This window comes from Manacus vitellinus, unplaced genomic scaffold (genome assembly GCF_001715985.3).
Source record: "Manacus vitellinus isolate BGI_N305 unplaced genomic scaffold, ASM171598v3 scaffold_1_pilon, whole genome shotgun sequence".
Taxonomy (NCBI): Eukaryota; Metazoa; Chordata; class Aves; order Passeriformes; family Pipridae; genus Manacus; species Manacus vitellinus.
The window spans coordinates 24788875-24933053 of NW_021939396.1; the positions used below are offsets into that span (position 1 = coordinate 24788875).

At 38.9% G+C, this 144179-nt stretch overlaps 2 protein-coding genes across 3 annotated transcripts; both read right to left on the reverse strand.

Moving 5' to 3' along the window:
- Window positions 1–12844: 12844 nt before the first annotated feature.
- On the reverse strand, window positions 12845–35358 carry LOC103756083 (Y+L amino acid transporter 2-like). 2 transcript variants are annotated; one of them, XM_008922097.3, is made up of 10 exons: window positions 34947–35358; window positions 27948–28465; window positions 24711–24836; window positions 21467–21611; window positions 20458–20581; window positions 19612–19715; window positions 19205–19301; window positions 18121–18270; window positions 15698–15881; window positions 12845–14987 (listed from the first exon to the last, which is right to left on the reverse strand). In XM_008922097.3, the coding sequence occupies exons 2-10, from the start codon at window positions 28447–28449 to the stop codon at window positions 14896–14898; spliced, it is 1524 nt and encodes a 507-aa protein (XP_008920345.2). In that variant the 5' UTR covers window positions 28450–28465; window positions 34947–35358; the 3' UTR covers window positions 12845–14895. The 2 variants fall into 2 exon arrangements, with proteins under 2 accessions (XP_008920345.2, XP_017934205.1); XM_018078716.2 differs by lacking the exon at window positions 34947–35358 and adding an exon at window positions 28646–28700.
- A 4814-nt stretch (window positions 35359–40172) lies between these two features.
- On the reverse strand, window positions 40173–61601 carry RIPK2 (receptor interacting serine/threonine kinase 2). Its single transcript, XM_018078697.3, is given in 12 exon segments — window positions 40173–41952; window positions 43080–43262; window positions 46261–46366; window positions 46780–46869; window positions 47050–47135; window positions 50013–50174; window positions 50523–50572; window positions 54619–54776; window positions 57065–57220; window positions 58394–58547; window positions 61328–61352; window positions 61355–61601. Coding segments are annotated over 12 exon segments (1662 nt in total). The 5' UTR covers window positions 61521–61601; the 3' UTR covers window positions 40173–41626.
- Window positions 61602–144179: the final 82578 nt, after the last annotated feature.

A 144179-nucleotide genomic window follows, 5' to 3' on the forward strand; every position in this document is an offset into this window, starting at 1 on the left:
TGCATTTAGTATATGTGGCTCAGAATAATTTCTTTAAAGGCAGAAATCCTGAAGCACACTGCATCAACCCAACATTGTGAACTGATTACCTGAAGAACACAAGGCTTTCAGGCCTTTAAAGACATAGTGAGCCAAGGAAAACTAATTTGATCAGTGTGCTTTAGGGGAAACTGATGACTCAGTACTTGACTCACAGCAGTGTTCATGTACCATCCTGTACACCTGTGTGCAAGTCCTCCACTCTGCCTTTTTAATCAAGCAAGTCTCTATTGCCTGCACAAAACAGTATTACTGCTAGGTACCTCAGTCATGGTGTTTTGAGGTGCTTTAACAACTTCTGTGTGCACAGCTTAAAGTCTGTTGCAACACAAAGTCTTCTGGGTACTTACCCAGTCACCCTGTTTATGCTCTCAAACGTCTCAGACATATGACTGAATAAATACAACCAATACCTTTTTATCTTACATCTGATTTTCCAAAGACTAGGAAATCGGCTTCTGCGCGTCTGACAAGTGGGAAGTTCTTGCCTTCACATTTACAACCTGGCAAAGAAAGTCAAGCAGATTAACTCTCTTGTCAAGGACGCACCAGAAGACAGTGAGGTAGCTGGGAAAAGCTATTTTCTGCTATTGAGTCCCTGCTCCTTAACCCCTGGATCAGACAAATGAACGCAGACAGAAGCCTGACCTGAAAATAGCAAATTTTCAGTTAAGATCGCTAATGAGGATTTTAATTAGTTGAGTAAGCCAGCATCAATACAATCAGTAAACCAAGCTCCATGACCTAGCAGCCTACTTCTTTCTGAAGGAAACTGTACTGTAGACAAGTGGATATCAGGCCTTTCTCAGCCATTTTTTACCATTTATTGGCACAAGTCTAGTTTTATTAAGCTGTATTTGAATTAATTTTAAATTACATGGTCATACTTGGTTACAACAACAGTCAGGAATGTTTTTTAGCTGAAAGTTTGTAAATATGCAACAATATAGTGAACTTCGGAACTTGCAAATAGCTTAGGATGATTGTGTGCATTATAAACAATAGGCTTGCAAAAATCACCAATAATCACAAGTGCAATACCTTGTGCAAAAGCTTCCACATCCTGCAGGGCTTATAAACAAAACTGGGTGAAAGGACAGACGAAGGCTTTAATAGGGCTGCACAGAGAATAATGTGACAGCTTGCAATCAACAGGGCAACAGTAAGGAGGAATTAGCAAACCAAGAAGGGAATGGAAGGAGAAACAGGTAAAGAAGTTCCCTTGCAAGCTCCATAGGAAGGGAGGGGAATAGCTGGATAGAAAAGGAAATATGGAAGGGAGAAAAGAGTACTGCTTTGCTGGGCTCTGCTGGATGAGTTGCAAAATGTCCCTGTTATGTCTGCACTGAGAAAACTGTACTAGCCTGAGAATACACTCCGTAAAATGGCCATAGGGTAGATCTAGTGCTGGTACCAAGAACTGTTTCACCAGCAGGATTAATTGCCTTTCTCAATAACAGTGTCTGAATTTTTTTCTACATCTTATTTAAATCTCCCTTTTGAAAAGAGAGTCAGTACTATATTTGTAGTAGTGTAGTTCTTATTTATATTTTTTTATAATTTTATATATTTTACATTGTGTTTTAATTTGATTAAACTAGAACAGGCTGCCCAGGGAAGTGGTTGAGTCTCCATCCCTGGAAGTATTTAAAAGACAATAGACATGGTGCTTAGGGACATGGTTTAATGGTGGACTTGACAGTGCTGGATCTTAAAGCTCTTTTCCAACCTAAATGGTTCTATCATTCTAATCATTCTATCATTCCTTCCTAAAGAGGAAAAGCCCCATATGAATCAATCCTGCACAGAATTAAGCAAGGGAAACCTGCTTCTGGTGATGATGTATTAGTGAGGGCTGCAGGAGGCCTTTGCAGCTCTCCATTCTATTGGCAAATCTGGATGTCGTAAGAGTGAATACAGACAGAAATATAGAACACCCTCAGGAATGAGAACGTAGAGCAAAATTGGATTAGGGTCTGATAAATCTAAAGGTCTGATAAATCTAAAGGTCTGGAATTAAATCAGAGCAAAAAGTCTATGGACTATTGACTTAGGTCAATAAAGATACAGATACCTTTTAAAACCTTTAAGCTGGTTTCTAGGTTCTGTTGGGAATGAGATGGTAATGAACAAGAGATACTACAAGCAATCAAAGACAAAAAAAATATAAATTAAATCCTCGTGTTTTGGTTGGACTATTAAGTGGCAATAGAGCAATGTCAATTTGTGTAAACTACTCCCATTTATAGCAGATGAAAATGTGATTTTATTTTTACCTGGCATCAGTGATGTGCTGATAATTAAAATATATCACAACTTAAAATAATTTTCTAATTCAGTAACTTTTCTTCTATCCTTTTACCCCAGTTTAGGGTGAATGAAGGAAAAAAAAATCTTAAATGCTCACCAATTAAAACTTTAGCCAAGTTCTGTGAAGGTTAATGTGAAGATTTTCATGTCTGAAACTTTTTACAGAAGCATGACTTTTCTGAAAAAGAAGTGACAGTTTTAATGGTGTTTGTCAACTAGCCTATTTTGATGGTTCCACAGCCTTTCACTTTTCTGGTCATCCTTTCTTCCTAGAGCAAACTCAAATCTATTGGTTTTGATTTTTTTCAGCTTTGCAGGGCATTCCTATGAAATCACTAGCTCATGTTTCAAATGGCTCTCTTCATTATATGGAACACTATAAGGAACATTATAAGGAAGTTAAGCTACAGAAAGGAGGCCTGTACCATCCATCACTCATCTTTTCAGTGAAAAAGACTAGATTTACCAATGCAATGGCAAGGCAGAGCTGCCTCTTGAAAATATATTGGATCAAATTTTCAGCTTCAGTAACTTCGTTGGTTTGATTTTTGGTCCATTTCTAATGTACTCAGAAGTAGTTTTTCAAACTGTGGTCTAATTCTTACCACACCCAGATAGCACTCAGCAGATTCTCTTTTTAAAAGTCAAAGACATATGAGAGCATTTGCATTTGAAAGACAATTATTTTTTTTTTAGGACAGTGCATCCTGTTTATTCCTAAAATTGGACTGTCTTAAATTCCTTGAGTGTAAAGCTATAATGAAAGCTAAAAGGGAGGTAGCAGGTGCCAATTAAAATAATCAGTCTGCATGGATACCAAATCTGCAATTATAATTTACAGGTTAAATAATCACACCACAGAAAATCTGAGAGCATAATAAAGAATTTGTTCAAACTTAATTAGGACAAGTTATTAAAACAAATCTTGAGGAGGAGAAGGAGGGGAAAAAGGAGGCAATGAGAAGAAATCACTGTCCTGTTTTACAAAGTAAAGTCACTCTCAAGTGAATCTAGTTATGGCAGTGAATAGTAAAGAAAGAAAGAATAGGGGGAAAAAAGCAAGGGAAAGAAATTGAAAAGAACTAAACTCTTGGCATGTGAAGGGAGAAAGGAAACACACCCCAGGTATATGGCATTATAAAATCTTTGTGTGTTTTCTGCTAGCATGGCTGTTGCAGAAAGGTTGGTGTTGTTCTTCCACACCAGTTGCTGATTTCTTCCCTGGTTCTGCACTCTGAAATCTGTTAATTGCATTTCTCACTTTAAACTGTTCCATGTTTTTGGATAAACCCTAACTTGAACCTTTTGATTCTGTAGTACTTTCTCTTTTAAAAAAACCAAGAAGTAACTAATAAAAGAACAAACCTACCCAAACAAATACCCTTTTCATGCCTCATTATTGCACTGAAAGGTTTGAAATGCAAGTAAAGAATAAACAGAGAAACTAAAAGTCCTGACAGCAAATAATTCAACACTGCTATTTTAGATCTCATGGGAGTTTTCCAGGTTTATTAATTTGAGAACCTGAGTACCTACAGCTGTCCTCACTTGTCCTCCACGGGCACTGCTCAGCCACGCTGGCTCTGTCAGAGCTGAACAGCACAAGCACACGGCTCACACCGCTTAAGGACCATCAGCCTCCGGTCTACCAATGAGAGAGCTACTTAATTAGGATTATTTATATTCTGGTAGATGTCAGAATGTGAATATTCCTTTTCTGGCTGTAGGATGCTGAGTGTCTATCCCATTTTGCAGAAAGTTACTTGTGCCCACCTTCATATCCTCAGCACGACTATTGCCTGGTCTACCCAGCTCTCTTCTTCAGCTGTGCTCAAGCCACTGTCATTTATCCTGAGATGTCCCTGCACCACAGGACTGCTCTGGTGCCTGTGATCAGCCAGGGTGTTTCTCTGACAGTGCCTTGTAGTGCATTTGGGGTGAGAAATATATATTCTGGCCTTACTTCCCACAAAGAAGTAATTCCCAACTGATTATTTTCTGGTGATCATGTTTGTGCTACAGCCTAGTTCATTCTGCTAAAGCAATGTAGTAGAGCCATAGAACAAGTGAAAAACAGTGTGGCTTGACCCTACGGTATTGAAGCCACAAAGGTGACTCACTGTCACAAACCTTTGCCCTGTGTCCTGTTTGTAGGGACCTTATTTTGCAAAAGCACCCTGCCCTGAGCCATTAGCAGAAATGGATTGCCTGCACTGTACTCAGGAGGCCACGTTACCCCTGCCTTGGCCTGTGCTGATACATCTTCCCAGTCAGATGAGAGACTGAGCTGCTGTCAGTTCACATCCTTTCTCTAACCTGGAATTTAATATTACAGTGCCATGGCTGTCAACAGGATGAAAAACATACAGTGCACAGTGCCCTGTGCTCCCGTCTGCGTGTCCCCCACATCCCACGTTGCTCCTGCATCCTGTGCTCTCCTTCATGGTCCCAGCTCCACCACTGCCAGCACAGCGCTGTGCCTTGGAGAAGCATCCCCACATCTTGTCCTACATTGCCCAGGCAATTGCTGTCAGAATGTCCTCAAAAGCGTAAAGGTCTGGGACTGGTTTTTTTCAATGCTGTGTTTGTGTTGTACTAGAAATATCTTTTCACATCCTTCTACATAGTGACAGAAGAGGCAGTGTGTGTACTGAATTATAGTTGATTTTCCAGGTTCCCCAAATCTCATATTCCTTTTAGAAATATTCAGCAGTGTGAAAAAGACCTCTACTATTATAAAAACGAAGGGGAATGAACAGTCTTTCTATAATGCAGCAGACTGTCACTCAAAAAATTAATGCAAAGCTTTATCTTTAATATTATACGAAGGTTTAGAAAAGTCTGGACGATGTATTACAGGCTGTGCAGCTCTAAAAATAGTATGTATTAAAATCTTATTGTTGAAATATCTAGGTATCATTCGGGTATGGGCTTAAAAAATCTTCCCATAAAGCACTCCTCTTACCATCATTTTAAAGAGCTGAGGCTTAGAAAGAGGTAGATAAACTGCTTTTCATTGCACAGGTTATGTCTCAAATCCCCAAACATCAAAAGCACCTCTGGTGGCTTAGGGGTGCTTGAGCTGGATGAAAATTCAGCCTTAACTTGAACATGGACCTTACAGGCAAAACTGGCTTAAACAAGAAAGGCAATGTAGCTGTAGCAAAGAATCATAGACTCAGACTCCTAGAATCATACAATAGTTTGGGTTGGAAGGGAACTTTAAAGATCATCTAGTCCTACCACCCAGCCATGGTCAGGGACATCTTCAACTGGATCAAGTTGCTTAGAGCCTTGTGCAGCCTGATCTTTGAGTGTTTCCAGGGACAGGGCTTTCTTTGATCTTCCTGTTCGGGATGACATACTCCAGCAACCCTTCTATTAGCCTTTGTGCCCCTTGCCGAGTTCAGCTCCAGCTGCATCTTGGCTTTCCTGACCTCGTCCCCACAAAACTGGGCAGCAGCATCACTGTACACTTCCCAGGATACCTGTCCCTGCCCATGCATTTCCTTCTTGTCCTTTAGTTTGACCAACAGATCTTGATTCAGCCATTGTCTGATTTCTTACACCAGGGGAGTGAGAGCTGCTGCACACTTTGGAAAGTATCCTTAAAGATCTGCCAGCTCTGTTCTGCTCCTCTTTCCCCAAAGACTGTTTCCCAGGAGAGTCCAACTGATTGACTAACTCTTTGAAGAGCTTGAAATTTGCTTTCCTGAAGTTCAGGGGCCTTACTCTACTCCTTACCTGACCCATATCCCTCAGGATATGATCATCAGAGGCAGCCCAGGCTGCTTCCAATCTTGATGTCCCCAGTTTACTCACACTGGTGAACATCAAATCCAGTATCACATCCCCCCTGGTAGGGCTGTCTGTTACTGGGCTTATGACATTATCCTCCATGCATTCCAGGAGTCTCCTGGATTGCCTACAGCTCATGTTGTTGCTTTCCCAGCAGATGTTGGGGTGGTTGAAGTCCCCCAGCAGGACAAGAGCCTGTGAGCACAATGCCTTCTGTAGATGGAGCAAGAGGGCTTCATGATAGGCTCCCCTGGATGGCAGGTAGTCTGTAGCAGACACCAGCCACAAGGTTCCTTTTGTTTTCTCAGTCTCTGATTCTTACCCACAGGCTTTTAACCCATTCATGGTTGTTTTTCAGAAACAGCTCTTCACACTTTTTCCATTTCTTGATGTAGAGGGACAACCCTTTTGCCTCTCCTTTCTCACCTGTAGCCATCGGAGCTGCACTCTATTCATGGGATTCATCCCACCAAATTTCAGTAATGATAACTAGGTCATAGCTTTCCATCAGCATGGTGGCCTCCAAATACTCCTATTTGCTGGCCATGCTCTGTGCAGGCAAGCCTGATGTTATCCTCTCCTCCTTCAAGTCTTGTTTAAAACTCTGTCAATGAGGCATGCCAACTTGTAAGCAAAGACCCCTTTCCTCCTTTGGGACAGGTGAATCCCATGATGTCAGTATGGTGAAAATTAAATTGAAGTCAGTACTGACGCTGAGATTATCCTTTTTGCATGATGTTTACAGTGGAAGTATAATACATACAACATAAAGAGACAGGGCTTGAAGAGAAGGGAAAGAAAAAAAGTAACTGAAATTCAGGAACAATTTCTTTGTGGCAGACTGTATCTCCAACAGACTCCCATCTGAAAGTTTAACTTACTGGGTTTGGTTTCTAAGCACTTTGAGAGGTGTCCAAGTAAACTGTCATAAAACTGTCAAATATCTGCATCTCCTGTGTGTTGTTTCTCTTTCCTTTCTGCTTCATGCTTCATTCTACCCTGAAGGCAGAGTTATTATGTTCTGAGTTTTTTTTCCTTGAGTAAGACACAGCTTTCAGTGGTGTGTGGACCATATATAAAATCAGGTCAGCATTTGGAAGTGGGAATCTGTATATAATCTATATAAAAACAGATAAATCTATATAAAATAAATCTATATAAAAGTAGAAATTAAGCAGTTTTGTTCCTGTATTTAACCTTTAAAATGTGACTTTGAATAGTTTTATGTGGTGAGCATTTACTGCTGGCTCAGATACTGTAAACTTTCACTTGCCTTTCTTTAGACCGATAATCACAGCACTTCCCAGTGCACATGCACCAAGCTCTTCTTATAGACCCTCAGGGCATCCAAGGCATACTGGAAAATTTGTAAGTGTTGGAGAGTTCAGCAAGGACTCTTTGAGGAGCCACCAAAAGTCATTCAGTGCTGCAATATGTATTTGTGCTTATATACATTTTATGACTCTCTTTTGGATTCAGCTGTGCTCATTTGATTTCTGTGTAACACTACGTAGGGGTGGCAGTTCACAGGAATTTCAATATGATCAAGAGCTTGACCTGTGTTGATGGACTTTGCTGGAAACCTTGCTCAGTCCATATTACTAGGAAATGAGGGGAACCAGCAAAAAGTGCAGAGGAAAACAAAAGGCCACCTCTTAAAATCAATTCACAAATGAACAAATTTGGTCCACTTCCCTAAGATGTCTGACACATCAGAGAGCATCAGCCCTTTCACTCCAGATGTGGTGGTAGGACTGTGCCACTGGGGAGAGTGACAGAACAGTGACAGATTCACTCAGCCTGTACAAAAAACCCAAGCTCTCTGAGACAAACATTGGGCTGTTTATTCTCTTTTTAATATTGTCCATTGGAAATTAAGTAAAAAAAAAAAACAAACACAGAAAAATTTAGGAGTAATGACCACATTGTTTGTAACTTAAAAAAAAAAAGGGAAAGTTGGATAAATCTTCATGTAATCTTAATTACAAATCTTGGTATATTGATGTGTGAATGTACATCAACACATTTCACCCCAAACCTAAAACAAGTCACTCTGAGAATATGCATGGCTGAAGAAGGCTGGAATAGTTCCAGTAAAGCCAGCATGGCTTTTAGCAATATTTATGCTGCTTATTTGCAGGTTGCATCCAATACCATGGTGCTTACTAAACTAGATACTTCATGTAGTCAGCTCATGAAATGTCTTAAAAAGAAATAGTTTCTTGGATTCTTTTCTCTGCCCCACACTCCCACAGTTTAAACCTGTTTTGGCAGTCGTTTACTACATGACTAGTCCCCCGACAGCAGTTAGATTGCTTGTGAAGCTGTTTGTAAAAGTAAATGTTTTCTACTTTCAAAGTCAAAATGTTCACCTAGTTTGTCTTGATAAACTGTAGGAGGACAACTTAGTACAACAGAGGAGAGGGGATAAAATCACAGCCAAATTTCTTCTTCCCTGATCCTCTCCTGGGCAGTTCTATCTTATTTAGTTTCTAGTGTGCTGTGTTTTGGAGAAATAAATGTGTTCATCTGATTATCTTGGGTTAGCATTTTATTGTGGAAGAAAATAATTACTGTTTGCTGAATAAACATCTTCATTTTTTTTTTCTGGAGAGTTTTTATCTCCTCATTTCTCATTCCATCCTGCTCCCAACACCTCCAAAAGATGATGTTTACAGCAACACTTGAGGCTGGTCAGACCCTGCGGTGACCCAGTGATCTCTGAAAGTTTGTTGTACAGTCAAATTCTTACCTGCAACAAGAATCAGATTATATAGATTACTGAATAAACCTTTCTCTCCAGAAGGCCTCAAAGCTCTAAGAAAGAACATTTCTCTTGGACTGAAGTACCCATGAAGTCTGGTAATCTGCACTGTCCCAAAAAAGCAGAAACACCTTAGTGACTTGCAGGTCTCAATTCAATATTTAGTATATCTGGGATTTGATCTAATAGTTACAATGAGTATTAGGAATAAATCTTCCTCACTGACCTCTGTTGCTAAATAGGAGCCAATATGAAATCAGAGCTGATGTGCTCAGGGCAGCCAAGGCCATCCAGAAGGTGACCAGGTACATTTTGGGTCAACTGGAACTGTTTCAGCTTCAGTAACTTCCTCCTCAGATGCAGCAGGTCCAAACAGTCCTGCCTAAGGGTGTGTCCCACAGGAGGAAGGGGCAAGGCTCGTGCAGTGCAAGGATGTAAGGTGGTACTATGGGAAATGACCCAAGTGCCACCACAGTGTTAGCTGAGCCTAGGAAGCAACCCAGCAGAGCTCAGAAACTGCACAGCTGGGAAACGAGGATATGAATGGAAAGTGGGAATGCTGTCAAGTCTGCTACTAACAAACATATTCTGGAGAGTGAATAGTTGAGATATGTGGAGGGAGGTCAGTAGGCCAATATAAATCTCTTTACTGTCTGGATTTGTAGCAAGCACTACAACTAATACAGGTGCTCTACCTGAGAGAAGAATAAACAAAATGAAGAAAGGAATATGAAATCTGCATGCTCTTCTCCTCTTGGTACCTTTTGCTGACAACTGCTTACAGATACCCTGCCTGCTCTGCACATATGATTCAGTTGCAGCTATTAATGGCAGGAGCTAATTCAGAGTACCTTAATATATCAAGAGAATTACTGGCAGTAGATGGATATCATCAGCTGAGATAAAGGCAAGAATGGCTTGGTATTCCACTAAGTGGGCAGAGCTAGGGGATTGCTGTAGAAGGCGATTAAAGCAGAAGTGAATTCAACAGAGTGGTATGAAAAAATAACAAATATATATAGAGAACAAAGGTCATAGCTTTCCATGTACGGACATCATATTGGCAGGAGGTCAACAAGCAACTGATTTGACCTAAGCACTATATTTTCCAAAGAGTATCTATAAACAGTTCACTACCAAATAGCAGAGGGACTTAGATATTTCACAAGTTTTATCTGAAAAGAAGATAAAGAAGAAAAAAGGAGAGTATGAGGATGAAGAACTGCTCAAACATTCAAGCAGAACAATTTTTTTCTTTTCCATAAAATAGCTAATTTATTATCTATTAGCTATGATTAGCTTGTTTATTATTTATCCTTAATGTGACCTTCTGAAGAGAATGTTCTTGATCCTTTTCATTCATGCTGTTATATATTGGAATCAGCCAAGGTGAGAAAAATCTGTCTGCTCCTGCAGACACTAAGGCAATCCTGTAACGAAAGAGGAATATTTGAACTTTAGCCTCATCCTCATTTGAATTTGCAGTAGGCTGTCGTAAAGCATTATTCAGAACATGTAGCTGACACTTTTCACCGGAGTTAAGCCTATGCTTCTCAGCACTTTTGCTATGGGCAGGAATATACACACACATCGTTCTGGTTCTACTGCTCCGAGCAGAAGGTCTCAAATCAGCAGGCTCCTTCTTTCCTGAGAGCATCAAGCAGAGTTCTCCCTCTTGTGGAGTCAAATGTAACTCCACTGGAAATTTTAAATTCTGTTTCTGTGACCATAGACTCTCTGAGACAGATAGGACCTAACTCATAAGAGAAAGGTAAATTTAATTTGCAGATTTCCTTACGTGATAGCACGATATGGGCAACAGCAATGGGTAATTGAAATAGGGTAATATCACCATAAAGAGTTATTTTGACCTGAACACACACTGTGCATTGTAACCATTCAGAAATTCTTTTGAACTCTTATAGAAGCATGTCAGGCATCTTGTTCAGCAGATTGTCCTTGAACTTATGATCATTTGCCTTTCTTCTGTTTCTAAATGACTCTTTGCTCTTCTATATAGAGGAAGGATGGAAGGATTTATCACAGTTTTAAAACAGTGCTTGCTCCTTTCTTTTTTTTTTTTTTTTTTTTTTTTCCCCTAGTATCTGCATATAGGTAGCGTGTTCTTAAACATCACCAAGAGGGTTTTCTTCCAGTGTAAACTCTTTTTGCCTTCCCTCCCTCCAGCAGGTGTGGCTCACAGTTGTTTTTGGCTCTATGAAATGAACATTTCTGAGCATTACGCAAATATATTGCTGCATTGATCTCTTTGTATGCTGAACTGTATTCAGTTCTGCCACTTGATAGACAGCACATTTTGGGTGAACAGCTGCTTAAAAACCTACTAATTTCTACTGTGGTTTTCTTATAGAATTGTGGCATGAACCTATTCATTCTCATTTATTCTTCACAAGAAGATCGTTTGCTTTAATGTTGATCTCTCCTGTTTCAAATCCATGATCATGTAACCAAAATTCCACTCCAATCCTTTGACTCTAATATTGACCTTTCAAGGTAGCCAGACCTTTCAGTAGCTCATCTTTCATGTCTTTTAGTGACATCCATTACATTAAATGTGTGTTCCTAAAAAAGTATTTATAATTTTTTGTAGTAATTATCTAGGTTCTTGATGTAAAAGACAAAGAAATTAATTCTCCCCTTACTGTGGGGAGTATTTAGGGCATCATACTTAGGGTTGCATTTTATTTCCCATATTCACTTATTTTTTATTTTTTTAGAGCTGTTGAGCCACTTGCAAAATACACTTCACATAGTTTCTTGGCTGCCACTTCTCATAAGTAAAAAAATCAGTCCTGCAGAAGAAAATGGGAAGATTTGTAAAACCCGATAGCTTATCAGAACAGGGAATTGACAAATCTAGTAATACAGATTGAAAGATGGTGCAATAATACTTCTGAAGCTCCTGTTATACAGTGAGCCTAAATTTCAAGAAAAAGTATTTAGGAAATGTCTTCAGTTTCAAGTCTCACGTGTACTGAAGGCACTTCATCCTGTAACAGAGCTGTGACCCGTCCCAGTGCCAGGTCTTGTGTCTCTCAGGTTGCTTCACATTTCAATTCCTCATCCTACTTGACGTATGAAAGCATTTCCTTACCTCTGTATCCAGGGAACACACAACTGCTCTTACAGCTCTTCAGGCTCATGCAAAGCCCAGACATCTTCAGACTTGCTATGGTTGATAGTCTTTCCTCTGTCAACAACAGCTTCTGCTTTCCTTTGCGACACAGAAATTGAATCTGATACCGATTCTCTTCTCCTGCTTTTATTCAAAGAACTGTGATGCTTTGTAAAAAGCAAGAATGGTATTTTCCTAATTCCTAAAGAAGAGCTAGTATTACCCTCAAGTACTGTATTGCCCCAGCTTTTTCCCCTGAAAGACCCTTCCCCAGCTCTGCATATGGGCTATTTGCCAGGGTCTCTTGTCCCTGTGGCCTGCCAGGCTCCCGTTATTCTTTGCGGTGCAGCCTTCACCTCGATGGGCTGCATCTTTCAGAGGCTTCCAGTGTTATCCATATGCAAGTCCCTTCCACCACAGACATGTCAGTAGGCAAACCAGATGTCCTATGTAATGTAAGGATGAGATACTTAGCTTAGGTGCTAAGACTTGTCTTTGAAAAAGCAAAACTGTTTATTGTCTCACTGCATAATTGAGCATCTGTGAATAATGTAAAAAACAGTGTTAACTCTTAGAGCTAGAAAGTGTTTGAATTGCTCATATATCCCATCTGAGAGCAACTCAAAATTTTTCCTTCCATAAATGCTTATTTTATTGTGTGACAGAGAACACAAATAAAAGTCTTAGTGTCTCACTGCTCTCCTGGCAAAACAACTTGAGAGATGTAAGGCAGGGCAAATTTCTTTCACAGTACTATTTTTATGCTTTAAAACCACACAAGTACAGCATTTGACAAGGCTCAAAAGTTTATTTGTTTAAACACTTGCAACATCTATGACTTACTTTAGATATTTGGCAATAACTTACATGTATTATTTGTAAGAAGTGAAAAATCAACGAACACATTAACATATCTGAGATTCCAGTGTCCATGGAGAATTTCAATGACTTTATTTACATTTATGACCTTGCATCTGACTACTGCTTTCCTTCTGTCCAGAAAGAAAGTGAAGGCTTGTGGGTCATACCCAGAAATTTAACAGGCTGTGGTGGGTTGACCTTGGCTGGATGCCAGGTGCCTAGCAAGTTGCTCTATCACTCCCCCTTCTCAGCTGGACATGGGAGAGAAAATAAGATGGAAAATAACTTGAAAGTTGAGATAAAGCAGTTTGCTAAAGCAAATGTGCACAAGCAAAGAGTGAGAAAAATAATTTTATCCTCTACTTCCCATCAGCAAGTGATGTCCGGCCACTTCCTGGGAAGCAGAACTTCAGCACACATAGCAGTTGCTCTGGAAGGCAAACTTTGTAAATAACTAATGCCCCCCTTTCCTGCTTCTTTTCTTAGCTTTTATATCTGAGCTTATGTCACATGGTATGGAATATCCTTTTGGTCAATTTGGGTCAGCTATTCTAGCTGTGTCCACTCCCAAGATCCTGCCCACCTCCAGCCTACTGATGTGGGGTGGAATGCTGGGGAGACAGTGCTGCCGCTGTGCTCAGCAGTAGCCAAAACACAGGTGTGTTATCAACATGTTTCTAGCTACCAATGCAAAGTACAGCACTGTGGGGGCTGCTCTGGGGAAAATGAACTCCATCTCAGCCAAACCTGATACACAGATACAAAGAAAAACAGATTTTAGCAAAGAACAGACAACAAAAGAAGTTTCTCAGCTCAGAATTTTGTATGGACGTGGTCTTAGTCCATACCCTTATTACACTACCTGTAATGCTGCTATCTGTTACCACCTGAGACATGACCTCAGGTGTCTTGGTGTGACACGTGGCTCAGCATCAAGCATGACTGAACTCCGTGGAGGCAAAGACTGTCATGTTTAGTTTGGTACCGGCTTGTAGGGTTTGTACTGTCCCTGTGCCCTGATACAGTCTGGGACCACAGCTCTGTCACTAACCAGCGCTTCGTAAGACATGGAGTGAAAATGCAATATTTCTGTACAGTCATAGAGCAGGAGCACAGTGGTTCTATACTGTGACAGAGACGTGTTGTGTGTGAAGAGTACATGGGCATGTTCTGAGCTGCAGCTACATCCCAGGTCTTCTTTTCTCTTTCTGTTTTGTAGGTGTGATACCTAACTGATTTTAGTGCTCGAAAACAGTGGCTTCCAAAAAGCAAAACATGCATCTCTAATATCTTCACGTTTACCTTAATTAATTGCTTTTTCATTGTTCATACTTTGTATCGAAAGAAAACCTTGCCGAAAGGAAGCTGCCACTGCAGATGGCTTTGAAACGCAAATAGTAGATTTCATAGGAGCCCTATCAGCAAACACAATGTTGGAGATGCATGAAATTACAATCCTGCAGGTGACCTTATAGTGTGAGATGGGAATGAAGAGAGGTGTAAGTAGCAACAATTGCCTATTCCATTGCTCTTTCTCTGAGCAGACAACAATGAAACACGATAATTCTACAAGCTACAGGGACCTGTATAAGCTTAAACTACCTTAGTTGAAGAGGAATGATGAAATTCAAATTAGAAACAATGTAGGTTACATGCAAATATAAATACAGAAAGGAACTATGACTTGCCAACAAGGATTACGAATGGCACTGCATATCAACAAACCATATTTCAGCTGGAGCACCTGTTTTTGTGTTCTAGGTTGCAAGGCTGACAGCTTTTTTTTTTTTAACAGTTATTGTCTTTTCCATTTCAGAAGACTGAATTAGTCTAATTTGCTAACAAGCAAAACTTAATTGACATCAAACTGATGCACAGTACAGTGATTAGTGCTTTAGTATGACTGAACACATGGGGAGAACTTCAGATGATAAAAATTGCTCCAAGGAGGAGATGTCATGGCCCAACTCTCAATGTCAAGGCAACTCTATTTACTCTTAGCTGCTGTAGGTTCCACATCTATGTCCAGGTCTGACAGAGCACAGTAGAAGAGCATCTGAAAATACTTTGTTGTTGTAGCTGCAATAGTAAAAATGAAAAAGACAAAGTTATATTAGATCTTAGACAAAAATATCGATTTTGAGGATTTGAAAGCATTACAATGATATTAGGAAAATCTTAAAACACCTGATTCAATTGAATTAATCATGTTGCAGATAAATAAGAAAAGTTCAGTAATTAAACTGAAAGTCTTGTTTAATCAGACTTTCATCAACATTTTTATTGAATTGTCAGAATGATAGATGAGTTCAAAGTGAATAAAAACATTAAAGTTTTGCTTTTCAAGACTGCCTGAATTTGAGGAGTCAATACCCTTCAGGTCAATAATTAATTATTTCACTGTTTATGAAAATTCATGGACTCCTCTGACTTCGATGTTCCATTCCTTGGATAGAAAGGGAAGCAACGGTGTCCTGGTATATCTGCCTTCCAGGGTATTAAAAAGCACTCATTTAGTATTCACAATCCTACACGGCTTTTATTGAGCCAACATATTGAAATAGCTCAACACCACAGGTATCAGATGATCATATAACATCCGCATATTGAACCGGTTAGTACAAGTATGCATGGCTTTGTTTTCAAGACCATGTGATGAAGCAGATGACATGCCACATCCAAAAGCATAGCAAAACTAGATAAAGAAAAAGGACTTTAAGAAAAATTATTCTTTCTTTCTTCTGACCAAGGTTTTGTCACAGTGAGTAGGACAGGATGATCTTGCTTACCAGAGAGCCACTGTAGACATTTGGGTCGTTTTTCAACTGGCAGATAGACTCCCAAATAATATGCAGGAATGCCTGAGAGGGCAATACCAACACCAATAAGGGAATTGATTGTGTCACTGTAGAGAGGAACTAAGACCAGGAAAAGGGAACATAAACAGTATACTATAGGGAAGAAGAGGCTAAGCTGTGGAGACAAAAAAAAAAAAATAATTAAAAGATGCAAATAAATACTCTATTACAAAAATGCCAAGCTTTGCAGATTGAAGTTAGACATGTCAATAATAAATGTACTGAATCTTTTGACTGTTTACAGTCAGCACAATTTGTTAGCTTTTGTAAGCTAGCAAAGAGCACTGCTGAGAACCTCTTATACCACACCTATCTGACCATTTTTTTTTTCAGGCCTGCACAAGCTCAGTTCCTTTCAATTAGTAAAAGATCAACCTTTGAAAGCAGTGCTTTCAAACTGAGCAGTAATAGGTAGTTTTCCCTCTAACTTCAGTTGCAAATTTTTAAGGGTAATTTTGATTTGGAACTAACTCAGCTAGACTTTCAATGACCATCTTGGTGCTATAGAACTAATGGACTGATCTACAACCCTTTTGTGTGGGCATTTAACAGATATTATACCACAAATAAGGAAAGTTGGGCCATGAAGTTGGTAAGATGATTGGAACACCTTCCCTATGAAGACAGGCTGAGAAAGTTGGGGCTGTTCAGCCTGGAGAAGAGAAGGTTGAGTGGAGACCTGATAGTAACCTTCCAGTATGTGAAGGGGGCCTACAGGGAAGTTGGAGAGGGACACTTTGTCAGGAACTGCAGCAATAGAACAAGGAGTAATGGGTACAAATGGGTACAAACTGAAAGTGGGGAAATTTAGACTAGATATTAGAAAGAAATTCTTTACTGTGAGGGTGGTGAGACACTGGAACAGGTTGCCCAGGAAGGTTGTGGGTGACCAGCGTTCAAAGCCAGGCTGGATAAGCCCTTGAGCAACCCGGTCTAGTGAGGGGTGCCCCCGGCCATGGCAGGGGTTGTTGGGACTAGATGATCTTTAAGGTCCTTTTCAACCCTTAACATTCCCTATGATTCTATGGAAGTTGCAATAACCTCTTCATGAATTTATTTTTCACTAAATTTTTTTTCACTGTCTGGGGTAGTGAACCTTCTCAAGAGTCCAGGAGTTGACATTTGAATACTAGCTGAAGCTTCTGAGAATTCACTGGTATAATTACTTCTCTTTGCTTATAAAGGTTAAAAATGTAAGTTGCTACATTTCAGAATAGGAAAAAGTGTATATGGTGGTGTGGTGTTGACTAAGATGGCAAATGCTGACAGGAATTAAACAGTCATTATCTATAATCTGACTGTAATCCTTGTTTTAGTAGAATCAGAAACAAAACTACCACTAAGGCAAGATTTAATCTTTATCTTCCACATAGTCTGGGGGATAGTATGAAAATTAAATGTGAACATGCTTCAGAAAAATTTGGTCTGCTCTGGAAGACTGGAAACTTTTCCAGCAGTAGGCTCTTAGTTGTTTGAACCACTTTTTTTTTTTTAATTAATAAGGATGTTACACTTAAATGTAAAAAAAAGTGTTCGTAAAAATGATGCAGGAGTAGCAAGAGAGAGTGATAAGGAATATATGTTTAGGTTGAGTGTGAATTTATAATTCTCTTAATTTTTACTGTATTAATGCAGAGTCAAAATGCAGGTCATGGAGACAACAAACAGGAGCCAGTGCATGGTTTTATGTGCCTTCGGGAAGCTGTGTGTTTCCATCCTTGCCTCCTGGACAACCATTGGATTAAAACTAGAAACAAGTTTTAGACTGTTTCGGTGCTGTCTCCCTCTCCTAACTGATAATTAAATGCTCTTCTAATCATTAAACTTGCATTTTGCTGTCTATGACCACTATGCAATGGGAGGGAACAATCAAAATATATTTGACTATTTAAGCTTTTGAACTTCTATGTGAGCTTTCGAACTTCTGTGTGAGAATTGTGGACATTTATGGGCTTTGGAGGGATTTTACTGAGTTTGTTAAATCATGTAAGTTTGATCAGAGTGTTAACCTCTCTGGAGCCTCCATCACTAGCTCTTCTGAGGTCTGCTATTCTTCCAGCACAGGCTAAGAACCCCAGATATTTATTTATTTATTATTTATTTTGAAATAAAAATATTTATCAGTTTGAATGAAAGAAAACCAAATGGTAAATATAACAGCAAAAGTACCGCAACAGAGGTTCTTGTGGAAACTCAAATTGGTTTTGCTCCTTCATCTTCTATTTTGTAAGAATTTCTATGGCTTATAAATAGCCTATGATGTAACTGGTAATGTTGTGGTTGTGGTATTAAAGATCACATAAATGCGTGCATTAGCTCGCTTTTAGGGCTTGGTTCCTCTCTTGTTTACTTACTTTAATAGGTCGTGGTCTATGTGGCTGAGTATATCTCAAATATATTAGTCCTGCAATAGACAGACCCACAAAGAGCCAGTAGTTGAAGCAGTAGTAATTAATGAGGAGGAAAACATCTTCCACAAGGAGATAAAGCAAAGTCATTAAGCCCTAGAGATAATAAAAGCAAAGAACATTTAATGTGAAAATAAAGAGAGTAAAATTATAAACTGGTCTGTTTCCAACATATTTGTCTGGACTTAGGAGATCAAGTCCTCGCAAGAAAGATGTACTGAAACTCTTGAGAAATCTCCAAATATGCTGTGTGAAACATGCTGGCATCTCTTTGTTAAACATAGCATTTTGGCTGTGTTAAATAACACATTTGGCTGAAAAGGTGTTGAGTCTGTGAAGTTATGTTTCAGCACCAGTAGGCAACTCTCCCAAGAAGGCCAGGTGAGGAGTCCCAGACTCTGCTGCAGTATGGAGAAGGTTACCAAGAAGCTCTCAGTATGTAGAGGCTTACTCTGCTGTTATGGTTGGCTTCAGTTTGAAAGCAAAGTTTTTTTATTTATGAAAACCATTTACACCAATTCTATAACTTTTCGTTCCTCAATTTTGTGTCACAAGACTCATTTATATAGTGACAGCAGGAAATGGCAATAGGCATCCAATGGTAGAAATTTAATTTTAGGTGCTTTGTCACTTCTGTTATAACTAGAGCCATAGAATATGAGTCTATGGCAGGATCTGAGAGATGTTCCTGCTATATTTTCCTCCAGTGACACTGAAAGCTCACATAAAGCCTTAAACAGACTTAAACAGCTCCTGTCTATACCATTACATATTTAGCCATTCTTTGTTTTCTCAGTAATGGTATTGTACTTCTCACTAATATTGTTTGGCAAGTGAATCAAGCCATTCTCTTTCCACTGAAAAAAACCCTATCAGGCAAAATAACACCATCCCCACCCCTTCAGTGACTTTTGGACATTTTCAGAAGATGTGTCCAGCACAGGAGATGCCTGTGAGAGCACTGGGCAGCAGTGAGGTGTTTTACCCCTGGGTCTGAACCCTGCCTGCTCAAGGCTGGGCTGTTACTTACATTGAAGAGGAGAGCAGGGACTGGTGTGAAGCACTTTATATGAATCAAGCTCAGGCTGACAGGGAGGTGTCCTTCCCTGGCTCCAACATAAAAAAGCCTAAAAAACAAATAAGAAAACTCAACCAGACAGAGAGCCAAGGAATAGCTTGTTGCTTTCTGACAAAACAAAGAAATAATTCTTTCATTACTCTGCCATACATGCTGCTCTCATCTCAAGTGGCTTTAGTTTATCAAATGGTGCTGGTCATGAGAAGACCTATGGGATCGTAACAACTCCTCCATCATAAATAAACAACTTGACATGGCAAAAATTAACTGTATCACTTCTCCCATGCAGTAATAAAGAATGCAGGTTAATAACAAATTATTCCTATTCAATTATTTAAAATAAATCTTGTATTTCATACCGAGATGCTGCGATAATTGACGAGTTTAAACCACTATAGCAAGACATGGCCACTGCTATAGGAATTATCCACTTAGCATGACTAAGGGTTTCATTGCCAAATGTCTGTAACAGAAGACGAAAATAGCGGTGAGGCGTATTACGTTAAGCATATGGACAATCCTGTGAAACTCATGAAAACACACCATCCCAAATGTCGTGTCATAGCCCATGCTTTCTTATGACACCCAATAATGATTTGGGAAGTTAGAATTTGGAAAAGCTGATCAGTATCAAAATAAAAATGGTAGCTATATTAAAAAAAGATTAAAAAAAATTCTAAGTGTAGATCAAGTCAATAAGGGAAAAGAAGATGTATTGGCTTTAATCTATTCTGACAAATCCCAGCTGTAATAATCCGTGAATTTTCATTTTACTTCTGTATAATATTAATAAGGTTTTAAGAAAGCATTTCAGTAATATTTTTGTGTTGAAAATATTGCTGTGGGTCTGCATTACACACTGCACATTAGAATGATAACAAAAAACCTTGGTTCTCCAACTACTCAGACTTTCTATAGCTCTTTCTCTGTCTGATCCTGGCAAAAGCATCCTTCTAATGATGTACTGTTAAGAGCATGATTTACAGAGTATACAAGAGGATTTTTCAAGAGCAGATTTATTGGATACATTCTTGACATGCACCTTCTAATACACTGGTACTCTTACATGGAAAAAAGTGTTTTAACCAAAGCAGAAGCGTTCAGCGTGAAATTATTTCAACTGTTGTTATTTCAATTTGCCAAGAAGTATGCTACCTGAGATTTTTCTGCAGTGTCTTTTGTTTTAGTTATTTTTCCCAACTTACCACAGCCACTGCATCACTTGTGAGCAGATCTGACATGTCCAACACTACGTAGTACGCTATATTAGTCAACAAGTAAATAATAGCCACAATAGGCATTGAAATTGCAATAGAAAGAGGTAGATTCCTGTAAAAGGAAAATGGAAAAATTACTTCATATTCTTTAAATAAGAAAGACTTAAATAGAAGATTATTTCCAGATTCAAACATTTGTCAGTGGATACCTCCACCACAGCTTGTAATCCATCATTTTGTAATCACAGGGTTACAAAATAATATGCAGCCATGTGTGGAGCAATTCCATAAGCAGCTTAGTTTGTTGCTTGTGGGTCTGTCACAAGGTTTAGAGAAAAAGAAAATGTACTCATACATGTAAATTTAATATACTGTCTTTTATATGAAGCAATTTAAGAGAGCACCTAAACAATGAAATTTAAATTCACACTTAGGTATTTTCTTGACTGTGGCATTTTTTCCTGACTTATAACCTATGCATGTCCCAAGACCAGCTGGACTATATCAGCTTGAGTAGGTGACACATACAACTCCCACAGGGCTGACATCCCTACAGAGGGGAGGAGATGGTATTTGCCCACAAACAGTAGTGCTGAAGATTAGCTTATAAAAGTCATAAACCTGACACAGTCTTACTCTACCGGTGGCAAAACCAGTCCTGGGAAAATAATTGTTCTGTCCAACTGAAAAGAAGTAGGGAATTTTAGAGGGCTATACAGATCCACGCTTTTCCCTGCTTTCAGCAGGGGTTTGTTCTCCCCATTGAAAAATTCTAGTCTGAAGTGTGCGGTGTAAAATATGTAAAGGTAAGTGATTTATTAGTGCAATACAACTGATGACTGAGCACAATAACCAGAAAGAGTTCTCATTCCTTTGTTTGAAAAGAACAAGGATTTTGCAGAGAAAATAGTTTGACTAGTTTCCAATCAGAAACAAATACAGAGTGGCTTGCCCTGCCATCACCCATCAGATATTCAAAGCAAAACCGTATGTTTACCTCTCGGGGTTCTGCATTTCCTCAGTGACGTAGTTGAGCGTGTCCCATCCTGAGTAGGAGAAGAGGGCAGAGTAGAGAGCCAGGGCGATCATCCCTGGGTTGGTTGCTGAGCCCTCGAACGGAGCTCTCAGGTTTTCTGTTTCCCCTGTACAAACGGCAGGCGCCAATTGCCTGTTACGTTTCAAGGATTACGACTTAGGGTGCATCAGGCAAAGCATCGCCAGCCGGTCAAAGGAGGGGATTGTCTTGCTCTGCTCTGCACTGGTGCAGCCTCACCGTGAATATTGTGTGCAGTTTTGGGCACCACAATATAAAAAAGATATTGAGGGCAACAAAGATGGTGAATCAGGGCCTTGAGGGGAAGCTGTTTGAGGAGTGACTGACGTCACTTGGTCTGTTCAGCCTGGAGGAGTCTGAGGGGAGACCTCATTGCAGTTACAACTTCCTCATAAAGGGAGGAGGAGGGACAGACACTCATCTCTTCTCTATGGTGACCAGTGACAGGATCCAAGGGAATGGCCTGAAGTTGTGTCAGGGGAGGTTTAGGTTGGATATTAGAAAAAGGTTCTTCACTCAGAGGGTGGTTGGGCACTGCACCAGGCTCCCCAGGGAAGTGGTCACAGCACCAAGCCTGTTGAAGTTCAAGAAGCGTTTGGATGATACTCTCAGTCACATGGTGTGACTCTTGGGGCTGTCCTGCGCAGGGCCAGGAGTTGGACTAAATGGTCCTTGTGGGGCCCTTCTAACTCAGCATATTCTGTGAGTCTGTGATACACTGAAAGTCTCAGCTAACCAAAAGGAAATAAAATCCCCTTGCATCAAGGTTTTATTACTATATCTAAAAGTGCACAGCTTACATTTTTAATTGACAAACAGGAGAATTTCTGTCAGACATTCAGAGAACTAGACTTGTACAGGGAGAGAGTAGAACAAATTTTCCCATGTTTGTTATTTGGATGACTTGTGTAATTTGACCAGAATTCATGGAGTCTTCATCTCATGGCATTACTGACAAGTCTACTGAAGGAGGGAACAATACTGAGGGCGTGCAGTACACTGTCAGCCAGGCAGAGGTACTGGAGAAACCCTGTTTCAGTTCCTGAATCTGTCTCATATTTCTTCCTAATAGTTATACTTTAGTTTTCACCAGGTGAGTCAGTGGCCACTGGAGTGGGACCTCCTGGAGGCATGGTTCTCAGTGGGATGCTCTGCCCCATAAAGGTGTTTCCCAAAATTAAGAGACAAGACTTAAAATATCTTTCCTGTCAAAATTATCCTCTAATTTAGCACAATCAGTTGAGATGACAAACCTGTAGAATGCTGCAAAATAGATGAAATGTTAATGAAACTGCGTGAGCCTTCACTGCCATTCTGAAAAGGGGAAGAAAGGCCTTACTCAGTTTGCAGAAGGAAAGTCAACTACCTAATGGAAATGGAAGTGGGTTAAATATTAAGGAAGACAGAAACATGCTGAAAACCCAATTAGGAAAGGAAGTAAGGCCTTTATTGTAAAATTGAAGCACTTCGCCCTCTGGCAATTCAGTCCTTGAAGCAGTCACTACCAGGAGACTGTTCAAACCAAAGAAAGGAAGTTATGAGATGTACACACACTTTGAGGAAGAAAATGGTTGCAAGGTTGTTTTTTTTTTTAAAGATAGCTGATATTCAAATTCAGATACATTGAGAGTCTTTTAACCTAAGAAGTGTATCCAAGCACTTCATAAAGAAGGAATACAGCAGGGCTAAAACATCATTAAAACAGTTGCTGAGTTTAAAAGAGTCATCGACCTGATCACGGCTTCCTCCAGAAGTCTACATCATTCCTCCTCCCTGTTCTTCCTGTATTTAAGTGCTTGGTTCTGCTTAAACAAAGCAGAGATGAGACCTTTACTACCACTAAAAGCTCTCAGCATTTTGTGTTCCTCGCAATCATGTTTCCTTTCCACTTTTACCCTCCCTGACCCCTCAAAGCAATGCAGATGAAACACAGTGGGCTGTGTGGATGTGGGACCAGAGGGAACAGTCCCTGGGCCAAAAAGCACACTACAGCAGGCTGGGAATTTTGAAGGAGATGATTTGAGAGCAGTGGCAAAGCTGATACAGAGGTGACATCACAGACTCACACATTTGTAAAACTGCAGCAGTTTTATGAAGGGAACTACTCCTTCACACAACTTGGCCCTTAAGCAATGTTTTTCTTCATCTTGATGTTCCTGCCCTTAGGACTGGGTTCAGTTTCTAGGATTCTTTAGACTTGAACCAACCAGTGACAACTGACATGCACAGATAATGACTAAACAAAAAAGCCTTCTCAAAATCTGGTGTAGCTTTAGAGTGGAACAGCTGGTACAACTGCAGCCAAGGAAAGGCCAGCAAACATGGAAAAGCAAGCATGCTCATTAGGTATATAAGCTAGTTTAGCAGGAGAAAAAGATAATTCCTAAACTGAGAAGGGGAAACCATTTTTATTTCAACTGAATAAAGATACAATTTAAGAATTTCAAAGGAAATTAAAATGAAGAAACCTTAGTAACCTAAGCAGCAGAGCTAGAATTCGAAGAGACTTCACTGTACCACAGGCCCAAATTAATAAAATCAGATCTATTGTCATATACAAAGATCAGATGTATTACTGGAATAAACTACTCTCCAGCTTTTCAGTGCATTCAGTTCAGCCCAGTTACTGCTGATAGGAGGTGGCTCATCTGTCCTGTGATGCCTTATATTAACACAATGCCACAGTGATTCACAGAACTGCACTATTACAGTCTTCTCCCTTGTTGAACAACCATGCCCTCCCACAGATCCCACCAATGATTTACCCCCTCCCTGGTCCCCTCCCCTGGCAGGGTGCTCTGGGGCAGGGCTGTGTGTGGGGGCTGGGGGAGTGTGGTGGTGGGGGGAGGTGTGAGGAGCAATGCAAACTCTGTTGTGCTGTCCTGTCACAGGATAGGTAGCAATGCATGAGTCAGAGACACTGAGGCTGACTTTAAACTAGTTAGCAGTTGCTGTTTGCTGTTCCAAGCAACACAGGACTTGGCTGTCAATGGATAGAAGAATAACTAACCCCCTATTGCTTAACAAGCCATAAAAATCCTCTGATCTTCCTATGGCAGACTTTTTTTTTTCCAGAATAAACAAGGCTTCATACATAGGTCTTAAGAAGTCTGATTTCTCTGCATGGATTTTGAAACTCATTTATGGTTCGTTTCATAGAATTCAAGTAAGTGCAATTTATTCTTACCTTTACCAATTTTATAAAGGCCAACAGATATCACCAAGATAAGAGCCATAACTTTTGCATATGTGAAAACATCTTGCACACGGGTTCCCCACTTCACATTAACACAATTAATAAATGTTAAGGAACCTGCAGAGAAGAAAAATATGCATGAAAGGAGCACTGGATGTTTTACATCATTGAAGTTATATTTTAAATTCACCCTTCTAGATGCCACCCCTCTTTCAAGGAGTAAAATTGACTCAAATTTCACCCCTTCAGGACCACCTACATTTGTTAAGATGAAATACCTGGTTTAAGATTTACACAATGGTTTTCTGAAAGATTCTGTTTTCATGAGAGTAGGTAAGACGAAACACACTGGGTTTTGAATTTTAGGACTAACTCTTGCTACTTTTAGATAATATTTAAACTTTATTGAAGTCAACAGAGTTGCTCACATGCTGCAAGGTGATAGAAAGGCCACACAAACGGAGAAAAAAGTCTCCTGGTGGCTTCCCAGGAAACTCCAGCACCTGGGAAGACATTCCCAGAAAGTGATAAGAGGATTTAACTAAGAAAGGAGTGATATGGAGATAGCAGGCCTTTTTTCCAAAGCATTCTGCCAGACAGAAACACAGGAAGATGACCCTTGAGCCTATGTCATCTGGCTATCACCTCAAAATTAGTTTATTGACTACCACCACTAAAACTGCCTAAAGAAAAAAGGTATAAAAATAGATTGGACCTAAGCAAAAATGGGGGAGAAATTCCATTAACTCTGCAGAGGTAACTAAGTTACCCTTTCTCCTTCCACTTCTGGGGACACCTGGAAGGTGAGATGTATCTTATGCATGCTAATTACTTGCTTCTAAATAACTAGAGCTTAATTTTGCTGCATAGTATTTTTAGTTTTTCCTTTAAGTTTGTAAGTGGCTTTTGCTTTAGAGTTTCTGCTTAGGTTTTGCAGCATTAGTATTCAGTGTAAGTTGTTTTACTTCTTTGTAAGCTGCTTTTGCTTTAGCACGTGTGCCTATGCTTTTTATTATTATTACTATATAGTTTAAGTGTAATTTTTGCAGTTAGACCCTATTCCAGACACAATAAATTGTCACAAATTTGTATTAATAAAGATGTTATTTCATGAACTGTTAGATAGACTGTTTTTAGGTGCTGATGGTTTTCTCGACAGCCAAATAACTCACAGGAGAAACCTGCTGAGGGGTTTTTCCGTCACTATTAGGTGTAGTCCTTATATAAAAAGGTATCAAATGTTCTGTCCATCTCAGCAAATCTGTTAAGCGAATGGTCTCATTAAGTGAGACACTAACAGACTGTTTTGGACATTAAAAGGCTTTGATCTCCTGGGGGAGACACTAATAGACAAAAAATAAATTAAGACAGGTTGGACAGAAAATTATTCTTTTCTGCCCCTTTTAATGTGACACATACAAAAGGTAAAAATTCTTTATATCCTTCATATCACAAAATTTTTTATCTTTATTTTGGTAACAAAAAGACTTAATAGATTATACAATGGTTGTTCATGCCTAGTGTCATGTTCAATTATAATTTTAAACATGTCTGTATAGAATGACTAACCTTGCTCTAGTAAAGTCTGTAGAGGAAGAGAGGTTGTCCTCTACATCAAGAAATGGATAGTGTGTGAAGAGCTGTCTGAAAAATAGCCAAAAACAGGTTGAAAGCTTAAGGGTAAGAATCAGAGACTGAGGCAACAAAAGGAACCTTGTGGCTGCTGTCTGCTACAGACCACCTGCCATCGAGGGGAGCCTATCACAAAGCCTTCTTGCTCCAGCTACAGGAGGCATTGCACTCCTGTAGGCATTCTTGTCCTGCTGGGGGACTTCAACCACCCCAACATCTGCTGAGAAAGCAGCAACATGAGCTGTAGGCAATCCAGGAGACTCCTGGAATGCATGGAGGGTAACATCATAAGCCAGGCAACAGACAGCCCTACCAGATGGGATGTGATACTTGACCTGACAGTCACCAAGATAAGTGAGTGAATTGGGGACATCAAGATTGGGGGCAGCCTGGGCTGCAGTGATCATGCATTGGTGGAGTTCGCATGAGGGATATGTGTCAGGTAAAGAGTTAAGTCAGGACCCTGAATTTTAGGAAAGCAAACTTCCAGCTCTTTAGGGATTTAGTCAATAGGAGCGAAGTCCCTCCCACTGTTAGAGAAGATCAGATTCATGATCACTTGAGGAATCTGAACACACGTAAGTCAGCTCAGAAATCAGAGGTACCAGAGAGCACACAGTTGATTCACATCAAGACTACAGTAAGAATAACTAAGAAAAGTGAAACATTAGAGAAACGTCAGCATTTGAAGACTATTCCTAAGTGTTAGGGTTTCATGAGGGCTACATAGAACACCGAGGAAAGAAATTTTGATCTAATAAATAACTGCCTTCCTGTGCAAGTGCAGAATTTCAGCTGATAAAGTAATTTGGAACAGGGTTAGTTACTTTTTAGACTGCTGAGTTGCCATGATGGCCTCAACTTATACCATGGACCTTTTTTTTAGAGGTGAACTTCCCCTGCACCACACTAGTGTGTCAGGGCTACAGAGAAAACACTTTTCCAGAATTGTCAGTATACATTATTTTATCTTAAATTAAAACTACCTATCTTTTTTGGAAGTTTTGTTGAGCTGTACAATTTAAAACCATTTTTAAAAGCACAAGCTACAGCACAGGTTCAAAGGAACACACACCCTAGTTTGAAAATCCATGTTTATAAGAACAGAATCTGAGTACAGTCTACTTACTGGAGGATGGCTTTGCTTATCCCTGTGCTCACCCAAGACATACAGTCAAGATGAAGTGGACTGGAGCTTGTGGAGTGTCTGACTACACTACACAACTTCTCTACAGACAATGCTGTTAGGCAGAGTATTTGTAATTCCACATGAATGTTCATTTTTTGTGATTTGCAAGAAATATGGGAGAGAAAGCATGGACCAAATGTGGGCTGCCAGTTAGGTCAATGAACCATAGAGATACATATATCTTGAATCAGCAGCCATAACTTCCCTGAGCCACATTGTTGTAATTCTCCTCTCCCCTCTAGTAATCCCAACCCCAAATACAATACATCTGAATACAAGATCATTAGTTCCTAACAACATGTTTTAGGTAGGTAAAAATTATTTTTCACAGAAGGCAAAGAAATAGAAATTCACCTGGGCACCTACAATTATAGCTCTTAACTTCCAGCAGTCACAACTTTACTTACATACACATGCAGCTGCAATCAACCTGACTGCATCATATGGCGGCTCACAATGAGGAAAAATTGGTTGAACAATATAGTTGGCAAATGTGATTGCTATCACTGCCTGAGTTGTTGGTTCGATAATTAGCAAGGAAGACCAGAGTCTGATGAAGGCCACAATGCCACCAAATGCTTCCAGGATGTAGGCATAACTGCCTCCAGACTTCACAATGGATGTTCCCAGTTCGACGTAACACAAAGCTCCAAACAGCGAAAATAACCCACCAAGTGCCCAGATGAGCAGCGAGAGTCCATAGGAAGCGCTGTACATTAAAACACCTCTGGGTGATACAAATATCCCAGAGCCAATCATATTCCCTACAATTAAAGAAACTCCATTTAGTAATGTGATTTCTTTTTTCATCTGCATTTTTTCAGTCGCCTCTGCCATATGGTCCATTTCAGCTTTTCCATTCTTAGTTCTGGATTTTTTATCACAGCATATTTGCCAGGGGGCTGGCATCTTCAAATCACATTACCTGAAAACAAGAGGAGAGAACATCTTCTGTAATGCACATGACATCAGAGACATGGATAAGATAATTAGCACACAAGGTATAAACAGTACAAAGAACAATTATTTTGCCTGCTTTTATCTTGCAGTTCAGGAAACACACAAATTAGTGAACTTCTGTTCACTACCTTTCACTGTTCCATACCTTTTTAATGGATAAATGTGAGGCCACTGTTCCTTGGTTATAGATCCTGAAGCTTTTGTTAACTCTCAGTTCACTTTTATTATTTGTCTTGAATTGTAATTTTATGTTACATTACTGAAGATATTTCAGGGAAGAAGGAGACACTGAACCCCTGGAAACATGTCCTAATACAGCTGAAGTGTCCTCTATAGGAATACTCTCCCTAAATTTTAATCTCATCCCAGAAAGAACTTTATTTCATTATTATTTGTTTCATCAAATCACATCCACTTGAACACTATCTGCTGAGGAACACAAGAGAAAAGACAGAAAAAGATATTCAAAACCTCTGATGTCACAAGGGAAATGTTAATATGAGCATAAAGAGAAGAGTTTTAGTTGCTCCTAGAGGTGAGATTGCTGCTGCAGTGAATAATGTAGCTTGTTTAGTTATTAACCTCACTTGACTTCTCAGTAGAAGACACTAGCATGCACATGAATTGAGTTTTGAACACCCTATCCCTGGAACACTTCTGTATAAGAGAGTTCAACAAAACATGACTGTAAAAGCATCCCACTCTGGTGCTCGCAGGGCAAGATCCAAATATGCTGGGAGCTGGGATAAACGACCTTACTGCATAACTGCATCGATAATTGGCCTTGTGCACACATTGCACTGCTTGGAGTTTGAGGTCCTTAGGGATGAGGACACCAGGACTGCAGTGACTGTCTCAGTTCTTGTGTCCTGCTGACTTATAATAACGCTTAGAACAATGGCTAATTTTTGGTGCCTGTCTCAGAAATTTATTTCTCATTCCCTTCCTACCTCCACACACACTCTAAAACACTTCCAAAGAAAACTTCCTCAAAATCCTATGACCTAAAGCCAAATTCTCTGAATAGAACAAAGGTCATCCATGCAACACTGGCAAAAAACATCTGATTACAAATGCTTAAGCATTACATTTATACATTACATTTGATTCACAAATGTATTTCTTTAAAGTGTGGGTCAATGGCCAGTTTAAAACAACCTGCCCTCCCCAAACTTCCTGTAAGGTTTGCTTCCTTTGTAAAGTACGCCTGTTTTAGCAGCCCTGAATATCTCATAATTCTGTGTTCTTTCCCAGCTTTTTTGATGCAACTCAGTTTCCTAACTGATTAAACAACAAATGAGGCCTGATAAGTATTAAATATTAAAAAATGCCAAACTCTCTCTAAAGGCTTTTCTCATCCCATTGGCACGTTTTTTAACTGCAGGAACACTGGAATAGAGTTAAATATTAACTCTTGACGTAAGTGTTCAAGCATGACTGCAGTCTCCCACGTTTTTCCTGATCTCCTCCTCACACATAGAGGTGACTCCTCTTACTTCTCATTTTGTCCCCCTATAAATAAAAAACATCATCCTGGTTTGCAGGGAGGAATTTCAAGCATCAAAAACACCAGTCATGTATCTCCCTTAAATTCCTGATAAGCATTCCCAGTTTCCTTGTGTGTGACACAAAGAAGGGAAAAGTCACACTACTGCTCTGAAATACAAGCCAATACTTCCAGAACCTCTGTCTCAGTATTTAGTCTCCATGGGTATGTGAAATGTTGGCAGAAAACCCTCTTGTGATGGCAGCTGTCCAGAGAGCTCATCAGGACAGCAGCATGCTAGAAATCTGGGCAGAGCTCTCTATTAATACCACTTTGTCAGCAGAGCTAGTTAAAAATCATCTTGTGCTTTTTATGCCTGATCTAGGATTTTTTTTGTAGAATTAAAAAAAAAAATGTGAGCTTTGCCTGTGAGCCAAAATGTACAAATATTTAAGTGGGTACAGTTCAAATGCTGCGAGAATTTAAAATACAGTTGTTCCCCAGGTGATGTGAATGTGGAGCTATGCAAGTAGTGATCAAAACCAATGAATATCAGTTTTCCTGAAATGAAGTCTCACTAATAAATGAGATAATGTCATTTTTATGTAAAAAAGGATACATCAAGTAATTGGTAGGTTGTCACTAGTACAGGTAACTTGTGCATGTGGTATCAGACCTGAACTTTGATGCCTAGTCCTGGTAGCTAAAGGAATTTGAGCATTTAAACTGGCAATGCTACTAAAGTCTAGTAGCACTATTATGATCTGTAGCTTTCATGACAGCACAAAGGTGAAGTTATTTTCTTAAGTAACACAATGTTTTGTGTATTTTTCTCATATCTCTTGTGCTAACAAAAGACTATTTCAGATTGCTAAAAATGCGTAACTAGAGCTGTGTAGGGAAATATTTCTTTTATAAATAAGTGACTGTGAATGAAACCATTTCAAAACTCTGTACTTTTGAGAGATGTCACATTAGCAAAACTTTTAACCATACCCTGAACTAAGTCCACAAATAGGTATACCCTGAGAATCAAAGGATAAGAGATTCAGTTTCCATAACCAAAATGTGTAGCTTCACTTTAATTAAGTTATCCCAATTTATATCAGCTGAAAGTCTGAAAGAAAGTAGCAATTTTAGAATAAAATATTTTAAACAGCCTTTCTCTGTCCCTTCCCCACCCAAGCCAACAACAGTATTCCCATTAGCTTTGACAGTACACTAATTTCATTCAGTGGCATCACAATGTTGAAGCTGTCACTGATTTCTTTATTTAGGATAATGTCTTCCTTAATTAAACAAGGTTTGTTTGACTGAGGCAAGACTCATGCTAGGCTAGGACAAGTCTTCATGCTAGGCTAGGTCTAGAATGAAGTCATGACTTGTCCTACGGTAAGGCTCAGCAAAGTCTTTATGCTATCAAGAAAATTAGGAGAATATAGGAAATAGTCTACTGTACAGATCTTTTTGTATAATAGCAAAAGAAGAATATTTTTTGTCAAATGTGCTGTTACATCCAGACAGTGAATAAAACAATTCGAGGATTTGCCCAATGTCTGTTGCCATATTCTCACCATTTATCTCATTTATAGCTTCTGCTATTTTGGTCCTACTAAACCTGGCCTGTAGTCCTGCCCTACTCTCATCACTGTTACTTCATCCTCATGCCACCATCTTCCCTTTCTGGGGACTATCACAGAATCAATTCAATTCACAGAACCCATTAGCTTGGAAAAGACCTCTGCCATCATTGAATCTGCTCCATGACCTAACACCACATTGTCAACTAGACCATGGCATCAAGTGCCACAATCAGTCTTTCCTTAACCACTGCTGCTTCTGTCTCTCACTGGTGCCAAAAAGTTTAAGCTGAGAAGCCTAGCTGTTCAAGAATGCTTCAGTAGCTCTTCTCTATCATTTGGGCATTTGTAGGTCACCTTTTGAGGGTGCACAGAATCCAAGTGAGAGCCAGTAAAAACTACAGTCTGGGAGAGCTTACTTGCTGGGGACAACAGTGAGAGCTGTAACAAGTTGATTTCTTACAGGAGGATGGCCATTTTCAGTTGTTAAATCCTGTATTATAATAGGTAAGAAATCTTTACCGTGAATCTTCTGTCATTCAGAGGAGCTTCCTGAGAACAGAAAGATTTAATTTATGCACTAATAAAAACACTGAGGTCCTTTTCATTCTGCTCTAACGTGTTTGAATGTTTAAGGGCTAACCCTACTGCAATAATAAAACTGAATGGCATCAAAAATATAAGTACAGGTATTTTAGTAGCTCTTAAGTATGAAGGCTGAAGAGCAGGGCATAAAAGCTTTTTGACATGAAGGAAGGTCCCTACTTTCTTGGTCCCCATGGACTATGACAAGCAGAAAGAGCTACTGTTCTCTGGAAATCTGAGACTCAGACAGGCATCAACTTGCCAATGTGGCTCAGAGGCCAGAGCAGGCTAAATGAAACAGCTGCAAACACTTGCCTCTGCTTTGTATCAGCAAGTGATCTCTATTATAGAACTTTAGAACCCTGTTTGCATGCATATGCTTTTCCTTAGGAGGCCCCTCAACAAATGGAGGGAAATTTTCCTCTCAGAGAAAAAGCACAATGCCTTGAGAGTACAGACAGGCCTAATGGTCCTGAATCTTTTGCATTCTTGTTTACCTCCCAGCTGTATGTGCAAAGAGCAATGGAAAGGAACTTGTAGATTGACACCTGAGAAGTTAAAGAAAACAATAACACCACATACAGCTAATCTTCAATAGGTCATTTCTTAGTCAAGCCACTGCCAAAAGTCACATTGAAAAGTGAAGGAAGAAGGGACAGTTTGATAGTAGCTGAAAACCAGGGCTGAAATCAAAGACAGTTTTTCCATAAGTTACTGCAGGGCCAGTTTGGCAGGGCAGGATTTTCTCAGACACTTCCCATTCTTCAGGGGTCTTCAGCCTCAAGAATGACTGCCTTCTTCTCAAGGGGGTAATTAACCTTTGCCAAATGATTCAGCAAGGCTTGGTCAGGGGTTATGGAGGTGCTTATGAACTTTCACAGGAACTTACAGACTTATGAAGCAGTCTTATAAACTACTCCATAGACTTCCAGAGGGACTGAGGTGCCTCTATTTGCTAGAATATTTTGAAATTCTCAGCTTTTCATTCAAGAAATATTAGTAATCAATGTGTCTCTCAGAGATCAAATACTGTTGCCTTCAGTAGATTCCCTTAAAAGCTGAGGTATTTTAGAAAGTCATCTCCTATCAAAGATGTTGGAACACGCTAGACATCAAATTTATCTTTAATTTCATGGCCTTTTCTTTTGGTGATTTTTGTCTACCTCCACCTAATTTCTCAATAATGATGCCATCAGTGAACCAGGCAAAGTCAAACCAGGTAAGAAAACTGATACACCCCCAATATTTTCTAGTTTCAGTTAGGAAATTAGTGAGATTAAGAAAACATTTAAAATTGAAATCTACCACATTTTATTTATGTTTGTATTAGAAATCAATATATGTGTAGAAAGGATTTTAAAAGTCATGAACAATTTCTTATTTTCTCAAAGTACATTTTGGGCAATTTTTTCCTGCCTGTAGCCAATTGACCAAAAATTAAAAAAAACCCCAACCATATAAGTTTATATTAATAACTACTGGAACACGAAATCAGATGACCTAGCAGTTTTCAACATGACCAAAAATATGTAGATCAAACTTCAAAACACTATTCTTGAGCATGAGCATCAACAGGTCTTAAGGGGAGTATTCATGGAAAAGGATACTGTTGAACATTTTCCAATGAGAGAGGAAAGCAAACAAAACAAGATTATGCATTATGAGGAAACATTATAAAATACTCTTAGAAATAATAATAAAAAAACCCCCAAACAACAACAACAAATCCACTCTGATCTCATCCGAAGCAAACATATCCCACTCAGTAGGAAACAAGTATATTTCCTTTTGGTTTTCAAATTTCATGTTTATAAAAATATTTAATGAAATATTTCTTCACATGCTCCATATGCACTACTACGGCCATAGACTGATTTTCCCGTAGGAGGGACTTGCTCTACCCCCAGCATAGCATTCCCACCCCAAAGCAAATCACAGAGGATATCTGAGAGAGAAGCTACTGTAGCCCGAATCTAAGAAAGGTATTAAAAGGAGAAGGTAGCAGCTTACCAGAGGGTAGGTGATACGCCTGCTTCCTTTAGCAGAAGACTGCTGTAAGAGACCAGTGCTCTAAATAAACACGTCTGTTTCACCAGGACGGGTAAGTTAACACTCTCTAGCTGCTATTTTTATTACAGTAGCATGAAGACTAAAATCAATGAGAGCTTTCAAGAAAGGCTCTCTTGTAATGTGTTTTCTCCAAATAACCTCAGCTGAGGTCAGTAGCAGGCAGAAGCAGGCAGCTGCTGCTCTCTATTCCTTAGGAAGTTATGATAGAATAAGACAAAAGGAAGGTTGGGAAAATAAAAGTCCTTCATCCACGTCTGAAACCAAGAACAACACTTTGCCAGATGTTAATGTGAAACAAATGCAGTGTAATTCTTTCCTGTTGATTCAGAAAGCTACAATGAGACTTTTACTAACACTATGCAAAGATGTTTATTCTGGTGGCACAACTTGCCAAATCAGAAAGACTTTCAGAGAGGGGAGACCAGCAAAGAGTGGTAGTTAAATGAAAATCATAGGTATTATTTCATTTCAAACAACCTAACATTTTTCTGGGTTTTGGTTTGTTCTTTTTTTAACATATTTTCTTTAAGTTTAATCTATGCATTGCTAAATATTTATCAACTCAATTATTTTTCTTAACTTCAGAATTATAGATCTGTGGCTTTCGTAATAATTTATGACTTGATGCACAAGACACAAAACAGGCTGATCTGGTGTTAAGATCTTAATTAAGTAAGCTTTAAAAATATCTAAGATAAAAATAAGCAAGGAAAAAAATTACTTACCCAATGTATTCAGCTTTGTCTTCTGAAACAGTGTGTTGCACCGTCTATGACATACTTTTGCAAATCCAGTATGGTACACGGCACAATATCTAAGGAAACAAGTAAACATCCAGAAAATAAAGTCTTCTGAGCAGAGCAAAAAGTTAATGAATGCAAGAGCACTAATCTTGGATTTTTCTTTTCCATGAAGAACACAGTAGTAAGGCAAAAAATTTGCACTCATGTGCCAAAGGGCATCTGGAAGGAGCTGATCTAGCAGGTGAAGAGTCTTAAGTCACTGGAGTTGAGGCACCAGACAACAGGTCTTCAGCAGAGTGGATCACTAATCCACACAGGAAAGTGAAATAATTGAATTCAAGCACAGAGGTCTCTCCAGTGAGCCTCAGCAGTCTAACAAGAAAACAAGCAGGAGCACTGCATTATTTTGTACATTCCATTCTGCAACCCATGGTGACGCAAAGGAATAATAAAAACAACACAAATATTCCTATCGTAAGCCAGTGCTCCTCCTATTCCTTCTTTTTAAAATAACATCTTGTACAAACATGCTTTTCGTGACAGACCAAGACAGGTATACAGTTAATGTTTACACAGAAATGGCTGTGCTTTCTTAAAACCCTACTCAAAAACAGGTGCATGACAAATATTTTGAATAAACAGCTTTCAATCTGCTGTATCTATGAAGGATGGGAGCTCTCTAAGTCTGCCAGAAGAGATTGCACAACTCCAGATGCCTGCAAGTCTGTCGTTATGTACATTATAATATAGCAAGAAATGTTTTGGTAACAGGATTGCTTTGCAGGGATGTTGTTCTTTGCTGGAAAAACAGAGGGTCTGAGTGCCATGTTCCTTAATTTGGGCCCCTCTCATCTTAAATTTTTTTTTGCCAGGGCAATGTTAACAAACTATAGCCTAAACCCCAGAATGCATATTTTCAAGAATGCATAATTACTTTCGCTCTGAAATTTGAACTTGAGTTTGTCCTGTTTCTGATTTCAGGCACAAAACTTGTTTTCTGATTGTGTGTTATGCTGAGGGACTCAGTTATCATACCACCTTTATATTGTTCACATATCTCCCTCCTGAAGCAGCCTCAGCCCTTTAATTCTGTAGAAGCTGCATGTTGGAATGTGAAAAACAATGTTTTCTTTATGAATGCATCCCATATTACTATTGGTGTGACCCTCGTGGATACATCCTACTGGACATTAGCCACAGATTTACAGGAACAGCACATAAATCAACACTGAGCAATCATAAAGCATGCACTGTGCATGAAAAACATTTCTTTCTTGAACATTTCTTCTGTGAACACAAAATCTAGTACCTTTGCCAAGGAGGATTACACTTAATCTTACATTTTAAGTAAGCAGGATGGATAACATAAAGAAGTGAATGTGACTGCCTTTGTAACAAGTTTTTCTTATTCATTTTTACAATCTTGCAGGATTTAACAAGAACTTCTGCAGTGAGGCTTCTCCTGTACCAACTTACTGGTCATAGCAATTCTTCTGTGTGTTATAGTTACATATACACACACATTTGCTTATGGAACAACAAAGTGAGGTATTCTTGCCTGAATAAGCCTGTGACACTTTCTGGTTTCCTGCCCACACTTCCATTACTGCTTAGGAAGGCTTTTCATGCTCTGCACAAGTCTTGGAAACAAGACTACTTCAATTATTTCCAGATCCTTCTTCATTCTTACCATTGTCCAGCTGCAGCAAACAGCTCAGCTGCACCTCTACCAAGTCCTCAGCTTTCCTCAGTTCCTTACCTCTGCCTTAGTGCTCAGGCAGCACCAGCTCCTACAGTCCTCATCTACAACAGATGCACTTATGCTTAACCCCGACTGAAAACACACCGCCAAACACCCTCTACCATTAGCTGCTAGAGTCTGTATGACCAACAAAGGCCACCACTTGTGCCATCTTGGTAAAATCATATCTTCACTTACTTTGCCATGAAGTTGATGCAGGACAGAACATAGCTCACAGACCATGTCAAGAAACTTCTACTAATCATTTTAACTTCAGGTATGGGAGCGGAACATGAGGAACAGCCACTACTAAGTGACTAGGTGCTAAAGTGGCGTACGAAATCTAGTGCTAACAAACGCAAAATTAATATGCGTGTTCCTATGTTTCTATTTTTCCCTTTGTACATGTAAAAAGACATTTCCACATGCAAATTTTGAAAGGCTTTCAAAAAGCTGTTGTGACTCAAAGAAAAGCTTGTATTATTAGTCTGAAACATCAGCAGCATTTTCCCTTGGAGTGAAAAAGCTGAAAAACTGTTAAGAATTGCTATGAAGAAGTGAGGAGTGTACAAAATACTGTTAAAACAACTGTAAAACAAGAGAACTAAAATACTGTTGAAACAACTGTAAAACAAGAGAACTGTCAGACTTTGGCTCATGTTGACTCGTACATCTGCCATCTCCACTCACCCTTCTCCCATTCTGTGTGGATCAGGCACACAACTTCCACCTCCCTTTCCCCATACCTACCCCAAAGCATTCTCCTTATGTTTTCATCTATATCCTTCAAGTCCCAACTGTGGCTGCCTCCTCTCCCATTTCGCTCAAGGAAATCTGTGCCTAACATGTTGGAGAGGGTAGGTTTATGTTGTCCAAAGAGGTGGTATCTGATGCCTGATCCGTTCAAGGTCAGATTAGATGGGACTCTGAGCAACATGATTTAGTTGATGTCGTCCCTGACCATGGCAGAAGTGTTGGACTAGGTGACCTTTAGAGGTCACTTACAGTCCAAACTATTCTATGATTCTACTCCCTCATAGAGGGAGGCTCAGGGTTCAAGAAAAGAAGCGGGAGATTGGGTAGAGTTTTTCAACTGTGTGGCCTCAGGGTTTCCTTGGAAGGCTGAACTTTGGTTAGAACTCTCATAGCCTTACAGGTGTGGGCATATTCAGGACTGGGGGTAGAAAATTACTTTTCCTGCAGCTGTGCCACCTCTGGGTGATGGCACATGAAGGGGAGCAACCCACAGCAATTGCAGCAGCCTGGCAGCACCATTCCTGAATGTGACTCTGTAGGCCATATTTATCATTATAACTATTCAGTGACTCTAAGCTAGTTTGTACCACCAAGCAAGAGTCAGTGGGAAGCCTTTAGAAAGCAGCAGGATGCTCTTTGCCCTTACTCAGGTGTCTTAGAGTAGGTCCTCATCTTCTATGTCTGTTTTCTCCCCACCACACCACTATGAAGAGACTGGAGGGTGGGCAATTACCACAGCATAGCATAGTTTTGGAATCTACCCCATTGTTCCCCAGGGCTCTCCCACCCATCCTTACATGGTTTCTGGTCAGAGCAGCTCATGGGCTCTGGCAGAAAAGCTGCAGCAGGCTCACTGACAGGTTGCAGAACAGACAGATGCCAGTGACCGCAAAGGGGCTGCAGCAGCACTGAGAAGGTCCAACAGCACAAATCACAAATTCAGATCAGTCTGCCAGCCTGTGCATGGCATGTAGAGTTAGGAAGGATGGCATCTTGCTGTGACAAAGCTCTGTTTGCTCTAAGGGAGAAGTTGCTTTCAATGAGTTGGGAAATGGGAAGAAGGTGCAGATCCCCAGACATGAGACATCAGATGCCACCTGGCAGGCCAAGGCATTTTACACATAGCAGGACTGCTTTTACCTTCTTACATGTTTTTTAAAATAAAGAATTACAAAGTTTGCAACTCATGCAGACCCTATTATAAGAATATTCATGCATGGCTAGGCTTTGCGAGCGAAGATTTGGGAAGGGCTCTACCCATGTTTGTTACAAGCGCGCCGGTGGCTAAAAAGGCCAATACGAGATAGACAAGTCCGATTGCAAAAGGCACAGCAGAAAGACTCCTTAGGTGGAATATTCTGCAAGACATGATTCTTTCTGCGTTGTCTTTTCTCAAGAGTGATACTGCGTGCGTTCTCAAAAGAAGTAGGGTTAAAGATAGTGTGTCTCTAGACCTCCAGATTTGAGGCCAGAGTAGACCAGTTATGTTGACCAATATCACCAAGGCTGAGATGTTGTTTCAGGGAGTCCTTGTATCTTCTCTTCAGGGCTCCTCTCTTGCGGCAGCCAGTGTCAAGTTCACCATAAAGCAGGATCTTAGGGAGGCAGTGGTCCTTCATCCTGGAGACGTGCCCTGCCCATCGCAGCTGTGTTCTCAGCAACATGGCCTCAATACTTGTGACTGCTGCTTATTCTAGAACAGATGTATTGGTCACATAATCTGACCAGTGGGTGTTTAGGATTGTATGGAGGCAGCGTTGATGGAAGCGTTCTAAGAGTCGCAGGTGGTGGCGGTAGATGACCCATGATTCAGATCCATATAAAAGAGTAGACAACACTATGGCTCTGTAAAGATTGATCTTGGTACTTTTCTTCAAGTGTTTATTTCTCCAAACTCTTTTCTGGAGTTTTCTAAAAGCACTATATGCCTTTGCTGAGCTGTTGTCTCTCTCTCTGTCGATCTTACCATCCGAGGAGATGAGGCTACCTAGGTAATTAAACTGCTGGACTGATTTGAGCTCTGATTGGCCAATGGTGATATGGGGATGATGGAAAACTTCCTGAGGTGCAGGTTGATAGAGAACTTTTGTCTTCTTTAAGCTGACTTCCAGCCCAAAGAGCTCAGTAGTGTCTGCAAAGCAGGATGTTAAACGCTGCAGGGCTGCTTCTGTGTGGGCGATGAGGGTGTCGTCATCAGCACAAAGCAGCTCCCAGACAAGATGGTTTAAGGTCTTGGTGTGGGCCTTCAGACGCCTTAGGTTGAATAGGCTTCCATCAGTATGGTATCGAATGTAGATACCGTCCTGATCATATACGCCTAGAGAAGCCTCTGTTCTTATAGTTACTAAAACCACAGTTCAGGAAAGCTCTTAATACATGGCGAATTTTGGACACAAATCTAAGAAATGATATTTTGGCGCCTTGCAAGACACAGCTTTCTTTAGGTGCCACTAGTAATGAACAGATGTGGCTTAAAGTGTGACATGCAGTGAAACACACAGTTCTGCCACCAAACACCCACTGGCATTTCTGGCAGCCTTCCTCAGCACCTCTCCCTGCTAGACTCCATTAGGTTTGTTCTAGAAAAAAGCACAGCCATTCATTGCTCCATGATCTTGGTCTCAGCCTTCTAGTTTGAATTGTCCGGCCTCCAGAGAGAAGCAGGATAAAAGGCAAATTCCCAGTTTATGCCAAAAACTTACTTTATTAAATAGAATTTTAAACCACTCCTTTTCTACGCAATAAACTATACATTGAACTCTTGTGATTCAGTTCACAAAGTAATAAAGATATTGAAAAAAGTAAGCTGTTGGCAATTAGTAATGACTACACTGAAGCTTGAATCACTGCAATGGGGCTTCCTGCTATATAGGTTTGGAAGCTTCTATAGGTTTTGAAACAGCCATCACTTACCAAATTTTATACAGTGTCAGCAGAAACTGAAATTATTTATTAGTGCTTGCAAAAATAATCTGCTTGTGCTGTGTTCTGACAAATTAAAACCAGTAGTTTTTTTAGTAGTTTTGAAGTCACTAGGTAAAGCCACTAAGGTGTTCTGAAATGAGCTGAAAAAAAATTCCACATACCTTTTCCTTTCAGGTGGCCCCATCTGTGCCTCAACCTGTTAGCACCATCCTTCAGACAAAAAATGATGGCAGATATGTTGTCCAGAGAAGGTTAAGGCAGGTCATGGCAGGAGAGACCCATGCACATCACTTCCAGCCTGGCAGGGCAGGGCAGTGCCTGGTTGTTCCTTGTACAGACCCAACTACTGCTCATCACATAAATACTAAAAATAAAATTTAATTAGAAGTTTGATCTAGTAACATGATTTTGTGGCAGATGACAAAGGTAAGGGAGGTATTAACCAAGGAAATGTAAAAGAGGTATTAACTAAGGATGTCCTTATATAACCTCTACCTGGATCTCATCCTAGTATGATTTCAGGAATAGTTTAAGTTTAAGCAGTTGTAACCAAATAATGTAGCTGTAGCTGCAGCCTTTCTAATGTATCAGTTCTGAGCAGAACAAAGATGACAAGCATAATATCCTCCTTGCCCTCAAGGCTTCTCTTTGGACTGACATTCTTCTTGTGCAGTGGTCTGAAGCGCTTGCCATGGCAATAAAATGGGGAAAAGAAAACAAAACAATAAAAAAAAATCCTGTAAAAATGCAATGCAAACTTCCTCCCACCTATCACTCTTCTCATGCATGGCTTAAGGAAGAAAATTTATTATACGCACAGCATAATAACCCCAGAATAGAGCAGCCAGATTATTTCCCTCCTCTATGGGAAAGAGCAGATGGAGGGAGAAAAACAAATACTGCACGTTGAGATGAGTTGTCTCAATCCTGTCAGGTGAAAGGAAAGGCTATGTATGAACAGCAAATATGTAAAACAGGGAACATTTAATGTTTTTCTTTGTCATGTATAAACAAAATACTTTAAAGAAGTGAGTAAAAGAGTGCCAAATGTTCAGCTTTATCATTGCACTCCAACTCATTAACTGGTCACTCACCAAATGCAGGCTAGATGAACTCGGTGTCATTTCTGAGACTACAAAGGCATTGTAAGGACAAAGCAGCACATATATAAAACTACTATATAGAAACAAGAATCATATTGTAATTAATATTCACATGGTTTCATATAGAGAGAATAAATTTAAGGATGCAGTCTTTGAGAATTAGATACAACATCTGGATAAGGTTGAAGTCCTAGCTGTTTGTTATCTTTCAACTTTTGTACTATAATTCTGGCAAATTCCTCTCCTTGGCTGTCTGAAGTATCAAGCAGTTGTCGTACTTTTGATGTCCTTGTAGGTTTGGTGCTTATAAGTTCATAATCTTCTTTCATGAGTAAAAATCTTGCTAGAAGAGCATCCAGTGATTGATTCAAACATGCTTCAGTCATCTGATCAATAATTTCTTCTCTTTTACTTTGGATCCACTGATGAGCTACATTCTGCTGTATGGTTTCCAATACAAAATCTGAGATTGGAGAGGATTAAAAAAAAAAAGGGATTGTAACTGTCTGTCAATAAATGTTGCCATAGAACAAAGAACAAGCTGAGAAAGAGCTGCTAAAATGCTCCAATTTGTCAAATTTGGCAGTTAGAGTATCTTTTCTATCTGAATCACAGAATAATTTAGGTTGGAAGGAACCCTCAAGGAGGTCATCTGGTCTAATAGCCTGCTCAAAGCTGGACCAACTTCAAGCATAACTCAGGTTGCTCAGGGCCTTGTCCAGCTGAATTTTGAGCATCTCCAAGTGATGGCACTTCTGCAGCCTCCATGGGCAACCTGTTCCAGTGTTCAACCCGACCTAGTACTAAAAAGAGAGAGGTGGTAAATTCACTTTCCAGGGGGATTTTTATTGAAGTTTACTAAAAACATCCCTGTAGCTTCCTGGTATTTTCCTCAAGATGAGGATTCACACAGTGAAAAGGTGTAGATTCTCCTATTTCCAGAAGAGGGTGATGCAACAAATCTTTATAAAATTGCATGTTATTGTGTGTTCCCTCAAAAATATGTATTTCTGAATAATTCATCATGCATTAAAGTTTCTTTTTGTTAACTTTTTTGGAAGCACACTTTTAACAGTTATTTGATGGATAGGCTAACACAGAAGATGTAGTAGAGATTCTGTGTGAGATGCTGACACAGCTTCTGCTTTGTCTTTGCCTCACCATTACTGAACAGAAGACTGACTAGCTTAAAAAGTGAGAAGCGACAGGCAACAAAGATGACTAGTTCAAGCTAAGTTTTTTTCCTGTTCTGCTGGACTGCAGCATTGTTACAGCAGTAGGGGATAGAATAAATAATATGAGCAAAGGGAATGGGATAAAGAAGACCCATGACAGCAGGAATTAAGTCTGTTTAAAAGGAAAGAAAAAAGCTAGGACCTACAGGTATGTGTACTTGGTCACATTTTACATTGGTTTTGCTTACTTTGTACTCTAAGTCTACAAGGACAGAATTACTTGTATTCTTAATTTGCAGATGCTTTGTTTTCATTTTACAGATGGATAACAGTTCCAGTTTCCATTTCATACACACATATATTTGATGTTAGAACACTTATTGTGGGTCTTGGAATTAAACAGCGTTTGCCGTACCTGAAGGAATCAGTGGCGACTGCAGTATACACGATGCAGACTTCGAGGCATCTGAAATACTCCTGTCAGATGAGGGAACATTACTTGTGCATGGATGCACAAGAAGTTTGGCACTCTGAGTTACAGAGATATTGTCATCCGTGCTCTGGCTGCTGAGAGAGTACAGACACCCAGAATTTCCATCTTGGAAAAAAAAAAAGGAGAAAAAAAAAGAGCAAGATGTATTACTTCTATGTTCAAATAAAATAAAGCCATCAGAGATTATTTAGAGCAATTCCATAAAACAACTCATAAACAAACTACTTTCACATGATATACAACATATTAGTCCTTATATTCAAGTTCTGAGTACATTTATGTCCCTTACATTGTACCAGGGCTTGACCATGGGTTTGGGGGTCCTGTTTTATTTTAAAGAAACATTGAGAGTATAAATCTAGTAGATGTGAACTTTGATGGAAAAGCTCTGTGTGACAGAAATTTTTTGTAGGGACTAGATGAACAAAATAAATCCTTTGAGTATATGGAGAGGAAACTAGAAGTCAGTGTGAAAGCAGATTCATTTATTTTGACGAAGTTTGGCAGTACAACGAAGGTGATAACATTAAAAGAAAGATTCAGGTGAAGGACAAGGACATGAGGAGCAATGTTAACATTCAGTGGGAGGCCAATGGAAGCTTTTTGTAGTCCATTAAAACATGATATGACTTCAAGAAATCTTCATGTAAACTTTTGCAAATAAAGAGAAAAAGTATTTCTATCAGCTGGGAAGCTTAATAGTTTCTAGTTTTAGGATTTTTTATTATAGAAAAGGATGATGGATATGAAAGCAGCAGTAGGAATGACTCACGGAAGAGATAAACAGCTGATGAGAAACATACTACAGGACATATGCCTAATTCTGTAAACTGTTTTCATTACAGACTTTCACAGTGTCACTTGATAAAGAGATGTTAACTAAGAACCAGAGATGCAGATATAAGAATTCAGATGAACATCTAAAGACAAAATGAGGTAGCCCCATGGACAACTAGGGATTACCTGTCCAATGGGGGAATCTGAAGGTGTATTCCCAGTTCACTGTTGACCTGTAGAAGAATATGTCTATAAGTACATGGAGCAGGAATAGGAAAATGTGGAAGAAATTACATTCTAAGTATTTTAAAAATAGTGGACTAGAACTCACAGTAACCAGTATTTTATTTCAAGAACAAGAGAGAAAGTTGGGCAGAGCTATGTAGTGTGAAGCAGCAGATATTATCTACTGCATGAATGAGAAAGAATTAGGAGACAACTACTGTGAGTGAAAGATGATTTAAGAGAAATGTTTTAAGCAGCTCTGCTGGGAGAGATTGTTATAGATCCTTAGGCACACAAGTTTAATTTAATAACATAAAGATAAAACTACTGGGATTTTACTGATATGAGAGAATGACCTTGACTAGTGATCACAGCATAAAAAGTATAATCATAAAATCACAGAATTGTTTATGTTGGAAAGAACTTAAGATCATCGAGTCCAACCATTAACCCCAGCACTGCAAAGTCCACCATTATACCATGTCCCTTAGTGTCACATCTACATGTCTTTTGAATATCTTCAGGGTTGCTGACTCAACCACTTGCCTGGGCAGCCTGTTCCAATGCTTGATAACCCTTTCTGTGAATAAATTTTTCCTAATATCCAATCTAAACCTCCCATGGCGCAACTCAAGACCATTTCCTCTCATCCTATTGCTTGTTAATATTGTTTGTTGGTAAGAGACTGACCCCCACCTGGCTCCAACCTCCTTTCAGGTAGTTGTAGGGAGCAATAAGGTCTCCCCTGAGCCTCCCTTTCTCCAGGCTAAACAACTCCAGCTCCCTCAAAGAGAAACATGCTAATGGGATTTATTCAGATGTTATTCAGAAAAAAAATCAGGTTGACACAAGTTACTCAGAAAGAACCTAGTTGACCTAGAAGACTGAAATGATAGAAGTGGAAATTCAGAAGGAAAATACGAGATCTAAATTTTCTGCTTCAAGCAGGTCTAATGACTGGAAGTGAGATGAGGAAAAAAAACCCCTAGGTAGATTATTCTGTAACGAGGGGTCTTGTGAGAAAGGAAAAATACAATTCTAAGGTATACTGAGTAGAGCGTTTTTTTAAGGCAAAGAACCATTTGTCATGTCTTTCATAGTAGTAAGTAGAGGTCTGGTAGTCTTAGTTTAATGACTCAAGTTAGAATATGCACAAGGAGGACTAGTAGCATACCAGAAGAATAAAGAAGTATATTTTACAAAGGGACTTCAAAAGTTCACCTAGCAAAACAAAATATATGAAAGGATTACTCTCTAAATCAGAAATGAAATGGGAAGAGGGAAAAAAGGTGTTTAAACTTAAAGAAATTCCCAAGAAAAGCTTGCTACAGAAGGGAAAAAAACCCTTTTTTATGTCCATACTTTATAGCACTGAAGTCAATTTTTTGCCTGCTTTCACATTACTGGTCCCCGCAAAGCCAGAGGATACTCCATTCTTTTGAAATATGTTTGCATTCCACCAAGGGAATAAACTTAAATGCAGTTTTAGTTTCACAATATATTGCTACTCCACCTGGGTCCCATTGCATTTTTCTGGCTTCTCATGTCAGTAAAACTTCAAAACTGAGTTTTCTGAGGGAATTTTGCCAACTTTTATTCAGAAAAGGGGACAGCTACAAAAGGTCTGTGCAAGTCTTGCAACTTTTGCAAGGCAATCTATTAAAGCCATTTTTATTTATTGAATTAAAAATGATCTAGAGGTTGAGCTGCACTGCAAACTTTGAGTTTACTCAGCTTCAAAAATGCCTCAAAATGTGTAGCCTTTTTATATTTAGAAGTAGTTCACAGATTAAAAAAAAAAAGGCAGTTAACTAAGCCACCAAGAGTTTTAAGGGACAATTAAGGGACAAGTAAATGTTATCTCTGAACTAACAACCCAGAGCAGGAAAACTAAAGCTGTCAGCTGTGGAGATTTCCCAGTGACAGGAACAGAAAATCAGAGCTTAAAACCTCTAGTTTACTCAAAGCACTAAGTTTAAAAAACACATTATTTTCTGACATAAACAGAGACCCAATTTCCTACTATGTAAATGCAATGTCACAGTGGGAGTGTAAAGCTGCAATGGCAACTTAAATTTACACAAAGTCAAGAGTATCTCACCTGATGAAAGGATATTACACTGTGGGATAGACGTGAGTTTTGATATATCTGGAGAGATGCTCCGAAGGGGAAGTGCATCACATTGTATGGAGCCAGAATATGTTTCCTGAAATAAATCCAGGTGTATATTGAACATGCATGTTAAATAAATATGAAGCTGCAATTTTTTTACAGAGAATTTCCCCATCACTGTGTTTCCCTGCTATCTAAATGCTCAACAGACAACACAAACAAAAAAAAGTAAAGAAATCATATAATCCTAATACTTGTATTTTTCCCAACGTGATAGCAATTTTGCATACAAGTTTAAATACCAGCAAGAACCAAAAGCAGAAGCATTAAGGATCAAAATAGCCCTATATGGCTATGCATTTGTTATACTCTGGCTCAAGTGATGAATTTTATGCCTTTCCTGACTGCACAGGAAAATAAAGTGCAGAACAACTCCCCTTACTAAGTTAACCCTTCCTTAAGCTCACAGGATCCTGACATACCAAATGCAACATGTAAAATATTTACCTTTTGGGGATTCAGAGGTATATTTAGAGAAATCTGCTCCACATTTGCTTTCTTTCCACTCTTGTAAATACCTTGTGATTCATATAGTGACTGGAAGAGACATTTACCCGTATTAAATTTCTGCTATAAGGCAAGATGACAGTTCTGTACAAACACATGCTTCAACCAGATACAAGATGAGATACATGACAAACGAGATCACATTTCTTTTAGCAAACAAAAATTACCAACTTATTTGACCAATTCAAAACTGTAACAAAAGCTACTTACCTTTGATCTCTTTAACAGAATTACTGCTTCCAGCATAGCTATTTCATCAAATGTCCGCAGAACTGGCTCAATGTCTATTAAACATTCTAAACAAAGAAAGAGTACTTTGTGAATGGTTTGAAGTGGAAATCAAGTTGTCATTTTGCTAAAGCATCTTTCTTACATTTACAAAAATAATGTGACATATATCAAACCACATGCTGCTAAACAGGTTTCCTGCTTCCACATGTTAAAACAGTTCACACCACTAAAAGAAACCCTGTCCTGATATAGCCACCTCATCATTCTGTAACAAAAGAGATCCAGGACAGTGCTGCAACTCTCGCATTCCTGGAATGGACAGATTGGTGAGTTTGCTGTGTTTCAAGGTAGACCCATCAAGCCTGATTAGCTGAATGGGACCAAACACCATGAGACCTCAGAGTGGGTTGCTGATTTCCCACTCCAGAAGAGGTGTTAAAAATTTATACAAGGAAAATAAACGCACCCCCAACACAGCACTATCCAGAATACATGCTGTGAGGCAGGGCCAGAGAGGATGGGATAGTCAAGGCACTGACTATCACATCCAGTGAAACCAAATGATATTGTTCTCATTCTCACCAAATGCAGCAAGCCAGAGAAGCTAAAATCATCTGCTCACAGAGGGAGGTACAGGACAGTACAATAAGGAAATGACCACATGTGCTCTTGCTTCCAAAAGTTTATAATACTAAATATTGAACATTTTGAGATGACTGTATTATAAAAATATCTTTGAAACTGTGCTCAAATACAACAAAACCTCAGGATAGGATGATATGTATCAGAATTCTACTGCATTTCCATGAACTCACTGATTCAGCAGAACTCATTTATCATACTAACAACCTGTCACACTGCATCCTTGTTAACATATTTTTACTTTTTACTACAATTTTACCACTCTTCTTCCCTATTAACTTTTATCCACTAGCATCTTCAAGACATACATTCAATACTGAGATTCTTATTTTCTTGTATCAGCTAAACCACAGTTTTAAAGGCATATAATTTTCCACACTCAAATACTAGTATTGTTAATTTTTGTTGACTATAATTTTGACTATAATTAAATTGTAGGGACACACTCCAAGTATATATGGAGCAATGGTGATAAGCAGTCTTTATCCTCTATTTCTAAGGAACAGACAGGTTAGCTGAGCTTTTCTATTTAAAGCTTATTTTAAAAAAAGGGGGTTTGGGTGTTTTTGTGTGTGTGTCTGTGTCCTTGTCCTATGGTAATTGCAAAATTTCCCCATTAGTGAGCTTTACTTCCCTTAACTTTGCAACAGTTTTGTAACTTCCTCTTTCTTTTTACGATAGTAGAAGAAAAGCAATGCATGTTTTTTTTCAAAGACCATCTTACTACAGGTATGGCACTAATAACTGAAACCAAGTTTGGTCACACTGTAGTACATATCCCAGGTAATTATCCCTTCAGTGTGACCACAGACTTTAATTGATTTTTTTTTTTTGTTAATTGGCAGAGGAAAGCAAGAACACATACAGAAATACGATTATGAGTCTATTCCTTTTGATTTTAGAAAATATTCTAAATAGATATATTTTCTTGCTTGAAAAAAATAAAATATATACCCACAATTTACACACAAATCAGACTCAAACATAATCTGGCATTTCAAAATGTTCTTAAGGCAAAAATAAAAATGCCTCCAAAAATCATGTAATTCATTTTGGACTGTAAACTCAACATGAAGACGTTGTACGTGTTTGGATGTTTCCCATTTTGTCCTCTGCTAAATGAATGCAAAAACCCAAAGTTATGAACCCAACATATGAACCCAACCCAAACATACCCCCTCCCCTATCCCCATCAAATCAAATCAAACCCTAAAAGCAAAAAGCATCAACTAAAAAACCCTGGCATTTGAGTAACTGCATCTTTGAGCAACAGATCTCTGTACTGTTCTATGTTTGAATATTTTCAGTAAATCTCTTACTCTACATTTTAGTCTCTCCAAGGCAACACAGCTTTCCATACTGAATTAGAATCACATCTTCTAAAGGGGCAGGCTGAAAGTTTGTAAAGCCCATGCAAATTAAACAAGCACAGTGAGGCAGCTGCAGGAACCACTGTTCACTTCACCACCCTGACATATGTGACCACAGCAACAGTCGCAAGAGCAAATTTCACAGCTGAAAACAGGTAATCCCTCTCTGTCAATTTTGATGGAATTACCTTTATGCAAGTAAAGTGTGCTGGTTAAGTTGAAACACAGGCTTTCAGAAATAAAACCACAACTTTTCCAGTTCACACTCTGTCACTCTAATCTCTACAAGCTCACATTTCAGTCTTATTCTCTAAATTCTGCAAACCATTGTAAAAAAGGTTGAACGTAGCTGTATTTGGTTTCATGGACAAAAAGCTGAACATAGAAAAGATGAAAAGTTTAGTTCTTGTTTGATAAAGGAGGTGGAACAATCAAAGATAAAGTCTCAGTGAAAAAGATTTATACTGAGATGCAAACACAAGATGAAGTTACTATGGTTTATCTGATGTGCAATGGTTTGTTGGTGTGTTCGCCAGCTTGCTTGTAAATCCCACAGTACTCATTCTGTACTTACTTCCCCCACCTTAAGAAACCAAAATCCTCTTCCAACAACAAACAAAAAAACCCAAACACAAGTAGTCAAACAAAACATGCTGCTTTTTTACAGTTAAATTAAGAGATGGTAAATGCAAAAGACTTCAACAAACAACATGGTTTTATGGCACACACGTAATTCCATTCATAAAAGTTTGTTTACATACATGATGGAAGCAGCCAAGACCCTTATCATAAGCAGCAAGACCAAGCATGTATATCTCTTCACCTCCTTACCATTTCCCTTTTGCTACTATAATCTTGGTCTGTAATAACCATGTCCAACAGAAATCTCGTAATTTAAAAATCTTTTCTCATTACGCAAAGCAAACTCACTTAAGAATGATGGTCTTTCATCTGGGTTTTGTGCCCATCCACTTTCCATCAGTCTTATGATGAGCATTCGATGAGGAATGTCCATTGATAAACTTTCTTCACTTAAGTCTAGTCGTTGTCCTTGTGACACGCTGTACATTATCTGCAAGGGGTTTATAACTTCTGTCAAAACAGATATCATGCAGTCATTAGAAATACATGCAAAATAAACAGCTTACTACAGGAGGAATAATTCAGTTTGTAGATATAGTATTTACAGTTCATCAAAATAAGTTCCTGTTTCTTTTTAAAAAAAATGTATTTTTAATTTATAAAACAACACTGTAATAAAAAAACCCACAATACCAAGAAAGAGTGTAATTTGAAAAGTATCTCAAAGTGTTCTTCAACAAGCTTACAAATTGAATCATTAAAAAGTAACCTCTAAAATGAAGTCCCTTGGTACCCAGGTCTCAGGTTTAACCTTTACCTAAGGGGGGAAAAATAAATTAAAGGAAGACATGGCCTTACCTTCAAATGGCTGTTTCCTTGACATCACTTCCCACATGATAATTGCATAACTGTTTAAAGTATAAAAATATAGAAGGCGTTATTTTAGATTACCAACACTTAATAAACACAATGTGCTCAGCTTTATGTTTTGTGTAAAACATTTTGGTAAATGGTCCTGTAAACACACATGGGACTGACTGTAGCTAACTACAATGATGGCTGAATATATGAAAACTAACAGGAGTTTTAACCAGTGACTTCAACTAGAACTAGTTAATAATATTAAATACAGAAAAGGTACATATCATATAAACTCCTATTCCAAACTTGTATTAACTTTCCTCTAGTAATATGTTGTGAATTATGCACAGGCAGTTTAAATCTCAGCACATAAACTGAGTCCCAGAGACCCAACTGCTCTGTCCTAACAGCAATACTGTGGCTTTTCCCCAGTCCAGATTGATACTCCCTGACATTCCCGAGGGAAACTGGGTGTTAGCAGGGAGGATGGCTTTGACGCACACCTAAGGTATGAACTTCCACTCAGGATGCACACTCCAGCTTCCCCTCCCATATACCTTCAACATATGCAATCTTCTCTATAGGAAGAGATGCCACTTGCACACAGCACTCACTTCCCAAAAGCAACTCTTGGGAACAGCACTCTGAACTACTGCTAGGAGACTGAACACACATCTGCTTATTAAAACTGGTGGCCTTTTCTTTCCATTCACATCAGCATGAAAGGGAAGTGGTTCAGTGAGTACAAGCTTGCTCCACCTTTAGTAGACTAGTCACTCTATTCAACCATCAGGGTATATTAAAAAAGATGACTTTAAGCAACTTTGTAATTTGAACCAGTTTAGATGATTTCATTCCAATGAAGCATTCCATTCCCGGTCCTTTTTTCAAATGCACATCAAAAATATCATCAAAGCTATCACTACATTTTATGACACTCTCCAATTTTCTCTTGGCATATTCTACCATATGTGAATGAAGCTCTATTCCATGATTTATCCTGAAAGGTCCTAATACTAATGCTACCATATTACTCAAGTATCTGGTTCCATTACCCAGATTTAGAAAAGATAATCCAGGCTAAAGCTTCAGTGCTTTTGTAACTTCAGAATAAATGCGAGGTGCTGACAAGTGTGTAGTTCCATGCTTCCAGGCCAAGTCTTTACAAGCATTATCACAGTGTTGTTTCAGATAATAATCACCACAGTAAATTGCTCTCAAGGCTTGCTCCACACTCTTGGTGTGAATATACTAAGCTACTTTCCTACATCACTAAGAAATACCACATTTTGCATACATGTAACTGCCTTTAAGCATCTGATGGCTACTAATTAAGAAGAATAAAAAATTTAAGAAAGAAATAACTGGTGCTTAAAATCAATCATATAAATTGAGTTTTCCTAACTACTTATTCTGTTCATATTTTAACATTAATCAGTGATAAAACTTATTCATGTAATTTTTAATAAAAGCAGTCCTCCCTGTCAGAAAGTCTGCTTTTTGATGCATTCCTGATAAATTTATGCAGGCTGATTTTTTTGTCCCTTTCATAAGAGTTAATGCTGCTTGACTGTTGTTTAAATGATTTCTTTCTTTAAGAAAGATCCTTCCTCACAAATTAGCTTAAATATCTCAACAACATTCAGCTGTGGTCAACTAGACATCCAGCCTTTCACTCAGTTTGGAATCTCTCTACAATTCAAGATTATTTTCTCAGTTCTACAACACTGAAGCATTCCCCTTTACACTGTTCCCGTTTTTCTTTCTTATTTCTGCTTTATAGAATCTCTTTCTGATAGTGACCTGTATTCAGTTTGCATAGCCAGGTTTTGGTAGTTGGGGGGATGCAGGGGTGGCTTCTGTGAGAAGCTGCCAGAAGCTTCCTCCGTGTCTGGCAGAGCCAAAGCCAGACTGCTCCAGGATAGACCTGCCACTGGACAAGGCTGACCCCATCAGGAATGACAGTAACACCTCCGTGATAACATATTTAAGAAGGAAAAAAAGTTACTGCACAGATGAAATTGCAGCCAGAGAAGAGTGGAGTGAGAATATGTGAACAACAATGCAGACACCAAGGTCAGTGAAGCAGGAGGGGCAGGAGGTGCTCCAGGCACAGGAGCTGAGGTTCCCCTGCAGCCCGTGGTGCAGCCCATGGTGAGGCAGCTGTGCCCTGCAGCCCATGGAGGACCATCGGGGTGCAGAGATTCACCTGCAGCCCATGGTGGAGACCCAGTCCAGAGCAGGTGGATGCCCAAAGGAGGCTGTGACCCCATGGGAGGCCCATGCTGGAGCAGGGTCCTGGCATGAATCTGCTGACAGGTGGGGAGAGGAGCCAATGCTGGAGCAGGTTTTCCTGGTAGGGCTTATGGCCCTGTGGGGGACCCACACTGGTGCAGCCTGTGTCTGAAGGACTGTACCCCATGGAGAAGTGACCCACATGGCAGCAGTTTGTGAAGAACAGTCTCCCATGGGAGGAACCCCACAGGGAGCAAGGGAAGGACAACTCTCCCTGAGCAGCAGCAGGAACAACCTGTTATGAACTGACCATAACCCCCATTCCCTGTCTCCCTGCCCCGCTGGGGGGGAGGAGGTAGAACTTGGAAAGGAGGCTGGGGAAGGGAGAAAGGTGTTTTAAAGATTTATTTTACTTCTCATTATCCTGCTGTGATTTTGTTAGTAATAAATTTAATTAATATCCCCACTATGAGTCTGTTTTGCCCGTGATGGTATTTGACGAGTGATCTCTCCTGGTCCTTATCTCCACTCATGAACTCCTAGTTACATTTTCTCTTCTCTGCCCAGTTGCATAGGGGAGTGAGAGTGCCTTTGGTGGGTGCCTGGCATCCAGCCAGGGCCAACCCACTACACGAGCACAGATCTTCCTGTGTGGCCTTTCTGGAGGTCCTTCACTGTCTCTCCACCTTCATGTCCTCCTGCATGAACTGTCATCCTTCTTTCTGATGTTGTCTCAGTTTCTTTTCTTTCTTCTCACACAGTTTCTTTCCTTCCTAATTTATCAGTTTTCTATGCCCTTCTGCTGATGTGTGCTCTCTTATTTTCTCCCATTTGGTTGTTATTCCTCTGCACATATTTTTTTCCTAACATCATCTGTCTTCCTAATCTCCACTCACTCATTAAGACACCAGTCATACTTTTTTTTCCCATAATACACCATTTTTCCTTTTTCAATGTTTTCTTAGTGTGTATTTTCTCATCAAAGGGTGAGGAGAGCAGGCATGTTGCCATCTGTATTTTTTGGACAGGAACATCAAGAAACTTCATGTGCCCCTTAAGAGTAAGGGATAATTAAGATAAATAGTAGTCTACCTATAAGTCACTAAGACTCTCTTGAGAATGGTCATCTCTCACCAAGATCCAATCCTATCAAAGACTGCAGCAGAGAGATGGACTTTGTCACAGTGACTGGCCTCTTTATGCCTCCTCGCTCTCCATTTACATGACAACTCCCCCCCAAATCCTTCAAGTCATCTTTGAGCTCTCCAAACCATTTCAGACTATTTAACTGTAATTCTAATATCCTGTTATAAGGGCCACCACCACGCTCCTTACTATTCTATTACTTCTACTCAGAACTGACCAATGCAAAACTACCTGAACTTTCATAAAGTAAGTTATTCCTTGAGTAGATCCTTCTAAATACTTCCTCCAACCCCATTAACCTGTTTTTACCTACTCCCTTTCCAAAAACATGTTTTCTTCTTTCCCCTGAGTGCATTCTGCAAATTATGTTAATTGATCTGCACAGATTACAAGAGTATGTGCATTGATTTAATGGTGTGAATAGCTTTTTTCTTTCCCTACATTGTCTGTATGTGTACACTCATCTAGAGAAACCAGTCTCCTCTACCTGCTACTGTAGTCCCAGCTTAATTTCTGGAGCATTACACTTGTCACGGTGACAAGAAATGAGTCACTCAATTTTTATTTTTTATTTTCCAATTCATTTTGCCTATACCCATATGATACTACTACTACTGAAAATAATAAAATTGCTGAGAATATGTTAAAAATGTAGGTTCAGAAAATCAAATCTGAATTCAAATTTCAAAGTGCACTTGAGAACATGAGTTACCTGTAGATATCATGTTTCACACTTGCCCGGGTTTTCTGACTGGGGTTGTAGTCTTCAGGTGGCATGTAGATAATTGTCCCTCCTTCTGGCAAAGAGGATTCACTTCGTGATTGTGACATGGATATGACACGCCACTTGGACATGCCAAAATCTGCAATCTGGAAAGGCCAAATCAGTTGTTCGTAGAAGAAAAACTGGATTTATCTGTTGACAGTTGTTAAAAATTCTTGAAGTATGCTCGGAAGAAGGGGTCACCCAAAGTCCTTAACCTGACATACAAAGAGTATGTGGTTCCTCTAGCAACAGGAAACATCAACTCCACTTCATACAGCATTCCCAGATCATGACTCACACTATCCCTCCAGCACTGCTCTATGCTGTTCTTTTAAGGAAGAACTCATATACTCTATGGCTGGGGAATCTGCTATAGAAATCTGTACCTTATGACAAAAATCACTTTCTTGTGTTGAAAAAAAGCAAATAAAAATCACTGATTACTTCTAGCTCCCCGGTTATGAAGAAATCACAAGTTTAGTATAAATCATAATAGCTCTATGTAACTTAGCTTACCAATATGCCGAGGCAGTTCCTCTCTCAGAAAAATTTTAGGGCACTTCATCTCACTCACAAAACTGTGATATATTAATCCTGAATTAATAAATTTGATATTCTGAAATTCTGTTCTGCAAAAAGCTGCTGAATATTTTCTTTACTGTGCAACTTGAAGCCTGGTCCCTTTCTACAGTACATCTACATAAAGAATTAACTGACTTCAGTTTACATCCTCAGACATCCATGAGCCAGCATGGATGTCATCAGGCTAGGTTACGGATAGGGACACAAACAGCCAGCAAATTACACCTGCTGGCTGAGCTGCAGAATGCCTGGCATTCAAGGGAGAAAGACAAACAGCCAGCTACAAGTGCTGCACTTGGCCAGTGTTTGTGTAAGAGCAAAATCATTTTCCAGGAAGATGCCTGTGCAAGCACTGTGGCAGCTAAAATATCAAAAAAAAGCTTTCTGAAGAGTGTACAGTCAAAATACCCAATGAAAAGTAACCTTTTTTCTCTACAACTCACTCTCATCAAGCTTTCCTCACTGTAATTTGTCTTAATTCTTGCTCATTCAATAGATCAGGGACAGTCAGTAGCGCTTAGTGGTGTTACTTTTATACGTATGCAATACTGCTTCTATTTAGCATAGGTGATAACCTTCCTTGCGTTTCCTGTCAGCTCTCCTAATTCTAGAGAATCTAGCTTTACCTCTAAAAGACACTTAGAACCCTAAGACACTCCTTACAGGAGGCAGGGCAAGTGTGCAAAAGTTAAGTTATTCCTTTCAATTGCTCCAGCAAAACAATTGTTCAGATGCACTCAGTCAGAGCACCAAACCACACCAGTGCTGTTAGGGATTAAAAATGGAGTGGATAAAAAAAATTACTTGGGCTAGTCCCCTGATCAGGTTTATCAGGAAGCTCGAGAAATGGCAATACCAGCACAACCGAGTGGGAGGAGGTATGACCTGCTGAGGGTGTGAGCGGAGACAATGCCCCGTGAGGCACACTGCGGCCAAGAAAAATTTCTGTGCAACACAGAAAAAAAAGCAGCACTGGATCTCTGCTCGAAGGACTCACAGAGATTCGTCTCATGGTAAAAACTGAAACATTCACCATTCAAGTATAAATTCAGTGCAAAATAGCTCTTCCATTTACTTGAATAATATATTTTATCAACTATAAAAATAAAGGATCTTTAAAAAAAAAACAAACAAGAAGCAACACACTCAACTCTTGCAGTTATGGAAGCACCTAACCATTTTGTCAGAAGTACTTTTAGTCTTTTTTTCACATCATGGCAGTGGTATTTCAAAAGGCAGAATTAAAGTTTTAAACTACTGTTACTTCTCTGTGTATCTTTGCTTGTTCTCAGAAGTGTCACAAAAGCCATCTTCCAACATGTCCCCGATTTCAGTTATGTTTTACATGTTCTTATACTAAACTAAAAGAATAGATAAGTATATATTACATGATAAATATCCAATGGGGTATTAACATTTGAATTTGACCTACTGTCTTCCAAAAGTAACTTGTCTGAGCATCTCAGACAGGTACAGTCTCTATTTTCTTCTCGGAAAGGGCCAGATGTAGCTACCCTTGGAAGGCTGACACACAAGAGCATCACTACTACTGAGTATCATCCACTGCTATAGCAGAAACAGCCCAAATTCTGTCTTTCTAGTCTTTTCAGATGGATAAAATCTACACCTGAGCAATGCAGTTTTCAAAAAGAAAAACTCAGAAGTTCTGTCTGCAAGGACAGAAGAAAAAGTCCAGCATACAATGACATCCTCTCTGTATGGCCACAACCTCACTCTTCCTCCTCTAAATTAATTAAAACACTTTCACTCATTCTAGACACTGAAGAACATAAGAATTAAATAACTCTACCTTGACATGAAACTCATCATCCAGCAAAATGTTCTGGGTTTTTAAGTCATGGTGCAGCAGTGGAGGATTCATGTTGTGCAAATAGTTTACTCCCAAAGCAATTTCGTAAAGAGTGCGGAATCTCAGGCACCAAGGAATGTCAGGATATATGTCTTTCTGCCAAGATAAAACCACAAACCTGGAATATAATCCTCTGTTTTGATCTAACAGGATAACACAAAGGCTTATTTTAGAAGAAAAAGAAAGTGACTTGGGCAAGCAGCAATCTTTTTAAAAGATACATTACACAAACTCCTTAAAAAACTGTAATGGAGCATTAAGACTGATTAGTTGTTAAAACAAATGCACAAATCATGCATAAATAACACTGCATAAAAGTGTTATGTTTCCATCCCCTGGCATTCCCATAATAGTTCATGACTGCTATACATGATATAGAGCATTTTACTACATTACTCATTCACGCGGAAATATGAATTATAGATGAACTTCTGCATGAAATTTGAAACCACAGATTATGAGTACTACACAAAGGCAGCCAAGAATCATATCTTCAACTGACACTGGGGTAAAAAAAAAGCTGTGGTGAAACTAAGCACAAAATATTACCTTTATAAATATTAATACATCTAGAAAAAGGTAGTAAAACTCAACTGAAATCTTAAAATTTATATTGACAGTAATGCCTCTATGAAAAACCCACAGATGAGCTCTCTAATGCACGAGATTCGTATTGATTAAAGGTACAAAAGAGGTGCTCTTGAGACGACTGCAGGAGCTTTACAGTAGCAACACTGTACATTCAGGCCAAGCTAATGGGAGCAGCTGAGAGTTCAACATCGGAGAACTTAGAGAATAAGATCTGGTAGAAATATTCATAATTGTTTAGATTAGCAACATTTGGCTTCTATAAACTAAAGTCAAAATCTTCAATTTATTTTTTAGAAATACCCAAACTCGGGAAAAAACCCTCAATATTTGTATCGGCAGTAATTCTGAAACCCAGGCTGAAGTACACATAAGTATTTCAGCACCTAACTAGAGAACAACAGAGATTTTTAAAGTGACTCTACATAATAATTCAACATAAAGTTAGTAATAGGTCACAACATTAAAGGAAAAAGTTCAATAAAACTTAAGTCTACTGAGTTAGGTTGTCTTTTTGAGATACAGAAAAGTCTATCAGAACACCAAAAACTACTAATGATAATTACTGTCTTTCAATGTGAAATATTATTCATAATACACTTTACTATACTGATGAAGTATGGAAATTGCAATCTATTTGAAGCAGCCAGGTATCTATTTAAAGACTGTAAGTATACTTACCCCATGTAATAGCTGGTTTAATGATCCATTTGTCATGTATTCTGTTACTATCCCCAGAAATTCAGGCTCATTGCAAATTCCCAAAATTGGCAGAATGTAACTAAATCTGGCTTTGTGTAATATTTCTGCTTCTTTTAGAAGGTGATTTCTATCACTTGAAGAAAACAAGCAAACAAACAAAAAACATTAGCATACCAGTAGTAGAAGACTCAAAGCAAACGTCGTGTTCACTATATTCTCTGTCAATTATATCCCTGTGTGCAGCACCACCACCTTTCACCATTTGATTTCTATCACGCTGTTTTGATAACAAAACAGCATAAGATAAATTAGAATCTGCAAATGCAAAGACAAGACATCTTCCCCGGTTTTGTTGTACCACACAAATCTCTCTATTTCCATCACACATTTCATCGTGTTTCCAGTACACAAGGATACAGTCAGAACTCCCAACTTCCACCATTCTTTGCAACCATGATGGTAATAACCAACCACATTTGTCCTATTTTACCTCAGAACTCCTCAAAAACTTGGACTTAATGCGTCTTTACAAATTCAGACCTTGCAGTATGTGGATTCGAGAAGTTCAAGTTTTATTTGTGTATGTTTCTATCTCTAAAAACATTAACTCTTTGGTATGCCTTATATCTCAGAAAAAAGATTTAGATCTCACACCAGCAGAGACTGGTACAGGTAGAAGTACCTGCCCAGAATATCCAAATAGAGGACATTTACAGCACATTTAAAACTGATCCTTTGGACATTAACCAGTCTGATTCAGAAGCAACAGGGCTGTGCTGGGGCACAGCAGTGTACAAGCCAGGGCTATGCCCATCACGATTTGTTCAGCACAGCTCCCTGTTAATGTGGCTACACAGCTCCCGGGCGAGAGCCACTTGTGTCCATTGAGCTCAGGGCAGTCTGGACCCACAGATGTGGATCCAGCCCTCACAAAGAAAAGGCTGTCAGGGTATACAGGGAAAAGAGGAAGCCTGGAGAACTAAAGCCTGCTGCTTTTACAATAGGAAAACTTTGACTTTAGATGGATGTGAAATCGAGGTCCTTATCTATGTGACAGAAAAAGACTTTTATTATAGGAAACTCTAGGAACGCAGCCATTGAGAAAAGCATGGGAGAAAACACACAACTATATCCCTTCCTCCCTCTCTCCAGAAAAGACTAGGTTTGAAGGAAACTAGGGGTTTTCCCAGACACATTTGCATGAGATTCAGCTGTAGCTGGGAAACAAATTGCAACATACCAAAGTCTATTCCTGGGTCTTTAAGTCACTTCACCTTTGTCTGCTCCATACCAGAAGGGCACTGAGCAATGCCTAAATGAGTACATGCCCACAACAGCTTCCCAGCTGGCTTTGCTCTTTGGCTGGTCACACACCATATTCTGGCATGCATAGGACATGCACAGGACATGGTGCATTAACTGCACCATGAATTCTTCAAAGCACTTCAGGATGGCATTTTATACTACCAACAAATCACTTGCTGCAGACACTCAGGTAAAACATATTTCTTACAGCTTTCAGTCTTCTAATAGCATTTCTGAGCTTTGCATGATATATGGTAGGTGACTGAATTATTTTGATTACCTTGCTTTCCCTTTTCATCATAATTTCATAGGTAAGATGTCACACTAATCCAAACTTTTGCAAGGCCAAAAATAACATTTGATGTTTTTCCCCAGCTGAGTTCTGAGGATAAACACTGTATTCCTGATTAGCAGGGATTTAAGCAGACATTTAAATTAAAAAAACCCAAAAAACAAAACCACGAAAACCACAACACCCCTTCCTCCCCCAGAGAACGCAACATAACTGAGATTTCAGGCAAGATTTCAGAGATAACGCCCGTGTATATGTACCTGTGTAATAAGAAGAAAAAGAGTTTGAAACAACTTGTCATAATCTAGTATATTGGGTTACAAGACTAGCAGCCTTTTTGAGTGAAGCTACCCTGCCTAAAGGCATAGGACTAGATCAGAGAAACCCGAGGTAATAAAGCTGGAAGATACCGAGATAAGACTCAAGAGGCAGGTTTGCAGTCAGGCAGGCTTCAGACAGCCTAGAAGAGGCAAATTTGCATTGATATAGTAAAATCCTGGCACTATAGGGATTGAATGAGACAGAGATGGATGAAAAATTATAACTTGCTGCCCCCTTACATGGAGTGACAGCTCCTGCAATAAACATGCTGCTGTTTGGGTTCCTGGAAATTGGGGAATATGATTGCAGCACTGAAAATATCAGTTGTACATGGGGGCCTACAAGCCTATTATTTTAAATCAGCTTCTCTCATTACTGTGAGATCTGGGGAAAAAATAATAATTGTGCATTGTGTCAGAGAAGTTTCTTCTAGGAGCTAGAAGCAATCTTTAGTGCATGTTCCCTATATCCTCTATATTCTTTCTCTCTCTGTAAACTACAAATCTATTATTAATCACTGTACTTTAACACCCTCCTGATACTTCAACAAAACGTCAGTAACCAACAGGCCCAGAAAGAAGCCAAACTGTGCCAATCCCACCTTGAGGAGGAATCAAGGCGCACACTGCATAATAAAAAGCCTCCAAAAGAAACAACCTAATTAGAGTCCCGCTGGTCGAGACCGAAACCACCCATTTCCGACAATCGAAAGAGAGGAAGCTCCGGGCTGGTACGTACTTTCTCGTAGCTCAAGCCGATTCACTCTTCCTGGGAATCCCCTCCCCAGGGATTTAATGCAACGCTGCCTACCAGAACACCAGGACTGATTCACCGACCTGAGAATCCCACGCCGGCACCTTCGCCGACACCTCGACTCCTTTCTGGCTTCATGGGACCCCTTGCTTAGTTTAGGGAAAGGCGGGCTCAGCTCTGTCCTTGCCCCCGGGCCGCCCCCCAGCGATCCCCATCCGGCGGTCCCCTCCCCACCCCGTTACCTGTCTAGCAGCGGCCCCTGCAGGCATTTTGGGGGCCCCCCGGGCCCCTCCAGTCGGCGTGGCGGGCGGCGGACACGGTCCCGTAAGCGCCGCGGCTGATGAAACGCAAGTCCGGGAGTTTGTTGGAGGGGATGGAGGGAAGAGCGTAGCTGATGGCGCCCGCCCGGCCCTCACCGCCGTCCCCGCTGCTCATCCTCCCACTCCACCGGGCCCCGGAGAGCAAGGAGCGCCGCTCCTTCCTCTCCCCTCACTCCGCTTCCCCGCCTCTTCCCACACCTCCCCGGCCGGCCTCCTCCCCGGTGTGCCGGCGATCCTCTCCTCCTTCTGCCCCACGGAGGAGCCACTTCCCTTCCGCACGGAAAGGGCCTCCCGCGGCTCCCGCGTCGGTGGGAGGAGCGAGCTGAGGGAGCGCAGAGCCGGTCCCCGCTGACCCCGGGAGAGCGGCGCCAGGCCGGAGTCTCCTCCTTCGGGGAGCCAGGTACCGGGAGACATCCCTCGGCCATGGATGGAACATCCCCCCACCCCATCCCGGGGGCATTACTCAGGCTGGAGAGGGGGAGAGAGGGAAGCATCCCCCTCCGTCCGGGAGGGCGGCGAGGGACGTGTTAGTTCTGTTTCCGAAAGATGATGCAGGATGCCAGAGCCGAACGCAGATCGCCGCAGTGATTCGTTCACTCCATACGATCATAGAATGGTTTGAGTTGGAAGGCACCTTAAAGATCATCCAGTTCCAACTCCCTTGCCATGGGCAGGGAACCTGCCACTGGACCAGGTTGCTCAGTGCCCCATCCCAGATATATTCACTGCTCAGGTGAAGTGAGAAGAGCGTTATCTCATGCACTTGCTTATCTCCTGTCTGTACTAGGAAGACTTTTAAGGATAGCGGCATTTTAAAAAGGTAATTTCAAAATTTCCAGTAAGTGCGAGTTCACCCTTGCCCCTGCTCAAGGCAAGCCGCCTGATACACCGAGGTGTTTATGAGAGCTTTACACGAGGGTTGCGCAGGAAGGTTTCGTAAGGCCTGCTCACCAAGTCAAGTTCTCACAGACTAACAAAATGCTTTAATTTAGAGGTAGAGGTCTGTAGCTTTCCACAAGGAGTGACAGTTCCACAGGATGAAATAGAGGTAAACAGTAAATCACCTTTCCATGTGTGTGGATCAGGGCCTAAACACCTGTGGCTTTTCACCTCTCCTCTTTTCTCCCAGTGATGGTGAGACATATGGATTGGTTAGAATGAGGGAAAGGAGCTAAGTTTTCAGACTACGATATTGTTCAATATTTCACAGCATTCATTTTAAGGCATGGCAACTATTTTTCCATTCTGTCTAGGTCCTAGTACTTTATTAGCTTTGCTGTTTTTCCAATTTTCTTGTATCTTGGATGACTTATATCCTCCAAATGCTGCAGCATTACGAACATACCGAGGAGCCATATAAAGCAAGCAGTGACTTACTCTACTTTCAGTTTTCACTTAGCCTGTGTCCTTTAGATCCACTAGGTGGTTTCCCAGAATTGTAATTTTGAGGCAATATTTGCAATATGCAGTTTTTGGGTATATGTTTATGCATATCCCTCTCTGTATTTATCATGTTGGTAGTACTATTTGTCATACCATTTCAGCTTTGATATATAAGAAGGATTTTGTTTCCTAAAGAAAATATTGTGCAGCGGACAATTACTGTGAGCATACACTACAAAACCAATGTGTAAATACATGCTTATGATATTTCCCATTAAGATATTATGTCACTATACTAAAAAATTATTTGCACCTTATTGCCATGTGCTGTGTTGATTTAATGTATATTATATAGTTTTAAGTATACTAACTTAAACCCCAAGGAAGTTATTGTGGTTCTAAAACGTGGATGTAGAGGCAGCAATGTTGGTGCAGTGCCATGCTTCCCTTGGCATGCAGTGTTCCTGGAACTGTAGGTGTTGTGACTCCCTAAGCCCTATCCCTAACAGCAGTTTGGCGGCAAGGCTGAGGTCCTAAAGTAGATCAAACTTTTGATAAAACAGAAGTTTTTGTTAAATACTGTTTCTAAATGATGGAAACAGTATTGAGATCATGTGACAGATAAATAGCTGCCTCTTGGTTTCTTCTTTGAATTCTGAACTTGTGAGATTTCCCACACAGTCCTTTTCATTCTTGTTAAGAAGTCTTTGGTCTGACTCTTCCTTTCACAGGAGAATTCTCTGAAGATCTCCACTGATAATGAGATAAGCAAAGGTCCACAGCAAAGAGGATAGTTTTCGTGTGTGTAGTATTCCTAGTGGTTTGATAGGGTTGTAATGAATGGTTCAGAAAGTGTGACAGCTACGTCAGTGAGCTTAGTCTTCAGCTTGCGAAATCTAGGAGGGCGGCTACTATGTGATCAGTATATGATGATACAGACTTGTAAAATGCTTTTCTTTCCTTGTATCTCTTTAAAAGATCAAATAAAATAACAACCAAAATTAAACACATTTTCCAGACTGAGGTGGTATTTGCTTTCTGAGATTCTTCCCTGTGGGCAGTATAAGCTGGAAAGGGCTTTTATATTTCTGCTGTAAACAGGTATTCACACAGATGTTTAGAAGCTATGACTGTGTGTTGGGATCCAGGATGGATCTCAGTCTGGATGTGTCACCTAGCTGTGACCAATTTGGAAAAGACCTGGGAAGAGACCTACCTGTGTATCATCTTCTTCCACCTCATATTCTTCCACCTCAACTGCCTTGCCTTCTGGTGCTGTGCTTCCCATACAAAGTGACACAATATTCGGAGAGGACAGATACTGATAGCTCCCATGAAACAGTGGCACCTCTACTGTGATGATCAGCATCTGTCCTGCCTCATTTTTCAGACTATTTTTTTTTTCTTCTTCTTTTTGGTGATATTTACAGGTATTTTGCAAGTAGGATCCTATTTATGACAAAATTTAAAATAACAGGCCCAGCAAGATGGAATTATTATCTTGCCCATAAAATTTGGGACGATTGTATAACAAGCTGTCATATTTTTAGCAAAGTAGTGAAAGAAATGGTAAGTGATTAAAATCAAGTAGCGAAAGTGGTTATGTCTCATAAAGGTAATTGAACATTTGCTTAAGTCACTGATTTCCTGTGATCATATAACATTTAATATCCATTATCAACATTTAGTGGATATGACTACCTTGAGGACAGGGAAATGCTGGTCTTAAATACGCTAATTTGTAATACTTAGATAAACTATATGTGATCATATGAAGCAATATAGAATCATGTCAATAGTCAGAACATGGACTTGCATATGTAGTTGTTTTGTATCTCGAACAATTTTACTGTATTTTTACTGTTGGACTTAAACATGACAGACCCTGTTACCTATTAAATATTCTGAAACATTTGGGGAAAAAGCATTATTTTTCTCTCAACTCTTGATAGTTCTTAAATTTTAGTTGTATCTTTAGAGTTGTATAAAGGATCCTGTTTCAGAAAATGAGTTTTTATTTAGTAAGCACAATGCCTTTGTCTTTACTTTTTATTTTGTGGATTTTCTTAGCTTTTGAACAAAAAGAGAATGGATATTTGGTTTATACTAGCCTTTTTAGAAGGAATATTTTGTCTCAATATTTTGTATTATTCATATTGCAGGAATGAAGGAGTTTTGTAGCAACCTCTTCAATTGTACTTGTTCTTACCAGTGTGAAATCGTTTCCATCCTGATATTTGTCTGAAACAAAACATCAGGTGATTCTGGCTGAGATCCTGTTTTACCTGCTGTCACTCTGATAATGTAATGATACACTTGCTCAGATCTATATCTATTAGAAACCAACACCCTCTGCAATCATGAGTGTAGTCTCCTATCAGCTTTAACAAACTCCTCCTTGTCAGCGTGTGCCGCACACTAGGTGAGCTATTCCTGAACATCTGGATTCTTTTGGAAGTTGTTACCTATTGTTTTAGATATCTGCTGACAGAAATTTTTATTAAGAGATGTACATGAAAGTACTTGTATCCAGCTATTACAACATGTTGACACTACCCAGCTGACTGAATCAAGGGGCAGAGCTGCTGGGAGCTTTTCTGGCAGTTTGGAGGGAGCGAGGGAGTGCTTGGGGTACGATGCTTCTGGGTCACATGGGTTTTTATTGCCATGCTGTGCTATTGCTGGTGCACATATGGTGGTGACATGTCATGAGTATGATGTCAGGATAATGTCTCTGGTGTCCTTTTGAAGATAAATGGCATTTCCTTTCAGCACTAGCAGTTTAACAAAGCCACCCCACACTTGCATCATTTCAATGTTTATTTGCTATTTTCACTGAGCTTCTTCTGTTCTCCTCTTCCTTGTGGGACCTGGGCAACTTAATGAAGCTAGTCCTCTTCCTAGCCACCAGCTTCTCATGAACACAGTGAACTTCTCTGTGTGGAAGTAACGCAGAGGGAAATGCTCAGCACAGAAGGAGGAAGGAAATGAGATTTTGAAGGGTTCTTCTTGGACAAAATAACACTGTGGTACTCTTCTGTACCTTTTTCAACATGTGCTTACTTGGATTCTCTGGGACCATGTGGAGTCCAGGTTTATCCTAGGTGCTGAAGCTAGTAAACATGTGCTGGATCATTTCTTAGCAATAAGGCCAACTAGCACAGGATGACAGTCATCCACCCGAAACAGAGACTCTGTATCAGAAATGCCTGTTATGAATAGTTCCTAGCTTTAGTTCCTGAAGCATGGAGATTGTTTAGAAGAGTGGTATTTCTCATGAGCCAAAAGGGATTATTCTAATAGAATTCTAATTTCTGGCAGATGAGTGCCAGGCAGGCCTAGGAGCATTCCCTGACACTTCTGACTTTACAAGGGCAGGTAGTATAAGGTATTCAGTGGTCTACTATATTCAGGATTAGGCTATGTTCATTTTTTAGGCTGGGTATTTCCTCAAATTCTTTAGCTTCACCCTACTTCTAGGTTTTAACCTTTATTTTGGCTTTCTAAAATGTCTAAAATGCTGATGTCCTTGGTGTTTCCCACAAAATTATTTCAGCTGAGAGAAAGCTGAAAAATTTTCTTTCAGCAGTGCATTAGAGCAAAATTTATTTTTCTTCCTTCTTTTTCTCTTCTTAAATTTAAACTGTTTTACAGGTGCAGCAGGTTGATGCAAAGTCAACAGATTGAGGGAGGTGATTCTCCACCTCTGCTCTGCTCTGCTGGGACCCTGCCTGGAGTACTGTGTCCAGCTCTGGGGTCCCCAGCACAGGAAGGACATAAACCTGTTGGAACAAATCAGAGGAGGGACACCGAGATTATTAGAAGGATGGAGCACCTCTGCTCCAGGTAAAGGTTGAAAGAATTGGAAGTGTTCAGCCTAGAAAAGAGAAAACTTAGGGGTGACCTAATTGCAACCTTACAGTACCTAAAAGGAGCCTACAGGAAAGATGTATGAGATGTACAAGAGAATGTAGTGACAGGACGAGGGGGAATGGATTAAAACTGAAAGTAGGATTAGATTAGATATTAGGAAAACAAGTCTTTACTGTGAAGGTGGTAAGGCACTGGAACAGGTTGCCCAGAGAAGCTGTGGATGCCCCATCCCTGTAAGTGTTCAAGGCCAGGCTGGATGGAGCTCTAAAAAACCTGGTCTAGATCCAACCCCCATTGCAGGAGGGTTGGAACTAGATGATTTTTACGGCCCCTTCCAACCCAAACCATTCTATAATTCTATGATTCAAAGCACCTCCTAGAATGTCACAAATTTCCTAGGTCTATAATTACAGTTCCCAGAAGTACATAATCTGTTGGATCTCTGTCCTGGAGTTTGAATAGCTACAATTCTTTCCAAATACCTGTCAAGCTATCAATCATGACAGAGTCATAAAGGATAACAACATTCATTACTTAGCTACAAGACTGCAAGGTGAGGTGTAGGTAATTGAATGGATGTGTAGAATCAGGTGGTCAAATCAAGGAGCTAGAAATGATAAACATTTGCATTTGCTTTTTGTTTTGGGGTTTGTATTGGCATTTCTGTAAGGGAAAAAATTGTCGTGTTTATTTGACAATGCCTGTGTGCCTTGAAATCAAATTAAGATGCAGCCTATCTGTAAGTGAAATGAGGAGCTAAGACTTGTAGGAACTCAAGATACTTAGTGTAGTACAAGGCTGAATGCTCAATAGAAGCAATAGCTCCAGTTTCCAGGTTTGAAAACCTTCTGGTTTGAACAAGGTCAAATCTGGCCCAGATTCTGTGATTCTGAGAATCCAAGACTGAGTCATTTTGTTAGTAAGTGCAATTAATTCTTGTTCATTTAGGAGCAGGTAATTCCTGATGAGTATTCTGCTGAAAGTCTATGCCTTTTAGCAATACTACTTACGTTTAAAGTAATTTATAGTAAGACAAAATGAATCAACCATATTAATCATTTTTTTGGCCATAAACACGTGGCCCTCTCTTCCTCTTTGTAAAAGTAATAAGCATGTGTCATCTAGGAATAACGTAAGGCATATTTTCAGCACAAATGTAACAGTTTGGGAGAGGGTAAATTCCAGAAAAATATAATTTAAAAAAAAGCAGAAACAAAAATGAAGTTGGAATATTTTCATGAACAATATATGTGCAAATCCTATATCAAATGAGGGCTTAATTTACTAGTCCATGTGCCAATACCACTCCTGCAGGTTCAATTCGTCTGAATGCCCACCAGTATTAGCTCTTCTGTGGGTGTCTTTAATCAACTTATTGACATTCGGTCAATATATGAAGTGCCTGTAAAGATTTAACAGGCCTTGAGTTACCACAGCTCCCCATTGTACAGGAGAGAATAGCACAGACAGGCTGAGGTGGTAGTTGGGATGGGGCAGACATGGGTTTTGGAATGTGTTTGAAGTGATCTGAGGAGCGAAGTTGTTTCCCTGGAGTGCAGTTTAGAAAATTGGACACATCAACATGATGCAATCTTTCTTGACCATGGCAAAAATGTAATGTTATCATCTCAGACAGAGTGTGTGAAAAGAAGACACCTCAACAAACAGCTCATAACAGTTAACATCCTTACAGCTTCAGAGTCCTTTAGGCATCCCAATGGCGTCTGCTGAATCTGCTGAATTTGGAAGTGTGTGAGATAAGTGAAAAAATTTTCATTGTACTCAAACATCAATGTGAACAGGCTCAGACCTTCCATGGTGTAGCAAAACAGTACCATATGCCATATTTTTCCATTTTAAAATAGAGTTTAATGTTTAAAAAAGCTCTTAATTAAGTTTTCATTAAAATGAAGATTTAGCACCACAGCCACGTGCAGGATGTTCATCTGGTTCTTATGATTGTTGAATGGAAATCACGGAAGAAATTTTCTGAAGTTTACACTGATTACTCAGTGGATATCAAGGCCCAGTGTCTGTGTTAGAATGCCATTATATACTTTTATATTAGAAAGAATAATCCCTCCTTGTTAATAAAAGGCTTGCACACCTAATTCCCTTTCCATTGAAAAGAGCTTGGACTGAAAAAGGCAAACCTCCCCCAAAAATTTAGACTGCTTTTTAAAACTGTCTGAGTACTCAGGTAACGGTATCTGGTAGAACTTTTATACTCTGTTCTTTCAAGTATGTTTATTGTATGTTTCACATGCCACCTTGTGGTCTTCAAGGAAAAAAAGAAATTTCATCTGGTTCTGTAAACCAGAAATACATCTCTGTGTAAATATTTCCAAAAGAGAAAATGGCTAGTACAGATGCATATATCAGCAAATTTATCACAACTAAATTTTCAAAATTTTTATGAAGAGTAACTTTTAAGAGCATCAAATACAAAGTAGTTTAGAACATGACCCTCAAACTGAAGGTATTTATGTTGTAGTAGTTGTGCTGTATTTATAGGCAAAATAATGATAAAAGAGGAAATATGCAGGATGCAAATCCTTTTCATCTTCAGCACAGATGCATCAGAAAATATTGCAGTTTCAAAATTAAGAAGTTTGTTCTGCTGTTGCACCTTTCCTGAGTGACAAAATGGGAAGTTAATCCCACTTAAATTTTCCTCGAGTGAGAACTTCTGAGACAAGTTGAGATTGGAAATTTAAGTCTAACTTGCTTCTGTAAGTCTGGAAGAGTTTAAAGTTCTTCTAGGAAAATAATAATTTTTATTCTTTCTTTAGGGACCAAAGGTTTAAACTTGGGTTACAAATATTTGTACTTAAGACAAACAAAACAAAAGATAGATTCTGTTTTCTTAAATAGTCTCTAAATTGATCAAAACTAATTAAAGAGTACAAAGAATAGATGGGAAAGAGGCAGAAAATAATGAGGACAAAGACAGGTAAGAGTACATGGGTTTTATATAATCGATATTATAAAAAAATCATTCAGATTTCTGATTATTCATTTATTACTCAATATAGGCTTAGGAAGGAGATAGTAGCTTTAGGTTGGCTTATGGAAGATGTTAAACTCTCTGAAGGCTTCTGTGTTTATGAATACATGTCATCATACATTGCTTTTCTACAAGTGTCTGCTTTTCATGTGCTGTGTCTGCCTGACAATTAAAAAAGAATTATGAACCTCTTCTGGTGTCCAAGTGTCCCATACTTCTTTGAAAAACACAGTACAAGTTGAGATTTTCTTTTTATTCTGTTATTGAGTGCTTCTAAGCACTAAGTGCCTGCTAAGCTTTTGGATACTTTTTCAGCAGTCTCATTTTGGTGTCAAGTAAAGCACAAATAATACAGATGATTTATTGCTTTATTGATGGAAATGGCCGGGACACCTAGAAAGACACACAGAGAAAAAAAAATTGGGCTGTAATTGGACTGTGTCCTTTCAGAAGCACCTTGGTGTAATGTTCCTATAGGGAAGAGCTGACTTAGTGGTTTTGTTCTGTGTAAAGATGTAGTGAGTTGACTTTGACTGTTCACCAAGTGCCCAACCAGCCACTCTATCACTCCCCTCCTTAACAGGACCTGATATAAGAATATAAGATGAAAAAGAACTCCCGACTTGAGATGAAGGCAGTTTAATCATCCCATTAGCAGGTGATGTCCAACCAATAATTGGGAAGTAGGACCTTGGTATGCATAATGGATGCTCCAGAAGACAAACATCTTAATGAGGAATGCCCTTCTTTCCTTTCCTCCTTTCTCTTAGTTTTATTGCTGAGTGCAATATCATTTAGTATGGAATATCTCTTTGCTCAGGTTGGGTCAACTATCCTGGCTTTGTCCCTTCCCAGCCTCTTGCCTACCCCCAGCCTACTGGCCTTTAGGGATGGGAAAAATGTTGGACAGATTGGTGTTGGAGCTTTGATGCTAGGGCAGCACTGCTCAGCAGTAGCCAAAATGCAGTGTCTCATCAACACCTTTCTGGCTACAAAGAACATCACTGTGAGGGTTTCTATGGGAAAGCTGACTCCATCTCAGTTAGACCCAATACAATCTCCATGCCCTATCCCATACCATTTGCATCCTGCTTATGTCCCACTTAATTTAATACAATGAAACATCTTCTAGCCATCCTTTTGTATCTAATTCTCATTACTGAAATCCCTTCTTAGCAACACAGATTATACTGCATACTTAAACCATCTTTATACCAAACGTACTGATTTATGCATTCTCATTAACTACTATCTTAGGTCTCTTAACAGATACTCATTTTTCTCCAATTCCATGGGCCTCCTCCACTCCTCCAAATGTTTGTAAAAACAGGCTATGTTTTGGGTCCATCTGCCACCCTTGTACATCGCTGTACATTCTTTGGAGCTTGGGAACCATCTTCCCTTTCCTGTGCTGGTTTTTTTACAGAAGTGCTATGGAAATAATTTCTTTCCAATGTAGCACATCAGTGAATAATGACTTGGGGACATCAGAACAAGAAAACAACTAGCAAATGAAACAGGACATTTTGTGCACACTGTGTGAATTTGAGAAAGGAGCTGGTTTTCCGTATGGCCACTGGGAGAAAAAAGGAGGAACCTTGAAACACCGTCATCTGAGAACAACAGTGAGTCTCGTGGGGGTGGACTGTTTTTCCTTCTGCCCTTCTTCTACTGGGGGAAGGGTCCCCGTTTTTTTCTTTTTGGCTTCTCCGGCAATCCGAGACCACCCCCAGACCCCCTTCCTGCGCGGTGACCGCCAGAGCCCAACAGCGCCCCCTGCAGGCCACGACAAAGTACTGCAAGCTCTGCACCTCCAGTGATGCAACAGCGCCCCCTGCAGGCCAACACCGAGCACTGCAGGCCCTGCACCTCCAGTGATCCAACAGCACCCCCTGCAGACCACCACAGAGCACTGCAGGCTCTGCACCTCCAGATCCAACAGTGCCCCTGCCGACCGGGATTAGAACTGCGCTAAAGACAGAGAAGTATTCAGACTTTTTTTCCTTTGTTTGAAGGGGACTTTTGGGTATAGGACTATTGTCTAGTTGTTGTTTTTTTTGTGTTCTGTTACCGTTCTTGCCAACATACATATATGTCTTTTAATAAAGGGTTGTTATTTCTTCTTTTTTTCCACACTTCCTCGATTAGAGCCCCCTTAATTTTGGATTTACAATTGCTGAGAGAGAGGAATTTGGTCTGTCTCATAACTGATCCTCTTTAGCAAACATTCCAGTCTCATCAAACTGAGACAGGCCTGCAGATGCAGGGCATGATATGGAAGTATGTTTGAGTAGAGAATGTATTATTGAGATCTACTCTGGATGAGAACTACATGTCTGCACCCAAATCTGTGAAGAGTTCCAGTGATTTCTTACATGTTGTCACTACCAGAAGGTGCCTACCCTCACAGCTAAGGCTACAGCTTTAATGTGTAAGCAGTAAGGGCAGTAAGGAGGAAATGCTGCTTTTAAATGTAGAAATTAAAGAAAGTATTAAAAAAATAAAGAAGTGAAAAGGATGGGAAATTTTAGGATAACTCCTGTCACACTGTGGCCATGAGCATTGGGAAGGGAGTGAAGAAAGAACCAACATATTAGGAACATAATGTGGATTCACAAAGCACCAAAAATAAGCACATGGTCATTCATTGCATTCCTCACTACTCAGTGATCCTTGTTCTCTTGCTGTCCAGTGAAGTCCTCTCAGCCATCCAAAAAGCCAAGCATATTGATTCCAGCCAGCTGAGCCCTTATGTGCATGATTAATTGAAGTCTCTGTGACTTCATCTGCTGCAGCAAAGTTGGCTTCTGAGGCATGAGGGCACTTGCCTCTGTGCTGGTTCTCTGATTATCCAAATAAGAGGAGTGGTTGGAGGGTGTGCATTGGCACCCATCCAGCCTGTACATACAAATAGTTTTGCACAGCTATAAAGCACTCAAGGAGCAAGAACACATGGGCACAAGTGGAATTCTCATCAGCAGAGAGGTTGAGTAAGGACCAGAGCCAGTACCAGGACTAAGTGGTGTGGATGCATTTGTGGAGACAGAATTTAGCCACAGAATTTGATGCTGCTCAAATGTCTGGCGCTTTGTGTCAATGCTTGTATGGTTCAGATGATCTTCTTCAGGCTTTTGATGCCAGCCTCTTAAGGGTGCAGCCCATCCTGTGGTGGATGCTCTGCCTTTGTATTCTGCTCGTACTTTTGGCAGTACGTCATGGGCTGTGCTACATTGTACACAGGGTTATATTTAAAATGTTTGACTGTGAATTTAAACTGCACATTGACAATCTGTAGCGAATTCACCTCTGTAGTTGCTGTACAGGCAGTGCTTGCTGATTTACCACTGCTTGAAGTATACACATGGGCATTACCATCATAGCCGGGATTTCGTGACAATACACAGCAGTAATTAGCAACGATGACCACCTGATGTCACTATTGTAATCCAAATTCATATTTGAAAAGACTCTAGCTGTGTTTTGATATTAGTGAGAATGTGAATATGGCATTTTAGATGAGCAGCATGGCACATCTTTTGAAATAACTGTATAAATAATTAGCTATATTAAAACACTCTTGAGGGTAGATTTTTCTTCTACTCCTCAAGCACTTGTAGAATATAAATATAATAAAGTAGTGTGCTCTGCATTTCTTATCGTTCGTAGAATCCCTCTAAAATATAGATTGGCTAATTTAATGTACCATCTATATTACAAATCTATGCGTAGTTTTTACATGCTGGTATATTTTTAGTGATTTTCCTTCACACACAAGAACATTTCAAGAGATCTTTCAGTATTTTTCTTTTTATAGAGCTGTTTATTTGATGCAGTTTTAAGTTTTCATGTACATCTTACAGTGCTAGAGGAGAACATGTGACTTTTTGGTAGAGCAGCTGGACAAAATTATTATCAGCTTAGGTAACTATTTGCCCAAAATTGCTATTGATAATTGTATTTGAGTTAGAAGATGTGAAAAGTATTTTTAAATATTTGCTCCAATATTATTTATCTTCTGGTATATTATCTAATTTGCATTTGAAAGGAATCAAAGTAAATGCTGATGGATGCAGCTTCCTCATTACTTGTTCATATTCTGTATTTCTTAACTTCAGGTCAGCACAGAGGGCCTAAGGGGTCAAGAAGGAGATTGAAAAAAAGTCTCATTTGGTGTATTCATGTATTCAAACCTAGGGAGGAAATGCCAGAAAGACAGAGCCACTTAGTAAAGATTGTCTAAAGCCCTGAAGAAGCATGGACTACAAAGGGTGAAGAAATTTTGTACATACATACATTTCTCTGAGTCAGGTATTTCTTTTATGGCCTCCTCAGAAACTGCATGAAGTCTTGAAGACAGATTGTTCTCCTGCAGCACAGCTTGAATTCCTGGGAACCTTATTTAGCTGTGGAGAAAAAGGCTTTGTCCTTCTCTTCGCCTTAGTGCCAAAGTTTGTATGAGAGAGTTTGTGCTGCCTTTGCCAAAGAAGCCATATCCTGAAGAGTGGGATATCTTTTTGTGCATTTTCTGTTTTATTTGATCACTGGCAGAACAGCTTGGAAGCCACAGAGGCTTGCAAAACAAGAACAACCACTGAGGGAAAGGTGTTAAGTACTGTGGCAGTTTGATGAAACACATCTGTTGAAGGACAAATCTTCCTGATGAGGCACACAGTCAAAATCAGTGTTGTGACTCTCCAGACGCCTGGAAAAAATGAATACTTTAAGTTCAGAAGTCAAATGAGGACTCTCTGAAATTCAGGCAGAGCCAAGTCCTACAGTAGAGTACAAATGTCAGTGTTTGAGTTCTGCGTCCCTGCCTGTGTTATTCTTGTATTACCTCCTCCTGCACACATTGCATAGCCTCTGTACTTGTCTTACAGCAGTCTTCACATAAGCAGGTATGCAGCTAGCAGAACCTTTTCTTCTCCAACTCCATCTACCCAGGATGAACAAAGCAGGCTGAGGATCATGTCAAAGGAATATCACATAGGTGGACTGTGATTTACCAGTCCTGAAAAACTGAATTGTGTTGTTTTTCTATGATAGAACTTACCTAGAATAAAGTTTGTAAATATCTTCAGGGGACATCTGCCTCTGCCTCTGAAGGTTGCATATTATGTAGGTGGCAGATGCAGTCCTGGAGCAGTGATCTCCTGCAATTTCTTTCCACCACATGAACCACTCCTTCTCAGGCATAGGAGATGAGGTGCCATAAAACAGATCTAATACATGATTCCCTACTGTAACAGAATTCCAGGAATTTGCCATAATTAATCTGTGCACCAGGAAATACTTTTATGGAAGTCTTGCTAAGATCAGAGATGAGGAGAAGGTGATGTTTCACATTTTCTGAATGAGTGTCAGTAGTTTGAGTCATACTTATTGTTCTTCTTGGTAGTAACTGTAGCAATTTGAAATGGAGTGCTGGTATTCTTTTCCTTGAATGAACTGGTAGAAAAATAAATTTGGTGAAGTAATGAGACTATCACCATGAAATTTCACTCAATTTAAGAGAATTTTCTTTGACAAAAAAATCTGTTTGCAAATAAGCTTTTTACTACAATTTTTTCTTCAGGATCATTAGGTCTCACACTTGTGAAAACTCACTTCTTAGGAAGGATGTACATGCCTTTTCCTTGACTGCAGCTCCTAGCAAAAGTTTAACATAACAAGTAGAGAATTTTTAAATTTCCTGCTTGAAGCAGAGAGCATAATAATAACTGACCTTTAAAATTCTTGAAAGTCGAGCAGATAAGAAAAGTATTTGTATTACTGTGAGGGTTTTTTTTTGTTTGTTTGTTTTTTGTTTTTTTTTTAAGGGAAAACTTAGGGCAAACTAAATTTGTTTTCAGGTGAGAAAAGAGATTTTCAAAATTCACACATGGAACTGCACTCTGAAGCCATCAGAAAACTTACTTGAAGAGCCTGCTGAGAAATGTTGAACCAGTAGCGAATTACATATCAGAAACAAAACTGAGAAATCGTTTGTTAAAACATTGTGAGAAAAACTTAACCAATGTTTGTATTTTGTGCACTTACTGCATTTATGTTAATCTTTTGATGTTTTAATTGTGGAAGTCTTGTTAGCCAACAGTTCAAAAAGTAGATTGTCATTGTCACTATTTGGTCAATTATTTTTCTCCCTTTCTATTGCTGTGATGCCCACAAAATGTGACCTACTGAGCTTGGATAGGTGTCTAGGATCTTTGACTTCAGCAAGTAAAGGTACAACAGTATTACAGTGGTAAAAACCACAAATCTCTTCACAGCTAGTGAAGTTTCATGCTAGTAAAGCAAGATTACTAGGAAATTAATACATAAGTCAAAGATGAAACCATTAGAATGACTGAATTAAATAAATATAAATCTTATACATATCTAGTGTACTGCTGTAATTTAACCTGTTAAGGAAATTTCTGTATCTGACTATCCAGTAGCCACTCTGACAGTCACTCTTACACTACCTGGGCTAGGACCGAAGCCACTTCATAGCCATGCACCCAACACTCACACATTCAGACCAGGTTTCCTTACCGGCTCTACCCCAGGTTTCCTATAGCAGAGTCTCCATCCTTAAAGTAATTTAATCTTAGTGCAATAACTAAATTAAAAAGTAACACCTCTAACTGCTGCCTCCCAGGGGGGACCCTGAAAAAAAGACATCCTGGACTTTTATACCCTTAAAGTCTAAGAAAGTCTAGGGGTCATTGGCTCCTGCCATGTCTCTGAGTGTCCAGTCATCTGGCTGGGCCACAGGTCCTCAGGCCCTTTGTTATGCAAAGGGTTGGCAGGTCACCATCTCTTTCCTGGGGTCTCGCCACCCAGAGCTCAATCTGGCACTGCAGCTGCACCCTGAGCTACCTGCACTGAATGCATTCCTCAACAAACCAATCCAATCGTGCTTATTCAGATACAGCTAATGTGTTTTTCAGTGCCCACATAATTTTTTTCCTAGAAATGCTGTTTGGCTTTTTCCTTCCCCGTCACCTCCAGGAACTTTGGCCAAATTTCAGCTAATCTTGACAGGTGTAGAGATTTAAGTCAAGACACATGGAAAATGGTTGTGTGTGTATGGTTGTGTATGGTATGTGAAGAGACCCAGATTGGTTTGTGCTGAGACACAGTTGCAATTCTGTCCTATATTGGTTTAGTGACCAGTTCTTTGGGTGTGTGACTGGACAGTCCTTCTGTGGGATTCGAGAGCTGTTACTCAACCCAACCAAAGGAATAGCAGAATGCTGGGGACTGGCAAGATTTCTTGGCAGAGGTATGGCACCAGTTTGTGAGAAAATAGTCTTTGATAGCCTTCCTGATCACAGACCAGTTTATTATTTGGTGGAATATGGATCTTATTTACAAAAAAAAGTAAAATTGACTCTTAATGAAGGTGGCCTGATTTGAATGTGCTGTTATGTTTGTTTCTGTCTGAAAATCCACTTTTCTTCTAGGTGGAATGATACCGAATAATGACGTTTTATATATATTCATGTTTTCCATTTGAAATGACACGGGGAGGACGTTGTCAGCAGCTTGGGAAGATGGGAGGTGCTGCTGTTAAGAAGGGTTACTTTTTTTACATGTACATATGCAGCTTGTACTGCTGCAGAACATGAAGTAAAAGCATTACAACTCATGGAACACTTAGATTTGTACATTGGTGTGTTTTCCTTAGCTAGAAAAATGAAATAGAAACAGATTAGTGCTGTTTTCCTTTTTTACTTCTAAGGGGTCCATTTCGTTGTTTAGCATAACTGTTGTAGGTACCCGTTTTGAGAAGAATTTGTAATGGGAAAATTAGAGCTTGATTAAATGTTGCTTGGGGAGACTTTCTGCCTAAGAAGAAACCCCTTTTTCAAGGATGAGGGAAGTGTTTCTTTCCCTCCTGTGCCCCAGAGAGGAAGCAGCAGTCTCTTTCTGGTCTGAGGAGAGATAAACCCTCACAGCGTTACAGGCTGTGCCTGCCTAGAGGCTGGAGGAGGGAGGCCAGAGAAGATAAGAAGCCTGGAAAAGATCAGGAGGCATTACTTTCTCAGGCCCAGCACTCTCACTGCTGGTGCAGAATATTCTTTGTGAGTTTCTGGGGTTCTTGCCTTCAAATAAACCATTTTGAATTCTTTCCACTGCCTCCGTATTTTTGGGGAATACCCACGTGTATCTTACTTTACAACTGTATAAAAGTATTTTAACTTTTATTAGCAGCATTTGAGAGCTGTACAGGTCAGGACAGACATTGTATGACTGGATACTTGTTTGTCATATAGGAGGAGCAATTCTTTTTTTGATACGTGATGGTTGCATCTACGGTCATATAAATACCCTGTGTGATACAGCGTGTGTGCTTCCCATCTTGTGACAGGAACTCCCTGAATATTGTTAATCTGAAAGGATGCTCGGAGAAATTTGCCATGTAAAAGGATTGTTGCCAGTTCCCTCATGCAGTACATGCAGGTCCTCTTCTGTGATTGAGGGGCCATCTCTAGGCAGTGGCTTGTGATCTTCCAAGGCACGTCATCTGGTCTGGGGGATCCTTTGGTAATGAGAGGCTGTGAGTGATTCATCTCTTCAGGCAGGCACAGGATTGGTCACCTCTTGTAAAATATGCTTGAAATTATGAATTTTATTATTCAGGCACCTGAACCCGATCTCTTAAAATTTGCTTAGACAAAATGATGCTGAAAGCATGTGTCTAAAGTGTTTTCTGAGTAAAGAGATTGGCCTTGACCCAATTTTTTCTCCATTCTCACCCACTCATGCTTATTTAACAGATGTATAGATTTACTTCAGACAATCACTTCAGTGGTTTCAAGATGGTTAGGTGTGCCCTAAATTAGTGAAGAATATGCGGTGCTTGAAAGGTAGCTAGGAAAAAGATTGTTTTTTCTGAAAACATCTTTACTGAAAAGTGAAAGGTATTTTTACTGAAAAAGAACAGCGGTCACACTGCTACTCATGGAATGTAATTTCAAGTTTAAATTATTTCATAAAGATTTCAATTTCTTTCTTCATGTCATGGTTTGAGAGCCCCAAAATCCAATTCTCGAGTCCTAGCCCCCCTCCCACATCTCAACCCAGTGTGAGATGGGTTTTCCAGACACCACACAAGACTCAAAATGGGGGCAGGGAATATATTACAATGACTGTACAAATATAAATATTACAATACATTATACACACAATCTTAACTATCTCTACCATGACAGAGCAATATTTACAATGGATCAAATCTCTTCTCCCTTCCAAATAAAAGTCCAGGAGGGAAGAAGGAAGAGATCCTTTCCACTTTCAGAGCAGCATTCTCTCCAGGGCAGCAGCCTATTTCTCTCTCTCTCTCTTCCATGCAACACCTGTAGCTGGATCTCTGCCAGTACACACGAGGGGGTATCCAAACCCCTCGGCCACTCAACTTCAAGCGAGGGTCTTCTCTTCCGTGGGCTGTGTTCACCTGGACAAAGGTCGCTTCACCATGTCATATCAACAAAGTAGAGGGGGCTTCGTGACGGTCTGTATCTTCAGGGGATTCAAGCCCCCTTTGCAGAGCTCTGTGCTCTGACTCAAAACTGCCAGCTTGGCAGTAGCAGTGGGGGAGCGCAAGGTCACCCCCTCCGCATTCCTTCTCTGAGCTTTTCAGCTCCTTTCCACTGTGCTGTAGCACTCCGAGACTCTTTCAAGTAAAAGTCCATCATCCTTCTCTCTCTAGGAGGGGTCTCCAAAGAGTTTGGGGGGTTTTGGTTCAGTTCTTACCCCAACTCTCTCTCTCCCTGTAGAACTTAGTTCTGCTCTCTCTGCTGCTGGCTCTCTTTCTCTCGGACAACTCTGTGTCTCTCTTGCTTGGCTGCATGCTTGTTTGCTGCTTCTCTCTATCTCTTCTGGCTCTCTGCCACTTTTCCTAGGTCAGTGCTGTTCTGCCGCTGCTGCTGCTGCTGCTCACGGTGGAGAAACTTCTACCTTCTCAGCTACAGATGCTTAGCCCAGTCTTGCACTGTTCCAAGTCCCTGCAGCCCCCCCAGCCGGGGCTCCTCCTGCTTCTCCTCGTGGCTCTACAACATGGCCACCTCACCCACAACCACTACTACTAATTCTTTCTTTTCCGGTCTGCTTGTGATACGTTTATATTTTGCAGAAGCGCTCATTGGCTCGAACCTCAAGGGTCACCACCCCCTGGGGGTTTACCATTTTATAGCTTCAGGGGGAAAACTGTTTTTGCCCCACCACACTTCAGCTCTGTGAAAACTTGACAAATTAGAAAGCTAAGGTCCAACTACTGTTTAAGTAACTTGGAAATAAATTTTTAGTTGTATTGCTTAACAAAATTCATTGAGAGGACATGTTGAACTTTCTAGACATCTGACAGTGTGCTTTAAGGAAGGTGCTCAAAATATGAATATACCTCTCTGATTAATTTGTTTCAGCAACAGAAGTTTTAATACTGTTAATGAGTGCCTTCTATAATAAGGTTTGAAATTCCTTCCATACCTTTTGGTAGTCAAGATGGAAAAACAGAGTACAACTTGGAAGTATGCAACTTGAGACACCTTATTTAAATTATTAAAAATAAAATTTTAAAACCCCCCATCTTACCAAAAAGCTGGCACTTTTCTGCTGAGCCTTGCCTGTTCCCTCTCTGGCTGCCATAAAGATTCAAGTTAAAGGACAACAAAACAGGTAACAAAATAAGCAGCCATGAGGGTGGTGAATCTCATCCCTTTCTCATTAGTTTATCATACATTTTTTTCATGGAATTGAAACTCTAAAAGGTGTTTCTTAGGGAAGGTATTTTATTTTTGTCATACTATAACTTTTTAAGGCCAAGAAGATAACTTTTCATAGCTTGTCTTATCCAGATGAGTATTCAGTTTAATTTTGGTACTTATCTTTTTGGAAGAGATTATAAAAAATTTGTGTGGTCTTATATCTGAAATATCTTTTCTTCTCATGCTCTAGATATAAGCATTGTTTAATAATGATCATGATGAGGTTTGCAAAATCCCATGGCCTACCTGTGCTGAAAGAAGACTTTTTTTGAGGACTGTTATGAAGCTGCTGAAACTCCTGTATCAAAAAATAATGCGGGTGAGGATATTGTACAGATAAAACTTTGCTACTGTAAGTTAACAGCTAATACAGTATTTGGGTTGGTGGTAATTTTCTCTCAATCATTTTTCATGTGATGGCATTTGACTTTTCATGTGTTTGCAGTTGCATCGATTGACTAAAATTTTCTGATTAGTTTAAGCGTGGTGGAAGTTACTTACAAGCATCATCTAGTCCAAGTGCCACTTACACCAAACACTAGCAAAGGTTGCCTATGAAAAGGCTTGGATATGTAGGCATGTTACAGCACTGAAAAGCAGAGAGATCTCTTTCTTTATAGTCATAACCAATACCTATAGAGCTGTTTTAATGAAGCCTAAAGCTCTTAAATTGATTGTCAATGGTTTCTGCAAGAAGAGGAATACAAGCAGGAGTTTGTCAAATAAATTACCAGATTCTTTTCCCTGTTTCTTCTGTCGCTTTCCTCGGTATAAGATCAACAATAAGGACTGTGTGTTTTTGTCTTGCTCCTATACACTCTCTATACACTTCTCATTTAATTTATTGAATAAGTTTAAGCTAGGGCACATACTTCAAAGTCAGCTGTAATTTTAAGACTTTTGTGTTTCAGTCCCATTCTGCTAAGCATCCACTGACTTGTCTTTTCCTTTCCTTGTAGTTTCTGAGATGTGAATAACCTAGACAAACATAGATGTTCTCATCTAAACTAGCCATTAGTCTCCTTTTATGGTCGGAGTAGAAAGAAATTGGCACCTCTGTGTCCAGTTATTTCATTCTAAAGTAGATGACTAGGACAGGTGCTTCAAAGGTTCAATTCCTGCAACCTTTTTCTTGCTGCCAACAACAAAGAAAATCTCAGGTTTCTTTGCTGTGATTTTCTGAAAGGAAGTGAAATGAATCCCACTTTGGGGGCCTGTTCCCTTCTCTGCCCCACACATGCTTCTTACCTTCCTGCTTCTTTTTTTTTTTCTGCTTCTTCTGGTCTGTCTCTTCAAAGCCAGCTGAAATAGCCCTTCTATTTTCAGGAAACTAACTGGTTAACTTCTGCATCTTTGGATGCTTCAAAAATATTTGGTGTTTTTAAGAAGTCCTTTATTTGACTTTGTGAATATAATTAATTTTGCTAGCTATTGCATAAAATCTCTGAGCAGGAATATTTCATTTGTAGGCACCTGATCATAATGCTGTTATTAAACAGCCAAAGGACCTCTGAACAGTTCTCTCCAAGATTGCACCAGTACCTAACTGCACGAGATTTTCTGAAGGACATATATCTAATCTGTAGCAATGCTTTAGAATACAACTCAGATTAGGGTCCTGAAGGTGAGGATGTATTTTTATCCCTAATTTAGAAAATTTTTAAATGTATAACTTGATAAATGTCATCTGTAGACAGTAGATATGGGATTAGATAATTTTAAACACCTACAGAGAGTATTTCTTGCCAGGCTGTAAATGTTGTAGCATTAAATAAACTGGGCATGAAATTGTTATCAATGTGTTGATCAGTAACTATTGCTTTTGCTTTGATCTTGGGAATCATCCTGTACAGGGCCAGGAGTTGGAATCGAATGATTCCTTTGTTTCCCTTCCAACTCGGCATATTCTATGTGATTCTGTGTGAACTTTTCTGTTGTTATGATGAAAATATTCACTGAGATAACCTTTGAGAACCTACCTATGAAAACAACAAAATCATTCTAAGCAAAATAAAGGGTTTCATTATCTGGTAGAAAACAATGAGTGTAAAATTTCAGATTGTCTCCCTAGGCACAGTGCTTGTGCTTTAAGAGATATTGCATATTTCACAGTGAGTCACAAAATGGATGAAGATTTTGAACAATGCTGCCAAGAGATTATAGAATCTCATAAAGAAACTTTTTTAGCACTGAACATTGTAAGATTTGTCTCACTATTTGTGACCTACCATGCAAGACACAATTCTTTGCTCTTTCTTTATTGCAAGGTTGTAGTCCTTCAGACTGTGCTTCCTCTTACATCCATGTAATGCCAAAGGAGGGCTCTGTTCCTGGATGAACAAAACATACCCAAGTGTAATGAAAAACCAAAAATACCATCAGCACCTGTGGATGCCAGTATACTCATCTCTAATAGCAAGCTGCATTTTATTCAGACTTTCTTGGAGAAGGTGCTTAAGTCACTGCTACCTCCTATGTTCCTGTGACCTGGGAGATTCCTGTGATGCTGGCTCTTCATGCCAGAGGAATTGAATTTTTTTAAATATGCTTCAAAATGTGGGATAAATCCAGAGGTCATTCATTCAGAGTGGTTATAGAGTTCAAGTATTGTTGCTGCTTGACATTATAAGACCCTGGCCTTGATGGCCCAGCTGGCTTTTAATGGCTCCTACATAGCTACCTCTTGAAGTCCAAAATGTTGTCATGGCAGTTTTTTAATACTCAATTAGTTTTTAGTTATATGAAACAGTGTTTTCCCCTTCCCTGCCTACAATATATCTAATATCAAATTCATCTAATTAACTTGCAACTTTTTCTTTAGACATATGTAGTGAGATGGACAATGGTACTTGAGCTTCTGTGGTCGTCTTCCTTGCAAGTCAAGTAAGATGAGGATGCTGCATTTTGAAAGAAGGACTGTTTTAGTCATGTTCTGGATTATGTTTTCTTATATCTCTTTCTAGATAAGTCAGAAAGAAAATGTAAAAAGAATGGAAACTCTACAAGAGTCACAGCAACAAAGAGGAATGTTCAGTTTGTGTCCTCTGAGGATACTCCTATGGAAGAACGTGAAAATGTACTTCAAGAACGACAGAAAAAATGGGACAGAAAAGGAAAGAGAATAAGTGATCCTTGTGGCTACATCTCCTTCGGAAAGAAGAGTGTCGTGCTTCCTGAACATTCAGATCTAAGAGAGGAGAGTGAAATGCCGGATTGCCAAAGTGATGGAAGTTCTGAAAACAGAGGCTCGAATGGTAAGTGAAAGGTCAAACAAGTCACTTAGCTCTCTTTTCTTCCTGAGGAGGGTTACACTATTTTTCAGGTTTTAGCCTTCTTGAATTCCATTGTTACCTCTGTTGTGTTTCTCTCAAGTCAGCACACAGTGTTTCTTGCGCAATGGTGCTGCCCCTCTAGTTATGCTGGCCAAACTCGTGTTTTTCTGCAGCTACTGGTTTTTTAATTCTGCAGGTTTTCTTTTTCAAACAGTGCCTAATTGAAAAACAATTGTTGACTCTTTTTTTCTTGTATTGTGTCTTCCCAGTAATAAGAAACATAAATTAAAAAGCTGGACATTAAGCAGTGTAGACCCAGAGACATGTGGAATAGGACAATTATGTCCTAATGTTTGTGATGCAAGATGTGTTTCCTAAGCTAAATTATTTGGATTTTAACTGTTCAGTGCTGTAATGGCAACATGACTGATTTTTTCCTGGTTTTACCCTGTGTTTTTTTCCAGTGCTTTTTTTGTGTGTCTGAGCCTTTAGTTTCTAGCAGTGACTTTTGCCCAAAAGGAAGTAAAAATCGAGCATTTCTTAGTGAAAAAATGGTAACAGTTCTCTACCTGTTGTTGAAGAGAGGTACTATATTCCAGATACAGGGTAGTTCACTGATATCATATTCCAGATAAAGAGAAATCCTGACTTAAATCTGTGTCATTCCAGATTCATGGGTACACTATATGACTCATGCAAGATGTTCTCTGGTGGGTGAATAACCATGAGTATGTGACAAGAAAGCAATGAAAATTTACACAGGGAGTGTTGTGGATTACTCTGAGCTTAGAGTAGGTTTAATTTGAATTATCTGAATACCAAAGTAGGATACTTCTTGCTACCTGTACAATTGTAAATTAAGGCAATTGTTACCCAATGCCAATTCAAACAATTTACAGGAGGGATAAACAGCTTGTGAAATAATACAACCTGCGGTGGACTATGAGTGTTGTTTCCACAGCTAGTGTAGATGATTACTCTTGCCTTTGGTGTACTAAATTGTATGAGATTGGGTCCTCTTCCTAATTTTTAATGTAAAAGGGCTTGATAGATTTTAAAGTAGCCCAGTGACAACCTGCTAGTTATGTTGGTTATTAATGTCTTAGCAGCATCTGGAAGGTCTGTAGCCTGCCTTCCAAAGACACATTTTCCAGGACCCTGTATTGTATTTCAGTGAAACACAACAGTGGCTTTGCAGTGGTAGCTCCCCTATGACAAAAGGGATTGTGCCGTTCCCTGTTGTTCTGGAAGCAGTTGATTAGCAATTATGATTGCTGATGTCCTAGATTGATGAGTAAGAAAATATTGTTTGAAATTTAAACCTGACTTTTCTCTGAAGTATGAAGAAAATATCTCGTTTTCTCCAGTTAAATCTTGTGAGATATTTAATCAGTTGTCTGAAATACTACTTTTATTTAACAGTATAAGACAGTAGGATCCATCTTGTGCTATTCTGAACCGTAGTTTCCATTTTCTCTTGGATACTTTGTGACAGCTCTGCCATTAATGCACTTTGCCACCAGAAAAGTGCTGAGTAGGCTTATGCTGCATCAATATCTTATTGTTACACATTATTCTACATCTGTCAGGCAGAAGAACATAACTAAGCTACTGACAGAATGCTCAGGCAAGCAACTTTTACAAGTGAAGCACTCATGATGATTTAGTAAGGAGTTATATTCCTTGCTTTGAAACTCTATCTTTGCGTATAAAAATCACATTTAAATTATGTCATGCTCCTCCAGGTGAACATCAGAATGCCCCTTTGGAGGCCAATTCTTAAATGAAATCTCAAATTTTTTCTTTATCCTGTATGTCAATAAAGCAGCATAATTCCCTGAATGTTATTACTAAGTGCTATTGTGAGTAAAATGCTGAATCTACCATTTTGGAAACCATGTCTGACCCGATTTTAAATATATTGTAAATGGAAATAGATGAAAATTTACTGTTATTGATAAAAAACTTCAGTGGGGGAACTACCTACACTATATGATTTTATGAGGTACCAGATTTTCCAAGGAGCCATAAAAGGTTTAATCATGCAAATCAGTTAAAATCCCCTTCACTGCAAAGGAAATGTCTCTATTCATAACAGAAACTTTCTTCCAGGGATTTTACAGCATTGAAAACATTAATGCACTGGCAGTAGGCCCTCAAAAGTACTACTCTATGAAATGGTTCTTTTGGGAATCACGTATATGCTAATCATGTAATAAATTCAGGAGTATTTTTAGGAGCTGCTATCTTGAGCAGTTATTGCCATGACAGCAGGTTCTTAAATACTTTTAAAATTTGCAGATTATAAAAATATTAATGATTTCTTATTATCTCTTCAGCAGCCAAACTGTCTTAAGAGGGTCAAATAAATTGTACAGAGGCTAAGCTGGTATATAACATAGACCTAGAATCTGGAGATGCATATTTCTCAGTTCAGACTCTGTGGACAGCAAGCAATCACCTTAATTTTTAGGTTTGCATGCAAAAGAATTTAAAAATAAGATAGATACATATAAAATAATATTTTGGCAAACCATATTATGAAACACAAAACACATCTAGGCAGAAAACATTCATGTCATAAGAGTAAAGAACTGAAAGACTCAGAAAAACTGTTTCCTTTTTTTTTTCTTTTTTTTTTTTTTTTTTTTTTTTTTTCCCCAGTAGTATGAAAGCAGGTATTACTGAAAGGGAGATGATGGCACTTATCTAATTGCTAGTTTAGCATCACTGCTACCTGAAGCAGGGGAGGGAAAGGCTGATGTGTTGGGGCACAGCCTCGTGCTGATGCATTTACAGGGCTGGGCCAATGCAAGTGCTGCCGGGAGCCCAGCACAGCACACCCCCCTTTCTGGCACAGCCACGGTGCCAGCTGCCAACTCATCCTTTCCATTAGCAAAGCAGCTGAGCAAGCACTCAATATCCCTGTGACAAGCCTGTCAGACGAGGAAGAATTGGGCATGTTTCTAGCCTGGCAGGGTTTGGCTGCTGCGGCAAGTGGCAGGGCTGGGAGCTGCTTACCTTGCACTGGGCAGGCCTCAGCCCATCAGCTGTCCCTCTGCAGTGATGCTCCCAACTAGGCGGCATTTCACTGCGGCTGTCTCATGCTGGAATGAGTTCCTGCCAGTCAGCAAAGCTGCATAACCCAAAGTGACACTTCTGATGGAGCGCCATCCAGAATCGGAGGGCAGGTACACCCCAAAGGGAGAAGGGCAGTAAAGAAGTTTTGTGACAACCATGAGCTCCATTATAAAATAAACTTTGTAGGTAGTGGGATTTATAAATGTAGATTTGTAGACAGATTCACTCCTTTGCTAACATTTTATACTTCGTAGATATTGTTACATTTCAGTGACACTGAGATTAAGTGTATCCTGACATAAAAATTGTGTGTGATTAAGCTACAAATATATAGATTTATAGATAACCTCTTTAATTAAAAGAAAATTTAGCAATTATAGCTCAAAGTTATTAGTCATAAGGTGTTCATAACAGAAAAAATAATGTAAGCAAACATACAGGCACAGTCCTGCATACATGTGCTTTCTCAGAAGATACTGCAGTAGCTACATGCAAGCTAAAAATTCTTAAAGATAACTTTTTAATCAAGATAGAAATATATGATTAGAAAGAGAGCTTTTTGTGACTTCCCCTCATCACTGAATAACACCACAGAGGGTCACAGATACAGACATCTCCTTGCCTGCATGTGAACCTGATAGTACTGACCATGCCCTGCCAGGGAAGCTCATGAATAGATCCTGTGCTAACTGGGAATATAGTATTATTTGTACTATCCTTTTGAGAAAAACTGGTCTGTTAAAACAGAAGCTACTTCATGCTACCAGTTCCTATTTTGTTTTGACTTTGAAGAAAGCATTGCCTTCCACATAAATTTTAAATACTAGCATCATCTGTACCTCAAATAAGTTGGGACAATGCGTATTATGTCAATATTTTTGTGAAATACTTTCACCTCTTCATCAAAAATGTCTTTTTCTTGGGCTTTATATTTTAAGTTTTGCACAATTACTCCTATCTCCAGGCTTTAATAGTCCTGTGGAATTTTTTCTTAACTCTTCAAGTATTACACTGTTTTTTCTGATTTATATTTGATTGACTGAGCTACATATGTTACATTTCACACATATTTTTTAATTGTTGCTCTGAACCATAGGTACCTAGGAAAGCTGATTGCATACACTTTCATAATTTAGTATCTCTTTCAAAGGATTTGCAATTTGGTTTAAATCCATCATTTCGTAACTGTGATTGTCTTATTTATAGGCATAATATCAAACTTCAGTTCATATGGCTCGTATCCAGCTGAAGATGGTTTTTGTCAGAAGTAGCACAGGACCACTAAAATTGCAACTGCAATTAGAAAAAGAGCTAATGAATATATCCCTCTCATTTCCTCAATCTGTCCTGAAAAAATGGTGGTTTGCTTTAGGAACACATACATAAATTCAGTGGTAAAGCTAAAAAATGCAACATTTAACGAAAAGTGTTATCAACAAAGTAAGAAATAAGTAAGAAAATTAAGCTAATAAAGGTTGGGCACACTGGGGCCTTTTGCTTTGCTATTATATATTTTTCCACAGTAAAACACAGCAGAGAAAATGCAATATGTAATCAGAGCAGCTGTGAAAGGAATGAAGGCCATACCATGCTTTTTCTGAAAATGATAGGATTTCTACCTGACTGATAGTCATGCTGTGAAGTTTAATTAAAGTTTATGAAGCACGTCAAGATCTTTGGATAAAAGGCATAGTACTATGAACTTGGAAATTTGTTATTTCCACCACTAAATAGTGAAAGACTGAAATGCAAATGCTTTTGTCTTGACATGCCACCTTTGGTTAGCATTAATTCTGCATGTGGATTTAACTACAAATAAATACACAGAGGCTTGTACGTTTTGGTTTTATTAGCTTCCATGTGAGAGACAGTATTAGTAGTGGTCTGAAATGCTGTAGTAACCTTCTCTTTCACTTTAAAATATTAGTATTTTAATGTTAATAGTTTTCTTATCCCCTTCAAAGTGTATCCTTGAAATAAATAATCAGTATCATAATTCAGCAAAAATTCATATTAGACTACAGCAAGCTCTCAGATGTAGTTTTTCAGTAATTTTAAATATTCCCATTTTCAAAGGCTTGTGCAGCAGGAAAGTTGTAAGAATTACACTTAGCCATGACTGAAGCCATGTTTGGTTATGTATTTATTAATAAATCATACAATTCAGAGTGTAAGCAGGTAGTCCCATGTACATCAATCTGGCTGTGCAAACTCAGCAGATAACAAAAAGTTTTATGTGTTCAAGAATCCTGTGGCTCAGTATTAATTTTATATGACTCATTCCTTATGCAAACTTGTAAATACTTCATCTTGGAAATCACCCTACTCAATGAAGCCCATGTTTCATTATTGTTTAGGGGAAAAAAAGTGCTTGTGATTTAAGTACTCTCACAGTATCTGGCTGCTTAAGGCAATGTGGAATTGGTTGAAACCACTGCAATTTTATGTTACATTCATCTCTTAAGTGATCATAGATAATTCTTTTCTAAGTAGAAGGTAAATCAGTGCTGAAGATAACCCCTCTGAATACACTAGTTCAACAAATTTTATGAAATTCAGTGAAACAAGGTAGAATTTTCAATAATCTCTTGACCTCTTATCCCTGGAGCCATCAGGATATTAGAGTCCATGACTGTGACAATACAACTTACAAACTTCTCTTGGTGACTTGTTGACTCAGGAAGCAATTATATTAGCAAAAATCAAACAAAAATCTATTAATATTAGGAATATGAATTTTCATTCTAGTCTTCCTACTCGTAGTTTTCTTATTTAATTATAACAATTTTAATGTTTGTCTTGATAGAAGTTTCACTGTTTTATTCAATTTTATCTTTAAGGTGTGGTAAGTCAACCTTCATGAATCACAAGTCTAGAACTGATCACTCTGGCTCTTGATTATTATATTATTTGTTTTGGCTGTGTAATTTTCTATATATTTAAATTAATCTTTACTCTTAGATGCTTTTTAAATATCATGCAAGAAACCCTTTATATGGTGTGCATATTCTTCTGATATATTTCTTGCGAGCATTAGTTAAAATACTTAGTCACTTAATTTTACTCCTCCCCCGCCTAATAATTTATTTTCATCTTTGTGGTTTTCCAATTACTCTCCTTATGGAATTTTAAAATTAATAAGTCAAATTAAACAAAAAAGTATAATTTTCCCTAATCAGCCATGTTTTCAGTTTTAGTATAGGATAGTATACAATAATTTTAGTGTACATGGTTTGTAAAAAAACCTTTATGAGAAAGTGGTGCTATCCACATCATTTCTGTTATATGGGTTTTATAAATTCTCTGTGTCTTGTTGTGTGACCTAAAAGTACCTCTGGATTGCTGAAGGCGGGATGTTGGATCTGGAGTTATATTGTTGGTAGTTGTCAGTGTCCCATCCCACTCGTTGGGAAAGGAGTAGGTTGTTTTGAATCTGTGAGTGATAAAGACTGGGATAATGGCGATTATCCAGACATCTTTGTGAATATAGCAATATTTGTTGGCAATAACTGAACTGACTTGAGTTTAAGCCTGGGTGAAATTAGCAATCAGCACTATCCAAACAACATATGTTTGCTCTCAGAGAGGAGAGAAAGAGAAAGAAAAAGAGAGAGAGAGAAAGAGAGAAAAAAAGAAAAAGAAAGAGAGAGAGAAAGAGAGAGAGAAAAAGAAAAGGAAGGAAGGGAGGGAGGAAGGAAGGGGGGGAGAGAGGGAAGGAGGGTATCTCTGCCCTTAGACCCCCCCTCTTTTATCCAGGACCAAGTCTTTTAAAGCTTTTGGTTCCTGCCCCCATGGACTGGGTTCATTCTTGGCCAGGGATATGGTCTTCCTCTTTACTTGAGCTTTCCAGAAATTGGTCTGGGGTCTGGTGGGGGTCTGGTGGGTCTGGTGTGGTCCAGTCCCAGGACATTTGGCCACTGCCTGGTCCTATCCCACAGTCCTATTGCTGTGTGGGACCTGTGTACATCCCCCTTCTGCTCCTGAGCTGTTGCTGTGTAGAGTCTGAGGTTTCACCACCACATCCAAAGACTCTTCTTCCCTTTCCCCATGGTTAGAGGTGCAGACTCCACCTCAATGAAGCACTCTTCTGCTTTTGCAGAAATATTTAACCTATTAAATTGCAGCTATACTTGGTGTAGCTCAATATCTTAAGGTTTTTCTGTCTTTACTCTTCAAACCATAGTGTCTTGTTAAGTAAAATTATATTCCAAGTTTATTCTCTGTTCTGTTTCCCATCATATCTGTTTCTCTGAATAAGACCTGTTTACCAATAATGCAGAATTAATAACGATAGTCGTCTCAACTAACTCCGAGTTCAAAACTTTTTTTTTGTATTTATGTTAAAGTTGCTGTTAATATGAAACATTTTACATTTTATGTTAAGCCCTTTACCCTGCAATTTGCAACTTTTAAAAACGTCCCATAAAAGTTAGTAAGGTAAATATTCTGATTAATATTACATTTCAACTTACAAATTGTATTAGCAAGACACTAAAACTCCTTGTAAAATAGAGTCCAAGGGCAAAATAGATACATTTTCTTAGTAGGCTATACTTAGGGCTGATACTCATTTATATTCCAGTATTGTGGGTGATTAATTCACTTAAATGATAGTCTTCACTTGAAGGCCCTTTGAAAATACAAAACAACAATGTAAAATAATTTTTATGCAAGTGATAAAAACTCTGAATTTCCAATTCCTAGTCTTGTTCCATCAGACACATATTCAAATGTTTAGTTTAATGCCTGTACATCATGCTCAGGATGCTTCATGAGCATCCCCTAAAATCAGCTGGGCTCTACAATGCTGCCAACTTTCATTTAAAGGGTGGAAGCTTCACTCTTTATTTGATCCCATTATTAGTTATACTGATGTCAGCCATAATCATGAGAGAGAGGGAAGTTCACTGCTACCTTTCCCTTAAGATCTCCAGTACTCTTATGTTCATGTATTAAGTTCATATTGGTAAACTTTTTCATAAATGTGTTGGTGTAGCTACTTCTAAGCCTTTTCAGTTTTGCTGTATCTTCCCTTGGTTCCATGTAAAGTCAGTTCACAGAGAGTGTCCAGTCACGTGTGACTCAAGAGCAGATGCCTGATGGAGGTGCCCTAGGTTAGGCTGAGTAAATAATGCTCTTAATTACAAATCTATTCCCTCTCTAGATCTTGCCCTGTTAGCAGATATCACCCTCAGAAGTTGTCTCACAGTGACAGAGCCTCAAGGTGAGTTTCCTAAGTAATATAAATCAGAAGCTCATCTAACTACACTCATATATCTCAGCTGAGACTGTGGCCTTTCATCTTTATTTTCGTGCTTTCTTCTTTCTTCTTCCTTTAGAATCAATAAATGAGCTTGGAGAAATTTCTGCCTTGCTTAGCAAGTGTACTTTCTGCAAGTCATTAAGACTTGCATCAAGGTGTAAATCAAAGTCTGAAGACCACATTTAAAACAAATGGCCAAAGATCTTAAAAAATTTCCACGGTCCTGAAAACAGTATCTGTGTTTACTTTTTATACACCAGGAAACAAATAGAATATACCGAAGTTACACCATCACCACCACCACAATAACAAAAAGGACAAAGTCAGAAAGCCCATCAATGACAAGTTGGATGCTTCTGATCAAGCCTCTAAGTGGATCTTTTGATCTCTTATTTTGTACTGTGCCTTAATTTAGCATCTTCCCTAAAGCTTTGCTTGTTTCAGTACTTTTGTCTTACCCTTTCAGGAGTCCTTAGGATCAATGATGCCATTAGTTCTGTATTTGTTTTCATTCCCTTATTTTATTGTGTTTTCTTCCCAGTATTTGTCTTCTTGTATTATTTACCATTTCCAGCTTTTGACTTATTTTACTATCTGTTGCTTGTTAGGCAGCTCATATTTCCAATACTTGTCATTTCCCTTTGCATTTAATTTCAATATTTGTGACATGCCTTTCTTTTCTTCCCATGACTCTTAACTCATTTGCTCTCAGTGCTTCTCCAAATGGCTACAGGATAGATTCATAGATAATGTGGAAACTTGCAAAGTCCGGAGAGGTGGCTCTCATTAACATATGTCTTTTTGATTTTAACTGAAAGGCAGAGGGGAACAGACTAGCTGAATGCATTAAACAAGGCAGCTTTCTGGCTTTGACTAGCATTAAATCATTGGCATTGGACAATATTTTTTGATATATTTGTCAGTCATTTCAGAAATACCTAGTAAGTATTTGCTATTTGAATATGCTCAGTACTGACTTTCAAAATACTCATATGCCATTAAGGAAAGGGCACTTTTGTAAGTACTTTCTTCATTGTGCATATTTCCACATAGAGTTCAGCTAAAGTGTACAAGATTTTCTGTTTGTTTGAAAAATAAAATGAGGGGGACCCTTATGTATAAATAACTTTTGAGTGTATTACTATACAAACATGCTTCAAAGGCATATTTGAAAATTCTTCATAAGTGTAGTATAAGTTATGTGCTTCTCCTTATGAATTTACCGTTAAACACAAAAAGAAAAAAAACATGGAAGGAGAGAATTTACAATGAAAAATACCTATATGAGTATCTTATAAAAATCCTTAGCTCTTTTACAGTATTTTCTTAAGCACCCACTATCTATTTGAAAGGTAAAGGCAAAGCAAGGATTATGTTAGTGAAGAGCAGGAAGATGTAGACATCCCCATTGTTGTTGTGGATCCAGTGTTCTGGAGGGTACAGGCAGTAATTAACTGTGCACCATGCGAAGAAAGCAGGGATGGGGTCTGGATGCCCTTAGGTGTTCTGTACAGGATTTCAGTTTCTTAGCTTACTGCTGTGCTGGTGCTTCATTTCAATGTCTCAGAGAGGGAGATATCAGGCAGCTCAAGCCATTGCACTTCTGTTACTTCTGCCAGCATGGCTGCTTCTATAGACCCCTCTGCATTCTTGAATTCTTCCCTCCCTTGCAGTCTTTTCCTTTCTTTTGTTCACTTTGGAATAGAAAGTGGTCAATGATCCGCTTCTTATGTATTGGGTGGTCTAGTTCCTTTGCCTTTTAAAACACTTGAATTTGCACTCTCTCCACTTGAATAATTTTATTCTTACATCAAGAAAGATGAGCAAGCCTGCAGTCCTTGGGAGGATACATGCCAGAACTCTGGAACATCTGCTTTTTTCCTGCTCTCCTACTCAGAAGTAAAATGTCAAAATGCTGGGCCCCATACCTAGTGTCATTTGGATATATTTATTCTTACTTCATATCCAGAAAATTTTCTGAGTACCAGTAGGTGTCACTGCAGTCAAAAGAAAGTTAGGAGATTTTCAATATGAATAAAATTGCTTTCCTAACAAAATACAAATGATAAAACATTGTTATTTCTAGTACCTCTCTCAATTTTTTTTTATTTGGCAGATCAAACCCTTGAAAGGATGAAGTAAGCCTCAGGAAGGAATTCAGGATTTAGGTCCAGGTTATTAACTGATTCTGAAAGTTAAGTGGTTAGAAATTTCTCAGCAAAATGTGTTTTCATTGGAAAAAAGAAAGTGATTCATTGAAATAGTTTGTTGAAGTGTGATGCTTTAATGAAAAAGTTGTTATAAAAAATTACACCATAATTTCTCTAGTGTGCAGTAGAGTCTGTTCAACATTGGGAAAGGCGATCCAAGGCCAAAATACTTCAAACTCCTTTGATTAGGAATATGCTTTAAATACAGAGGACTGGGCAATTGGAATAATTCTCCCTTCCCTTATAGCCGGTACTTGAACCCATCTCATGGAACAGGAGAAAAGGAAAAACCTCAGGATAGATGAGATGAAAAAGCATCTTTTCCTTCAACTCTGACTGTGATACCTTTGGAAGGGAGCACGCTTTATGGAAAAGGATAATGTTGTAGGTAAGGCTGAGGGCCATATGTTTATGTTCCCTTTGCCGTTCCGCCAATGAATTTTTATTTGGTATGGAGAACCTATTAACTCGATACTACATTTTTCTCACAATATCTACCTCAAGAAATCCATGAAGATGAATTTATTAACTTTTTAAACGGAATATGAGTTCTCAAAGGATCACGTGAGTGCAAAGCATTACTGATTCTTCCACTCCTGTGTTACAGGCTGTTGCATTAAGCTCAGAGAAAAAAAAATCTTTTCCATTTTTCCTGGTGATCTTTTTTGTGCCGGTTTGATGTTTTGGTATGTATGTGTGTATATTATACATTGAAATCACATTAGGACTTTTCAAAGTTAGTAGTAAAAAAGGCAGATCTGTCTATTCCATATTACGTACTATCTTGACAGCTAGCACGCTAAAAATCTAGAGCTCTGTTAAAGGCTTTGTTCTGTCCAAATATGCCAAAGGATTTGAACTTCTGTATTTCTTTCTGTCTACATTTCACCTGATGTTTTTATCCTTCTCTAGGCTACTACTGAAACAGATATTTGAACCCTGGAATGGTAGATTTTAATCAAATGCCTGAATCATATTATTGAGTAAATCAGTCTTTCCTATTGCAGATACTCCACTTCACATGGATAACTGCATCATCTGTTTGGAAAGAGCATAAGGAAAGATGACTTAATAGTCCAGAAAGCAGAAAACCTGCTGGGTATGTGGGTGTGTGAGTTTCAGATCCATGGACTGAAATACACAAAGCAAGAACGTCATGGTTGGATTCTTACTCCCACGTACCTGCCTGAAACTCTTTTAAGGTCAGTGAACATCTGTCTTCCATCTGAATTTGACCAGTTAAGTTTTGTCCTTTAAAAGTCGAGTGAGTGCTTCTCAGCAATACTTTTCTATTTGGACACATCAACAGTTTCTGACAAGCAATTATTTAATCACAAAATTATCTGCCAGTTTTACTTCAAACAAACTGGCTTTGCAATACAAAAGCTCAGTGTAGAACATATCAGGAATGACTTGCTGAACAAAAAGAACATTTGTCTAACTAATTCTCTCAGTTGCCCAACATCATCTAGGTTAGAAGTTCCTGCTGTGTGGGCTGAGGGTCATCATGGAATCACATTAAACATTAAAACCAAGGAATGCATCATTTTTGCCTGACAGTGTATTTTCATGCACAGCAGACACTTTCCTCTAGGGACCTGATTTTCAGTTAGAGGAAATGAACCATACCCGTTGCAGCAGAGATATTGCTGAATGAAAAGGGATATGTTCCATGGACAGGGATGTGGGTTTTGCTGGCCGTACTTTACTGTGTTACATGCCTCACGAGGCAATGGTGTAAGAATATAGTCATAGAGGGAAGAAAAGCGTTAGACAGACCGACACGAAGCATGGAACAGTTGTGGTTTTCATGCAGGTGAATATTTGACTATTTCTTAAATGTAAATAGTATTTGTATTGGCTGTGAAATTCCACTGTTGTCAGTCTTGGGCTAATAGAGGAAAAAGGGCAATACAAAATACATCCAGTTATGGCAAAAGTGAAAAAAAAGATGTTAGAGCAGAGAGCAGTGGATGTAAAAACTGATACAGTGCTGAGGGTCAGACTTTGCTTCAACAGCTGCCAAGGTGTTGGTGTTGGAAGGAAAAGCTCTGGAACTACAGAAGCTGTAGCTGGCTGTATACCATCTCTTGTCTTCTCAGCAGGAGGAATCTCTGCTCCTGTCAATACAAAATAGTTCCTGCACTGGAGGACATCACTACTGAATAACAATCAAATTCACTTAAAAACCTAACTCAAAGCAACTGAGTGAGCAGTTAGTTACCTGGAGGCTGTTCCACGATTACTTGAAGTTACGAGAAAGACTTTCACAGAATTCAGTAGATGTTCAGGCCCTTAATAGGAAGGAAGATATAACTCTGTTTTATGGGTTACCATAAAAGCAGAGTAAAAGAATGTAAGAACTATTGGGTTATAATACCTTAATAATGGTATATTTGCAGTGGAGACTGGGACCGTAGTCTCACAAATGTGAATGCCCTGAATATAGAGCTGGGTAGACACTGTAAATATAAGGCAGACACATCTATGGACCATATTGTTCTAGTTTGAATGAGGAGCAAGTTTGTGAATTCCCTCAAAGTCTTTTGCTAAGACAAAGCTGAATGGACCTCTGAAATAAAGTATATAATCTTTGCATCCATACCACTCCCTGATCTGAATGCGGCTTTAGAGGAGGTTACTTGCCTGGTATTGAATCCAGTGTCTCTTACACTTTTAAAAGAGAGCTGGGATATCAGATGCTCATTTGCTAAACTGGGATTGCTTCAACAAGCCTGAGTAATGTTCTCTACCTGCTGTTCTGCTCTTGGGAGCTGTAAGCAGGAACAGACGGTGACTCAACAGCCTTTTCAAAATACTGTTTTCAGTAACACTGCATGCCATAAGAAAACAGCAATAAAAGGATCTATAGTCTATACACTGCAATCTTCCTACACACAGTTCAGCACTGTCCAGCTGTCAGCCAAACATAACTGTCTTCTTCAGACTTCCTCTGCCCTGCCTCTGGATCAGGGGAATTTGCAATAGTTTTGTGACTGAACTTTAGCCCTGGGTTCAGTCATCAACAAACCTGCTGACATGCAAAATTTGTATCCAAATTCATTGCTTGAACTCAATGATCTGAGGTCTTTTTCAACCCAATTGATTCTGTGATTCTGTGATTTGTACCTGTATACACTGCTTTCAGCTGCAGCAGCCTCTATTCTCAGTGATGGGGCAATAAACTAAAATATAAGAAGTGATATGTACTGTAATTCCTGCTTCCTTTAATATATTCCTACATTCTGTGATTGCAGCTAGCCTCTTGATTTTGACCTGATTCATATGGAGTCATCTACTAGGTCTCAGGTGGCAGCTATGACTAACGACTGAGATATTGGAACGAATAACTACAACTCTCTGCACCGGGATCCTGATCTGCTTCCTCACGTCCAGGAGAGGAGGATGCTAGATCAGCATCATGGCTCACGTGCTGGCTCACTTTCCCTGGTGAACCGACACCCATCCTAGTCTGGGGTATTTCCCATCAGAATACTCTGACTCAGCATTGCATTCCTGTAACAACTCGGATTCTCATTCAGCCCCCTCCTGAAGCAGCTGCTGTTTCAGGAGGTAGTTTTGCCATTTTTCTCCCAAAATCTCTCCCAAGGGGGCTTTTGAATATGAGGACTGCGATCTTGAGACATCAGTTTTCATTTTCTTGGGAGAAAGTTGTCAGTTACACATTTTTCATTTTTCCGTTAATCTACCAGATACTATGTTGAAGGTTTTTTGGTGTTTTGTTTTTGTGGTTTTTTTTTTTTTTTGTGTGTTTTTTTTGTTTGTTTGTTTGGTTTTTTTTTGTTTGTTTTTTGTTTTTGTGGGTTTTTTTTGTTAGTTTGTTTGTTTGTTTGTTTTTTTACAAGCACATTTTATATCTAAATGTTTTATTTCTTACTTTTTATTTCTACCTGGCATTTATACTTATCTCCTCATAACCACATGGCAGCCTCTGGTAAAACAACTGAATACTCAAATGGCACACACAATTCTCACAGTTTAGTATAGTGTAGGTTACATTCTCTGTGGATAGTGGTATTTTATACTTACAGTTGTGTGGATACTTTCAAATATAAAACTGTGGCAACACACCTTCCTGGGAATTTTTCTAATATATCCAATATGTATGCAACTTTTATTAAAAAAAAAATAAAAATAAAAATCCGTCACATTGGGATGTTTCCTGAAAAGAGCCAGACTACAGCAAAGACACTGAAAATCTAAAATAAAATAGCATCTCTTTATTCTGACACATGGGAAAAGATGTCCAGGAGCTAGGAAATCAGTATATAAATACATACTGCTGGGGTTCACAGAAAATTCAGGACAGCATAATGTAAATTCTTCCAGCATTCAGAATTGATTATTATACTAATACGGACATAAAAATAGAAGCATATGAAAGAGACAGTCTAGGTCATGATCTGTAGACAGTCTGGTTCATCTAGGTTAGAACACCCAGAGCTGTGGGTAACCAAGGAAAAATCTCTAGTTCCAAAGGCAGTAGACACTCCACAAGTAACTAATACCCTAGAGTGCAAAACATCTCCATCACCCTGTACTGAATTCATAATTTTACACAGGCTAAGTGTCACAGCTGTGCCATGGGAAGCATGAATGAGAAACAGAACATCTCTAGGCTCTTTAATAGCACAGTATATGTTCAACTAAAATCACTCAAAGCCTGACTACATTCTTCTCTATACAGAAAAAGCAAAAAGACCTTTTAAGTCAAACTTGGGAGGAAAAAACATCTCTTGATCAATAACTTCTTTAACCCTCAGCATCAGCTTGAATATATAATGCACTGTGACCCTCAAATATATCTCTTTAACTTCCTCCCTGCAGGATATGATGGATATCTTTTAGCTTCAAAACTGAAAGAAAAACCTGCCTCCCCTAGAAACTAGAGCATTTACCTGGGGAAGTTCTCCCTGACCTCCAAATGTGACAAGTAAGAAGTCTTGAGAACACTTTATAATTCAATACAAGCTCATAAAGGTCCAGGTACTTAGGATATGTTTCTACCTACATGGGCCATGATATACCTAAGTCTGATTACCTATCCTCACAGCCTGACTCAGAAGCTTGAACGTGGTCAACTCATACCATTTGTGATGCTATAACTTAGCTGAAAAATCTACACAGTTCTGGTTAATACTACCCAGATCCTGTAGAAGAACTTTTCTGGACTGGCAACTGGAGGCCAGGAGCAGTGTTTGAGGACATGGCACTAGTTGCTGCTGTCTAGGGGACTGAAGTGAGCCACCAACTTCCTAGTCCCAGACATTTTCATACTTTATTATACACCTCTCTCTACTAAGAGAGTTGTACACCTCTATCTACTAAGTTAATCTTAAAACAAATTTAGCTTTGCTTTCTCTTATAGCTGATGTGTACACCCTTAAAATTTTGCTCCTCAGTTATTAGGAATTTACAGAATAGATTTATTCACAATCAGGTTACAGTAATTTGATTTTATATTAGTGTGTGTATTCAGTTTGAGCCATTCTGTTCCTCCAAAGATGTATTTCTAGAGTCCTTGTGTCCTCTTCCATCTCTTTTTCTGCTTGGCTAAACAACCCAAGCTCTGCAAGTTCTCATTTTACTTAATCATTGCTACAGATTGTTTCTGCTTCTCTTCCAGTTCAGTTTTATCTTTTTTGAGTATAAATGACCACCTGGTACATGATATTTCAAACGACACCTTTAGCAATGCCTTGTTGCAATGGCAGTTCTACAGTTCCTTATCTCATATTAGCATCATGCTGTGGGCCTTTTAGCAAAAATGACCACTCAATTCTGGAAACATTTTATAAATTTTGGGCACTTAAAAGTAATAAACCTGAGGAATAAAATATTTAACTTGCAATTTCCGTAGAGCTAGGAAGGTTGATGCAGGATTTTTATGCAGGCAGGAAGTTTAACATGAACTGTTTCTTTTGTGTTTTGCTCACTTCTCCATTTCCTCACATGCTGCCAAAGAGATTTTCCATCAGCAGTTTGCCATTTCACTGTAAACAGCCTTTGGTTCTTCAGGTTTTCTGTACAGCAGTAATTGAGGACTTTCTTTCACCACTTTTTTTTTTTTTTTTGTTAGTAAGAAAGGTCATGTATTTTTTATATCTTATCTAAAGTCCATATAATTTGCTTGTACATGTCTTGTATAGGTCAATTGCCTAAAGGCAGTGATGTCAAGGTCTAAGACCATTATTAAACTCTAAAGAGAAAGAGCTGTCACAGTATGACATAAACCTACGTGACTTTAAATGATGCATTCATACATGATATGTGATTTATATTACAATGTGACAGAGACAGAAATCCTGCTTTGCAAATGTAATCAAAATACCTACCTCACTTATGAAAACACAGTGCTTCACTAAGGACTGTCAGGAAATAAAGTTTATCTTTATGAAATAGCGATGTCCATGCTTAAAGAATATTATAACTGAAATTTTAAACTCAATTAAGATGACTGATGAGGAGAGGAATATATACAAACTCTTTCCTGTCACTAAATGCTTATGAAATCACAACCTTTGCTCTGAACTGCAAAGGGCTTACTTCTTACACTATCTGCATTTAGGTACTGGAATGTGAAATGGTTTTGCATTTCAAGTTAAATAAGCTACTTGCAGAGTGGAAGAAGCAGGAATAAGTTCAAGCTAGTATAAATTGGTGTCACCTATCTTTCAAAGGACACAAATATGAAGCAGAGGAAAATAGGGAGGAATGCTAAATAGGAAATGTAGGCAAACTCATTATCAGTGTTACTGTGCTCCACCCCAGTGTGAGTATCACTGTTTTGCAGAAAATATTGGTGAAAGCTTTTACCCTTTTCTTCTGCTTTGCTTCTGTAGATACTCATATTCCCTAATGCACCATTCAATGCCTACAAAATCTATTAATTTTACTCTTTCTTTATTGGCAATGCTCTTGTTCTAGCCTCAGTTGTCTTATTTTCATTATCATCTTACCCCCTTAACAGCACCTTAACCTGTGTGAAACTTTCCTGGGGTAAGAGCACCTGAAGGGGCTTTAGTTTCTATATTATCTTACTTCTCACTTGCATAACATAGGAATATACAAGGACACTCCTTTATTTCTGCATAGGTAAAGACAGAACTTCAGAAGAAGTAATATTTATGCTACTTGTGTTACAGTGATGAACCTCAGCTTCTCTTTTAAAACAGAAAGTGTGAATATTCCTGTGGGAGTGAAGAATCTGCTATTCAACCCAAGAAATGAAACAGTAAAGCCAGTACTAACAAAACTGTTTTGTGATGGTGACACAGAACAGGAGCAACCCATGAATAATACATTTTTGTGGACCTGGTAATCAAGATACTGACAAAATGTCTCCAGTATTTCTGTCCCCTAACAGTGTCCTTAGACTGCATTCAGTTAGAGACTTCATCACCTACCATGGAAGTGCAAGGGGCTGAAGCATATTTTCCCCATTCCCTAATAGCTGCTTCTGACATCCTTTTGGAGGTACTCAAAAGCCTTCTTTTCTGTACTTGGCTATTATAAGACTTGTCTGTGGATGGATAACATTCACCTCAACCCCTGACCCCCGTGAATTTGGCTCCCGGCTGGAATCCTGGCAGACAGCGACCTGTCAGCAATTTAATGGAAGAATCCTGCCATCATCTGTTTCAAGCTCTCTGAACAGGAAAACGAGATGAGGGTTTCGTATTTCAAAGAACAATACAGCTCAGAGATGGTTTTTTAAATTGAAATTCTGGCTGTGAGAGTCATTAAATATAGTTCTGCTTCTCTTCTAGACTGTAAGATCAAACAGCACAGTTAATAGGAGGAATATTTGCTGACTTACAATACATATACAATTTTTGCAGATCAGTTGGCTCCATTCTGCAACTTACTATAAAAAGGACATAAAAATATTATTGACATGTCTGGTTTTGTACTGAAAAAATCCTATGCTAAAACATTTTTTTCACAAACTGTTTCTGAACATTTTCTTCATTGATATTTGGACTCTAAAACTTGTTTTTCTGGAGTCTGTTGATAGGTGATTGAAGAGATTGCATGGAAAATTATCTCAGTTTTGACTTAGTGAATAGTATTTTATTTGAAGGATGTGGTATGAAAATTATTAATTTTCTCCATAATCCAGCCTTGTAATGGTGAAAATCCCAAAAAAGTTATGCATAATCTAGGAGCATCCAAGACCGCAATCCAGAAATCTTGACTTCATGCTCACTACAAAAGAGCAAAATTTTCACTAAATTCATTAGGGCATCGTCTTTCACCTTGCGATAGAAATCACATTACAAAAAAACCTTGCCCTACTCACGGCCTGTAAAAGGCAGACAGTTTATATCCAGTTTATCACATTAGCTTCACAAAACCCAAACCACAAAATATGGACCAGACAGTTTAATGCATCTGGGTACCTAAACTGAGAATTATTTAAACTTACAAATGATTACACCAGTATTTCTTCATAAGATATTATTTATCTTGTTTTCAATGAAAGAAATCTCCAAGCTAATGGAATGCTGAATGCTTTCTCCATAAATAATCTGAAGATTAATTAGGAAATATTAAAAAATGCAAGATATGCATAATTTACATAACATATACCAAAAGAATCTGAAAATTTTTGAGACACAGGACTGTCAAGCATGAAGGACAATTTTGGGATATATCAAAATGGAGGAATCATAATAAATAGGTATAGGATCTGGTAAGAAACGTGCAGAATCAAGTCATCACAGCACAAATCCTAAGAGGCTGTCTACTGCACAGAAAAAACCTCTGGATCATAAGAATTCATCAGCACAGTAATTTGGGGAGTCTCATCCAATCCATTGGAATTGCCATTGCAAGGACCCTTGCAACAAAGATTTCTGGCACCGTTTAGTCTGGACTGACTGTCGTTTTCAAGAGCTTTGATTCCCTCTGTGAGAGCTACCCTCTGCAAAGACCCTATGAACTTGTTTTCTAAGTAACATTGAGTGTTTGTGCAACATTTGACAGGAAGGAAAAGACAGGATTTAAAATCTTGATGTAAATACTTCCATCATAGTTATTGAGCACTTTAGGTGAAGCTGGTATTCTGGTGTTGCTAGTGCTTTGTGCCTCTTCACAAAGAAATAGAATCATAGAATCACAGAATCATAGAATGGGTTGGTTTAGAAGGGATCTGCTATAGGCAGGAACAGCTTCAACTAGATCAGGTTGCCCAAAGCCCCATCCAACCTGACCTTGAACATTTCCAGGCACTGAACATTCACAGCTTCTCTGGGTAGCTTGTTCCAGTGTCTCACCACACTCATTGTAAAGAATTTATTCCTTATATCCTTATATATACCATCTTTCAGTTTGCAACTCTTGCCCCTTATACTGCCACTTCAGGACCTGGTAAAGATTCTTTCTCCATCTTTTTTATAAGTCTCCTTTAAATATTGAAAGGCTGCATTAGGGTCTCCCTGGAGACTTCTTTTCTTCAGGATAAACCTAGAATCTCAAATACCCTCTAGAAACATCAAAAAAAGTCCTACTACTATATTTCAGCAAAGACATGATGGAGAAACCTGACTTGCTGCAATGTACAGAACTGTGGGATGAATGTCCTAGGAATCATACAAACATACATGACCAAGGACAGAAGTTCTGACTCACTTGAAGCTCAGATGAGTCCTTGCAGCATGACTCACTAGGTTTAGCAGAGCAGTTCAAGCAAGGAGTTAAGCCTCTGCAATGGAAATGTACATACAGAAGAAACCCTTCTAAAGAAAATTGCAATATCATAGTTGGGAAGTCCAATGATTTTAAGAACTACATGTTAGAAAATCAGTATTTCTACACTGTCAGAGTTTTCTATCAAAAATTTAGAGCTTAATAAATCCTAAACCTGCTTTCTGATGTTGAGCCCTCACATTCTTTTAGGCTCAAGGTCCACTTTGCCCTGAACCATTTCTGTTAGCTAAATTGAGTTTTGTCACTTCTAGGGCTTTAAAATTGGTCTTTTAAAAATGCTGAACCACCTGCTAAGGAGTAGTGGCTAGGTCCTATTTTTCTTTGTAAGACTTTGTAACTAATGTATAATAAAAGTTCTCTTTCTGAGATTGTGTGTAGCAGCTGGATAGAAGATCAGAGCTGCTACTGGAGAAATGCCATTTATACAGGGTGAGAAAGTAGACTTGGCGAAGAGCTCTGGCTGTACCAAGTAGGTCCCACTGGCAGATGAAACTGTAGCAAGCTGTCTGAGTTATCTTATTATGCATCTGCTCCTCATAGTTTATCAAGGCACCCAGGGCATTGGTTAGTCTGACAGAGCTGTGAGATTCAAGTTAAATTACACCCCAAGACAGCACTATATATGCTGAAATAATTGTTCTTCTTCTCCTATTATGGGATTATTATGAGATTTAAATTCATGCATTATTAGAATTTGCTGTTCAGATAATGATGCTGTTTTAATGGGTTCACTGAATAGTTTTCATGTAAGTTCTAGTTTCATAGCTTCTATACAGCATAAACAATAAGAATGGTATTGATAATGAAAGCTTTGCAGTAATTACTGTCCAAAAATGTTTATATTTTGAGAAGGTACTGTTTCTAGTGAAATTTTCACAGTGTTGTTTTTTTTTTCTTTTTAATATCCTTGCTGCATTTTAAAGCTTAATAAGTTTATTTTCTGAATCAATAATTCACCTTCTTCTGAGGTTGTGTGCTAAGTGAACTTATTTGTATTAAAGATGGTGACATTTTAACAAAGTTTGGCTGCAAGATTTGTTCAGTACTTTTGCCAAGCAGCAGTATGCATCACTTGAAGAGTTCTTAAACATACTTTATAAAATTTTTATTTTGGTACCATGGACACCTCTCCAGCTGTTCTTTCCACTATTTTCTTGTAGAGTGAAACAACTGTATTGGTCTGTAGCTTTGACTCACTTATTTGGAGAAATTAAGATATCCTTGAAGGTATAGAATGGTTATAGAAGTGAAGTTTGCATTCCTGACCACTGCTACTCCTCCTGGCAGCCTAATTCTTCATCAGAGCAAGTATATCCTTCCATATAAATTATAGAGCACATGAGCTCTCTCAATCCATCTAAATATATACCTTTGCTGTGGCCCCCAAGACCTTGAAACCTCCAGTGCTTATCCCTCCTAAATGAGTGGCTCCTGTCATTCCAGTGCCCCTCACCATATGGGCCAATGTGCTATCCATTTTCAAAGCATCAACTTGTGCAGGTTGCATGGAGTTTAAAACAATCAAGAGTCAATTCACTCCTGGATGCTCTGTATATTGCTTTGACTGTGGCCAAGATAATTTCTGGCCTCACTGTTTCCTGGGAGTGAGACAGATTCACCAATATGCATGTTAGCGTGAGCTGCCAAAAGAATGTTAACTGGTGTTGAAGTGGTGCCAGGGAGCATGGAAATGAGCAAGGGGGCAGCTGGCAAGTACTGGGCCCTCCATATAAAAGCATAAAGACTTCTGTTTGCAAGCATGAAAAGAGAGTGTGAAGAGGTGAAGGAGACCTTTACCAAACCAAGAACAGGTGACAGTGCTCAGGGAAAATGGCATTGACAAAAGGGAGCAGTGCTTACTCCACTGAAGTTTTTTGTTAGAGGGCCAGCTATTGGCTGAAAAGGAATCAGTCACCTCCATCATAACATTGATGCATGGCAGAGTGTGCATGCAAAGAAGTCATAGTGTTGTAGGTATCCAAGGGTGGTTAATATGACCTCTTCCCCTGACATGACCTAAGTTAATATAACCTATTAAAACATAACTAATAACTTATTTCCCAGAGATTGTCAGGAAAATGAATCAGGTGCTTGTGGACATGATGAATTGTCCTTTGGGTGCAGATAAGATATATAGGGATAGAAAGAGCTCTATTTGATGACATGAATTAATCATTAAAATTTATAGACAGGACATTGAAACCCTAAATTACATTAATTTGATACTTGAAAGATCAAATGTATAGAAAAGGAGAGTTCCAAACTTTTTTAAACATGAGGGGAGATATTATTTGTTAATTTCTTAGAGAAGATTAATTTAATCACAGAATCACAGAACAAAATTTGGAACTCTACTTTTCTATATATTTGATCTCTCAAGTGTCAATGACTATACAACAGAATTCAGTTATAGGTCTGTGGATCCTTCTTTGAACAGTGACAGTCATGAGATCTGTCTAGAAGTAGCCAAGAGGCCAGGCTAGCTGGGGTGAATATTATTAGGCAAGTCACCTAAGACTAGGGCAAGTGGGCAATACAAAGAAGCTGATGGTGGAAGATGAGCTGTCTGGGTGATAGAGGGTTAGATGGTACTGTGTCTCTGCATTGCTTGTGTGGCCAGAAGTTTTCTAGACTGAGGAAGTATCATGGTGGTTGACATCTGGGATGTGAATGAGCATGTTAAGATTTGTGAAGTCAGTTGCATTGAAAAGATCAAGGACTAAAAACTGGAGGCTTGAAATCTTATTGTGTAAAAACCAATTTATATTCTGAACTCTAGGGGAGATTTCAGGATAGGACTCTGGATCCCACTGGATGAATAAAAACCACAAAGCAAATCACAGGGGTAAGTAGACACCCTACCAGGAACAGGAAAAAGTCCCACTCAGCAATCCAATTATGTTTAGGAGATCAAGAAGTATGGTGGTAATGTGAGACATGCCAAAAGCCAGTCTGAGCCAGACTTTGTAAAGGAAATTAAACAAATAGCAAAAGATTATTCAGCTGTATAAATAAAAAAGAAGACAGGAAAGCATAAGTGAGTCCACTACACAATAATGACAGAGCAGAGATTAAAGGTAATCTTGCCATGTCCTCAAAAGTAAATGAACACAAAGTACAAACTGATGCCCCTGGAGTCTTAATAAGAACAATTTCTTCTGTAGGCTGGTGTTCATTAGCTGTCGTTGGTAGAAGAGTCAAAAACCTGATGTTTTTGTCAACACAAGTCTTGCATGGACCCCAGTGAGATGTTTATCAATCATTAGTAACTCTAATTTGTTATCAGCATAGGTGTAGAGCTGAGTAATATTGACATGAAAAGTCATCATTAGCTTGACAGATAAGTGGCTCAGTTGCAGTTGTGTAAAAAGAAGTGAAAGAGTTGGATTGAGGGGTATTGGCTATATGTGTATTTGGCAAAATCTTACAAACTACAGCTATTTTGTCAGTGAATGGATAAATAACCACTAACAATGTAAATAATATGTACATTCTGAACTTGGATCTCTCTTTTCACCTCTGGTTGCCCTTGTTTGTCAATGTTGTTGTTGCATGGTAGATAGAGATGTGAGGCTAGACGGAGTGTTCTTATTTACTGAGTTTGCAAGATTTTCAGAGTGGGACAGCATTAACTTTCCCAATATCCAGAGTGAAATATGTCTAAAGTATTATATATTTCACTTAAACAGTGCTTACTAATTCCCTCCTGCAGTTTTTCAGTTGCATAGATACTGAACTGACACAAATAAGTTTGCCTTCTTGTAGCACACTCTGTATAGCAGCAGTTTTCGATGCTGAATCAAGTCCCTTTCATGGAGATAGTTTGAATGGAGCATTGCTAAAACTGATGTGGTGGTTCCTGTTACATGGACATAGTGAAAAAGCCATATTGAAGAAGGATAAAGAATACTTTGAAAAGGTTTTTTGTACCTCTTTGTGAAGATGATTTACTGTCTTCAATGCATGAGCTCCTACACATCGAATCAATATCCAGGTCTGAATGTACTGGACTGTCGTCTCACACACAAGAGCCGGTGTCACCAAACCTGACCTTAAAACTACTGAAGTGATCTAGAAAATTTTTTCCATTTACACCAACTGACTTTTTGGTCTTTTAGAGATTGGAACAGGTCAGGCATGTAAAGTGTGGGGGGAGAGAAATTAGAATTTCCAGTTTTCAGATGGAGTTAGGAGGATATAAGAGGTTTAATAATTGTCTGAGACTTCACTATTAGATTTGTTCCACTGAGATGACTTTGTGTCCAGTCTAGGATCCTATGCCTCCAAGCACATCCCTTCACTCAAATAACATGGTGTTATTAGTTCAAAATAGTTGACTGTTTAGTAGTATAGGCTAATCACAAATGAAGCACTAACACAAGCACTGAAATGCCACTTTAATGCCTGTACTGTTCCGTCAGCATCCAATAATTCCAAAAGGAACTAGGAAGCACAAACAAAGACACTGGTAGTTCTTTGGAAAACAATTCCTGGAGTACTTCAACTTAATACTGTGCAAAGGTACTGCCTCAGTGCAATAGAAATGAAGACAACTTGAATGAGGTCACAGCAGCTCAAGTATTATTTCAAAGCCTGGATAGCTGTCATTTGAGGAAGTCTATACTGAAACCAGCAAGCTGAATAACTCCGATAAGTCTTCAATTAAGATCTATCTGTAAGATATCTGAGAGTTGAACTCAGATATTCAGAGACTCAACTGCAATATTTTATCCACAAGAAACAACTCTTTCCAGGAATAGGAAATTCTAGTCTTGGATAGGAAAGGACTTACATGATAAGATGTCTAGCCGAGTGTTCATAGAGGAAAGTTCTGTTTATCAAACCTGATTTCCTTCTATGACAAGGTAACCCACCTAGCTGATAAGGGGACGTCAGTTGATATCATCTTTTTGGATTTCAGCAAAACTTTCAATACAGTCTCTCACAGGATCCTTCTGGACAAACTGTCCAGCAAACAGATGGACAAACATGTCATGTGGTGGGTGACTAATTCGCTCATGGGTCGAGCACAGAGGGTAACAGTGAATGGGGTGACATCAAAGTGGTGACCTGCCACTAGTGGGGTTCCTATTCTCTTCAACATCTTCATAAATGACTTGGATGCAGGACTGGAAGGGATACTAAGCAAGTTTGCAGATGACACAAAGCTTGGAGGAGCTGTTGATTCCCTTGAAGGCAGAGAGACCCTCTCTGCAGAGAGACCTCAATAAATTAGAGGGCTGGGCAATCACCAACCATATGGAGTTCAACAAGAGCAACTGCCAGATTCTGCACCTGGGATGGGGCAACCTAGGATGTTTGTACGGACTGGGGAATGAGATGCTGGCAAGCAGAGCTGTGGAAAGGGACCCGGGGGTCTTGGTCATTGGTAAGTTGAATATGAGTCGACCATGTCCTGGGAGGCATCAGACAAAGCATCACCTGCCGGTTGAGGGAGGGGATTGTCCTGCTCTGCTCTGCAATGGGGAGGCCTCACTTTGAATATTGTGTGCAGTTTGGGGCACCACATTATAAGAAAGGTATTAAGCCATTAGAGAGTGTCCAAAGGAGGGCAATGAGGATGGTGAAGGGCCTTGAGGGGAAGCCATATGAGGAGTGCCTGAGGTCACTTATTCTGTTTAGCCTGGAGAAGAGAAGACTGAGGGGAAACCTCATTGCAGTTACAACTTTCTTGTGAGGGGGAAGAGGAGGGCAGGCACTGGTCTCTTCTCTGTGGTGACCAGTGACAGGACCTGAGGGAATGGCCTGAAGTTGTATCAGAGGAGGTTTAGGTTGAATATCAGAAAGAGGTTCTTCACCCAGAGGGTGGTTGGGTGCTGGAACAGGCTCCCCAGGGAAGTGGTCACAGTACCAAGCCTACCAGAGTTCAATATTTATGAGGGCCGCTTTATACTGCTTCTTCATGCAGCTTGTTCCTACTTAGCTAAGTGATCTCTTTTCCCTCCTGACTTTTTGAAGGTTAGCAGGGCTTACACAGAGTCAAGGCCTTTTCTGCTTTTCACACCAACCCATCAGTGAGGAGGCTGGGGGTGCACAAGGAGTTGGGTACAGACATAGCTGGGCCAGCTGACCCCAAATGACCGAAGGGATCAGATGGTGTCATGCTCACTCTATAAAGATGAGGAAGAAGAAGGAAGGATGAAACATTTGGAGTGATGATGTTTGTCTTCCAAAATCGCCATTACATGTGATGGAGCCCTGCTTTCCTAGAGATGGCTGAACACCAGCCTGCCTATGGCAAGTGGCGAATGAATTCATTGTTTTGCTCTACTTTACCTACTAAACTGTATTTATCTCAGTCCACAGGTTTTCTTGCTTTTCCAATTCACTACCCCATCTCACTACAGTGCTGGCTGGGGTTAAACCATGACAATCCTTTTGGTGCCCAACATGGGGCTTGAGGGTTTTGAGGTAAGAGATTTGATTGGAATAAGCTAGATGAAATTTATAGCTGTTATTGCTGCTTAGCTATGAATTGACAGGGTTTTGTGCTTGCTAGGGGACTTGCTTGCCCTTATGGTAGTCTAGTGCTTCCTGGTGGCTGCTTCTTTTACTTTTGCTGCTTGCTGTAGTTCTGTGCTGCCTATCACCTTACCTATGCCTGGGAACACTTTGATAACAGCAGTAGTGATGCACCTGGTCTGGTCAATGACCAGGGCATCACTGCTGTTTCTGTACTGCTGTATTGGACAGGCTGGAGCTCCAGTGTGAACATAAGCCGAAGGATCTATGACCTGTGAATGAGCCCATGTGAGAGGACACCCTGAAGCGTCTCTGGTCATGAATAAGCCCACTGCAGAGGAGGTGTGTCTCTGTGCTTGCATCCATGCCACAGCAGGTGTACCTGTGAGGGACTGTGGCCCAAGGATAAATCCACATTTGAGAATGTCCACCTTGAAGCCTTTGTGGCAGTGGATGAGTCCATGCTGCATCAGGTATACCCCTGAAGAGACTGTGGCTCATAGATAGGGCTCTGCTTAGAGCAAGTACAATCCCAAGGGACTACACTCAGTGAATAAGCCCAAACTGGAGCAGGGGAAGGGAGAGGAGTTCATTGCAATGTTAAACCCTAAGGTCTGGTCCAAAGGGACCAGTGGTGGAGACTGTAATGGAAATACATTTAAACTGTGGTAACCAATGATTTGAATTGCATGTTATAGGGAGTACTGTAGCAGGAACTACCTGAATCAGTGGAGGACAAGTCTTACAAGAAGCAGTGCAAGTGCATCTGTGGCCTGACCTGAGCTACTTTGGTGCCCAATAACCACACAACACACCACCTTCTGCCATTCTGTGTGACCACCAAAGAAATGTTTAATGTAATAAAACTAATTCCCAATTTAGGGCAGTGTAAACAGAGAGAACTTTCACAAAATGTATTTCACTTCAAAAAAAAAAAAAGCATTAATAACCTATCTGAAACCACAAAAAGAAAACCCCAAACCAAACTACAAACAAACGCACAGTAAAATGCTTGTCTATTTATTATGGTCCTCCTTGGTTCTTTGATATGTTTTCTGTACTGTACTGTTTTTATTTAAAAGTCAAGAACAGTGTAGGGACAAATATTTGTAAGTCAAAAATAAAATTGGGTTAAAAAGTGTAGCTACTATTTCATTTGTAGAGGAATGGGCCTGCTGAAGTCCACAGCAGTATATGGTAATGTCTGCATTTCGTCTTGTGCTTTCAGTGCAGAGCCAGTGACAAAGACAGGTTTTCCTTTGCTCTCTTTCACAGAAAACCCCATTAGAGTCTGTGTTTTCAGACAGTGAGTCATCTCTGGCCATGTGAAACCACAACCATCTTTCTTTCTGTTAGACATTGACCTGTCCGTATTGTGACAGATGAACCGCACCTACCTCATAGCTTGTATAACTTTCTGTCCTTTTTTATCTTACTTCAGCAAATACTGCACCTGTGCTCCTGTGTTATACTTTCTAGTCCAGCATACACTGAGTGTAACAGAACCATTACAGGGATTTAAGTGTGAAAAGGTTGCAGAGAGTGGTTACATCAAATTTTCCATTCCTCAGCAATGAATGGGAAGAGGTTGAACACAGATAATGGTGTATAATATAAGGCACCTCTTAGCAGCTGCTGCTCTACCTTGAGTCTCCAGCTTTGCTGATGAATTACCATTTTGTGTTGCTTGGTGTCCATCAACTTGCTACAACTAGCTGTACTTGAGGCACTCTGTATTTACACTGAGAAACATTTCAGCACCTGCATGTTAGAAATAAAGAGACACGTTCCTCTTGGTTTTGGGATGTGATTGCCTTTTGAAATCAAACACCTATAGCTATGTTTCAAGGAGATGAATTAGGTACCTTTCCAAAGTATAACTAACTCACATATTTTGCTTTCATTATTTTCTGTCAGTGTACAGACAAGCAGTGCTTCAATCAAGTGATACACCTGCCAAAGTGTAATACCCTGTATAGCTGAAATTTCTCCTCTAAGTTGTTGTCTGCAGGTAGATTCCCAGAGTGAGGGCATGTATTCAGTGGTGGGGAGGTCTACGTTTTACCCCAGCCACAGTATGGTGGCATCCCTTACCTCCTTCTGCCTTTTAATATATTTTCTCTCCTCTGTCCAGCTGAGGAGGGCAGTGATGGAGCGGCTTTGATGGGCACATGGCATCCAGCCGGGGTCAACCGACCACAAGTCCAATCTCGCTTCTCCTCTGTGCAGTGCAGTGCACAGTTTCTCAGTACTCGACAGATCCTGGCAAGCCCTAAGACACCCCGGCTTACTTACTGACTTTCCAGCCTGCACTGACAGCGTATTTGGGCCAATCTTGGAGTTCCAGGGAAACGAAGTAGAGGCAACAGTTCCACAATCAGAACTGGTGTGGATTACAAAGCTGCATACAGAACTGGCTTCTAGTTGTTCTTGCAGTTCAGCAAGATTCAGCCTTCTTTTCTACTGTCTGCTCTTCTATCTCTTAGCGATCCACCACTGTGATGTACAGCTCCAGATGTTTCTGCAAAGAATTTTTCTGTTTCCAAGCTCAGTTGAAGGACATCTTGGATCATACTTTTGCTTTCTGTTATCAATTGCAACCCAGTATTGTAGAGCAACTCTTCAGTAATTTTGCTTTTCAAAATTTCTCACAGTTTTTGAAATTGTAATACCAGAAACCAAGAAGAGTGAATGAGGAAATAAGTTCTTACTTGAAGACAAAGGGAAGGTTGTTTATTGGGAAAGTTTTTGAGAAGTGATCTCCACAGCCTTACATAAGCCACAACATCAAAGGATGTAAAGGACTGCAAGAGGCTCTCCAATTCCTGAAGCATTATCAGATCACATAGCTGACTGCTCATTGTAATCCAATGTAATCTCTCTTAGAGACTCTGAAGATTTCCCACAAGTAGCTCATCTTTCATAACATGTGATTGACAACCTGTCTCTAAAAGATCTCCATCATGTATTTTCCTTAAGTCCCTTGTTAAATCAAGTGATTTCATAGTAACATGCTAGAGTTCATGGTGTCATCATTACTCTCATATCATGTGCTGATTATATTTGGCAATTTAAAGTCTGAAAACCATAATCAAGAAGCTGTATTTAAGGTAGAAATATTTTCATTCTTTTAAGCATTTCCCCCTAGGTTGCTTAAGTCTCTTCCAAAGAGTATTTCCTAGGAAGACACAATCTCTTTTTCTATGACTTCCCAGTACCAACTGTGCTGGATCCTAAATATTCTTTGTATTCTTGACCTCCCTGAATTTTTTGATGAGTCCACGCATCAAGCCCTGGAAAATATCATAGTTCTATAGACAATGACTTGATGAAACTTGTGGCAATAAGCACTGTCTGAACTGTGATGCACAATTTACCTTATCTTTATACACCTTTCAGTTGATTCTTCTCTAGGCCATCAGACGACCATTTTTATTTCTTTCCTAATTTTCTCAGTCACACAAAACATTTCTTTTGTCAAATGTGCAAATGAAAACACACAAAAGAATACCTTTCTAATCTTACTTGTCAAAAGATTTCTTAAACACAGATGTTGGTGACATCCTGCAGAAAAAGCTAAGCCAATGAAGGTGTATTGAAGCACTGTGAGAAGCAAAACTGTGTAAACACACAAAAATAATATTTCACAACTAATATTCAAGTACCACAAAAATATGTAATGTTGTAGGAAACTATTTGAAATATGCCTTGAGATACCTACCAAAAGATTGCTTGACAGTGAACAAGCAAAAAGAAAGGCAATTATACTTGCATACTCATTCAAAAGGTTGCAAAATTAGATCTTCTGAATTGGAAACATATTTGATTCGTATATTTTCTATAAGAATATGAAATTAATTGTGAGAAATAAAAAAGCTACATGGATGGACGTAAATTATGACTCGAAAGTGAAGATTATGGGTATAGGTTATGTTCTTGATTCTGGAATATCTATGCATTTTATAATACCATTTGTTTTCCCATTGAATTCCCTGGGTTTCAATGCAATAACTTACAGGAAAAAACAGTATCCATTGAATCAGATTTTGTGTTGGAATTTCTCTTAACCTCAGCCTGTTTAGACCGTAAAACAGGAACAACTTTCTTTCTTATTTTTGTCAACACAGAATACGATTGGGAAAAGACTACATTATATAAAGATTCATATATGGATATTAATTGAAGTTTTGGTTGTTTTTTGTGATTTTTTTTTCTTTTTCTTTTTTTTTTCTTCTTTGTACAGATTATCCTATCTCTGAAGAATATCTAGATCTTCTGGTATTCTCACATGCAGACAGTGAGTAAAATTTGCCTCATTTTACCAAAAGACATTTTAATCAATTTATGTATGAACATACCTTGAGGATGGCATGAAAAACAACACATTACTGGAACAAAACAAGGACTTATGAACTGCCTAAAATAAATAATATGTAGGGTAAAAAAATAAAGAGATTTTGGCAAAGAGAAGAGATGGAGGATGATCCTGGAAGTCTTTGCATAAAGAGGCCCTTCTATCCAACCCAGCTGGCAAAAAAAAAAAGAGAAGCACTTGAGGTGAGTCATCCATCCTTCTCCACAGTCTTGGCTTCTGCACATACGTAGGAACGAGTGCACGTTTGTGACACAGGCAAAATGATCCACCTCACACCATGGGCCCAGCTATGACAGCAGTCACTGAACGCGCTCCAAGACTGAACATCAGGGAAGAAAATTATTATATCTGTTCTATATGTCAGGCTCATAGTCACACCCTGAAACATGTTAAACTTAATGTGAAAGCCATAAGTGGCAAGTCTGTCAAAACCAGAACGAGTTATAAATTTTTTCAGTCAAGTAGAAGTGTTCTATTTTTTATTTCTTATGAAGTCAGGGAAGAGAGTCTGCTGGTTTGAGGGAGGGATTAAGTGAGACAAATGTAGTTATTAAAAATATTATACTTTTCTTTTGGATAACACTTCACAAACAGGCATATTTTACTGTATTAGTAATCTTGTATTAGAAAAATAGGTCGAACTCTTAATAAGGGTCTTAAGACAGATTCTTTTTTTCACTGTATTTCAGCTAAAACGTTAAGCTTTGTGTCTTTTTATAAGTTTTATGGCTCCTAGTTAAAAATACATACGCCACTTCCTCTAACCATAAGTGAGAAAAAGCAACAGTCTAAAAGGCACGTTTCGACTATAAATCCTCAAATAACTGACATTTAACTCTACCAAAAGTAAGAGGAGGGCCAATTTCAGCTCATGGGACCACAAACTAAACTGAGAAACTGTCAGAGCCTGCTGTGCGCAGGAGAGCCAAGGGAGGATGTACAGAGGCAACGCTCACCTGTACAGAGTGCTGTACTTCAACGACCTTGCAGATAAGATCAAATACAGCCTGAGCTGAGTTCCTGGTACAGCCTCCTCCCCTGGGGGAGAGAGATTCAGTTCTTACACTTGCACTTTGAGGTGAATGAACTTGAGGAATTAATAAGTTGTTACAGTCTTTAGGTAGTGGGAGTCTAACACTGGTGGAAGGCACGTACTTTGGCTTGGCAAGCTTGTGTGCTGAGTGATCGTGAGTAAAGAGCCAGTCGGGAACTTATAGGGTTGTGATTCTGACCATTTCAGCAGGAGTTTTCCTTAGAGGCATAAAAGCTTTGTTTTTATTCCACGCAGCTCTTAAATTCTCATCCACCTCAGCAAAAAAGTACATATAAACTCAAATATATCTGACTGAAAAAAATAATCCATAGCAAATTAAGGGCCCTTGGAGTAGTTTGGTCCAAAAAACATTTTAAGGTTCAATAACTTTACATCTGCTATGCTTACTGTCCTGAAGTATTAAAGAATTAATCTTCATTATAATGCTGCCCATAAGATGAAATATCAACTTTTTGTTTGTTCGGGGCAATTATTGAACAGTAATAAAATGATACCTATGCTAAGGCTGACCTTTTATTCCTAATGATATCTACAGATCACTTCAGTTTCATTTTATGCTGCCTGATTAAAAGAAGTGTCTACTACTATTTGTTTATCTAAAGAAAGTTTCTGACCACTCCTAGAAATGGCTGGTTTCCATTCTTCATTCCATGTATGCTTACAGGAACTAGTTAAAATCTGGAAAGGATGTTGTCCTCCTTGCAAGTGAAAAACTAGTGTGCAGGGAGAGCAAGTGATTAACTGAAATAACTGAATCTGTTTCAAAATGGGCTTAAAGTCTAAAGTCTACATACCGAATTAACCATAAAATAACTCATTTGTCTAAGCTAACTAAACTTAGGATAAATAATTTATCATGCAATTGCCAACTGGTGCCATTATCTAAAAAAGAAAAAAGGCTAACAGTTCTGGGATAAGATACACTGCTGAATGATTGTGATTAATGTTATATTTGTGCTGTTTTATTGCTAACATTGAGGCATGTATTTATTATGTAGCATTTTTTAACAAAACACAGAATCCTTGATCTGAAAGGCTTTTAGAAAGTTGCACATTCTGTCTCCCAGATCCAAAGCAGTGTTAACTGTACTTGTGTTGTCTCTAGATAAACATGCACATCAAACTTCCAGTGGTGAAAATTTCACAGCATTTCCAGTAACCTATTCTGTTGCTTTACTAACTTTACATTACAAAGGTTTTCCTGGTATCTAGCCTGAACTTCCCTCACTGTCTTTTAAAAATCTATTTATTAAGAATGTTTTATTCTGTATCCTACTGCAAATTTTTCTAGTGATTTGTATACCAGTAACTGCCATGCTCTCCCTCCAGAAACCTTTTCTTCAGGTTGAACAACCCAAATTCTTTCAGTCCTTGACACCTACACACCTAACCATTCCTGCTGATCTGCCTCGGGCTTCCTCCTTTTGATCCACATCCTTCCTGAATATACTCCGAGAGAGTTCTCACTGGAGAGAGGTAAAGAGGAAGGACTGCACATGCTGCTCAAAATTAGGGTTCACCATAGGAAGCTGTCTGCCTGTCTATCTCAGTTAGCTATCTTTTTCCTTATTAGTTTTGTCACTTTGAAAGCCATCCTGAAAATGCTGGTGCATGATAAAACTGGGGGGAGATGGGGTTTTGTGAGGAGAAAAACTGTCTTGTATATAATTCACTTACAAGGCTGAGTGGGTCCTACTCACATTTTTTATTGTTGTTTAAGGCAGCATTTGCACAAATACATCTTTGTTTCCAAGGCTGCAAGCAATTTGCAATTAGCCTCTGTGACTGCTAGCTCTGGAAACTAACCAAAAAACCAGTTCTTTTTAAAATTCTTATAATGAAATGGAACCTAGAGTACTGAGAATATTTTATAAATTATACTGTGCCCTGAAGTGTTATTTGTCTTCATGGCTACTATACATCACTCCTAAGTTATCCCTCTCAAAGTTGCAAAGATAAATGCCTCAGGACAATAGTTCATTATATTCTCTCTCTAGGTATACCTCATATAAAATAGAGATGCATTACCCAAACATTGCCTATGGAAGACAATTTGCAAACAGTTGCCCAATTTTTTAGAAAATGCAAAGTAGCAGTGGGAGAGGGACTAAATCTACAGGGTCAGAGGTGAAGGCCAGAAACATCTCTAATCTAGAAGAGCTCAAATACTTGGCTCCTGCAACTTGACAATGGCCAAATTACCTAAGGTGGGACCCTGAGCTTCACTGGTTCCTTGAGATTTTCTTTGTTTCTGGTGTAGTATCTTGCTCTCAGGGATGGCATGTTTTCCATAGTCTAATTAGAATTTTTCTTTTTTAATGGAGGACAATATCAAAGAAAATACCATGTATGTAGCAACAGCTCTTTGATGCTCCATCACAAGGCTATGGTGTTGGGAATGGAGAGAATGAAGGAATGATAGGTTAGATTGCTGCAGAGAGCAGCTGTCTCCTGGAAGACAGTGAAGCTACCTGCTTCAGCGATCTGTGGACCAAGTCAAGAAGAAGATGGACACAAAATATGGCGAATGATGAGCAGAAAGCACAGCAGTCAACTATCTTTGGAATAGGAGAGCTAAAAGTTTGTCAAGGTATAAGCACGTATATGCATATCCCATGTTGCTAACAAAGGTGAACAATGTTTTTAAATTCACATAACAGTTCCTACAGATCTCCATTTTTGTTTTAGCAAGTGAAAATTGTTACGATGGATTGTTCCAGGACTGTTCCAGGACTTCCTGCATTTTGTAGAATCTCTGATGAAACCATATGCACATGGGAGCTTAAGCAATAGTAATCAAGACATTACCTTTTAATGGGTTAATTTTCAGGCATCTAATCCTACAGTTTCTAAATTAAGACCAAAAGGAAGTGCTTCAGCTTCAAGAATTTCAGCATATTTTAATTCTTCGAGAAAAACAGTGCTAAGGTAGAAAACAGACTTTAGTTTGCAGGGTGAAACAAAGTGAATTTAGACAAGCTCTCTAATTATGTGAAATGCTTATTCATGATGTTTTCAAAGGAAATGGTACATTAGTACTTCCATAGCATACTCAGTACAGCTCTGAGGATTTTATTTTCTGTTAAACAGTGAGTTAGAATGTCTACTTATACAAGTTCTGATACAAGAAAATTTCTTTTGAAAAAAGGGTGGTTTGGATCTAATATTCTTGGTGTTTTGGACCTAATATTCAAAGCCATGTTCAGATGGCTCTGGTGTGTGTGACCAGGATACTCTTTTTATATGCCCAAGACATATTTGGACGCAAGGTTACTACAACAGAAAGTGATGCATCTTGCAAAAATTCTTACCAGCAGTACTTCTTTTAACTCTAGCAGTTGTCTTTATTATTGTCCCTATTTGGAATCTGCATCAAGTTTGCCTTCTGGATTAGTACGTTCACCTCAATATAATTTTCCAAAAATAAGGAATATATGTATATTTAACATTAGCCATTCAGCAAGCTTTTATTTTTTTTCTGATTACAGCACTGTAATGTCGGTTAACAACTAAGCAGAAAAAACAGGAAAAGAATACTTATATCAATTATAATCAGAAACAATTTCAAAATCGAGATAATTGTTTAAAAATTGCAAAACTTTGTTGTAAAACTCTGCATATTTTATTTGACTACTGTGTATGGGAACAGCACAGAGGAGTGAGCATTTCTGTGACAAAATGTCTTCAGTACGAGAGAAGACATTAATTTTTTAAATATATTGTCTTTGTTGTTGTTGTTGATGTTGTTTGTGATACCATTTTATCTCAAAATACCTTACACAAAACAGCTGAGTGCTTTCACAGCTGAGTGCTTACATAATACAACATTCATTTTTTCAAATAAAATACATTTATTTGCATGCAGGATGATTAATAGGTGAATCTTACACCAAAGGAAAACAAAAGTAGAATCCTGAACCATGTCATATCCACAGTGTAATTCCAACCTGTCAGATGATAATGTTGCCAAAAGATTTATGATTGATGCTCTGTCTTCCTCTCTAGTTAGTACACAAAATCACTATGGCTTTTAAGGAAGAATCATTCCAAATAAAGTAATCATTTCAGTAGGGGTGATAGATTAATACCATTTCCTCCACCACCACCAAAATCTGTTTGCCTTTCCTGATATCTTATGTGGAACTCTTGCCAGCACCTTCAAGATTTAGCAAAGAGGATATTTTGCTGGGTCAAAGACCCAGAGATTATTGTGCCAGGAAAGGTATCACTATTTTGCTCTCTCTTTCATTTCCTCTTTCTTGCTATTTTGATAGCACCTTCTAAATTAGTAAATATCTCACTTTAGGGAGCAAGCTATATGACCTGAAATGTATTAGTCTTTTCCAAACTGAAAATGCTAAAGTGCAGAAGGAGAAAAATTTTATTTCAATGCACTATCTCAGCTCTTATCCAAGTGTAAAACCTGCATGAAAGGTTGATATTTACAACTTATTGTCCATTTTACCACTGATCACTTTGATGCCATAGTATACTCTCCAGCAAGTGGACTAGACTGCCTGGAGTCAAACAGCTTTAACAGTGTGATTGTAGAACAAATCAGGATCAAAACCTTAGCTCATATGAAGTGGGGGAGAAAAAGCAATTTATCTTCATTCCCTTCAATTCTGTACAGTACTAGGAACACTTAACTTTCTTGTTTGAGGATCTTGAGCTCTTGAGAGCTTAGCAGCTACTAAAGGTCCAAGTAAAGTAGCTAAACATGCTGAGGGTGTGAGGATACCCCAGACACAAATGTCCATAGTGGGCATTGACCAAATCTTTGAATAACTGGAAAGTCTTTTTGGGGATCTGTGCAATGTATATGTTTCTTGAGGATGTTTCTGCAAGCAGATTTTTTTCCATTTCCTTTCTCTGCATGCAGCCAACAGGAATACAGTCCTCTTTCAAAGCAAGTGATGGGAACAGAGTCAGAGTTAGTAAAGATGTTACTGCCTTTTAAAATGTAGTTCCTGGCATTTCTGAGTTTTCTTAATGAATCGTACTGTGGGAAACAGTCAGAAGAATTGAGTAGCAAAGGAAGGGGAGAAATCTTCCTGATCACAGATTCTTAGCAAGCTGGAAGAGCTCCTAAGAAGGATTTTACACTTTCTGGCACATTTCAGATACTGCAGATCTGACATGCTTAGTATCCTAACATGGTGGTGATTTTCTGCTTTAACTCCTTAAAAAATGGGGAAAAAATATTGACTTTGTTCAAATTAGATCTGCTTAATAATCTCTACTGATTTACTGCCATGTTTACCCCTGATATTCCAGTTTCTGAGTAGCTGCAATGAATTGTCATAAGGTCAACTAAATGTTTTCTTCCAGCACCAATTAAAAACACATGATAAAAGCAACCAAAATAAAAAATTCTTCAAGCATAGAACATCTTCTCTCCTTTTAGAAGATATTTTTCTCACTTTCCTTGAGTACAGATTTTTTAAACAAAGCCTTACTGACCTGAAGATGAATATAGGTAATAATTTGCCTGCAAAGAGTGAATACTTAAAAGTTCTGCATCTTCCTAACCACTGGGATTTAAAGTATCTTATTCCAATAAAGTGGGTTCGTAACTGGATTATGTATGGAAAATCTATTACTGGTATCCTGCCTTAGCAGAGATGTTAATATAGACATATTGGCAGGATAGTTGACTTTCCATGATGGAGAAATTGTTCAGGGCAATGACTGGATTGGCAAATATAAAAATGTATCACCTTAGATAATTTAGTTTTATTGTTACTATTATTTATGTTCCCAGATAACAATAACCTAGATCCATATAATTGAAAAAAAAGTATAAATTAAATTTACTTTAAACTCTTTTCTGCCCTTTTTTTTTTTCATTTTATTCAGCTTGGCCACTGAAAATAAATGGTTCAGTTTCTTTTTTTTTTTAATAGTAAACACAGTGGAGTAAAATATACAGAAGTTATTGAAAATCCTGTGAGATCACTTTAAACGTGTACAGTCACCACTTGTAGGCATTATTAAATACCAGAATTAAAAATGTAAAATATTTAATAGCACATTAACATACTCTCTGTTTCCTACATGTGTATCATACATATAATAAAAAAGCATTAGCATTTTGTGCCTCTCTCTATTGTTTAAAATTAGGAGATTGTATTTATTAAGACACCTGCTGGTGGCAATTTGTGTGGTCAATAAAGTTCATTGCACACCTACAGTAACATGCATTAATATTTCCATTAAAAATATTTAGTTTTACATGTTTTTATTCGTTTTCGTATGCACATGCAGTACAATGCCTTGATTTATTTCTGCATGATTTGGAAGAAATTTAGCCTTCTGCATCAAAAAATAATGTATATATAGACATAGATATAGATATAGATAGAAAAACTTGGCAATGACAGCATATGAAATAATGCATCTGTTTCTGATGCAATGGTTAGTTATATTTCAACAAATGCACACATGCATGATAAGTTAGAAATATCATTATGAAGCACAATAATCAAGAGGAAATATCAAGAGGTCATCCCCTTAACATGGATGATCTTCTGATTGTTTTATTTTCAGATCTGATAAACTTCTTTATCAAAAATATTTATGAGATAGATTCATATGTTGTAAAATTATCAAAAAATATTAAAAAATGCAGAATGTTCATTGCATTTTTTCTACAGACAGGAAATGTATAGTAAATGAGTTAATAGCAAAATTAGGCCATCACACATAAGCATACATGGAGAAAAACTATTCTGAACCGTGAGTTCAGCTGTGTAGATCTGCAACATCCATTGCACAAGAAATTCAGAGATTTTGAAATTTCCTTTTGTTTTGGCTTAGAAGAAAAACCAGATATTTCTGGATCTTCTGCGAAATGTCTCTCAAAATTTTGCAGCTCAAGAAAAAGTTGCATTACAGTTGCAAACACTCTTTTAGAGCAGTAAAATAAGGCAAATGTTTAAAGAATTATCATTTCAGAGAGAAAAAAATATATTCTCCATATATGAATATTTACAGAATTATTGAGACTCTTCATACCTCTTCCTCAGTGTGTTTTGTTTAAAACAGCTGTATTTTTAGATAAACTTTTATTTTAATGCCATAAGGCTTTTGAAATGTTTCTAGCTCTCATGAGTACACCTCTAAGGTGCCTCTGACTGTAGATTCCAGTCTTTAACTGTACAATCTCTATAGGTTATTTTCCCACTGGAACTATATGTCTCTACCCTTCAATACTCATAATTTTTGTCTTCTGATTTTCATTTGCATTCCAATAACATGGTTACATATTGGCCAAGAAAACGCATGAAGCCTCTGTGTACTTGCTGGGAACAGGACAGGGTGTACATTAAATCAAGAATTCTGATTTTTGGTTTATAGGCTCCAGGAGAGAACAGTTTGAAGTTAGCAGATCACTTTAGATTAGTGGGTCACAAATTTTTGTGGTAAATGGATCACTGTGAGGCATCAAGCTTCTCACCATCCACTCACTATGCACCCTCACATCTGAATTAGGGGTGAAAGCACTGCGGAAGTGACATTATTCCAGGGACCAGCTGCAGACCACGATTTGCTTCCACAACTTCCAGTACAGGCATCTTAGAGACATCCATACCTGAGGACTGGTGATGGAAAATGTCATCCAACCTCTGAGGCTAAACTTGCCTTCCATTACCCAGTTGTTACCACACACTGGTAGAAAGGGCATGCTTTCCTTATCTAGGGAACTTGCCTTTTCAGCCTGGAGAAGGGAATGCTACGAGGAGACCATATAGGAGCCTTCCAGTACTTAAAAGGGCCTACAAGAAAGCCAGAGAGGAATTTGTTACAAAGGCATGTAGTGACATGACAAGGGGAAATGGATTCAAACTGAAAGGTTTAGATTAGATATCAGGAACAAATTCTTTACAGTGAGGGTGGTGATGCACTGAAACCGTTTGCCCAGAAAAGTAGATGTCCCATCCCTGGAAGTGTTCAAGGCCAGGCTGGATGGAGCTCTGAGCAACCCGGTCTAGTGGAAGGTGTCCCTGACCATGGCAGGGGGGTTGGAACTGGATGATTTTTATGGTCCTTTCAGCCCCAATCATTATGATTGTATTTGATAAATAAACACTGGTAAATGGGTAACTGGGCATGCTCAAACCTCTGCACCCTCTGCACTTCTTCCCACCATGAAACCCTCCCTCCAAGAGCTATATCTCCTGAATTGGCACAGCTGGAAGTTGAAATCTTCCCCCAGCTTTCCCCACCTGCAGTGGGGCAGGCTGAGGGGCTGACTGCAGGGATGTTGTAGGTAGTGGGAGTGGAAAAAGCAGTAGCAGGAATGGAGTGCACAGAATTGCTCTTTTTTCCTTTCTACATCTTGTGTCTATTTGTGGCTGTAGCTGTTAATTTTTACCCTTGTCCTGCTCCTTCTGTGGCTTTTGGGGAATAAAGTAATATGGACTGCATTAGCAATTAGCAAAAGACACAGTGGGAAGGTGTCCTAACTTGCTTGAAAGGGGCCAAGTGAAAATTTTCACATTCTGAAGCTAATGAGGAAGACAAGATGGGAGAGAAAACTGCTTTTCTGTGTAGAACCTTTGTGAACCTAATAGGATGACAGACCTCATAAAGGGTGCAATACTGATTATTTTGCATTATTTTGCTTCCTTTTTGCTTTCTACTATCTGAAAATAAAAAGGATCATGTTTCATCTTCTCAACATATCCAATTTCTAGTTGTAGAGGAATCTCAGAGGGGGTTCAAGTAGCATGATAAATACTATAATTTGAATAATCTTTTTCCTTGCATATATTCTTTTATTTCAGTAATTAATAGCTAAGGCATGTAAGTAAAGAATTTATTACATACAATGCAAACCACTTTCTATTGGTGGTATTTAAGGCTTCTTTGCAACATCCTGCTATTTAAGGCTTCTTTTCAACATTTTTTCCAAGAGTTTGTAAAGATTTGTTTTGAGTGGAGCAGGACAAGCTTTCTCTTCCTCCCTGCCTACCCAAAGGAGAACATGTTTCCTCTTTTTATCTATTATGACCTTCTACATAACTGCAGAGTATTTTCTCTTTTTTCCCCTGTCTTTCATACCTAACAGCTGAAGATGGCACATCTGCAATAATACTTTTCCTGTCATCTTTCACCTCCATTTTTCCCTCAGCTTGCCTGTTCCTGTGCTTTCATACATTGGAACCCACTGGTCTGGCACATTTACCTTGTGTGTTTGATTTATTCTCTGGGGGCACTGAAAAGGCAGAGAGCAGAATTCAGTTCTTCTTACAAACCAAGGATGAAAGCAATCCACCCTTGCAAATTTCCTTCTGAGTGGGATTCAGAAGATTGAAATACTGCTTACTAAGCACAGGAATTATTATTTTGCCAACAAGCTTGTCTAAATTAGCTGGAGAAGAAAACTACAAAATAAAGTTTAAAATGTTTGGTTTTGTCTTTGGAGAGGAGGTGGAAGCTGCATAATTTTTCAATATTACCATTTACTCCCCCAGAGGTAAGGTTAGATCAACATTAGCAGTTTAAACTCCTGTTTCCAGAGGTTAACAACTCAGCTGTAAGGCTTCAGTCTCAGTTTAACATTTGGCAGAGTTGCTGCCTTGAAATAGTACCTCTGGTACATATATATAATAACTTTTCCCAAAGGGTCTCAGAGCACTTTAACGCACTGAACTGTCTAATGGCTTGTTTCATCTATCACCAAAATGCAACCACTTTTGGGGTGGAATACAGTTTCAGAATGACGAGATCTATACAAAAGTTTAAGTAAGGGAGGAATGATAATGCTTGCAAAATTTAGAATACTTTGGTTTTGCTGGTATTTTAAGTGAGTAACATCTGCCCTTTCTCTAGAAATGCTTTTGTAGTCACAGATATAGTACAGCAATGACAAGATTTGAGATCGTATTGAAAGGACAAAGACATTTTTATATACTTTAAAATCTTCCAATCATTCCTACTTGCAACGCCTTTCCTAGTACCTTTCTATAAGATTATGCTCTTATTATCTAACTGTTGCTTAACCACAATGGAACATTCTTTAAAGTACAATAAAATTTAAATCTCAGATTAAAATAATAAAAATTAAACATAGCTATAATTACCTTAGTACTTCCTTCTAAAGATTCAACATTTTGGCACTGACATGTGAAAAAATGAGATTATTGGTCATGTTGCTACTTCAGCAGGACAAATTCATAGTGTTTTTGTCAAGAACTTGTCAAGACAGACAAGTGATCAAAATATTAAAATCCATACGCCTGAAGTTAGCATTTGGTTCACTGTTGTGCTGGTTTTGGCTGGAATAGTGTTAATTTTCTTCACAGTGGCTGGTATGGGGCAGTGGTTTGGATTTGTGCTGAATACAGTGATAATAATATAAAGATGTTTTTGTTATTGCTGAGCAGGGCTTACATAGGGCAAAGACCTTTTCTCTTTCTGTACTGCCACACTGGCAATGAAACTGGGGGTGTATGGGAAGATGGGAGAAGAAACAGCCAGGACAGTGACCCAAATTAACCAAAGGGATATTTCAGATCATATGACATCATGCTCATTATATAAAGTGGGGGAAAGAAGGAGGAAGGGGGGACATTTTGAGTGATGCCATTTGTTTTCCCAAGTAGCTATTACGTATGATTAGGCCCTGCTCTCCTTGAGAGCTGAACACCTGCCTGCCCATGGGAAGCAATGAATTAATTCCTTGTTTTGCTTTGTTTCTGTGTATGGCTTTTCCTTTTCCTATTAAATTGTCATTATCTCAACCCACGAGTTCTCTGGCTTTTACCCTTGTGATTATCTCTCCAATCCTGCTGGTGGGGGAATGACTGAGTCACTGCATGGGGCTTGGCTGGTGGCTGGGGTTAAACCACAACTGTTTAGTCTCTAAAATGAAAATTAGATTATTTTTAAACATACTGACCATAATGTGAATGAGTAAAGGAACTCAAGCCATCCAATAACAAACTGGAATGAACATGGGTACCTATATGAAAATTTCTTCGAGAGACTGTGGGGTGAACAAACCAGGAAATCAGGATACTAGATAGGTACTAGTGAGTTTAGGTGACTCATACAGTCCAGCAGTTTGAAAGTGCACTCTTTGCTTTATTCATCAGAAACAAAGCATTAAATGACTTCCTTGAAAAAAGTGTGGATTGACAAACTAAGCACTTAAACACCTGTCTGCCCCCTTGCAGTGGTACCTAAGGCTGTATCTACACCACTCAGTAACAGAGGCACTTGCTTGCAGTCAAGTAGACTGTTTAGTTAGTAACATGTTCCTTGGCACAGTTTTCCAGAGGAATGGCATTCATTAGAAACAGTGCCAAGAGACAGTTTAGACATTGGCATCCAAATGTTGGGAGGGAAGGGGAGAATTTGGGTTTGTGGATGTACATTGTCCAAAGACTGGAGTTTGGTCCTGGTTTGTTCTGCAGCCGGGTATGGATATAGCCCTGGGGATCTCAGGTGCTGAGATTCCAAACCTCAGTGAAACTTAAGCAAAATCAAAGTACCAAATAATTGCATCTAGAGTAGTTCTGAGGAAAAAGTGGGAAATGATTAGTCTAAGGAGGGAAGCACTAGTGGCTTTCAGAGCTTTGTGGCACCTTAAGGTGAACATGTTTGCTTTATTAGGTGCCTAAACTCGGCCTAAATCCTGCTTAATGCCTTGAAGTCAAAAGAGATATAATGTGGGGGTGTAGCATGTCTAAATATATGTTAAGAGTGGTGGCAAATGAGCTTTGAATTGAAGAAGTACCTCAACGCCAAGCATGTGTTAATTCACCTGATAATACTAATCAATTTACAAGGTTGTGCCAACAGACTCCAAGTGTATATAAAACTATTTTGAATCTGGGCATGGTACACTATTTACAGGTACCCAGAGACTGTGGTTTTGATTTTTTTTTTTAGTGGAATAAATCCCAAACAATGTAAAACAAATTTCTTGAATCAAAATTAAGACAATAACAACATAAAAATACCTGGAATGTTTCTCTTCGGGTTAGGCTGGTTTATAGATACCTTAGATCAAAAAAAAAGCTTATGCATTGATGATATTCTTTGAGAAAACATTAAGGTAACAAACATAGGTCTATTCACCTAAAAATGCCTTTGCAACAGTCAATTCAAAGGAGTTTTGCACACTTTGTAGCCCTGAAGCTGCTGATTCTGAATGACAGTTAAATCAGATCTGGCTCTTCTCTTGCAGCTTAATCTCACTTAGCTAGGAAAAAAAATGTAAAAGGGCCATAGATCAAAGAGAACTCTAGCTGAGAAAGAGAAATGACAGGGAAAAAGATGACCTAAATTTTCAAAGTGACTGATGATTTTTGATATTTCAATTTGGGGGCTCCTGATTTGAGACAGCTTAATGGATCTTGATAATAAGAATGCAGTTGCTCAGCATATTGTTTGAATCCCCACAGAGAGTCTTATAAATATCCCTAAACCCACACTCACACAGGCAGGATCTGAACAGAAACAATTCCAGTGGAAGTTGGAATATTGCAATGCTCCCAGGTTTCTAGAAAGAGAATGGTATAATAGTTGAGGTTTTCAGAGATCTTGCAATAAAAATATTTTTCGTTCTGGTTTTCTTTTTTTTTTCTTTTTCCAACAGATATCCAGTTCAAAGCTGTCTAATCCACCATGTTTGAAGTTCCTTTTTCTCTAAAGGCATTCTAAGAGTGTGATTTGGTTACCTACATTCACCAAGCATGGTATCAGCATTGTCCTCTGCAGTGACAACATTGAACTGTTTCTGCCTGGCTGCTTTTTGTTGTTTTGTATAGAGATACTCTCAAGCATTCAGGTATGTATGTATAAATTATGCCTTGCCTACTCCATCCCATGCCGTACAGGTGGAACAGAAGGTTTCTCCTCCTACAGAGCTCCTGTCCATGTCCTTCTGAAGCCATTCAGTTAGTTCCTTCATGCCAAGAGCATACCTGTTTTCCTTTGGTTCTACCTTCTCTCCTGGGATTTCTGCCAGGCCAGCATGCTCCTCCAATGGTTTCTCTTCCCTCTGGCAGCTAAGATGGCATCCCAGCAGTCTTGCCCTCAAGGAATGAACTGCCAGAATGGGCTCTGGCTCCAGCTCAGCATATGGAGGCTCATTTCAACCCTGCCTCCTCAGGCTCAGACCAGTAAGTCCCCGAATTTCCATGAAGAAGAACAGCTCCTGTTGGCTTCCATGTTGTGGCTGTGGCTCTGGCCCATGACTTCACAGTCCTTCCTCCTAGCCCGGCATCAACCAACACTCAGTATTCTGCCCATCAGCAGGACTCAGGAGCATCACCTATCTGAGATCACTGCAGACTACTGCACACTTTTTGAGGTTTAGACTTCCTAGATGCTTTACACAGCAAGGTAAGTAAAGTTTTGAAAATAAAACCATTTTATGCTACCCTTTTGTGCAATAAAATAAAATGTACCTCTCCATGCTAAGTTAGTGTATTGGACTGTACTCCCAGGGGCAGGAGAACAGCTATGCAGCATTTACACGTTTCATAAACAAAGAAAAACCAGGCTTTTTTCCCCCACAATTTAACTTTTGCAAGGAAAAAAAAAGTAAAAAGAAATTCAAACCTCAAATTATATGCGTTTGAGACATGGTGTATGGTAGGAAACTGTAGAACATTCATGTTTCAAATCTTCCTATTTTATCTCCCCCTTGAAAAATAAGATCTCATGTTTCATAAAAATCCAAACAAGTTTAAGACTTGTACTGGGGATTTTTGGGACTTTCTCTTCAAAGAACTCTTAAGTCTACTGCAGTGGTTTGGGAGTGCATATAGTGGGTTTACTTAAAAACTACAAAATCTGGAAGCATTTGGATTCTTGTCAGCTCTATTGTGATTCTGCAGGAAAACTGGGAGGGCTTCAGCCCTTACTTGACTACGGATCAGTGAATGCTTGATGACTGAGATCTTGCTATAAGAGATAATTTTTTTATAAAATTTAATCTTTAATTAAGAAACTCATTCAGAAAAATGTATGCAAACAGTTCTGATGTTAAATCAACAAGTCATTTTTTAAAATTGTTACTGGATGAAGACGATGGAGCTTTCCCCCCATGTGCCTTGACTTGATACCTAACTCAAGGCTTTGTTTTTTTTCATTGGGGTTTTTTAATTTTTTCCCAGATTACCATAAACAGTGTTTCACTGCTTAGGTCCAGATGGAACTACCTTTCATGGATTACAGAGCATATGAACAGTAGGATTATTTTATTGCTGGACTGGGGACATCCCCTGGTTCTGTCCTTAATACACCCTTTTATTATGAACAATTACGTATGTCTCTGGAAACTGTATGATTCCACACGGGATACAATGACTGGGCTTAATGAGGTGCTTTATGAACACAATTCAAAATTAACTTTGAATTTCCTGGCTTTTGTTGATTTTTGTCACAACTTTAACATTTTTCAAACATAAAATCATTACATTAAAAAAATAAATCTCTATTTTAGCTAAGATTTATTATACCCCAGTGAGATAAACCTTGTTTTCAGTTTTCAGTAATAGCATGATTTATTTCCAAGCAGCTGAGAGCTAAAAAAAAAAAAAGAGAGAGATAGATCTGAATGAAAAATAATACTTCCTAACAAAAAAAGTACATTTTTACAGGACCTTTAAAGAACTCTCAATCAGCCCCAAGAGTGAATATATCAAGTCTCTCACTCTGACAGGTTTGTGATATACTTCACTTATTCTTAAGGACAATTTAATATGTAAGCATTGATCTGAATTACTATTTTTAAAGTTTTCTGGAAGATTGAGGATTTGACATTTCCTCGTATTCAGCTGCTGAGCAGACTCGGAATCACTGATGCTAAGTGGTCAGCTACCATGAACTCCTTAGAGGGGATTACTATTATATAACTTACTATTTTGCCATTTGTGGTCTTTGTACAAAACTACTGAGACAGCAGGTATTTGGCAAGGCATGTGTAGTACCCTGAACACCACTTGTAGGGCTTTCTCACAGAGATAGATAGATTTTTTCTTTTTTTTTTTCTTTTCTTCTTTTTCATCATTTTCTTTCCACTAGGTCCCAAGTGCTCTATTTGAATATAAGCTGAGACAACTCAGAGCTGGGAGACTCCATTCACTTGAAAGGAAGAAGGGCGATCTCCAGCTACTGACAATGAGAGGGTAGAACAGACAAGGGCAATCATTGGAACATGTTTGTTCCCCAATACATCTGGACAAAGCAGGTATAAATACATAAATCCACTCACAGCAGAGTCCCAGTTTGCAACTGGTAGCACCTCTGAGCCTTTTGAATAGCAAATGTTTTTCCTCTTGCTTGTATTTCTCTGTTCCACATTTCATCCTCAGGAGCAAGCCTGGCTTAAGTCATTTTTATCCACCTGGAAAGAGCCTGTAATTTATCCCTTTATTAATTAACTGCTTTAAGGCTTGTCCCACTCTCATTGGTGAGGGTCTGTATCTCCCATGGAGGCCACCAATTCACCTTTCCTATTTGGAAATATTTGCTCTGTCTTCACTGATTGCCATACTGTGCTTTCTTGCCCTGCTTGCTGATGCCCTTGCTCAGTACACATGCCAAGACACAGAGGATTGAGATGAGAATCTTGCTTTGCCCTTGCTTTCTTCAGTCCAAAGTTTGATGTCCAGTGTTGCGTATCAGTAGCAGGGAAGTTTTCCCCCACCTGTATTCTATTTCACCTTTTAGGGAAAAAATGTTCTCTTAGGGGCTTGTTTGGACTGTTCCAGTCCAGAAATTCTTATTTTGGCACTGAATATGTTATTCTTTCAGGGCTCCCCTCTTTTCAGATCATGACCTCAAATTTGTTGACTACTTTTCTAATGTATTGCCAATGAGATCACCTTTTCAGACTGTCATACCCATTGCCTTTGTACTGGTACCCATTCCTAAGATGATAGGACTCTATGGACTAAGATCATCTTCCACAGTAAGGCTCTGAACTTTCTGAATTGCCTCACCAGTTTTTTTATGATTCAAACAGTGCTATAGGTGGTCTTAATGGCTCAGTACCCTCTCAGCCACAGCAGATAATAGGATGACAATGAAATGGATTGAGGCACAGTGAGGACAACAAATACTGGCCCAAAATATTCTCTATATGTTAGTAACTTGCCCAATAATTTTTCAGGTACTGTAAACGAGACCATGTATGCACACATGACATAGGATACCTGAGATGCAAGATAGCTACTTGCCCAGACCCAGTAAAGTGCAAGAGAGTCTATTTAAACTTCTGTGCAGGATAAAACTCTGAGTCATCCCCTTAAGTGTCTGAGCTTATTACCAAAGGAAGAGAAGATTTAACAGACTTCTAATGTAGTGGGTGATCTGACCACCTAAGGAAGCCTCCTACTCTGAGTTGTCCTTGGAAGCCTACCTCTTCAGTAACTTTGAAGACAGTCTGACAATATGAGCTTTAGTAAACCAAAATTAGCTTCTGTGAAAATCCCTGGGGTCTATTCAGCCATTTCCAGCAGTTCTAGCAAACTATAAAGATTTACATTATTTAAATATAGATCGCAATTATCTATTGGAAAAATTATCTATAAAGAAACCACAGTAGAGTTTTAATGAACTGAAAAATCCATTCATATGTTTTCAAAGAAATTTTTCTGGGATAATTAGATACTTTCTTAAATCAGTCTGAGAGTCAGACAAATTACTGGCAAACCAATGCATAGAGATGACTAATTCTCATATACTAGTGTCACCTAGGCACTACTATGAATAATGCATTCCAAAGCATAAAATAGAAAGTACCTGAATTAAACCCCATGTCTGACAGTATCTGAAGGGAAAGAGGGGTGAATGAGGAAGGGAAATGAATATGAATAGTTACTGAGACTTCTCAATTGACAGAGAGATTGAATCTGTTTGTCCATTTCATGGAACTATTCAGGCTGAAAACTCTGAATGAATGAAGTAAACCAGGTAGAATAAAAGCAAATGAAGGACAAAGAAAAACAGCACAAGAAAGAAGAGCATGTATTTATTTTTTTTATTCTCTTTTGAGGGTAAATTCTAACTGCCAACTTCCTCTATGTAGCATGGTGGCAGATGAATATACTTTTTTATTTTCACTATACAAAGGTCGTCTTCACCTGAAAAACAGGAACAGAATGTGCATTAGCAGCATCTTGCACAGCCACTAGACAATCACAATTAATTTTCTCAGACAGTGTTACAAATTCAGACACCAGCAACAAAAATCTTGCTAAAAGAGGCATCTTTCGTTCTTCTCTCTTCTTCCCCACCTCACTCCCAAACACACAGACCTGATGTTTATTTTGTACTGACCCTAACACATACCATTTCCCTCTGTGAGCCACTTCCACATGCTAAAGCTGCAGAAAGCAAAACTAGACAGTATGATTTTGTGCCCTGTTAATGAATAAAAGTGATCTTCCAAGGACATGGCAGGACCTGACAGAAGCCAGAGCTGGTCAAAGGGAGGGGGCAGGGCTGCAAAGCTGAGGAGAAGGGACAAAGGGATGGGATAGATTTCTATTGGGGAATGATAAATAGGCAAGCAAGAATGGAGTTGTGAAACACAAGACCTAGAAATTGTCTCACCTCATCACAGGACTGAAGTGGTACTGGATCTTGTCACCTTTCAGGAAGGTAAAATCTTGTATCCAAAGCAAACTGCACACTCTCATCAAAAAGACTGACTGGGATAGAAAGTTGTTGCCTATGCTTACCAGGTAGAACCAGGAACAGAGAAGAAATCACTCCCATTTTGCTCAATCTGAGCTCTATGCACAACTACCTGGCAATGACATGGATGCATGTCTGTATTCTAGGTGGTTTTTCTACTTGATTGTTTTCTGAGCACACGCTGATGTCTGATGAATAGACAGAGCAAAACTGATGTAACACCACACACAGTAACCTTGAATGGTGACCCTGTGGTTCCCTGGTTGTACTTTTGCATAGTTTCTTCATAAGCAAAACTCATTGCCAGGCAAATGAACCATAAACCTTATTTGTATTCTTGAACTCCCTTACCCTACTTGTCTCCATAGCGGGTTGGCTGCATGTGGACTGCCTTTGGGTATTGTCCCCTGCTTAGGAATAATTTGGGAGTGTGCTAGTTGGCGTAGGTCAAAAGCATGCCAAGGTTTGTTCCAGAACCAGTATGATGCCTGGCTCTAGTCTGTTTTACATGTTACAATTCTATAATTCTCTGAAGCTTCACCTCAGGTACTTACACAATAATTATTCTCCAGTCGTAACTACTATCACTCCTCAATACAGCAATAGAAAACTGATGGATGTATTTCAGCCTATTCTTTGAAAGTTTAATGAAAATATGATAGAAACAGAGAAAAATTTATTTTGAAACAGCTCTATGGAGGTGTCATATGGACTGAGCTTCTGCTTATAGCAGAAAGATGCCCTAACCTCCAGTCCTTTTTCTGCAAAGCTGCTTTCTAGTCTTTTGGCATCCAGGATTGCAGAATCACAGAATCACAGGACAGCTGAAGTTGGAAGAGAATTCATCTGGTCCAACTCCTCACTGCCCAAGCAGGGCCACCTAAAAGCAGTTGTCCAGGACCATATCCAGATGGCTTTTGTGTATCTGCAAGGACGAAGATTCCAGAACCTCCCTGGGAAACCTGAGTCAGTGCTTGGCCACTCTCACAGTGAAAAAGTGAAAAAGTGTTTCCAGATGTTCAGAGGGAACCTTCCGTGCTTCAGTGTGTTCCTATTGTCTCATAAAAATTCCAATAACATCTAAAAGCAGTCACCTTGAAAGAAATAATACAGACTCTTGGGTGGGTTAAGACGTGACTGACAGGTTGGTCTAGATGATGTGTGGAAGTTCTTTCCAAACTCAGTTATTTTATTATTGTATGGTTTGAGCTAATATATGTGATTTTGCTAATGTGATAAAGAAGGTTTGGGGTTGTGTCTTTCATAAGCAGTCATAAAGCAGAAACTGTGACTCATAGATGCATGAAATATAATTAAAGGCATCATATGCCTAAAGTTATTGTTTTCACTGATTTCTCAAAAGGTGCTGGCTGTGTAATTTAAATACTTGGTTTGTCCAAAAAATTAAATCTAAATTAAAGATAGCTTGCAGAATAAAAGTAAAATTTGTTTATTCTTATTAAAATAGTTTTTTAAAATTATGTGTTTAGCAGAGCTGTTATGCAGACATAAAGAGTCAAAGTGTCTAGAATACTATTCAGAAAAATGAGAATGTTTCCCAGACAGAAAGCAAAAGAATGATTATAAATGCTTCCCTTTACTGGCAACTCTTTTCCTTCCTATTTCTTCTGATCATACAAGTTCAGTCAAGCAAATACATTTCTCCTTGTCCTTTTATTTCCAGCTATGTTGAAAAATTCATCCCAATTATGTGACTACTGCATCTGGTCTCAAAAATGACATCATACGATATTGAAAACGTTAGCAATGCATTACCTAATTTATCAGCCTTCCTGATATACCAGCTTTTCGCTAATCCTTTCTTTTATTTTTTTAAGGGTCTGAGATTGAATAAGAAAGTTGTATTTACAATCAGGTTTCCTGGGCATACTATGTTTGACTACTCAGCAGTGGTCCATAACATCTGGGCTAACAGAAGAGGAGGTTTCACTTGACAAGCTTTTCTTTACTTAAGTCTAAAGTATTATTTACCTTCAGATAAGTAACCAAACCCTGGAAAGAGAGAGTTAGATAAAGAAAATGAGCAGATCTAGTTGACTTAGACAAAGACTGGGTTTGGTTTTTCTTGATTTCCTTGTGAAGGCACACAGTTGTTGAGCCATGCACATGTAAATACAGCTGCTGGTTAAAAGCAAAGCACATTGAATATTGGATATTCCAGGAAAATGAGTTTATTGATGGTACAAGATGAAGATGAGAGTAATGAGATGGAATAAGGAAATGAGATTACTTTATAAGTCCAACTGCAAGGTGCTGCATCTGGATTGGCATGAGAGGAGTCTGACCAACAGAAGTAACACAAATTATGTTGTTGATCAGTTACTGCCTGAGAGCAGTTTGGGCCTCCTGTACATATTTTACCTTATCACTTCTCTTCAGAGAGAGAGACCAAAAGTCCACATCTTATATATGCTTTCCTCTGTCCATAAAAGATTATATATATTTTTTACACAGCAGTGGTGCATAAATGGCCTGAATCAAATGAGCAGACAGACCATTTCTGGCAAGTGAAACTTGTTTCTCTAAGGATTATGTATTTTCTAATAAAGCTTCTAATCTTCAGTCAATAAAAGGAGTCAGAAAATGGAAAATTGCAGTTCCTGTCAAAAATGTGAATTACAATCACATTCAAAAAAATGAGGAACCATAGTAAGATCTTCCTGAAACGCTGAGTCACATTTTAATAATTCCTCTGTGATGTTATCATGTGAAGAGGTAATTCAAGACTGTCTCAAAGATCTGGGATTGTAAATACTCTGTCAGAATTCATCTTTAAAGTTAATTCCCATCTCAATCCCACCAACATTGAGTGGGATAAGATTTTACCTCGATTTCCATCTTTTGCAGAAAAGAAAGAAAAAGATTTTTTTTTAAAAAAGGTTCCCATTCTCTTTCTTATTTTGTGAATAAGAGAAAAAGATAATTAAAAAAAAAAAACAAAACAAAAAAAACCAACCCAAAAAACCTCAACCACGACCTCTTTTCTGAAATATATGTTCCAGTACTGATTTTAGCATTTAGCATTTAGCAATTGAACCAGCTTAAGGAGAAAGATGCATGAAATTTTTAACTTATCAAGTATGGAAATTTAACAGCAATCAACTTCCTGCTAAAAGGAGTGGTAGTAATGTTGGTGAAAAGTGATATGTTGATTATTTATTCCTCTACAAAACACAGGGTAAAGGATGAGGGGTTATTGAATGAAAAGGAGAAATGCTGATTAAGACAATGAAAAAAAACTAATGTGACATAGAAACATAAAAAAACCAATATCACAAAAAGTGGCTTAAATGATGATCATTTTGAACTGGGCTTGTAATGAAACCTGTTTTAGAGCTCAGCAAACCCAGTAGGGACACAAAATACAAAGATACCAACGCATACTGCAATTTGATTGAACATTTTGAGTGATGTCTCTCTCCTTCTCTAACCAGATGACATGGAGAATAGGAACAATGTAGATATAGATAACAAATATTGCTGCGAGGAACTGAGGAAAATGAGGCTTTTAGCATAGACACACACAATGAGACATCTCAAGTCAATCATGAGAATGCATTAGTTCCTCAGTAAATCTGGCTTGAAGAATCAAACTGCTTGGATCACACCCACCTTTATCTCCTTAAAACTTCCAGCTAAGGAGAGAGAGCGTCTTTCTTAGATCAGGCTCTTTGCACAGTAAGTTTGATAAAGCTGTAAACTGCATTTTTCACCAAAAACCTGTAAGAATAAAGAGTCTAAATTTTGAAGTTTAAAAAAATATTTCAGTGGCAAACAACATTCTGAAAACATGCAATTGGAAGGCAACTTTTGTTGATGGAGACTTTGCAATCACTGTTATCTCACAGTCCATCCTTTACAACACCTCAGGTTCTTCTTTGGACAAGCTTTATGTTTATATTTAAAGGACAACTGTATGTGTGGTGCTGAAAAGGTTAGGGGTGAGAAATTCTAGTGGAAGATGTGAAAATGAACTATCAGTGGTCACAAAGAAGATTATCTTGACTGGAAGGTCCTGTGTGGTCTTGTAAAAATAAGATTTTCCTATGAATTTAGATACTCTGGGCTCTATGGGTGGACCCCTGAGATAAGCCAAGGAGAGGGGGAGGAGCAGAGAAAGAAGGGGAGAGAAGGGGAGTGGAGGAGGGATTAAATTGGAACATTAACACTTAATTTTAAAATATCAGTCTTTTCCTGAAATTTTGATTTTCATAGAAATTTTTCTACTAGACTTTATCCAACCAGTTCTATAGACCACCATGAAAATTACAGTGCAACTCACCTCTTGCAATTCATAAATGAAATATAAATGGTTTAACTAAATGGCTCAGACAAGCAAAAGCTCATCTACTTACTGCTAATTTTAAAAAGGTATTTTTCCTTTGTAAGTGCTTCTGATCAAAAGAGACAGATGTCTCCTGGAGAGTGCAGCAATTTGTTATTATCAGTTTTTACAATACAGAGGAGCATAATGATAAGGCAAACTCATTTAGTAGCAGGGATTAATAATGAAGTACTTTAATTAAGACTAGGATCTGAATCAAAACCCTGGCTCCAAATGCCCCTTAACTTGTGAAAGGAACTTCACAGTCCAAATCATAGCCCTCATGCTCATCACTAATTTTACTGCAGTAAAACAAAATTATCAGTAATAGTTCGTTTCTTTTTAAGCAGTTCATTAGTTTGATTTACTCTGATGATCGCATAAGAGATAATTTAGTAGGCAAAAAGTTCACAGGAATTATGTGTTATTCTACAGCTTTGTCAAGAGTGGCTATTTATGTCAGAGATTGGCTGGAAATGGGGCCTCATTTAATTCAGTCACAGCTAGAACCATTGTGATCTGTGAGGATTTTGTTTAACCTAGAATAAATAGGTAAACCCCCCAGGAAAACAACAGTTTCTGTTTCATTTTATTGTATAATAATTTATACATTTATACATTTATACATTATACATTTATAGAGATGGGAGTTATTCTGGGTAAAATAATGATCCACTGGGTACTTAGCACAAAAGAATGAAGGAAACAACTGCAGATTTACTTTTAGAAATGTATCATACTACATCAGTTATTCAGATCAACATCTTGTTCTTTCACTCAATGAAATTGATGTGAAAAGTTTGACAATAACTTGTCAAATGTTTGAACCCACATGAGATCAACATCACTAATGTGATCAGTGGGTCACTGATCCTAAGCAATCCTAATAAAGCCTAGAGCCATGAAGCACATTTTTGTGAACATAATGTATATTCCTGTAATATCACTGATCTTTAATATCTTAGTCTCTTTTCCCCAAAACAATAAGTTTAAGGTTTGAAATTAATACAACTCCAATGTAACACATTGGAATTATAGCGTCTTCCGTTTGACATTTTAAAACCTTTCCAGATGATGGCCATGTTTAACCTTTTTTTACAAAGAGGAAAACTGATGTCTAAACTGCAGGAGGACTGAGATGTTGTGTTATATGTGAGTATCTTCTGTTTCAACAAACAAGTGAGAAAGTGGCTACTGCACAATCCGTGGGGCCAGGCAGCAAACTGCAGTCCCTAACCACACCTGCACCGCATCCTCTTGGTACATCTACAGAGCAAAGAAGGAGAGAGGAGGGGGAGCAGGAAAAACCAGTTACGGAGAAAAAAGGAAGAGGGGGAGGAAGAGCAGCATGAATTATGAGTGTTTGGAAGCTAAAGGATAGAGGATAGAGGATTAATAAAGTTCCCTTGTGTAAACTGCAGGGCTTGTATGGGATGCTCGAGATGTGGTGCATGCAGGAGGTAGTCCAGGACACCTGTTTGGCTGGTACTATGCTCACATGGAAGTGGGCAGTATCTTTATTTCTCCTACAGATGGGTTTAGTTCCAGATCTTGCTGTGGGAAATTGGCTGAATATTCGTGTCTCTTTGCTTTTACTTAGATAGTTGGAGATAAAAGAGAAACACCTATTTTCCCTTGTGTATAAGAAACTGGAAAACTTTTAGACTAAATAGGAAGATATTTCAGGTAATGTAAACAGATATAAAAGATCATGAGCTTTCATCTATTTTAACACTTCTTGTATATACCAGAGCCTCAGCAGAACTGGGAACCAAAATACACTGTCATTTCTGTTCCTTTTTCTAACCATAAGCCCAGTTTTTCTTACTGAGGATCTCTTTTTCCATTCCTTCTTCCTCCTGTTCTCTATATCTATATTAAAAAAAAACCTCCCGTCCTTTAAAAAAACATTTATCAAGGCAAAATATATTGTTACCCTTCCATTCTGATCTGCTCAAGCTGACGTGCACTATTATTACGATGATTGACTGTGCATTGACATAAATTGCTCTGTTTTCTTTTTTGGAAAGAAAATGCTGAAGATTGGAGAATTTTTTCCTTTTTTATTCTACTGTTGAAAGAATGAATGAAACATAACAACTTGCTGTGGTGAGTCGCTTCTGGCTCAGTGTCAGGTGCCCACTGAAACCTCTCTGTCACTACCCTCTGCAAATGGACAGGGAAGAGAAAATACAGCAAAAGGCTCGTGGGCTGAGATAAGGACAGGGAGAGCTCAGTTATCAGTTACTGTCATGGGCAGCACAGACTTGGCTTGGGGTAAAAATGAATTTAATTTATTGCCAATCAAATCAGAGCAGGATAATGAGAAATAAACCCAAATCTTAGCATCACCTTCCCACCCCCATTCCCATTTTCCTAGGTTCACCTTCACTGAATTCTCCTCCTCCTCCCCTCCAAGGGCACAGGAGGACAGGGAGTGTGGGTTGCAGTCAGATAATCACACGTTGTCTGTGCTGCTCCTTCCTCCTGAGAGGGAGGACTCCTCTCACTCTTTCCCCTGCTCCAGCATGGGGTTCCTCCTATGGGAGAAAGGCCTGTGTACACTTCACTGGGAGATCCTCCCACCAGGCTTCAGTTCTTTCTGAACTGCTATAGTCTGGGTCCGTTCCATGGGGTGCACTCCTTCAAGAACAGGCTTCTCCGTTGCCAGCTTCCCAGAGAGTCACAGCCTCCTTCAGGTATCCACCCCTGCTCTGGCATGAGGTCCTCCAGGGGCTGCAGGCGGATATCTGCTCGACCATGAACCTCCATGGGCTGCATGGTGACAACCTGCTTCATCAGCCAGGGGCTGCAGGGGAATGTCTGCTCTGGCACCTGGAGTATCTCCTCCCCCTTCTTCTTCACTGGCCTTGGTGTCTGCAGAGTTGTTGTTCTCACATATTCTCACTCTGTTTTTCTCTGGTTGAAGTTGCTTCTGTATAGTAACTTTTTTCCACTTCTTACATATATTATCCCAGAGGCACTGAAGACAATGAAGAGGAACAGCAGTTCAAAAGTAAAAGCAGTAGATACAATTACATGAATTCTGTAGTTTGAATGCTCAAAGAGTTATAGACATAGAAAGTCTGAAGCAGAAATAACTTTTGACAGAGAAATTAAACACAAAACCACCATCCTTCTGTCTTCATTAAGAGCCCTGTTACAACATCTTTTTTGGTTTGAGACTCTTCTGCTGCCAGATGTTACAGATGAAACTTCATTAGGATCATCATTAAACATTCTCAAAGTTTTTGCCTTAATTTCTAACATGGGCAGGAGGTTCCATCATTATGGCTGGAGAATTTTATCAAGAGAATTTTGTGATGACTAGGTGGGGATTTCTGCCATTTATTACTACAATTATGGCAAGGATAGTAGTAAACCTTTATATTTTATTTCTTCCAGGAGAATAGATATATGATGTCACAACATCCATGGTTATCATCATACTATAAGAACCTTGTAGTTGTTGATAATTTTAATAATTTAATCTGAAACTTGCTATGTTAGTAATCTGCCTCTATCTCAAATGTTTGGAAAGTTTCAGCTCATCATTTTGCAAGAATGGATGTAGAAAAACTGTTCCCAGGTTGGAACTGTTCCCAGCTGTGCTTCAAAAAAAACCAGTACTTGAAGCAAGAACTTGGAGTTCAGCAGTGGGTTTCTCTAGTGTTGAGGGTGGTGCTCTTACCCTTAGTTCAAATTTGATCAAATCACAATTGCTGATGATATCTTTAGAACAAATCGCTTCAGTCAGATAACTACTAAAATTAAAACTGAAATTTTCTCTCGTTGTAAATTTTAAAACAGAAATGGAAAATTATGTCATGACAAAAATACTGATTTTTTTTTAATGTGTGTAATCTGGTGTAATCATCTCATCTTCTCTACAGATCTCCCCCTCCCTTCTCTCTTTTATGTTTGCCTTTATCTGGAGTGAATTATGTTACCGTACTAACGTCAGTGAGATTTAGCTAAGTGCTTTAGAAGTTGGGTCCACATTTGATATCTGTCCTATTCTTCAGTGATCATTACACACCTGTTTGAAATGATGTTGTTCTTGTTCATCAAAGAACTGCAACCCAGAGAAGGACTCACATTGGAGAAGTTCGTGGTGTACTGCCTGCTGCAGGAGGGATCCCAGGCTAGATCAGGGATAGTGTGAGGAGTCCTCCCTCCTAGGAGGAAGGAGCAGCAGAGAAAATGTGTGATGAACTGACCACAGCCCCCATTTCCCATCCCCTTGTGCTGCTGGCAGGGAGGAGGAAAAGAAAATCAGGAGTGAAGTTGAGCCCAGGGAGAAGGGAGGGAGGAGGGGAAGGTGTTTTTAAGATTGGTTTTATTTCTCATTATCCTGCTCTGATTTAGTAATAAATTTAATTAATTTTTGTCTCATGTTGAGTCTGTTTTGCCCGTCGTGGTAACTGATGAGTGATCTCTCCCTGTCTTGACCTTGACTGTGACCCTTTCATTGCATTTTGTCTTCCCTGTCCAGTTGATGAGAGGAGTGATAGAGTGGCTTTGATGGGCACCTGGCATCCAGCCAGGGTCAACTCCCCCCCAACATTTATTAGTAGAAATTACAACTAGGTGATTTATATTAAAGAAATAATGAATTTAAATATATTCATTTTCAGTCATATATCAAGATTCTGGTCGCTGCAATGTAAGAGTACACAAATGCTACCTAATCTCCAGCTAGCATATATTATCACTAGCAGTTATTTCTGTGAGTACTGCACCAAATATGGAGCATTGCCCTGCCTGGAGCTCTATCCTTCTCTACTAAGTTGCGTTAACTCTAACATGCAGGAAATTTATACAATATGTTTATATTTTATAAGGGTATCTGATTTTAAGCTGCACTTAGGTACTGAATAACAAATTTTAGTAGGAGGTAGTGTGTGCTATAAAGCTTTAATAGGATATAAAATGCCTCATTAAGCATTGTCTAACATGTCTGAGACAAAATGCAGGCTAAAGTTGTGGTACTTTGGATGTTATTATAATTTCCCCGAGCATCATATGTATAATTACAATCCCAACTGATTAATTTCCACATTTAAATGTAAGCAGAAAATGAAGTTCTCAATTTGACTTCAGAATATAAATATACAGCAGCAGTTGGGAATAATTAAGGTTCTGATGTCCTCTTGTATTTTCTTGTAGATGCTTGGGGTCCTATTAATGTTAGTAGAGCCCACGTGGGAGAACAGGTCTACTCAGGCAGATTGCACTGTGGTGCTGTGACTCAAGCACTGCTAAATGTGATTGTGTTCAGAACTTGAGGAGTGCCTATGTCACTTATTTATACTTCTCCAGAGGTAGGGAATAAAGCTTTAAAAAAGACTGTATTTTGAGATTTGATGGTTTTCAGGCACAAGACCAGCCAACTACCTCAACAAAAGTTCTGTTTTATAAAGATTGTTTTCCAACTTTTTTGCCATTTTTCTTTCTCATTGCTGGAGGAAAGTGAGGGAATGACTGCACTGCTTTATGAGGATGAGTACACATGATGAGTTATTCAGGTCTTCAGAAATATAAATGAAAGTTGTGTGGTTTTTTCTTTCCTAATGCTTTGACTTAGTGTTAAGTGGTGTTTGAAATAGGAGCTAATCACTTTTCCTGCACAGGTACAATCTTAAATGTTTCTACCCATATTTTTTAACAATAATTACAAAACTCAACTGTATCCATTTAAAATGTTTCTCAGATCTTTCCTGTCTTGATAATTACACAGCAGGGACCTGTGCTTGCTACTACTAGTCTGTTGTGTGCAAGTGTGAAGCTGCTGTGAATGAAAGGAGAAATGTGTAGAATTATGAGAAACTCAGAGGAAAACAGCTGTGAGATCAGCCTTCTAACTCTGATCCATGAATGTCAAGGTACATACAAAACATTAAAAATATGCTTTAATCCTTAGAACAGTGGGCTTTCAAGCCTCAACATTGGTTCAAATCATTTCAGTACAAGAAAATTACTTATACTCTTATTTCTTAACTTGTTCCAGGAAGAGAAAGTCTGAACCTTTTGCTGCGTGAAGAGAGATGAAAGACAGACAACATGTACTTACACTTCACACCATACAAATACAGCAATCTGTGTGGTCATACTGTGACCTATGCTGTTTATCTGTGTATCTCTTCTCTTTTCTGTTTTTCCCCAAGCTATTTTTTCCTTAAAGGGAAGAAATTGTGTACTACTTTTTCAGTGGAATTTAGTAGTGTCTGTGTAGACTTTGTATAATATTTAGTAATCAACCTGATAAACAGCTTGAGTCT

Bases quoted from the DNA above. Each gene is read 5' to 3' on its own strand.
- LOC103756083 (XM_008922097.3), bottom strand. From the start codon at position 28,449: ATGCCAGCCCCCTGGCAAATATGCTGTGATAAAAAATCCAGAACTAAG. The intron at 24,837-27,947 runs GTAAGTAAAGTT...TCTTCTCTGCAG, and splicing joins GATTGCAGCTGCATGTGTAT to GTTCCTTAACATTTATTAAT. The intron at 15,882-18,120 runs GTAAGTAAACAA...TTGTCTCCACAG, and splicing joins ATAGACCACGACCTATTAAA to CTTAGCCTCTTCTTCCCTAT.